At 48.3% G+C, this 139,881-nt stretch overlaps 26 protein-coding genes across 26 annotated transcripts; 13 read left to right on the forward strand and 13 right to left on the reverse strand.

The window, feature by feature from the left end:
- Positions 1 to 5,711: 5,711 nt before the first annotated feature.
- On the forward strand, positions 5,712 to 6,034 carry CLAFUR5_01200 (uncharacterized protein; the record flags this gene model as incomplete). The annotated part of the gene is made up of 2 exons (XM_047900348.1): positions 5,712 to 5,791; positions 5,848 to 6,034. The coding sequence occupies 2 exons, from the start codon at positions 5,712 to 5,714 to the stop codon at positions 6,032 to 6,034; spliced, it is 267 nt and encodes an 88-aa protein (XP_047756898.1).
- Positions 6,035 to 6,213: 179 nt separating this feature from the next.
- Positions 6,214 to 7,644, reverse strand: CLAFUR5_01201 (uncharacterized protein; the record flags this gene model as incomplete). The annotated part of the gene is made up of 1 exon (XM_047900349.1): positions 6,214 to 7,644. One exon carries the CDS (start codon positions 7,642 to 7,644, stop codon positions 6,214 to 6,216), a length of 1,431 nt encoding a protein of 476 aa, XP_047756897.1.
- Positions 7,645 to 8,220: 576 nt separating this feature from the next.
- Positions 8,221 to 11,128, reverse strand: CLAFUR5_01202 (Mediator of RNA polymerase II transcription subunit 16; the record flags this gene model as incomplete). The annotated part of the gene is made up of 3 exons (XM_047900350.1): positions 8,221 to 10,380; positions 10,436 to 10,793; positions 10,857 to 11,128. The coding sequence occupies 3 exons, from the start codon at positions 11,126 to 11,128 to the stop codon at positions 8,221 to 8,223; spliced, it is 2,790 nt and encodes a 929-aa protein (XP_047756896.1).
- A 490-nt stretch (positions 11,129 to 11,618) lies between these two features.
- CLAFUR5_01203 (NAD-dependent protein deacetylase hst4) lies at positions 11,619 to 13,792 on the forward strand (the record flags this gene model as incomplete). The annotated part of the gene is made up of 2 exons (XM_047900351.1): positions 11,619 to 12,060; positions 12,120 to 13,792. The coding sequence occupies 2 exons, from the start codon at positions 11,619 to 11,621 to the stop codon at positions 13,790 to 13,792; spliced, it is 2,115 nt and encodes a 704-aa protein (XP_047756895.1).
- Positions 13,793 to 14,033: 241 nt separating this feature from the next.
- CLAFUR5_01204 (DeSI-like protein sdu1) lies at positions 14,034 to 14,901 on the reverse strand (the record flags this gene model as incomplete). Its single annotated transcript, XM_047900352.1, has 2 exons — positions 14,034 to 14,726; positions 14,782 to 14,901. The coding sequence occupies 2 exons, from the start codon at positions 14,899 to 14,901 to the stop codon at positions 14,034 to 14,036; spliced, it is 813 nt and encodes a 270-aa protein (XP_047756902.1).
- Positions 14,902 to 15,545: 644 nt separating this feature from the next.
- CLAFUR5_01205 (DNA-directed RNA polymerase III subunit rpc8) lies at positions 15,546 to 16,267 on the reverse strand (the record flags this gene model as incomplete). The annotated part of the gene is made up of 2 exons (XM_047900353.1): positions 15,546 to 16,202; positions 16,256 to 16,267. 2 exons carry the CDS (start codon positions 16,265 to 16,267, stop codon positions 15,546 to 15,548), a joined length of 669 nt encoding a protein of 222 aa, XP_047756901.1.
- Positions 16,268 to 16,647: 380 nt separating this feature from the next.
- Positions 16,648 to 18,321, forward strand: CLAFUR5_01206 (uncharacterized protein; the record flags this gene model as incomplete). Its single annotated transcript, XM_047900354.1, has 1 exon — positions 16,648 to 18,321. The coding sequence occupies one exon, from the start codon at positions 16,648 to 16,650 to the stop codon at positions 18,319 to 18,321; it is 1,674 nt and encodes a 557-aa protein (XP_047756900.1).
- A 696-nt stretch (positions 18,322 to 19,017) lies between these two features.
- CLAFUR5_01207 (Multidrug transporter) lies at positions 19,018 to 21,222 on the forward strand (the record flags this gene model as incomplete). The annotated part of the gene is made up of 5 exons (XM_047900355.1): positions 19,018 to 19,335; positions 19,381 to 19,897; positions 19,978 to 20,394; positions 20,719 to 20,761; positions 20,844 to 21,222. 5 exons carry the CDS (start codon positions 19,018 to 19,020, stop codon positions 21,220 to 21,222), a joined length of 1,674 nt encoding a protein of 557 aa, XP_047756899.1.
- Positions 21,223 to 21,551: 329 nt separating this feature from the next.
- On the reverse strand, positions 21,552 to 22,940 carry CLAFUR5_01208 (CUE domain-containing protein 5; the record flags this gene model as incomplete). Its single annotated transcript, XM_047900356.1, has 2 exons — positions 21,552 to 21,961; positions 22,016 to 22,940. 2 exons carry the CDS (start codon positions 22,938 to 22,940, stop codon positions 21,552 to 21,554), a joined length of 1,335 nt encoding a protein of 444 aa, XP_047756904.1.
- A 781-nt stretch (positions 22,941 to 23,721) lies between these two features.
- CLAFUR5_01209 (putative ATP-dependent RNA helicase DHX35) lies at positions 23,722 to 25,464 on the forward strand (the record flags this gene model as incomplete). Its single annotated transcript, XM_047900357.1, has 1 exon — positions 23,722 to 25,464. The coding sequence occupies one exon, from the start codon at positions 23,722 to 23,724 to the stop codon at positions 25,462 to 25,464; it is 1,743 nt and encodes a 580-aa protein (XP_047756903.1).
- A 274-nt stretch (positions 25,465 to 25,738) lies between these two features.
- Positions 25,739 to 27,385, reverse strand: CLAFUR5_01210 (uncharacterized protein; the record flags this gene model as incomplete). Its single annotated transcript, XM_047900358.1, has 1 exon — positions 25,739 to 27,385. The coding sequence occupies one exon, from the start codon at positions 27,383 to 27,385 to the stop codon at positions 25,739 to 25,741; it is 1,647 nt and encodes a 548-aa protein (XP_047755774.1).
- Positions 27,386 to 28,309: 924 nt separating this feature from the next.
- CLAFUR5_01211 (Aldo-keto reductase) lies at positions 28,310 to 29,738 on the forward strand (the record flags this gene model as incomplete). The annotated part of the gene is made up of 5 exons (XM_047900359.1): positions 28,310 to 28,620; positions 28,673 to 28,870; positions 28,918 to 29,019; positions 29,139 to 29,298; positions 29,364 to 29,738. 5 exons carry the CDS (start codon positions 28,310 to 28,312, stop codon positions 29,736 to 29,738), a joined length of 1,146 nt encoding a protein of 381 aa, XP_047755775.1.
- A 770-nt stretch (positions 29,739 to 30,508) lies between these two features.
- On the reverse strand, positions 30,509 to 32,465 carry CLAFUR5_01212 (Tubulin gamma chain; the record flags this gene model as incomplete). The annotated part of the gene is made up of 6 exons (XM_047900360.1): positions 30,509 to 30,865; positions 31,028 to 31,102; positions 31,157 to 31,753; positions 31,804 to 32,153; positions 32,224 to 32,264; positions 32,341 to 32,465. The coding sequence occupies 6 exons, from the start codon at positions 32,463 to 32,465 to the stop codon at positions 30,509 to 30,511; spliced, it is 1,545 nt and encodes a 514-aa protein (XP_047755776.1).
- A 155-nt stretch (positions 32,466 to 32,620) lies between these two features.
- CLAFUR5_01213 (uncharacterized protein) lies at positions 32,621 to 35,920 on the reverse strand (the record flags this gene model as incomplete). The annotated part of the gene is made up of 1 exon (XM_047900361.1): positions 32,621 to 35,920. One exon carries the CDS (start codon positions 35,918 to 35,920, stop codon positions 32,621 to 32,623), a length of 3,300 nt encoding a protein of 1,099 aa, XP_047755777.1.
- A 1,582-nt stretch (positions 35,921 to 37,502) lies between these two features.
- CLAFUR5_01214 (uncharacterized protein) lies at positions 37,503 to 38,396 on the reverse strand (the record flags this gene model as incomplete). The annotated part of the gene is made up of 1 exon (XM_047900362.1): positions 37,503 to 38,396. One exon carries the CDS (start codon positions 38,394 to 38,396, stop codon positions 37,503 to 37,505), a length of 894 nt encoding a protein of 297 aa, XP_047755770.1.
- Positions 38,397 to 39,451: 1,055 nt separating this feature from the next.
- CLAFUR5_01215 (uncharacterized protein) lies at positions 39,452 to 40,755 on the forward strand (the record flags this gene model as incomplete). The annotated part of the gene is made up of 2 exons (XM_047900363.1): positions 39,452 to 39,699; positions 39,750 to 40,755. 2 exons carry the CDS (start codon positions 39,452 to 39,454, stop codon positions 40,753 to 40,755), a joined length of 1,254 nt encoding a protein of 417 aa, XP_047755771.1.
- A 1,067-nt stretch (positions 40,756 to 41,822) lies between these two features.
- CLAFUR5_01216 (uncharacterized protein) lies at positions 41,823 to 43,159 on the reverse strand (the record flags this gene model as incomplete). Its single annotated transcript, XM_047900364.1, has 2 exons — positions 41,823 to 42,240; positions 42,300 to 43,159. The coding sequence occupies 2 exons, from the start codon at positions 43,157 to 43,159 to the stop codon at positions 41,823 to 41,825; spliced, it is 1,278 nt and encodes a 425-aa protein (XP_047755772.1).
- A 705-nt stretch (positions 43,160 to 43,864) lies between these two features.
- Positions 43,865 to 45,733, forward strand: CLAFUR5_01217 (uncharacterized protein; the record flags this gene model as incomplete). The annotated part of the gene is made up of 1 exon (XM_047900365.1): positions 43,865 to 45,733. One exon carries the CDS (start codon positions 43,865 to 43,867, stop codon positions 45,731 to 45,733), a length of 1,869 nt encoding a protein of 622 aa, XP_047755773.1.
- Positions 45,734 to 46,196: 463 nt separating this feature from the next.
- On the forward strand, positions 46,197 to 47,102 carry CLAFUR5_01218 (uncharacterized protein; the record flags this gene model as incomplete). The annotated part of the gene is made up of 3 exons (XM_047900366.1): positions 46,197 to 46,316; positions 46,379 to 46,755; positions 46,823 to 47,102. The coding sequence occupies 3 exons, from the start codon at positions 46,197 to 46,199 to the stop codon at positions 47,100 to 47,102; spliced, it is 777 nt and encodes a 258-aa protein (XP_047755768.1).
- Positions 47,103 to 47,233: 131 nt separating this feature from the next.
- Positions 47,234 to 48,046, forward strand: CLAFUR5_01219 (putative 26S proteasome regulatory subunit p28; the record flags this gene model as incomplete). The annotated part of the gene is made up of 2 exons (XM_047900367.1): positions 47,234 to 47,321; positions 47,385 to 48,046. The coding sequence occupies 2 exons, from the start codon at positions 47,234 to 47,236 to the stop codon at positions 48,044 to 48,046; spliced, it is 750 nt and encodes a 249-aa protein (XP_047755769.1).
- An 835-nt stretch (positions 48,047 to 48,881) lies between these two features.
- On the forward strand, positions 48,882 to 52,176 carry CLAFUR5_01220 (uncharacterized protein; the record flags this gene model as incomplete). The annotated part of the gene is made up of 2 exons (XM_047900368.1): positions 48,882 to 49,134; positions 49,190 to 52,176. The coding sequence occupies 2 exons, from the start codon at positions 48,882 to 48,884 to the stop codon at positions 52,174 to 52,176; spliced, it is 3,240 nt and encodes a 1,079-aa protein (XP_047755795.1).
- Positions 52,177 to 52,498: 322 nt separating this feature from the next.
- Positions 52,499 to 54,594, reverse strand: CLAFUR5_01221 (uncharacterized protein; the record flags this gene model as incomplete). The annotated part of the gene is made up of 4 exons (XM_047900369.1): positions 52,499 to 53,719; positions 53,793 to 54,081; positions 54,349 to 54,380; positions 54,454 to 54,594. 4 exons carry the CDS (start codon positions 54,592 to 54,594, stop codon positions 52,499 to 52,501), a joined length of 1,683 nt encoding a protein of 560 aa, XP_047755794.1.
- Positions 54,595 to 56,648: 2,054 nt separating this feature from the next.
- On the forward strand, positions 56,649 to 57,638 carry CLAFUR5_01222 (uncharacterized protein; the record flags this gene model as incomplete). The annotated part of the gene is made up of 1 exon (XM_047900370.1): positions 56,649 to 57,638. One exon carries the CDS (start codon positions 56,649 to 56,651, stop codon positions 57,636 to 57,638), a length of 990 nt encoding a protein of 329 aa, XP_047755797.1.
- A 2,409-nt stretch (positions 57,639 to 60,047) lies between these two features.
- CLAFUR5_01223 (uncharacterized protein) lies at positions 60,048 to 60,351 on the forward strand (the record flags this gene model as incomplete). Its single annotated transcript, XM_047900371.1, has 3 exons — positions 60,048 to 60,068; positions 60,125 to 60,208; positions 60,265 to 60,351. 3 exons carry the CDS (start codon positions 60,048 to 60,050, stop codon positions 60,349 to 60,351), a joined length of 192 nt encoding a protein of 63 aa, XP_047755796.1.
- Positions 60,352 to 60,905: 554 nt separating this feature from the next.
- CLAFUR5_01224 (Synaptobrevin 2) lies at positions 60,906 to 61,432 on the reverse strand (the record flags this gene model as incomplete). Its single annotated transcript, XM_047900372.1, has 3 exons — positions 60,906 to 60,928; positions 60,986 to 61,217; positions 61,334 to 61,432. The coding sequence occupies 3 exons, from the start codon at positions 61,430 to 61,432 to the stop codon at positions 60,906 to 60,908; spliced, it is 354 nt and encodes a 117-aa protein (XP_047755791.1).
- A 707-nt stretch (positions 61,433 to 62,139) lies between these two features.
- CLAFUR5_01225 (Type-1 glutamine synthetase 2) lies at positions 62,140 to 63,953 on the reverse strand (the record flags this gene model as incomplete). Its single annotated transcript, XM_047900373.1, has 3 exons — positions 62,140 to 62,170; positions 62,222 to 63,236; positions 63,350 to 63,953. The coding sequence occupies 3 exons, from the start codon at positions 63,951 to 63,953 to the stop codon at positions 62,140 to 62,142; spliced, it is 1,650 nt and encodes a 549-aa protein (XP_047755790.1).
- Between the last annotated feature and the right edge of the window lie 75,928 nt (positions 63,954 to 139,881).

The following is a 139,881-nucleotide window of genomic DNA, read 5'->3' on the forward strand; positions in this document are numbered from 1 at the left end:
GTACGAAGTTAATAAGCTACTTAGGGAGTCCTTTCGACCTTAGGATATAGAGTAGCCGCGGGTATAACACGTAGTCGAAGGCTCCCGATATGTCTAGGCTAAGTAAGGAAGCTACCTTGTCCCTATTCTTATACTAGATAGCCTTTACCTAAGAGGTGATAAGTTCTATCGCGGATAGCGTCGATCGCTATAGGCGCGTACCTATCTAGGTGTCCGGGAGTAGGGAGTATTCCTCTACGCCTCGGAGAGTCTCGTTATAACTAGCTTCTTAAGCGCCTTCCTAAGAGTGTTAAGGAGCGTAATTAGGCGGTACGACTTTACCTACGTATAGTCTTCCTTCTACGGCTTACGTAGGACTACTATCGTCGATTGTTTAAAAGCTATCGGGTAGTATCCGGTCTGTAGGCAGGCGTTAAAGATCGCTATAACTACTAGGGCTAGTTGATCTCTACACTTCTTTAGTAGCTCGTTTAGGATCCTATCCGGCCCCGGGGCTTTCTTCGCCGGTAACTTCCTTAGTATAGCGGCAACTTCTCCCTCGGACACCTCCTATTAGACCGCGATACTAGGGGCTAGGGGAGTAGAGCTGTTTATGTCGCTTAGATTAGCCTCGACTAGAGGCGGGAAGAACTTACTAGCTAGTAGACGCGCCTTAGCCTCGGGGTCGCTAACCGGGCTACTAGGCGATTATAGCGCTAGGATAGAGAAGGAGGGGCCCTATATAGGGTCCTGTCGGGCCTATTTCGCTAGCTTCTACATCCTCTCTAGCTTGCCGGCGATTTCTTCTACTATAGCCCTCTAGCCGACTACTTTCTCCCTTCGTATTATAGCTTTCTTCTATTAGTATACCTCTCTATATACGTTCTAGGCCTCCTCGCTATAGCTGCTCGTCTATACCCGGCGGGCTCTCCTTGCTTCTCTTACTACCGTAGTGTACTCCGGCGTCTAGTATAGTTTAGACTATGTCGTTAGTTAGGTAAGCGGAACGTAAAGTAAGGTCGCTTTTCTTATTTCGTCTATTAACTCCTAGACTGCTTCGTCTATCTCGTCTTTACTGTTATATTACTACTACGCGATCTAGACTAGCCTCTTAGAGTCATTAAGGTACGCCTAGATGTTAGCCTAGTAGGCCTTTCCCTAGTTTAGCTTAGGGGTTCTCGCTAGTATACGTTATATCTATATCGTAATAGAGGTCCTGACTAGTATATAGTCTAACGACGCCTCGAGTTTATATTCGATCCTATAGTAGGTTACCGTATAGTAGTAGCTATCTAAGATCTAGGAGAGGTCGATCGTGCCTTAGAGTCCCCCTCTCTTCTAGGTGCCTAGGTCCTTCGGGGTATTAAGGGCAATTACGTTGCTCGCTATTAAGTTGAGTACTTCGTCGGCTATAGGGTACGGCTACATAAGGCTTTCCTAGGAAGGGTAGTATATATTAAAGTCTCCTACTACGATATAGCACCCTTGTCTCTTAAGCGTACTGTCTAGATGTCTATAGACCCCTAGGTCGCGGCTAGACCTCGAGGCTAGCGGTTATATATATAGGTTGTGTATCTAGGTACTACCTACGTAGAGGGAGGTAATATCGCCCCCGCCTTCTTCGTCTACGTAGTACACTACCTCCTAGTCGGATTCTAGTATGTCCTTACTAATATAGAAGCACGTACGGGGTCTGCCGTCGCCTCGTAGGTATGTCGTATAGCCTAGTGACTTATAGGTCGTTAGTCTCTTATAGTACGGGTTAATCTATAGCTCCTAGATTATAAGGACGTAGTAGACGCGCGGGTCCGCCTCGTGTAGGAAATGGTTCTAGACTATATCCTTGCTATAGTTAACGTTATACTAGATAATACTAAGCGTGTCGAGGCTAGTTATTAGTATCAACAATCATTTCCTCTATATCGTCCTATATCCTACTACCCTATATATCCTAGTCTACGCCTATCGGCTATATACTAAAGGGGAGCCGGGCCTAGTTAGATTCCCTCGCCGTAGCTAGCAGAGTACGTGGCCTCCCGTACGCCCTAGGTTACGTATCCTTTATATCGTTCTCGGCCCTAGGGCGCTTATACCCGACCGCCGCTAGTTAGTTCCGGTATAGGCTAGCCTTACGGTCGCCGTAGAATCTTAGGGCGACGGTTCTGTTTATAATTGCCTTGTTTTTCGCTAGTTTCCGCTATAGGCATTCCGTACTATACGATAGGTAGTGCCCCGGACAGTTCGCGTACCGTCTCGTAGTCGATATATAGTCCCTAGATATATAGTCTCCTATATAGTTCGAGTAGGCCTACTTATTTATGTACGTATAGGTTTGGTGTCTATACTGTTAGTATTTAAAGCATTAGAGGACACGAAAGGATAAGGAGTGCTTTTCTACTATCTTAAGGCTATATTACTAGACTAGGCCTTATTCTATCGCTAGATCCGCCGCTTTCGCGTCTTATAGCTATACTATTAGCGCCGAGGCCTTCTTACCTTCTAGCCATTTCCTATAGAGCCAAGTCGCCTTCTAGATTAGAGATTTAAGAGTGACCGGGTTGTCCTCTTAGAGAGCGCGTAGGTGACCCTAGTTAGTTAGGTCAAACTCCTTAGGCATATCGTGGACTAGGATCGTAAATTGTTTCGTTAAGACCTTCGCTAATACCGTAACCTTAGATGCCTACTATAGCTATACCTCTAGGTGCCTCCTAGTAGTAGTAGAGCTAGTATAGATCTATAGAGTGCCGTTAGACTGTTAGTTCACTACGACTACCCCTAGTTAGTTAATTCGTTAGGCGAGCTCCTTATTCGATAGCTTCGTAACTTCGGCCTAGTCTTCCTTTACTATAATACGGATCGTAACTGTATCGTACGTTAGGCGGGGGCCTAGTATCGATGCCGCGACCGATACCTAGCTATAGGGGTGTTGATTCCGGGTGGCCTTACTAATCGCCTAGGACGTCGTCCTCATTTCTTATTGCCCTCGGTAATACGACAGTATAAGCGCCGTACGTAGCTAAGTAATTATTACCTATAGAGACCGGTAAGGGAGCTAATCGTTAGTTTCTATACTTTTTGCGTCCTCTATAAGTTGCTACCAGTTGTCTTAGGGGGGCTTTACCTATAGGGCCGTAGGCGCCGTTAGTGCCGTAGCCTAGGCTACTATTACCTAGGAGTTGCCTAATGTAGCTAGGCACCTCCGCGGCGTTTAGAGCTAAAGAAACAGGGTGAGGAGAGCTTTAAGCTATCTAGATTAAATAAGGTAGAACTCCCTCAGTCCTAGGGGCAGTGGCCTGCTTTATATATCGTTAGAATAGCCTTAATAAGAGCTTTCGAATATGTCTTGTTTTGGCGTAGAGATCGATAGTAACGGCCCTATATAAGATATATATCTATCTGTTAATAGATGATTAAGAGATAATATACGAGATCCTAAAGATATATATAGTTACGCGAGCTATCTAAGAGAGCGCGAGAAGCGCGAGAAGATAAAGTCGCGCGAATCGAGCTAGCGGATACTAGCGGCCGCTAGCGCGCGGGCGTACGGCCGATAATACTATATTACGAGGTAGTTCGTAAAAAGGGCTATCTCGTAACATAGGACGACCTACGGGTTTTTAGGAAAGTATAAGGAACGCCGGAGTAGCTAGCGAGGGAGGAGGAGGAACGAAGAACCGGGGAAAAGAAGGGGAGTAAGGGAAAGTCCTAGAGCCTCGTAGAGTAGGTAGCCGGCTACCTATAGGAATAGGAATAGAATAGTAACCCGCTAGCGAGAATAGGCCCCCTAGCCCTCCGAACCTTCTAGAGACATAACTATCTCCTATACCGCGACCTTATAAGGGTAGAAGTAAGCGTAATAATCTAAATCCGGTCCGAATATATCGGGCTTAGGGCTTACTTATATAGGAGGAACGTCCTAGATATAGACAACCTAGCGTACGAGTATAGCTACCGTCGTAGAACCCGGAACACATAGTCGTACGGTGCCTATAGTAGGTAGAAGGGCGGAGTATATAGAGAGCGAGAGTAGCTAGACGCGACTACTAGTCGATCGTTACGAACAAGAGCGACGTATAGAGGATAGCACGTTAGGTCCTAAGACAAGGATACCTTAGCTAGTTTAAACTAGCGAACGAGACGGAGGAGTGGATGGAGAAGAGGAGGGAGACTAAGGGGATGCAGACAAGGTAGTCATCAGGGCAGGCCTATGACACTAGTGCACCCTCTATAAGGAAAGCGGGAAGGCAAACAACGGACAACAGTAGTATAGGAGAGGAGAGGGGTTTTCACCGCGAGCGGTTTCCCCTTCGTAAGACAGAAGTACGTAGAACAGCTGCATGGGCCAGGAGGCACCACAACAGCTTAATGAACAATATATATACTACTATCACCCTGGCTCTGACGACCGTATTCTATTTGCGCTTGAGGAGGATAATGACAGTGGCCATGGGGCTGCTCAGAACAACAACAAGGTGGAGCGAATGAAGCAGTCAATGGGGCTGTCAAGGACTGAAGGCCCATATCGTTACTTCTTAAACCACGCCAGATCACCAGACTTCGCACCCGTTAAGAACGTGTGGAGCCCTCTGAAGCAGTACGTACGACGAAGACCTCACTGGTCTGATGAGATAGTGGCTGAGCTGTGTCAAGAACGATGGCAACAGATAAGGGAGGAGAATATGGACTGGATCAACGCCCTATGCGACTCAGTGCCAGAGAGATTGGAGAATATCATATTCAGCAGGGGTCAGAAGAACGCAGTAGATACACATTGTGACTATAGACGCAGCAGAACGAAGAACAAGGTGGTGTGGATATGAATAGAGAGATAGAACAACACCTTCAGAAATGAACATAATCCCACCAGTTGTTTTGGGCGGTTTGGTCAGTGTGGAGCGTGAATAGCGACTGAACCAACGACCTTGACGCACGACCGACAAATGTTACATCGACAATAAGCTGTCGTTGTATTTCGAGGCTAACGACGAGAAGTGCCGGCCTCATCCATACTGCTTTATAACGTTCGCAAGGCCCAACGCAGAATCTAGATCTATCTTAGCTTGAGACATTGCAGGTCGCTGTTGAACAAGCGGCAGCGGTGAACACTGTTTGATGCACCGCGTGCTATATTGTATAATGTCATAGCCTGTTATACGACGGCTTCTTCAATAGACATCGATCCTTCGAGGCTGGTCATCGGTGGCTGTCAAAGACTGCGGGCTGCGATAAGCTTCGGACACAGTGAAGTCTGATCGTGAACGATAATGAGCAGCGACAATACTGACATCGAGGCCGTCTCTAAGGAACTATCTTTCTGTATTCAGGTTGAGTGCTGCCCGGGTAGCCAAGATAGCTACTTGGGTTGCCTTCTATGTGGAGCCTCTCTCTTCGCATACAGTATCCTCCATCACGATACTCCTACGATGGCGTAATCATCGATGTGGCTCTCCAAAATCAGGGGAGAATATATTATATGCATGGTCACCAGTGCTCATTTCGAGCCTCCTGCCGTTCCTCATCGCACCAGCAAAGAAGATGTTCGATGCGGCATACTGTAATCTGTCACCAATCCCACGACTTTATAAGCATGAAATGCCTGCTTACATGACTCGCGACTGCAGCACGAGCCTCACAGGAACGCATAAGTAATTTCTTCGCTTTCAAACTCTTCCTTCGAATAATCCCGTTCGTATCTCCCAAAACCACACCCACACTTCGACAACAAACTAACCATGGCCACAGAGTGCACGGGCATTACGCATATCAGTGAGGATTCGTCCGAGATTGCGTTTTTGCTAGTTGAAAACTATCAGTAAGTCGGCGACACTTTTCATGGCCGAAAGCAACAACCACTGACTCCCATCATAGACAGACCGTAAGCAGCGCCATTAACCAACCGCCGGATGCAGCCACTGACTTCCTACAGGCTCTTGTTGGTCTTCGGATCGGCAAGGAATTTTTGAAACTCCTTCGCGACTTGCTTCGCCCTTTTCATCAATTGTACATGCTACGCGCAAGCACTTGGAGAAGAGCCCACTTCGGCCGACGCGACTAGACACAATCGACACAACCTGCATGACGGCCGCCCACCGGGCCTCGCATGCGATCTCGACACCGACGATCACGAGCTCTTCGTGCAGCGCACCCTCGCCTCACTCCGATATCGACGCAGATGTGCACTGGAACAGATGGAAGTGATAAAGAGATCAGAACGGCATTCATTAAGAGCGCGCATCACTTGATATAAAGCTTGGTGCTGTCGAGGTTCATACGCGATGCTTCGCCGTCCATCAAGCCGTGGATATACCCATGCCCGAGCGCTCTGTGTAGGACGATTTTAGCGTTCTCTGCAGGTTCGCAAGGTCGCAAGAAAATCGGCGCTGGTGCATCCATGACGATGAAGATGTCGTCGCCAGGTGTGACAGCATCTGGACACAACCCGACATAGCCCTTGGCCGTGACGCACATCCGTCTTCGCAGGCTGGCGATGTTCTGGGAGTGGATATCAGGATCCATGGTCGTCGAAGCATTTGGTCCCTCTTGGAGGCGTTGCGTCGTCTCCAACCACGTTTGGCGCAGTCGCTCGACATCGTGCATTGTTGCATGCCGGAACTCATCGCCAACGAAGTATCGGCCTGCCAACATGCTCATATTGAACGCCATTTCCATGGCTCCGCCACCGACATACTCCTCTTGGACACCTTTGTTCTCATCGACGAAGGTGTACCACTCCTGGACCAGAATCAACTGCTCAGCCAATGTTTTCACCCACCTGTGGGCCGAGGATACCTTCACCACAATATCAAACCTGGCTGCAGTAACCATCAACACATCATTACATAGCACAGCTACACTGCCTTCAAGATGTGGAGCCGCGTTATATGTCACCGCGCATTCAAGCCTTGCAGCCATGGACGCCGCTGATTCGGCTGTACGCCGTGTCCAGTCGGGCACCCAAGAACGCAGCGACACATCGTGCTCCAGTTCGCAGTGTAAGGGCAGCGGCCACATTTCCTTCTGCATCATGGCTGTTGCAGCTTGGACGAAGACTTCACGGACCGACAATGTGTAATCTGGGTTGAGGTTCACGCGTCTGCTTTCTGACTGAAGACTGAGAAGTCCGTATATCTTGTCTCTGGGATCAGTTGCCTCTTTGGCCTGGAAGTCGATTAGGATTTCATGCAACGCTTGGTCCTGCCTTTGTTGTAGCTTCGCGTGGTGCAGCTTGATTACTTGCACGAACAGGCGTTGGAGCTGGTCAAAGTCATGGATTGTCAGGCCGAAGATGCAACTATGGCAGCAAGAGTCGAAGTGCCTAACCCAATTCAAGCAGGCAGTGACCAGAGTACGCCAAGGCAATGATATCGGACCACGCATGACCGTGGCGTCTACTGCGCGGACGACTTCTTGGACGGTCCAAGTGCGCGAGAACCAGGGGACATCAAGCAAGTCCTCGAGGCAGCGAAGCATTCTCGCCATGTCTTGGCCTGATACATCGAAAGAACCAGCTGGACAGTGGTGACTCCTGCAACTCTGGAAATATGGCAAGTCGTGGAAGTGTCTGTTTTCAGACAGCATGTGAATCACGTCCACGGCTTCGGCGACACTGCTGACTTCATCCTCACTTGCACCGGCATTGGCCTGGGCTTCCAGTCCGGCAGGCATTATCGGACCGCGAGCCAGCGCCCTGCTGGTCTGGGCTCGTGGTAGATTGGGTTTCTCGGATGCTTTGGTATGTACTTGCCGAGGAGGTGCGGTCAGTCGGAGCTGAGCCCTGTGTGTTAGCCTGGCCACTCAGTCGCTTCTGCATTCGGTTTGCACGTTTTCCCTCTTCCCCGGTAAGTGAGTTGGAAGATGGATGGTTGCACATGAAGATGATCTGGTTAGCAGGAGCCTGTCAGACCGGTTGACTTAAAGCAAGCAGGGCATTCTGCGGAAGATATATTGGCGAAGTACACGATCACTACATCGACACCTCTCCGAGATGCATCTTCTGTCTTCTTCAGATCGGATCGTTTGCACAACTAGTTGCTTCCAGCGGACAGAATCGCTAGAAGGGCACTGTCTGTATTGTCACATTGTGGGAGGAGTCGTGCACGTGCACTACACAAAAGGTGCACGTACCAAATGGTATACAGCTGCTGCACGTTCTGCCCCATCGTGTATGCTGAAGCATCGATTAGAGAATCATAGCATCCAAGCGTCTTGAGCATACTCCTTGTTGCCTCCAGACACCTTCCATCAGAGTAAAAGCCAGTAATTCATGCAGACGCAGTGGCGTTGAGCATGAAGCAGCCAGGGCGGCATCTCTCGCTGCTTCTCTTGAGGTAGATCTTCCATAACGGATCCACAATGGCGACAGTGACGAAGTGCTGCGTCTGTCGCTATGGGCAACTTGCGAATCACGTCGATATGCTTGCCCGCCACAGGTCTGTTGCTTTGAATGCCCAGTGGTTCGGTCTGCCAGAAATACAGCTTGCTCATGTCCATGCTGCCAGTAAGCTTCGGAAGGACTGTCTCCAGCAAGTCTGATGCGACCGATTCCAGTTCGGTCGGTATCAGACCATCGACCATCATTGCAACCTCGAGATCAGCACGGCGATCCGCAGACACATCGTTCTTCGCCATTGCATCCCTGATGGCCTGATCAAATTCCAGAACAAGCTTCTCGAACTCATGATATTTGAACGGGAGTTTTGAAGCCATTTCCAGGCTGGCGCTGATCTGCTGTCGATCTTTCACGGTCCGAGCACGTTCTTGAACGCCTTGCAAGAAGTGGAAGTACTTCTGCACCAACGGCAGCGAGAACCGTATCGCTACTCGCGTAAATGTGCAGAGCAATATATGCAATGCCACGTTGGTTTCGCTCCCACGAAGCTGGGAAAACGCCTGGACTGGTGTAACATCCTGCTTTGAAGTCCGCTTGACCTCGACGAACGTTTGAACGATGTATATCATCAGGTTAGTAAACCACTCGATCACGCTGTGCAGCGACACCAGAGTCTCGGGCGTCTGAACTCTCGGGTCAGGCTTCATCAAAGTCTGCATAAGTGTAGCCGCAACAACTCGTAGACTCAGCATAATGAAGGCGAATTGAGCTCCAGCGTCGCGTGCTCCGGTCTTGTGGTTCGTGCCCATTGCCAATTGTGCACTGAGCGAGCGAGGCACCAATGGCTCACGTAGTATGAACATTTGCTGCTTCGTCATCTGATCCATTGCATCGACTGGAGGTCGATTGACGAAGCGAAGGATCATCTTCACAATCATCGCTTTGAGGTCTGGCGTGGCGTCGTGAGGAAGCAAAGAGAGCGCTTCATCGTTCGATATGTTTTGCAAGCTCAGCAACGTGAACTCTCGAGCAACACAAGCGGCTGCAGCTTCCACGAGTGGTTTGCCATTGTCATTAACGACCTGCCAGCCATGTGTGAAAGCCATGCATTGACCGACAAGCTTGCCGCCGGGTTGAAAGAGGGCCAACGCCGCTCCATCAGCAGACATGGCTACGTGTACGTTCTGGGAACCTGTGAGGTGCGCAAATCCAGCTTGAGGCAACCCAGATACTGTTCCTGTATCCCCGGAGAAATGTAGTTCTGCCATACTATGCCTGTCTCTGAGATCGAGGCCACCATCGCTGGTCCCAAAGGCGAAGATCGTATCGTAGATTATGGATCCAAAACATAGCACAACTTTGTCCAAGACTGCATCGGCTTGTTGTCGAAGCACTGTGATCGGATTCAACACGCTTGTCGCGTCGCCTCCAGGCTTGAGCTTCTTGAAGCTGTCGTGAAGACTTGGCGTCAGAGTCTCGATGTGCCAACGGGACACTATGCTGAAAGATTGTTGGCCACCGCTGGGGTCCGTCGGCACATCGATGTGGGTGAAAATCGCAACGATCGTGGGCAGAGTTGGGCCCAATTGTGCAGCTTCATGCACGACAGGCACAAGCCGCAATTGTGTCAGTCTAGCGAAGTCGGCCCTCGGCACATGTATGTTTTCAGAGGCAGTCAAGTGATGCACTTGTAGCGCAGGTGCGACTACAGTGAAGTTCAGATTGGGTCCTCGTGTGTGCTGAGTAGCATTCCAGCTGATTGAAATCCTATATAGCCTGAAGCGAGAGGCATTGTCGAAAGTGATAGCAAGCAGGTCGGCGCCATCATCGCAAATATCGGCATGTGAGATTAGGTCGTTTGACGAACGTATTGGCTCGAGCGGGATGCTCGTCGATTGCCAACCAAGGCCTTCATTCTGATAGAGCAAAGTGAAGACACCCGAGCGCGTAATATGGAGCAACGCATGTTTGCCTTCCGCTGGATGGTGAGCTCTCAGATTCGGTTGGTCTCTATTCCTCATGGTCACCTGCCACTTCTCGCCGTTCTTCACCGCCGGATCAAGATATGGGCCCTAGCAATTAGCATCAGCGCCTGCACAACACACTTGAGAGCGCGACTGGACTCACTCTAAGCTCGGTGGGGAATAGAGGCAAGAAATGCAGGCCAACAACAGCGTTCAGCTCAGTCATCGGTCCAGCCGCACGTTGGTAGTCACCCGGTGCTGGGCCCATTCTACCCAGCGCACCTAACAGTGTGTACATGTGGAGTCCCCCAACATGGTCCGCTATGGCCAAGTCCATCCCGAGACCACTGAACTGGACGTGAACGAATTTGCGACCATTTGGAGCATCGATGACATGCTTGTTTTCGTCGCTGATCTTCCACGAGGCGGCTTTGGCATCCCTGATCATCGCGTGGAACGTCACTCGAGAGCCATCCTCGGAAATACGGACAATGCTGCCGGTATTTGCCCAAGCCAGCTTCCTGCACAGACTTGTTACCACAGCAGGACCAGCGGGGGGGGTGGCGGGCGACCTGTCCACTCACGAGCAGCATCCACGACTTCGCAACTCGTCGATTCTGAGTATCGACTCAGTGGGCAGAGGTACTTGAGGAAGTGACACACTGAGAGCGCCGTTCAAGCCACCATCGAGGGTGCCAGTCAGATCGCCTGTCAAGTCGGCGCCCAAGCCGTCAGCAACATCGCCGAAGAGATCGTCCATGGTTGTGTCCATGATGCCAGCGTCGGCCAGTGCCGGCTCGTCTATGGTAGTGGAGTCCATTGCTTTAGTGGTTGCTTGATGCAGAGACAGTCGCATGCACAGTTCTGATGCATGGATGGAGGCTGCTGGAGCCTTGGTGGAGCATACTCGCTCGTAACGATCCCAAGAACAAGTCTGCTCCCAGATGCTGCGGCTTGGTGGACGGCGACTATTGCTAGTGTTCACAGTATGGCAGCGTGACTGCGGCGAAGTGAATGATAAGGGCGACAAACGGCGGTGCGCTGAATGACAGGCTCTCGGTAGTTCTAGTTCTATGCTATTGCGGGGGGCAGATGTCATGCGGTCTACTGTATTGTTGTTTATGCCCACGGCTGCACCCGACTTCCACATCTCCCAGCCTCCGTCAACCGTCAACAACAACGTCGAGCGCGCCCCTCCATTCACTGCACGCTGCACGCTGCACGTCCACCCCAGCCGGTACGCGACTCCCGATTGCTATTGTCGCGATGCTGCCATTGTCGCCATAGAAGCTCCCCCGATATTTCTCTCGCTTTCTCGAGGCCTGCGCCTACCCGCGACACGCATCATGACCCTCGACTCCTCGGACTCTTCCACCTCCTCGCTTTCCTCGCCGCTCTCCTCCGTCCCTTCCAGTCCCCCCTCGAGCCCGCTATCCTCGCTGGCATCGCTTTCCCCCTCGCCGCCGCCGCCCGATGTTTGCGAGATGCTGTGCCCGACGCGCGCAAACTCCGCGCCCTGGCCTTCACCACCCGCATCCCAGAACACCTCACACCGCGGCTCTCCAGCGACAGATGGCATGGCCTCCAGCACAGATGTCGACAAGGACGGCCCACCACCTGCGAAGAGGAGGCGGATATCCAAAGAGCGTTCTACCGAGTATCTAGACCTGCGCAGGGACACTGTGCACCCTGAACAACAACCACAACTCGACCGTCTGCTTAATGTACTACACAAGCGCCAGAAAATTGTCGTCGTCGCTGGCGCCGGCATATCAGTATCTGCAGGCAGTATGCATAGATTCCCTCGGCCAATGCCACGACGCGTCGAAATGCTAACACATTGACAGTCCCTGATTTCCGCTCCGCCCAAGGCATATTCCGAAGTCTGAAGGAGGAGTACAACCTGAAGGGATCTGGGAAAGAACTGTTCGACGCGTCTGTCTACAAAGATGACAACTCTACATCGTCATTCCACGATATGGTCAGCACCATGTCGCGTCTCACCAAGGACGCCAAGCCCACTGCATTCCACCATATGTTGGCCACGATTGCCCAGGAGGACCGTCTGCTGCGCCTGTACTCGCAGAATGTCGACGGCATCGACACATCACTCGATCCATTGAAAACATGCGTCCCCCTCAGCAAGTCTCAAGATGATGGCAAATGGCCTCGAACTGTTCAGCTGCACGGCGGCCTCGACAAAATGGTGTGTTCAAAGTGCCACGAATTGGCGAATCTGGATCCGGAACTGTTCACTGGCCCAATCGCGCCGCTGTGTCCCAGGTGTGAGGAGATTAACGATATCCGCACAAACCATGAGGGCAAGCGAAGCCACGGTATTGGCAGATTGCGCCCGCGCATGGTACTCTATAACGAGCACAACCCTGATGACGAGGCAATCGGAGCAGTCACCAAGGAAGATCTGCGCAAAAGGCCTGACGCAGTTATCGTTGTCGGCACAACATTGAAGGTCCCTGGTGTTCGCAGGATCGTTCGAGAGATGTGCGCAACTGTCCGCGATCGAAGAGGTGGAGTCGCAATCTGGATCAACAACGATCCACCCCCCACTGGCAAGGACCTGGAGGATTGCTGGGACATTGTCATACAAGGGCCAAGCGATAAGGTGGCGAAACATGCCGCCATGCGCAAGTGGGATGACCCCGTACTGTCCGAGTCTTTCTCAGAGGTCAGCGAGGAGGATGCTAGGAAAGTCGCCAAGAAGACTCTGAGCGTCGCATTGTCTCCCAGATGTGCCATCAAACACGCCGTCAAAGAGCCTCTGCCTTCGGACCAACACAAGAACAACAGCTTCCGGCCGCCTTTGCCTACGGAAACGCCACGGAAAGCGTTGGACCATGGTCCCGAAGATTGGAGCCCCATCGTCAGCCGGAGCTCATATATTCTGCCCAGCATAGAAGATGGGTCTTTTGACGGTGATAGTATTGCTGTTATCTCCCCACGCAGCGTGCCGGTCGCAGGCTTATTGACACCATCGAAGTCACGGAACAATTCTCCGGCCAAGAAAGAAATAGCGAATAAGAAAAAGATGACCTCGATGACAGAGAAGCTCAAGGACGGCACGAATAAGAAACAGACAACTACGAAGACCATGAAGACCGCGAAGAAAGCAGCACCTGTCAAAGCGACCAAGAAAAGTAACGTCAAGTACGTGAAGCCTGCTCTCGGTCAAAAGAAAACCCAGGTCAAGGCGAAGGCACAGCCCAAAGGAAACTTGACCAAGTCTTTCAAATCTAGCAAGGCCTCGAAGTTGGTTGGGAAGACTGATAAGAACGACCTTCCAAGTCCGAATATGAGCCCTAGCAAGCTGCGGCAGGTCTCCAATGCGTCTTCCGAACCCATGCATCCACTATCGCCACTCGACCCGCGCATCAACGGCTCGTCGGTGTCACTATCGAACGATTTGGAGAAAGATGGGGCATCGTTTGACAAGCTGCCATATTCGGAGAATCAGAGACGGAACTCGAAGAGTCGGATGAGCGTTTCCAGCATCATCAACTGATCGACTGATTGACACATCGCATTTGCTGTATCTGCTGATTCTTATTTGACTCGCATCGCTTGCATTGAAGACATTGGGTGGGCCATGTTTAGCCACCCGCTGCCACTACTCAGCATGTGCAGGCACTGGAGCAATGTCCGAGTCTCTGTCAGGACCGAATGCAAGATACCCATGTCGAGTATCACTATACAATCAATCTAATGCTGTTCATGCAATCGTTCCGTGGCGTTATGCGCATCTCTCATGTCTTCTTGGGTATCGGTGCTCGCTCTGCTGGAGGTAATGTATGCCCATCGCTGTCCTTCAGACTGACCAATCGAGGAGGCGGAGTGTGGTTTGTTGACGTTATGCGCTTCCCTCCTGCTATGCTGTTTCCTTCGCTGCTGTCCTCTCCGCGTTGCAGCTCTCGCTCGTACTGCCTCCTCCGCTCCTCTTCTCGCATTCGTCGTCTATCGCTTTCTAGCATGCCTGCATTCTCATCCTCATCCTCATCCTCCTCTAGTAGCTCTCCGTCCGCAGTGTCATGGTCTGGAGGTGAAATCCATTCTCTGGGAACAACGCAAGGTAGCGCAAGGCCGATGCTTGCCGCGCGATTGAGCCAGGCAGGTGCAGGTTTCGAAGTGAGCTTCTCGCAAAGTACGGATGTGAAGTGGTTACAGTTGTGGGTGAGGAGGTTGTAGGAAGGCCCCAGGAACTCATTAGACACTTCTCTTATGATGTCGTTGATCTCACGTTCTGTGTGGAATGTGAAGCCTTGGAGAATGTCAACACGAAAGGTTCCTCCCGGTGGTTCATAGCGTGGTTTAGTCCAGTACACTCCCGTTACGCCTCGTTTGTTATGCCCGCCATATGCGTATTCCTTGTTGTTTATGACAACTCCGCTGTGGAGGAGGCTACCGCCTATTGTCCAGAGGATCGATGAGAGTCTACCCGACTGGCGCGTTAGTTAGTGTGTATAAAGACCATGTTGTCGGCTTGTATCGACATACTGGAAGTAGATCGTATACGTTGATGATGATCTCGGTCTTCTGGAGAGCCGTTGAGGAGCGACCTGTGATGGAGGATGACTTGCGCGTGCGATTTGGCTTGCTACCGGAAGCTGAGGGCATGTCGGTAGTGATGTCTTTAGATTTTTGACATTGGACAGAAGAGTTCGCAGTGCCGTGGTGTCCTGTGAGATGTGTCTGTAGAAAAGGCGAAGGTGAGTAGTGTAGGCAACGGGCACACGATCTGAAGCTCAAGGTGAACCCCACGTGTTTGATCTCCACTTCAGGTTTGATCCGATGGACGGAAAGCTTCTTGAGTCAGGAACGTCTGCACGTGGTCTGTTCGTGGTCGCGTGCAATGAAGATCGATACTGCCCTGTACAGACATCAATGCCACATGCACTATCTACTTCGTTCTTGAGTCCCAGTACCTGTCTCCCATTACTTCGCCGATACGATGCGACCGCAGTGCTTTCAGCCTGGGGTGTTCACCGGGCTGGACGCCCGTCGGTCTAAGCAAAGTGTTGCTCATGACCGCCAGAATTTGACCGTCGAGCTCGGGCGCCTTTTGAAGTCTCGCCTGGTGAAGCCTGCTCGGGGCAGGCTATTGTCTCTGTATCCAGTCTCCTGCTGGTGGGTATCCATCACGACAGCGACGGGCAATCTTCAGCGCGGCTGTTTAGCAGCAAGCAACGCTTTCGGTTGAGCTGCGAGAAAATGGTCTTCCTAGGAATGACCTCTGTAATCATGCAGTCTCTTCGTCAACTTCACGTGCCGTTCATCGCCGTGTCTTCCCCTGCTGCAGCTTCTTCCCCAGCCCACCACAAGGTAGGGCCCAGCCCAGCATGCATCATACTCCCTCGAATGAGGTAGGGCGCCATGCGCCTGGCGTTCTCTTCTTCCTCATCATTCGCATACGTTTGCGATCTCAATGCATCCGGCGATACGTCGGTCCACATCTCCTCTTCCACTCGAACCATGCATGTCTCTGCAATATCGAAGTAGAACTCGTTGGACCCTCCCTCGCCATCGTCGGTCCTCCAGATGTAAGCCCACGTCCCGCTGTCGTCCTGCCTCCAGTCCGTGTCCTCGAACATGAACCCCAGGGGCACGTGTATGTCTTCGAAAAAGTCTGCCGAGAGAGTAATGCCACTGATGTCCGCCTTGGTAATCGTGGCCCGGATGATTTCGCCTCGGAAGGGTCGGAACACAATAAGTCGGAAGTCCACGTTGACATTGACAATTCCAGTTCCGTGTCCGATGAGGCCCTCAGATGCTGATATGAGTGAGTGGAGGCCAACGCAGAGCCCGACCTTGTGTATGACCTTGTCCGCATATTTGGCATTTATGAAATCTTCGATAGAGCGCATGCTTGGCTTCGAGAAATCAGTGGGCTGGATTTGCACCACATCGGCCAAGGTGACCTGCATGTGCGTCAGACCAGCAGTTGCGTCGTCAATTTTAGTTGCTTACAGACCAATGTGTACATATTAGATTCGCGATTACGGCGCTTCTGGTTTTGCTAGAGAATGTCGGGTGTGCAGGCGATTTCTTTGGATCGAGGGGTGCGGCGACTCATTGCGGTGGGCTCACTGTACCGTCCATATGGTGATGAAGAACGTGAAGACTCGACTTCAACGTTGTGGTCGAATCGTGCTGCTCCTGATCCTGGTCTAGTCAGCTTGAGGAAGAAAAGCACAACTTGGGAGGACTGGAGCTTCATTGGCCAAACGGGGCGGGGCGGAGGAAAGTCCGCGCTCCTTGGAAGTTCGCTTCTTCTTCATCACCTCTTCACATGCCATTTTCACAAAGCATCAATCAAGACAATCTCAAGTTGGCATGAGCATCAGCCTGCTCGTCCATTGAAATATGAGTGGATTTCAGTTCCCGCCACCGCCGCCACCTCCTCCCAAACCCGCCGCTCCTTCCACCAACGTCAACACCAATTTTCATGGGAGTGAAGGCCGTGGACGGGGGCGAGGTAGAGGTCGGGGACGTGGTGGTCAGAGTCGCGGTAGTGGTGGCGGTCCTGTGCAACAGCGAGACCAGAGTCAACGGCACGGTGCACATCAGCTTATGAACGACACCTCATCGCAACATGGCACTCACAGTTCTGTCCCTGGCTACGCCGCCAAGGGCAACCAGGCCGAGCAACTTTCATCTGCCATGGCACCAGGCTTGCCTCCTGGGTCATACATAAATCCTGCGTTCCAGCAACGTTTGTATGCTAGTTCTACTAATGTGTACTCTGACTACTTGTCCCATCATGCGCAGCCTCCTGCTCAACAAGCGTCTGGCTACCCTCCACGAGATGCTGTGGGCCACAAGCGCAAACTCGATGCCCTTCGCGGATCGTCGCCTCAAGAGAAAAAGTCGAAGCCTCCAACAGCTCCAAGCGTACCAAGCTTTGGCGCTGCCCTTCAGCCACCAGGAATGAAGAGACCCGATCCTCGAATAACAGACTCTGTTGCCAAGCGACCAGCGAACGTACTTGGCCTCACGCCGCAGGAAGGTCAGTTACAGTACTCTTCGGATAGTGAGGTCGAGGAGGACGGCATTGACGAAGAAGCCATGTTTGCCGAGCTTGGCTCAAATCTGACGTTTGAGCACAATGGAACAGTCCTGTCACTCAGAAATGCAGCAGATCTCTCTGCTTGGAAAGCTGAACGGGCACGGAACTTCCCTACCAAGGCTCGCATGGCTGCAAAGCTGCAACAGAAACGCCAGCTTGGCGAAGAGCGACAGAGGCTACTCACAGAGGCGAGTGAAGTCATACGATCCATCAGGGCCCAGAGACTTCAAGCACGAACTGGATCGTCTGCTAAAGTCCACAATGCCGAGTCAAAAGCGCCACAGGGCGAAACATCTGTCAGTCACGACACCAGAAGTCAAAGGAAGCCCGAGATTCTGCGCTCAAGCTCCGTGGATAGGACCTCGACTCTTACCACGACACAGCATATTGACGACTCGGTCGCGCAGCATAAAGTTTCAGCAAATCTACTCGACGAGGCGTCGGCTACTGGTCCAGTAGGCCAAGCGGGCAAAGAGACGCTAGTGTTTCCTGACACTGGTGTTCTTGCCGCTCAGAAGACCGCATTCGATAAGCGCGCGAACGAGGAGGAGAAGATCGAGGACTCGGACAAAGCGTCCGTTGTGTCGGATGACTCGTCGAGCGTTTCCTCCGACTCTTCATCAAGCGAAGACACTGACAATGACGGACCGCCCGAGGAAGCAACATCGAAAGTGGCAACAGTAACGCGAGGTGTGGTGTGTCGATACTTTCTTGCCAGTGGCAACTGTAGAGATGGAAACTTGTGCAGGTATAAGCATGAATTGCCTGCTGGCTACAAGCAGCGGCAAATCAATGCCGCGCCGCAACAACAGGAACGAGATCCGTACAGGCCACGACTTGACGACGTGCCCACTGCTCGAAAAACAATCCACGACCGCCTGCTCGAGCAGGAGCAGACTAAGGAGGAAGAGCTGGTACTGCAGGTGATCAAGTATCTGGGGAAAGTCGGCTTGTTTGCGAAGAAGCAGTGATGGACTTCGTGGCTCGCGCTTCCTCTCCAGAGTGTATATCATGTCTAGACGTTGGAAGGAGTGGTCTCCCTTCAAGCCCCACATACTACGAGGCTTATCGGGATGGAGGCTGGCGGTCTACTTGCCCCATAACGATACACAGAGAACACACTACACGTACTTTACCAGTCAGTAGACTCGTGCATGCGACCCGTCTGAAAGTGCCGTCAGCTTAGCAACGGACCTCGTGGTCTAGATGCGATCTTCACGGGCATACGTCGGTCCAAAGCTATTCTCTTTCTCGAAGTCGACACACGGCATTCCAATAAGGGTCCTCAACCGCTACTGCTGTAATGTATTGGACCGTATCTGTGCATCTCTCGGGACCTCGACTGAAACTTTTGAAGGGTTCCTCGTCTCTGAGAAGCATGGAATTGGACATCGGTCTCGGTACTTGACAGCTATTCGGCCTTAATGAAGCCGGCAGTAGCGCGGATGACTTCAAGACGCACTACTTAAGTCGTACCAGAATCCCTGCCTGCTAAAACACCTCGGTCGAGCTTGGTCGATCTTTTGATATTTCTCCTTGCGGAACTTTCGACGACAGATCTATTTCGACCAGGAACTGCAGGGGCCGAGACGGGACTGTGGAAACCGCCAGCAATTGCCTTGCGATACTGCACTGCACTTGACATCGCAACACCATCGTCAGCCGCGATGGCTCTTAACCAAGAAGACAGCAGGATAATGGAAGCAGAGCGCGAACCCAGCCCAGAAAGATTCGAAGTATATGCGGGAAGATCGAACACCGGGACACAAGATGTCATGAGTCCACGCGAAAAGGTTGAGCGACGGGAGACACTGTCACGGCATCTTACGGGAGCCAGTATCTCCAGCTCCGGCTCATCTTCATCGGGCCAGACCATAGAGAGAGAGGAGATGGGCGTTTCGAGAATGGCGACTCAGCCCGATCTGGAGAGACATCCTACGGCGCTGAGTCGAATACAGACTGGCCGTAGCCAGCATAGCGCGACCGTGGGTGCGAGTCTCAAGAGTCGTACCGTGACCTGACAGAGCAAGGTGCCATTGCCTGGCTCCGGAGCTGGAAAGCCATATCCGCCTGCATTGCCGGATCGAGAGGAATATGTCGTGGAGTTCGATGGACCGGACGATCCAATGCATGCGCAGAATTGGCCGTTAAAGAAGAAGCTACCGGTCGCAATCGTGCCCGATTTCGTCACGTTGACGGCTGCGTTCGGGTCTTCCATCTTCTCGACAGCGACCACTGCAATCTCACAGCAATTTGGCTTCTCAAGGGAATTTGGCATCCTCGGGGTCAGCCTCTACGTCCTAGGCTTCGCCACGGGACCCATAGTGTGGGCACCCTTCTCAGAGCTCTACGGCCGACGAAAACCTCTTTTGTTGTCTTCTTTTGGATTCTCGATCTTCAACATCGCTGTCGCCGTCGGTAAAGATTCTCAAACGATCTTCATCTGTCGGTTTTTCGGCGGGTTTTGCGGTGCGTGTCCACTTACGGTTGTTGGCGCAGTCTTCGCGGACATGTTCAGCAACCGGCAGCGAGGTCTCGCGATCACAGGTACGTTTGTAGATTGTACCTAACGCATCGGGGATCCGCTCCTCGATGACTTTCGGAGATATGCACTGACAAGGGAGCAGTGTTTTCCATGACCGTGTTCTCCGGACCTCTCTTGGCGCCCTTCATCGGTGGCTTCATACTTGAAAGTTACCTTGGCTGGAGATGGACGGAATATATCACAGCGATCATGGGCTTCCTTGGATTGGTACTCAGTCTGCTCTTCCTCGAGGAGACTTATCCTCCTGTGATTCTTGTCAACAAAGCTGCCGATCTCAGGAGAAGGACGAAGAACTGGGGCATCCACGCCAAGCAGGAGGAGATTGAAGTTGACCTCCGCGAGCTGATCGAGAAGAACCTTTCTCGGCCAATGCGAATGCTATTCACCGAGCCGATTGTGCTGCTCATCTCCATCTACATGGCCTTTATCTACGGTCTACTTTACCTATTCTTGACATTCTACCCGATTGTCTTCCAACAGATCTACGGCATGCGCTGGAGTAGGTGGCCTTCCGTTTTTTTGGCATGATTAGCGGCGAATTGCTAGCTGGCATTACATGATCATCTTGCAGCCAGTCTATAACAGGAAGCTTGCAGCGAACAACAACATGCCGGTCCCTGAGTGGCGCCTTCCACCGGTCATCGTAGGCGGCGTAGCCTTCGGGTTAGGTCAGTATACTGAAGGATACAAGGCATCAGGCAGTGGTCTAGACTATGGTGGAACATTCGAGACACCCCCTGCACAAGCCGCCCCGTTCCACCTTTCGGTCCATGGTCTGAGACACTGCCACTTTCGAGTATGGCTAACACCCTTTTGTTTGTAGGTCTATTCTGGTTTGGCTGGACTAGTTACACCGGTAGCATCCCGTGAGTGATTCCGAAGGGTTGAAGGCATTGTCAAAGACATTGCCACGTGTTGTCTACGCATAGCTAATGTCCTTCTGTTTAGGTGGATCGTCCCAACTCTTTCCGGTCTCTGCACCGGGTTCGGCTTGATGTCCATATTTCTGCAATGTCTGAACTATCTCATCGACGCATACCTGATGTTCGCTGCCTCAGCCATAGCTGCGAATACGTTCCTGCGATCTTTAGCGGGAGCAGTATTCCCCCTCTTTGCCACCCAAATGGTTCAAGGTCTTGGTGTCCAATGGGCCGGTACACTGCTAGGATGCGTGGCTTTGATCTGTGTACCGATGCCAGTGCTATTCTACCTGAAAGGCGCGAAGATTAGGGCAAAGAGTAGATTCGCGCCGACGTTTCCAGTTGCGAGTGCGGCTGCTCAGGATCAGAGCGAGAGTGACCCGGAGAATGAGTGGAAGGGCGAGTAGCAGGGCAAATGTCAGAAAGTCAGCATTTGGTTTTCAGCGAGGCGTTTTGGCGGCATCGAACGAGTGAGCATGGTATAGCATAATCGAAGTCATTCGGGTGTAACAGCTTGAACTTCAAGGCTCGAAAGCGAGAAGATGTCGTCTGACATTTGACTTCGGCGACGGTCCGCCGCCTTCCGCAAAGCATGTTCGTCTGCCGAAGCACCGAACTGCACACATGTATGATCATGGAAGAAGCCTCGTGTAATGTCATCATGGAAACAGCACGTCTCGACAGCTACGTCGTGCTCGCACTGCTTTCTATGCAGCATACCGTCTCTCATACATCTCTATGATTTCTTGCCGCTCAAGATCTCCTCGGCTTCCTTGTTTCGAACTCCTCCGTTCGTCTCGCTTTCTTGCGGCTTCAATACATTGTTGCTCGTGTTGCCAGCACTAATGCTGGTTCTGGCAGATTCCTTCAGCCTCTCGGTATCCTCCTTGCGCAAGTCCTCGCTCTTGTCCTTGTCATCATCATCGTCTCCCAACGAGAAAGGGTCGTTGTCGTCCTCGGGGTGTGGTGCAACGCTAGTCAATGGTTGCCACTTCTTGTCCTTGTCAGACGCCTCTTTTCCAGGCTGGCGGCGCTCAGCTGCATCAACCTCGTCTACAGGGCCGCTTTGCGGAGGCTTAACGCCTGACTTGAAGAGGTCAGGATTAGCCTTGGTCCGACTGCTCGTTCGAGGAGGCTGGGCCGGAGCTGCACAAAAATCAGTATGGGCATCTGCTAGTCTGTATGTGGAACGGTACATACGGCCCTCATCATCCCGGAGCTCCAAACGCTCGAATTCTTCGTGGTCAAACTCGTGTGGATCGGCATCGTAACGCTGTGCTTCAGTGCTTCTTCTCTGCTGCTCGGCAGATCTCCTGATACCATAGAGCTGTTCGCTCTGGCTGGCACCGAAATTCTGTCTGCCCGAAAGACCTGTGTTCTGCCTCGTGTTAGAAGGGGTAGCATCATAAAGATCCTCCTCTTCTTCACCATCAATCTTCTTCTTGAATTGTGTGATCCAGCTGTTCACCCTCTTTTGCGTTTCCAAGAAACCTTGCTGAATGTTCTTGCCGATCTCGGGCAGATCGTCATCAAAGAAGCTACGCTCTCGATCATCGTCGTCGTAGTCCGGACGTTGCTGGTTCGGGCCGCGACGACCAGGCTCGCGTTGGTTGTAGCGGTTCTGGGTCGACTGACCACCACTGCTGTACTGCTCCGCAAGCTGTCTCGCATAAGCCTCATCGGCTTCCAGTTGACTCATGGGCTGGCGTTGGGCGGGCCGTGGTGGTTGTGGAGGAGCTGCCTCCTCTGCATGGAAGTCGGGGTCTGACATGCCTAGCAGCGCGTTGAAGGCTGGCTCTACCTTGCCGCCGCTGGCAGTGAGCACTGCCTTGACGACCTTGGCATCGATGGTGGGGAAAGCCTCAATCAGGGTGTGCTCAGCTTGCTGGTTCGGGGTCAATGGTCGAGGGGGCTTCGTGGGTGGGATCTCTTCGTGGCCTTCCTGGAAGGACACTCTTGGCCTCGGAGACGGTGCTTTGGCTGACGGCTTGGTGGGCGTCTCGTGACCGTGCGGAGAGACGGTGCCCGTCTCTTGCTCGTTGTCGTCCATGTCTATCTCTTCGCGCGTAGTGGCTGACTCCTCGTCCGGCTTGATGGGAGAGACGGGCGATCGATCGGCGGCCATGCTTCGTCCGCTGCGGATCTGCAGGAGCAGGTCTTGGAGATGTGTTGCTGCACTCGGCTCGGCAGTGTTGCGGCGTACGGCTGCGGACCAGCAGGTCGACTGTGAGTTGGAGTGGCGTTCGTCGCGGATGTAAGTAGGACACACGATGGGGCCTTGCACGTGAGAGACGAACCCTGCTGGACTTAGTCATCGTGGCGTGCACGTGTCAGGCGCGTGTGCTCCTCGTCAAGAACAACCACAACCACAATACTGTATCGGTCGACCTGAGTTGTCGGGTCGTTGGCATCAAGTGTTGATGCTAAGAGTCGAATGGCGAGGTGACACGATCTATATACGACAGTCGTCTTCACCAGCGACAGCACTACAAGGCTCCGTCACCATCAGCGTGAGCAGCATCTGATCCTCGACTGACGCTGCAAAGGCAGGAAAGTGAAGTCAGAAGGCACGACTTCAGTATGGCAGACTCCGACTCCTTCATACCGGCGCTCCATCGACCGTCTTCACTTCTGCCGATAGCTCGGCATAAGGACGCTTTACTCTACACAATCGAGCAGAATCCACTCACCATTCTCATCGGACAGACCGGCAGCGGCAAGACGACACAGCTGCCGCAGTATCTGGACGAGGCAGGATGGAGCAAATACGGCAAGCTCATTGCAGTGACACAAGCAAGTATGCCGCTTGCGTGTCTTGTGTCGATAATGGTTGACGGCTTCTTACAGGTTATTTTTAGCCACGACGAGTGGCAGCAACAACGGTTGCGAGGCGCGTAGCAGAGGAGATGCGTTGTCAGATTGGGCAAGAAGTTGGCTACTCAATACGCTTCGAAGACGTGACATCGGCATCAACTAGAATCAAGTTCCTTACCGATGGCTTACTTCTTCGAGAGGCTCTGGTAGATCCGCTGCTCTCGAGGTACAGTGTCATCATGGTTGACGAAGCACACGAGAGGTCTCTGAGCTCCGATATACTACTAGGTATATTGACGAAGATCCGGAAGAAGAGGCCCGAATTGAGAACAGTCATCAGTTCCGCGACTCTACAGGCGCAGCAATTTCTCAACTTCTTTGGGGACAGCGGCGAAGCTGTACATCCGAAAGACGACGAGTCACAGCCTCCAGGTCGAATCATCAGTGTCGAAGGACGTGCCTTCCCAGTCGACCTGCACTACCTTTTGGAGCCATGCGAGGACTACTTGGAGAGAGCTGTCAAGACAGTGTTCGATGTCCACTCTTCTGGACCGGAAGGAGATATCCTGGTGTTCTTGACTGGACGAGAAGAGATCGAGACTATGATCGAGATGATCGCCGACCGTCTGCCATCGCTCGCAGCTGATACAGACAAGATTCTGCCATATCCGCTCTTCGCTGGACTCAGCACAGAACAGCAGATGTATGTTTTCGAGCCTGCACCTGAGAACACCCGGAAGGTCATTTGTGCTACGAATATTGCGGAAGCCAGTGTGACTATCGATGGCATAGCCTATGTCATCGATTCTGGCTTCGTCAAATTGAGAGCATACAATCCGACCACTGGCATCGAGACTTTGACAGCCACTCCTGTCTCGAAGGCATCAGCAACACAACGCGCAGGCCGAGCAGGACGTACTAAGCCAGGCAAGTGCTATCGGTTATACACCGAAGCTGCCTTCACTTCGTTACCAGATGCCACAGTCCCTGAGATACAGCGCTCGAACCTCGCACCGACAATACTCCAGCTGAAGGCTATGGGCATCGACAACATAGCACGATTCAACTTCATCACCCCACCACCAGCAGAACTCATTATGCGCGCCTTGGAGCTTTTATACTCCCTAGGCGCGCTGGACGATTATGCCAAGTTAAGTAAGCCAATTGGATTCCAGATGGCAGAGCTGTCTCTCGAACCAATGCTGGCCAAATGTCTCCTCTCAGCACCAGCATTTAAGTGCTTGTCAGAAATGCTCACCATCGCTGCTATGGTCAGCTTGCAAGGCAATGTGTGGTTCTCGCACGACACCAAGAAAGCAGAAGAGACAGCGCGCAGGAAGTTCGCCGTGGAAGAAGGTGATCACCTGACGCTACTCAACGCTTACCAAGCTTTCATCACCAAGGGCAAAAAGGATTCCAAATGGTGTCAGCAGCATTATCTGAACTTCAAGTCGATGACGCGGGCTGTTAGTATTCGTAATCAGCTTCGGCGCTATCTCGAGCGTCTCGGCATCGATGTCAATGAGTCGCTGGGAGGCAACGATGTGTTGAGAGCTGGCGGAAGGCCGAAAGAGGAGTCAATCCGGCGGTGTTTGACCAGTGGCTTCTTTGCCCACGCTGCTCGCATGATGCCAGATGGCACGTTCAGGACTGTGGACGGAGGGACAGTTCTGCACGCTCACCCCTCGTCGTTGATGTTCAACAGGAAGGCCGATTGGGTCATCTTCACCGAGATCATGGAGACTGGTGATAAGACCTACATTCGCGACGTGACCAAGATTGAGAAGTCGTGGCTATTACAATATGCGCCAGATTTCTATAGGGTGAAGACGTAGATACGACATATCACCATGAGCAGCTTCATCAAGCAGATTTCTTCGTGTGTCGACTCGGTGACATGAGTCAAAGCTCTGAAGCCATTGGCGGACCGGGTCCATTGCTGGTCTCATTCAGAGCCATTCACATCTGGTTGTCTATGTTCACAGGTCTGTCCCCAAGACATTGTCAGACCCTCAAGCAGCGCAATGCCATACCCGCTGACCACCAACGCCCAGCAACGTTATGCAACATCCGTCGCAGTTCTCGATGCTCAAAGACTGCGTCAATGCATTACACTACCGACTCAACGTCGGATTCGTCTACTCTATCCTCTGCACTCTTCTTGTTTTCCTCTTCCATCTCCTTGTATGTCGACCAGGTCAATAGCAGGAATGCAAAAATGATAAGGAGCCCACCAGAGAGTGCGGCAGCCGTCAAGGGGCTGTATAATGGTGGAGGTAGCATCTGGTCGCATAGAGCGACAATGAAGATCGTCAGCAGAGCCGCCACTGAGCTCAAGACCGGAGAGGTGAGGGATATCAAGACGAGGAAAGAACCGCTGAAGGTGGCGTTTGAGAGGACTGAGATTGCCAGCATCCAGGAAGCCTCTCCAGAAGGTAGTTCGAACGGCTCAATGCCGGTGAAGTGTAAGATTGGTAAAGGTATCCAGAGGACGAGCAGTGTGAAAACTCCTATCATGCTGCCGAAGGCGTTTGCGAAAACCATGCCATTTTTAGGATCGCAATGCTCTGGTGGGCAAGCGACTTTCTTGTACAGCACCTCGTAGAAGCCGTACAAAACACTGCCGATACCTATGACCAAATTCCCCACAGCCCGATTGGAAGCCTCTTCATCAGATGGTGCGGAAGGCCCTCCAGCTCCTCCACCAGACTTGCTGCCGTGCTTCGCAGTCGCTTGATCGCCGTATGCCACCACAAGCACACCCAGTATGGCAACCCCGACCGCCACGACCTTGCTCAGCCGAAGCTTCTCTTTCAAAATCGGCACTGCGAAGGCATAGGCGAAGAATGCTGAGCAATTATAGATTGCCGTCAGATCGGAAGCTGTTGTGAGATCGACGGCAACATACCAACTGCCACCAGCCACTGTCAACGCGCAGGTCACGAACGCTGTCGTCCGGACAAAGTATGGGATGGGCGACTTCTTTTGCAGGTGACTGGGTACGTGTAGCGTTCGATGCTCGATCATCTGGGCTGTGTTCCGTAGTAGCGCAACATGCCGCCTCCAGAAAATATCCAGCGGCTGACTCCATTTCGAAAGGCGGAGGATCAACAGGGAGACTGGCCACAGCAGTGACCAAGAGCCATGAGTGAAGTACAGCATGCAGTATGGCTTGGTCCAGTGCAGATCATGTTGGATATACACAGCTGTTTCTGTTTGTACAGCAAAGCTCACCAAGCTCACCAGCAGGAAACATGCTGCATATGTATAGCGTGTCCTCGTATCGCTCTTGGGCTTTTTGATCGGCGGATCGCGCTCTCTAAATCTCGTTGATCTCCTCGATCCCATCCCCGGCCTCGGGGGGGACTCATACTCGGGAGGCTTGTCTCCTGAGAGTAAAGGTTGCGACTGATGCGAACATGGCTTGTGGAACGAAGACGGCCGCTCTGATCGCAGGTCAGAGGGCATGCTTGCTGGGTCGTGCCAAGCGGAGGATTCCCCTTCGTTGCTCCAATCGTCAAAGTCGCTGTCCTCGTCGTCTGCAATGCCTGTTTCGCTGGGAAATCGATCGGGATGAGGCAGGTTGTGGAGCGGGGTGGGCTGCCTGGACGTTTCTTTGCTCAAGTGCACCAAGTCAGACGAGTCGGGGTCGGGCGTGGACGTGTTATCGCGGGCGTGGAAGTGGTCAGGACACAGCAGAGACGACCCGGACAGCTCTATGGGTGATCCAGCGCCGGCAGGTTGGGGTTTAGGCATGCGGTGTGGTTGAAGCGCGCATGTGACTACATACAGTCTAAGTCTATGCTGGTCTACTAGGAAGAGAGGACGGAGGATTGCGTGCTCGCCCTTGCAGTTGCAGGTGATAGGGACAACGTGCTTGACTGATCGGGAGCGTGCTGTCCCCAAATTTAGGGCCCGTTCGATCGCTCAATCTCGTACCTCAATATCGTGTTGAATACACGACATTGAGGTGTGTTCGATAGCTTCCAATATCGTGTCTTATTATGGTGTCTGATATTGGCCAATATTGAGTTGCAATCTCTTTCTCGCTTGTGTGCCTTGATATAGTATAGCGTAGCCCATTCTCTTGAAATATGAGATTGAGGCCTCTCTGCCTCATTCTCACGACATTGACGCTAAAGATAGAGCAATCGCTGGATCAGGCTAAGGTGTTGTTGCTGCGGCGCCGTGTTGCCACTGCCGAGCCGCCAGCACACAATATCGGACCACAATATTGAGTCATCGAACACACCTCAGTATGGTGTGAAAATAGCGTCAACGACACATTGATATTGAGCACGCTAACGACGACGATATTGAGACACGATATTGAGACACGATATTGAGCTATCGAACGGGCCCTTAGCCGTCTCGTCTCGATGCACGCACGCTCCCTCCGTGAAGCACAGGCTTGCAGGGTTCACGAGGTGATCGGCATGCGTAGGCACATGGATGCACCTTCCACCGTCATCTCGCCAAGAGCGAGTTCCGATCGAGGATTGTTGTGCAAGATTGGGATGCTGCATACAGAAAATCTCTCCTGCCCCACGAAACACTTCCAGGAACCTCCAACGATTGCATCATAAGCCGATGCCGCTCAGAGAGGTAGGCTGTTACGGGGCGTGTTATCTGCTTCTTAGTTCCGCCTTTCTCTATCTCTCAAGACTATCTTACACGTACATGTCGAAACTCTTGTCCGAAAGATTGACCAGTATCGTACCACTTGCCACTCCAAGACACTTCACCGAGATGCCTCTTATTGCTGGCAGCGGCCAGCCCAGGGTCATTCTGGGAACGATGACCTTTGGCCCCGACGCCTCGGGTGGTGCGCGTGTGACAGATCTGGACACATACAAGAAGGTACTGGACCACTTTCAAAGCAAGGGCTACAACGAAATCGACACCGCCAGAGTCTACGTCAACGGCAAGCAGGAGGCATGGACTAGAGACGCAGCCTACAAAGAGCGTGGCCTGACTTGTGCTACGAAATGGTGGGCTATCGGCCTTGGCCTGGTGCTTCGAACTTGATCTGATGCGGTCTAGGTATCCGCACGAGGACCATGCCCACAGTGCCGAGAAGATTGAGGAGATTCTGAATCAGTCGCTCAAAGAACTTGATACTCAATGTGTGGACATTTTCTATCTGCACGCTCCAGACCGGACTCTGCCTTTCACGACTCCGTTGAAGAAATTGGACGAGCTTCACAAGCAAGGCAAATTCGTCCAACTGGGTCTCTCAAAGTAAGCGTGTCTCACGACATTAATGGAAGCAAACTAATACCAGTCAGCTTCACGGCAGCCGAGGTTGCTGAAGTCGTCACGCATTGCAAGTACAGCAACTGGGTTCGACCTACCATCTATCAAGGCATGTACAATGCCATCCAGCGCAGGTACGTTTGTATGATACGCCTGACGCTTCGTGAGACACGGCAAATGCATGTTTCACGATGACGTGCCGGGCACCAGCTCCTCAACGACTTTTGTAGGTACAGAATTGACGTGAAAGTAGTATCGAGCCTGAGCTCGTCGCCACATGTAGACGCTTCGGGATTGACATCGTTGTGTACAATCCCATCGCTGGGGGTATCTTTTCCGGCAAGTATAAGTCGAACGAGGTACCCAAGGAAGGTCGTTACAGCGACAGCATGTCCTACGGCAAGATGTACAGGGTGAGTGCGAAGACGAAATAGGTAAGAAGCAGCCCCAAAGTTCCTACGGCTAACTGTGGGTGCAGAAAAGATACTTCCAGGATGCGACTTTCGATGCATTGGCGATGATCGAACCAGTCGTGCAGAAGCACAACTTGACTCTGCTCGAAACTGCTTTCCGATGGATCATTCACCACTCAGCATTGAAGATCAAAGACGGCAACGACGGAATCATCATCGGCGTATCGAGCCAAGAGCAGCTAGAGTCCAACCTAAAGGACATTGAAAAGGGACCTTTGCCGGAGGAAGTACTCAATGTCTTGGACGAAGCATGGCTGGTCACGAAGCCAACTGCAGCACACTATTGGCATAAAGAATTGAAATACACCTACGAGGATCCAGGCTTCACGAAGAAGATCGAGGAGGATCTTGCAGCGCTGTCAGGTGTGTCACGCAAATAAGCAAAACCTAATCTGGAGGACGTGCGATGTCCGCCCTTTGTTCAGGGCCATAGACGATACAGTGAACGTGCACTGCAGAGGAGTAAGCAGACAATAGGTATGCCATCATACACGAAAGGCCAAGGTCACCTGGCCATTTGCAGCCACGCGAACCCGCGGCTCTCACGTGCCAACCTCGCTTGTCAACAACCAAGACCACATGTGCACATTTTCCGAATCCGTGTTTCATCTGACCTTAGAGTACCCCACTGAGACCAGCGTCAGTCAAAACATATTCCCTTCTGCCACGGATCACAGCAAAACACTATAGTGCGCTGCCTTGACCAAATGAGCCGCCACCGCATGCCCAAAACCACAGCCATGCCAGGTAACAACGCCTCTAATCCTCGTCTTCAGTCGTCCGCTTTTTGACCTGCTCGTCCTGAAAGTCTATCACCTTACTGATCATGTCTTCCCACCGACAGCACTACAATAAACACGTCCACTTCACCGACGACTTCGCACCCTCCGCGCTCACACTGAGAATCAAGCTCGGGCCCCACGAGAGACCAACATGCGTTGTAAAGATCAGCGTGTACTTCGTGCCAGGGAAATTGCCACGCATCAAAGTCAAGACCAAAAGACCGCAGGATCGAAGGAGGAGACGGGAGTGGTGGCAGAATGATGCAGCGAGATCCTCGTTCAGTTCGTCGTAAAGGAGGTCATTAGGGCTGGAAACGCCTTCACAACGCCATCTTATTTTGGCAACCGATCCCATTGACTCTTTGGAATCATCGACCAGTTGCGCCGTCGGTTCGGGCATCAGAAGCAGCGCCGCCATTCGTTTCATCTTCTGTCTTTCCGCCAGACAGGTAGTCAGCACGCTCGGCTTCCTCGTACTCGTTGATCAGGTCCATGACGACTTCCCTGGAGGTATCGAATTCTCTCAGCCCATCGCGGAACAGCTCGTATCGCTTATAAGTGTCGACGAAGGCGTTGCGTTTGCGAAGCCTGTCGTACTGGAAGACGATTCGCTTGAAGAGTGTCGCAATGCCGGTGTGATTGGCCAGCATGAGGCCTGATACCCTGGGAGGAGCTCGGGTTGTGTATGGAGGCTGGAGATATGGGGAGCACCGACTTAGAGCTACCTACAAGCAGAAGGGTGTTAGCCATACTCGAGACGCACGTGGCATTGTCTTAGACCACAGTGAGTGTGAATGGCGGATTAGAGCGCTCCATGCAGCGCATATCTTGCACACTCCACCAGGTCTAAGCCATTACTCGATACCTTGTATCCTTCGGTAACGTACCTGTATGCTCGCGGGACCCCAAGGTATGAACGAGGCAAAATTTCGCTCTCGAATGCGAAGCAGGGATTTGTGTACCTTAACCAAGTTAGCTATCGAATCAGGAATCCGGCTCATGTCGATTGAACTCACGTCTGAAGGATCTGCCTCGCCCATGATGATGTTCAAAATTGAGATGTAGCAGCTGTTCTTACTTGGCTTTGTCGAGACCATCTGGTTCTTAGGCTGCAGTAGACGGCGCATGACATCCAGAACTGTCGTCTTCCTGACAGTCTTTGCAGCTTCGACATTGTTTCCGGTGAAAGGCGTGTAGCTCGTTTGAAGGAAGTGGCATCGTGGGGTGGGGATCAAGCTGGCAACAATCCCGACCAGGTCGTTGTGCATGTATCCCGGATAGCGCAGCGTCATGGTTGCCGCAGACATGACGGTACTGACGAGTTGGTTCGTCTGCTCGAACGAGGGCTCCTGCACGTGGAGTGTGTCGGCTGCTATGCGAGACAAGGCTCCGTTGTCAAGGACTGTCACCGCGTCGGCGTTCTGTGTCAACCTTCGTAGCGCCAGCAGGGAGTTGTACGGCTGAACGACAACGTCGCCAGCGTTTTGCGTGTCTGGGAAGACGGAGTACGTCTGGATGATCTTCTTGGGGAACTGGTCGTTGAGCCGCTCCAACAGGAAGGAGCCAAGACCAGATCCTGTGCCGCCTGCGATGGAGTGCAGCAACATGAAGCCCTGCACCGGGTCAACACACGGCGCCACCGCGCGAAACGCAGTCTGCTCACCTCAAGGCTGTCACTGCCATCTGCCTCACGATTGATCATGTCCAGCACCTCATCCGAGACTTGTCCGCCCATATCGTAGCCGGCAGCCCAATTGTTGCCTGCGCCCGTGCCCTCCTTGTGCACGTAAAAGTTCTCTGGGTTGTAGATGTTCTTGTAGGGCCCCGTCTGGATGGCGTTGATGACTCGCGGCTCGAGGTCGAGGAGGATGGCGCGAGGGATGTAGCGCGTGTCGTCGGACTGGTAGAAGAAGACATCTTTGCGGTCGCCGCCTTCGGTCGCAAAGTCCTCGAGGTTGCCGTCTTGGTTGATGCCGTGCTCGAGACACAGCTGCCGCCAGAACTGCGATCCGACTGGTGGTGCAGGTGGTCATCAGTGCTAGAACTGGAGCACCGTGAGGCACTGTGCTGTTTCTCGACTCACCGCTGTTGCCGCACTGGCCGGCCTGGAGCGTGATGATCTCACTGGCATGGCGATCAGTACATGTATCTCTGCCGTCTTCACACGCACACCTGCATGCAGCACACCACACAGACTCACCGCGGCATCTTGGAGTGTTGACATGCACCACAGTCGGCGTGGATTCTGGGAAACGCGCTCGGCGCTCTTGACGCGATGGTCGGGCACGCTGCACTGACAACCTTAGCCTCCAGGGTCCAGCACATTCCATTCAAGGTTCCCTGTTCTACTACACGTGCTTCTTGTTGGGTATCTTAATTACATGTACAATACACGCGCCGACGCCTTCCGATCAACGGTCGCTATGCCTCTGCTGCCAATTACACCGCACGGCACGCGTCGCTAACAATGATGCTCCTGTTCACAACCTTCCCTTATCTGCTCCAAGCCAGTAGCCTGCAATCTCCTCGAGCACATCGCCCATAATCAACGGGCTGGCCATCAATCCATGACCTTCGCCTTGCAGCACGCGAACTTCGCAGCCACCCTTGCCTGCTGCATCCGCCCAACTCTCTTTGCTCTCGCGCGCGTCCATGCCGAGATTCAGCCCGAGGGCGCGTCGGTTCATCTGCTCGGCCAGCCACTTCACGTTGGCAAGAGGCACGCGCTTGTCTTCTGAACCATGGTGGATGACAACCTCGCGCCCTACATCGGTATATCGAAAACCAACGTCTCGACTGCGCTCCAAGCACACAACCAAGTCTGTCGCAGGATTACTGTCTCGCGTCGCCAACTCCCACGTACGCCGTGTCAAACGGCTGGTGTACTCTACTTGGCGCTCCCTGTCTGCGTGCTCAGCCGCGCTCAGTCCAATGTTTGCATATGCCAGCCCAGGATCCATCGGCGAAGCTGTCGCCGACAGAAACAACGAGCCCCGTTTGAGCGAATCGTCATGTTCTTGCTCTTCCTTGACTGGTATTGGGAAATTCTCCAAAGGATTGATTTCTGGCATGAACTGGTCCATCATCATCATCATCGACTCGCGCCGGTTGTATTCAGGTCGATCATGACTCATGGGCCGCTGCGGAGAGGTCGCTGGTTCTGGTGCTCGCCGTGGAGGCGGAGACTTGACTTGTGCTTTGGCAGTACTCCGCTTGCTTGCGGGCTTCAGAGACGCCGAGGTCGCTGTCATGAATGAAGAATTTGCCGCCTTCAAGAATGGCGTTGGTAGTACACGAAGGAACCGTTGGCTACGCGGAAGAGGGTGGGCAGGAGGCGCCGATGCCGTAGGGTGGGAGATAGCTTCAAGCTGACTCGGCGGGACCCATGGCGCCAGGAGATGGACCTTACCTTTGACAAGATGAGGCAGAATCAGCGCCGTCGCGAGCGCATATATAGCGCCTGCAGAATGGGCCAGTATGCTGAACTTGACAATCCCCAAGTGCTGACACACGGCCAGTACGTCTTCAGGCCAGCTCAAAGGCCCGCTTTTATCGGACGACGGGAATGGCTCGCTGCCACCAACGCCAGGACGATCCAGGGTGATCAGCCGCAGTCGCAGTGTTACAGCCAGCTCATCGAAGAAAGCCGTGACATATCGCGTGAGTCCCATTCCAACACAGACGAATACTGCTGCGCCTTCGGGATCACCTACTTCGGAAAAGGCGATGGTGCGGCCGGACGTGGCACGCTTGACGGTTCGACTTAGTCTTGGGGAGTCCAAATAATCAACAACAGCATCTTCAATGCTGTCTCTCCGCTCCAGCTGCCCCTCCTCTTGTGCGCCACGGCCATGACGTGCATCGCTCATCGACTTCCGCCGACTCTTCCTTCTTTCAAAGTCCGACGGTAAGTCTGGATGGACTGTCCATCTATGCTCTGGCGTTCTTTTAGATCTCTTTGATGATTTACTCTGCGGTGAAGGACCCAGTCCTTGTTGATCTGGCGCCTTGACAGCCAAGTCATGCGCATGATGTTCGGACGATGTTCGGCTCGGAGTTCCCCTGCTCAAGCTTGGATGCTGCTCTATACCATTGAGAGTATCCACGGCTTGCGAGTAGAAGTAGTCCAAAGACGGCGGCTGAACGGAAGTTTCTGATCTTGACGTGGTCGGTCGATGTTGCAAAGAGAGTGGTCGCTTCACTTCCAATGCGTACTGCACTCGACTACTGGACTCTGCAAGGTCGCTAACAGCTTTTGCACCATTCGTAGGCGATTCATGGTAAGCTCGGGGCTGTTTGCCCTCACGTTTGGAGCTTCGCATCTTGGGTTGTTCCAAACGGTCAATCGCGGCTCCATTGGCTGCTTGAAGGTGCCGGGTGGCCTGCTTTGACTCGTGGCGTCGCGGAATTGCCAGCTCATGGACCAGGGTGTGGTGGGCCTCACTCTCTTCGTGGGGCGACTCGATGGGTGACGGAAAGGTGGTGACCTCCTGCATTCTCGACTTTCGCTGCTGCCTCAACTGTTTTATACGTTTTACAGTCTCATCGTCCTCATCCAGGTCGGCCCAGCTTGCGTCTGGAATAGACTTCGAGCGCTTGTAGGACATTGTTTCAGATTTACCGGGAGTCGCAGTATGCCTCTTTGACTTCTTGCTTTTGCGTTTGCCGGATGCCGGACTTTTACTCAACTGTCGTAAGGAAGAAGTACGGGTGGGGATCGAATCGGAAATCGGGCTTGGGGCCTTAATCGGAGGTGTACTCGCAGTCCCCAGGTGATGCTCCGGAGATGGTTTGCGCGCAATGCTGCCGAGGGTCTTGTGCACTACGAAAGATGGAGTTGTGATGGGCGAGTCAGCTGGAGGGTCCCTATCGACGACGATGTCGTCCGCCAAGATGTCTTCAAAAACTACTGCGTCTGTCGGAGCCTCGTCGACCACGGCGTCGTCTGTAAGATAGAGCCAAGGCTTTGGTGATGGGGGCTGTGGTGGAGATCTCGCGATGATCCGCTCGGCCAACGAGGTAGGGACTTTCTCGCGAACACGTCTCTGAGATTGCAGTGCTTGACTAGACCTTAGCATCTCATGCGAACCCACACGACGCAGACTCCTCCTTCCCCTCGAGCTTTCCGAGCGATCGTCGCCGGCCGAACTCTTCCTGACCCAACTCTCTGCACTCAGTTTGTTCCTGGCGCTGCTCGTGCTTGTCGCCGAGAGGGAGCTCCGCCGCGAAGAGCTAGGGTTGCCTTTGAAATATGCAGTCGGGGCGGGCTTGGTGAAGGCAGCCGGGCGTTTCACTATCGTCCGGTTGGATAGGCCTGATGGCGGTCTGGATGTGGGAATCGTCGGCGGCAGCGCAGCGCCACTCACGCCCTCCTCGTCGTCGAGCTCCAGACTGTTCCCATACTCCACACCAAAGCCCGGCGACGACGTATTGCGGTGGATGGATGCGCTGCTGGCGACCGAGTTCTTGGTGGAGTCCGGGCGCGACAGGCGACTCGCGGTGTCGGAGAATTGATCGTTGCGCTCGACGTCCGGCAGCGGTGTGAGCGTGTCGAGGGCGAGCGAGTCGAGGATGGAGGAGATGACGTGCGGGTTGGCGGCTTTGGCTTTGACGCGGTTGGCCGAGCGTTTGCGTGGAGGTGGTTTGCGTTGGGTCGAGCTGGAGGATGATTCGGCCCTGGAGTCGGCCTGGTGCACGCTGTCCCATGGTTCAGAGACCACCGCCACCACTCGCTGCGGGGCGGCGGCGACGGCCATGGACGGTCGTGTGTCGACATCCATATTGCATGCACACACTGCAGGCCCGTTGATGTCTTAGTCGCGCGCAACTATTGGAAGTTTCGCTCGCTACTGCAATATATTCTTCGCGGCCTGACCATCATCTCTCAATATACCGTGAACCCTATGTAGGACTAAGCAGGACTATGCAGGGCCGGTGGACGGCACTGCCGGTGCTGCGCTGCAGAGCGTCGCGTCTCCTGCGCAATGTGGAATGCGAAACGTCGCGCGCGACTGCACGTAACGACGTTGCAGAGCAGCGCGGGTGGTGGTGGTGCAATCGATGTGTGAGGATCCCAGAGGTGTCGCGATGCGCGGTGCGCGATGCGCGATGCGGGCAATTGTGTACTTCAATACCTCACGCTGGCCATGGGCGCGCTCGTTGGGTCGAAGAGAAGCGAGTCCAAACTCTACGAGCGGTACGGATCGTGTGTGCACAGTGCGGCAGCATGCGAGGGCGTTCAGGACTCAGGAGACGACGACAGTGCGCGCAGCAGGGGGGCCTTGTCCACGCATTTCATCAGGCAGGCCAAGGATGGGTGAAGACGAACACGAACATCATAACATGTCGGCCAGACCCTCTGCCTCTGGACTATTTGCATGATTCAGGTGTCACAATTCATGCGCCGCTCGTGGCCTTTGCTAGGCCTATGTACGTACTAGTACTTACACATGCTGCTCATCAGCGCGCTCACTTTCCAACGTAGGGATCGTCGACTGATGCTTGTACCGACCGTTTTCTCCCGTCCACCAAGGAAAGCCGAATCTTTCTGCTTGGTAGCGTCATTGTCTCCAATGACTGGAAGCTCCATTGTGGTGGCCGATGACGGTTGGACCTCCAGGTACATGTTCGCGGCACAAATACTTGACCACATGTACCTAAATGTCTTGCCTTGCAGAGCCAGGGTAGAGAACGCTCGCTAGCACAACCAAACCCAACCAGGACACTGCGACCACGTTCAGCAAATGTGTGCGGTAGGACAGTGTTGGCTTCAACGACCACGGCACTGAGTGATTCCGTTGGGTTCGCCCACTGTATCATACTGGCAAAGGGGTATGCTAAAGAGCTGATCGATATTCTTTTCACAACGTCAAGCGATCCTACACACGCTATGGCTGCAGTAGTTTGCATGCCTGATCCCCAGCTGTTTCGGCCCGGCTTGATGATAACGGCATGCCGAGACTCAAAGAGCCCGAGAATCTCAAGTATACTCCTTGTGACAATTGACGCGCCGAGCGAGCATGCACCTGCCTACAAACATGCAGTGCAACGTGGAATCATGCCTAGCCTCTTGCTTCAGCATTGTGCCGCTTTCTGCATGTGGTCTTGCTTGCCCGCAGCACACACGAAATCAAGGGACAACAGTAGCTTCTCATAGTCGTCTCTCATGAAAATTGTATTGCAAATTTGAAGGTTCAGGCGGGACCACGTCGCTCGTCTCACTGAAGTAATTCTCAACCTGAGCGATTGCGTGTCGTATCGCTACATCAAGCTGTGGCCCGCACTGTCGTCAATCCACATCACCAGCTCTGTCTAATCCACCAATGCTCGCTCAAACGCAGACAAAGATCAGGCACCGCCTTGCTACTTTCCCGTCAGTGAAGTCGGGAAAAGCCTTTCGCCGCGTCGACTCCGCCAGGCGTTCGTAGCTGCTAGAAGATCATCGCACCCTTGAAGCAGTTGTGAGAATCGTCGGATCCACAGCTCCGATAGCTCCCAGCTGGCGAGCTGTTCCGGCGAGCTCCAAACAACCAAGCCGCCTCTCAACCATTGTCCTTGTATGTTGGTTAGCGCACCTGAAGCTCTGAGGTCGGTCGTAAATGAGTTGGCGTCCAGCTGTCGAGTTGCGATAGCTCGTAGGATGTTATATCGTAGTCGAGGATGAGGTATGGTGTCAATGATAGGATCATGTTGCACTTGATATTGTAGTTGTATAGGTTGCAGTGCTGCTGTCAGCCCACTTTTGGAAGGACGTGGCGTGACTGCTGGGGTCGCGCTCTGCAGAGCTGCAAGATTGACACCAATTGATGTAGCATTGGCCGCCGCCGCTGCGAGGAGATTGCGGTTGATGAGTTGTGCCAACTCGTCCCAAACTCGTCCTGTTGCTGGATCGGCTACTCCATTCGGCTGAGTGGTGGAAGGTGCGGAGGTAGGCTGACTTTCTGCCGAAGAATGCTGTGGCTCATCCTCATCATCTGCGGCCGGAGACTCCTCATCACCTTGCTCAGATGATGGTTCGCTGGAAGCAGTCCTCGCCTTGTACAATCTGGGAGACTCTCCTGCTCGTTGTCTCTGACGGAATGCTCTTTGATTCAGCCGATTCTGTATGCGCCTCCTTTCCTGTGGATCATTCTTGCCACGCCAGTTCTCGTTCGTTACAGAGCATATCCGTATGCTCGGGTCGGCTGGCGGACTTTGAGACATGTAGTAATCCCTCGAGTAGTCATCCATCGTGGTATACTCGCGCTTGATATGCATCATCGTCGTGGCAAAACCTTTCCTGTAAATATCTGTGGGTTTAGATTGACAGTGTGGCGAAAGAAGACGAGCATGCCACCGAGGGAGAAGATTGCAGACAGCATATGTCATCTCGAGCCAGATGATATGGGCCAACGAGGTCGGTCCTGAGTCATCTGCATCATCTGCATACTTGTTGACATTGCAAGGCGCTTGCAAATACGACGTACGCAACCACTAGCAAACGATAAGGACAAGTACTGCCGTGAGCTGCAGTCGTCTAAGATGTCGCAGGCTCGGGCGTGCATGCCGGATCGCTAAGTGTGGTGGTCGCAGGCGCGTGAAGCACTTTCCGGCGGATGCTGCAGCGCAGACTGCACCGCGTGCATACCTTAGAGCCTCTCTATTCTTGCAAACAACGCACGATTTGACTTCGATGACCGTCCGCTGGCCGGGTGCCGGTGCTTGGCTGCATGATCAGAAATCCCAATAATGGGCATTGACCTCAGCCCTGCGGTCTCGCGTACCGTGATGAGTACATTATTCCTTGCTGAGCTAAGGCAGGTATCAGCAATGCGGGCTGGGCTTGGGCTGGCGTGGCTGGGTCTGCTGGCTCGCCGTGCACCTTATCCTTTGGGCAAAAGCAACTGGAGAGAGTGCACGCGGGTCGCTGTATCCGCCGAGGTGACGATTGCTGCCGCTGCCGCCGCGTACCGGCCTGCTGGAGTGTTCGCGAAGGTCGGTGGGTGTAACGTGTTGAAATCAGAGTGCTGACGAGGAGGAGGCACAAGGAGGAACGGACGTAGACCTAGACTACGTCACTCAGGCATTCAGTTCGCGTCGATGTCGTCCACAATGACATGGCACATGGCACCAGCGCGGTATCCCGTGTTGTCCTTCTCATTCTTCGCTCTCGCTCGCACACCGTTACGCTGCATGTGCTCGCTCCGACTCATCAACAGCTGATGCTGATTATGCACGCTGCCTCAATGCCACTGTGCCGTGTCGTCGGATGAACGCTGCACTGTGCCTCAGCTGAACTTCACGCCCTGTCTTGGCCTGACACATCGCCCGCGATGTCTGCCCTTCCATCGATCCGCGACAAAGCATTGTACCGCTACGCCTACCTCCAAGGTCGAACATCCGCCCTGCCGTCAAGCTTCTCCGACCTCTCTGGCGCGCTGGTGCGCAAAGTCGCCAGCTTCGTCACCCTACCGCTACCGCTTCTGTCGTTCCTAGCCGTGCCACTGTATGGCGGCTCGTCGACAACGGCGAGCCTGGTTTTCTTCTATGCCACATGGACTACATGTATCTTGGTCATGAGGTTGGCGTCCTAAACGAGAATGACCTCATCGCATAAGCTGATGCATGCAGTCACGATCCCATCCTGCTCGAGATTGGTGGCACTCTTGCAATTCGAATCTTTTGCTTTGTCATCCCTGCTCTTGCCTTCCTCCTCGGCGATTGCATGGCTCCAAGCCTCAGCAAGAGACTTAAAGCGCGCGGCCACAGATTACTGCCTGATCAGCTCGGTCGTGACAAGCTCTTCTTGGTGTTTGGTGTCTCCCTGAGCAACGTTCTGCTGGCGGTGGTGCTCCAGGCACTACTTGAGCAATTCTGCACAGGAGCCCTGCGCATGCGCAGCTTGCTGAAGGTGACATCTATCGTGCCCCTACCGCTCAACATCCTGACCGATTTGTTGAAGGGGTTTGTCATTCGAGGTATCGTCCATTACGCTGTGCACCGTTGGCTGTTCCACACGTATGATACCATCCTGAAGACCTGGCATCTGAGCTGGCAGCACTCTTTGAAGTTCCCATTCAGCCTCGTGGCGTCGTACGATCATCCAGTATGCTTCCTGTTGTCCACCTGGTTGCCAACGTACCTTCCAGCAGTGTTATCCCGTTGGCATGTGCTCACATGGCACATTTTCCTCGTCTTGACCAGTCTGGAGCAACTCTTTGTGTTTTCGGGATACGCCGTCTTGCCATCAACTATCCTCATTGCTGGGATGGCTCGGAGGATGGAGGCTCACTTCGATTCTATTCAGGCAAGCGGACCTGCTGGAAACTTCGGTCAGCTACGGTTGATCGACTTCTTGCTAGGCACGAGCTGCAAAGGCGGCAGCGCTCTCCTGGACGATGTTCAGGACGAAGCGGAGAAACGAGCAATCCAGGAACAAATTGATGAGGCGGTGCATGCAGCCATAGCAAGCATGAATAGCAAGAAACGTCCAGGTCAAGAAAGCAATGGTAATCGAGAGCACGGCGAAGGCACCTACAAATCAAGCCCAGACGCATCAGGTGAGGTTGACCAAGCTGCAGACTCGGGTCACGCTCAGCAGCGCCGAAGTGGGAGGAGGCAGGGTACGAGAGGCTGACAAGGCATCATTATGTGATTCTGATCAGACGATTTGCGAATGGCTTAGCGGTGGTGCAACTTTTCCTCGAGATACCGTCAGTGTGTTACAGTCCAAGTAGGGCTACTTCATTTAGCTACCCGTGCAACCATTTTTGTGGCTGCGTACGATAGTGTAGACATGTTGTATCTCCCCTTGGACAAGCCAGTGTAAATCACGCATTGACAATTGAAGGCCCTTCGCCACGTGTAACAAATCGTAATGGACCGTAATCAAAGACGGCGGAGTGAAGTTGCCACGTCTCCAAGATGCGCGCCAGGCACAGAACAAGTACTATGTGTAGCATGCTGTTCTCAACACGGAGGGATCCGTACAAAGTGTGTAAGACACCCTTCACGACAAATTAGTCACAAGCGCAACGGCACATGCCGGCCAATCTCGTCTGCGGGCTCTTTTCTAGACAGGTGATGGTTGAGCGAGCTATCGTGCACATAGGTCGGAGCATCCAGTCAGATACAAGCAACTGTTACATGAGCGCTCCGCTGACACGAGTATCCGGTGCCATGGTGTGCATCTTTCTAAAAGCGGTGGAGTTGGGGCATTTTGTGCGGTAGCCTGTGCCAGGCATAGCAACGTGTACCCAAAGGAGATGTGCGGAGGAAAGCAAAGACGAAGGCTGTCATAGCTTCTTCTGGGACTAGACTGCCCTTGGTAGCTCTAGTACTCTGCAAGCAGTGTGACCCCATCTGCACGATTTGATATCATGCCTTCTTCCGGCGCAGCCTTGTGACAAAGCACTAAATGTCTAGAGAACGCTGTCGATAGGAAGACAGTCGTGGAGGAGGAGGCTTGTGTGCCTTGAGAGGGCTTGAGCATCGTCGGAGACTAGAGTCGGGACCACTAGATGTGTCATTGATAGTGTCATCACCCCTCGGATGCGTCAGTCGTCTGACTAGACCATGCTTCGACCTTGGCAATTGCGTAAATTCCACTCAACTCAGTCGGATGAGGATATGTGAGAAGACACCCTTCATTGCGTGACACAAGGGTATATTGCTCTATCCCAACACTCGTTCGGTCCTCCAGCTTCAAGATGAGTACGTCTCCTGGTTACCTTGCTGATCACTCTCCACCAATGCAGTAGTGTCTGATCTGCTAGCATCCAGTGCAAGCAAATTGCATCGTCGACCACTGAACCGATAGTTCACAGCCTCAAGAACCAAAGGCAAGTCAAGCGGCATATCGTCATAGTGAAGCATGAGCAGCTTGGAAGCTTCCTCGCTCACGTAGCGCGGCCATAATTTTTGGAGAAGATATACTGCAGCCGACCGACCATCGATGTCGACACCTCTACTCTGCAATCGCCGTGCAACCGAGAGCAAGAACATGATTGTAACCATCTGTTCAGACGGTATCCTGTGCAACAATTTCGAAACATTATTCCACAAAATAGGCATCTTGTCGGGATAGTTCTTCGCTTGTGCAATCTTCTCGTAAATGGCCCATCTGGTGTTGCAATCGAGGTCAGCATGAATCGCCTGTAGGTAAGGACGAGCACGACTTACGCAGGACGTTCAGGTACTATGGGCAATTCCGCAGCATCTAAGCTGGACCGCAATGCAATAACGACTGCTTCTATGCCGTATCCGTGCAATGCTTGCATTGCTTCCTGTGGAGACGCACCATCGTCAAAGCTGTCCTGCAATGAGCAGGCCTGCTGGCGAAGCTCAGGATCGGTAGACGTCATCTTCGCGCTCCCAAGCTGTGCGGGCAGCCTTGCCGTCAGCAGCATAGTTCCGCATATCGCAGCAGCGGGTGGTATGGTGGCTGTGAACGAACTTCGCCAGTATCCATGATAGTCTCTCGACAACATCTCCACTTCTGCAAAGCCGGCGGGAGAATGCCGCGGATTCGAAAATGCTTTTGATCTTGTCGAAGTCGCTCTCGACTTACTGCGGGGATTTACATCTGTGGAGAGTCTCCCGTGAGATTGTATACCTGATTGTATACCTGTCTCGGTGTCATGTAGGTGGCTGTCTTCGTCGAGATCGAGAGGGCCTTCGGCCAGCGATGCCAGAGCAAGCGTCGCATTGGCTGCGCTGTCAAATGCGCCAGCAGTCTCTTTGTGGGCAGATAAGCCACGTGGTGAAGGGCCATGCAGCTGATATGAGTTGGAGTATGCGGAGGATCTTGTGGAAGTTGATGAAGCAGTACTGGTCGAGAGACACGATTTAGTCGTGGAAGAGGAATGCCTTCTGCTGGAAACGCTGGAATCTGTCGAAGCCGCACTCCTTGACAGCCACGACGGCATCCATTTCGCGCTCAACGTCCTCATACTTTTCGATGACGAGGCGGAAGACACAGAAATGCTGGCCATCGAGTCTACCCGCTGTGGCCAAAGATCTGCCGTTGGTGATGCCTCCATGTCCACGGTGTTCTTGTCACTTTCGCGTCTCGCAGTCTCTTTGTTGTTGGTGAAAACAGTATCGATGGACAGGTCTTGCGTGGACGAACAACGAGTGTCAGGAGCTGCCGAGATTAGAAAGAAAGGCGAAGATCAGTGGAAGAGCAGACTACGAAGGGGTAAGTAGAGCAAGCAGCCCGAAGTGGACCTCGCTGGGGTACTTTGTACGGCGTCAGAAGACATGAGATTGATCATATCGGGAACGATAGATGCGGCTGCACACAATCGGCGTCTGCTGCAGTCTGACTGACCCAACAGCATGGCACGGCTGTTTCGTCCGCCTGGGACCAACGAATCTGTCAAGATGGCCTCGCATGTGGTGGAAGTGATGTCGTGGGGCTGGTAGCAGAGTCCCAACGATTGAGCGCGCGCATGCCGCTGCTGAATCCTAGCAACGCATCAGTCCATGTTCTGCATCTTCCCCCGCAGGCAGCCATTAGCAATATACATGAGACTAACAGGGCGAGATGTGGTGGATGTTGTAAAACAATAAGGCGCCGCGGAAGGCCTCCCCAGCCGAGTGGTCGTTGGTCGTTCTTCTTTACGCGCGACACTAGCAAGGATCTTGGTCGGCCCGCGCCGTAAGTCCGCTAGCGCCAGAAATCTTTCGATGTCGTCTTTCTTTCGCGCCATCCTCGTGCGTTGCCGCCCTTTCTCTTGCTCAGCATGGCGAAGAAGAGGAAAGCCGCCGCTCAGGCGGAAGTGTCGGCGGATCCCATCGAACTCGATCCGCGCGAATCGAGGAAGAAGATCCGGACTTACGAGGATGTCGCCGACTCGGATGATGAATTCCACTTGAACCAGGACGAGATCCGGCTTGGCGAAGGCCCAGAGGTGAAACGCAAACGAAGACAGGCAGAACAAGAGGAGTTTCTGCAGCAATCGGATGAAGAGGTTGTGGGGTATTCTGAGGCTGAGGCATCTGACTTCGATGGCGACGATGCCGATACGTCCCACGCGAACATCGCACAGTCGGACTCGGACGATGAGGCCATTGGTGGTGCAGCAGAAGATGAGGATGAAGTTGGGTGGGGCGCTTCCAAGGCAGATCTCTATGGCGAAGATGAAATCGACACGGAGGAACGTGCCCTTGAGCAAGAGGCTGAAGCCATTCGTTTGCAGAAGAAGCAGCTACAGGCCATGCAGACAGCAGATTACGGTTTCGACGAAGACGAATGGCAGCGAGATGCCTTCAAGCATGATAACCAATCCTCAGACAAACGAGGGGTCGTCACTGAGGTCCTCCCCCAGCTCCAGATTGCCCCAGATCTCAGCTTTTTGGAGCGGTTGAAGCTGCTCAAGGCTCGATACCCAGAGTTTGATCCGCTGAGCAAAGAGTTGGTGCGTCTTCAGGGAATACATGCGCGTCTCCTAGGAGCCGCCGAGACGTCGCCCGTTGCTCGAACGAAGCTCCGAGCCGCGTCCGCGTACATCGGAGCTCTTGTGATGTATTTCTCACTCTTCACATCTACCGCTGCACAAGGCAAGCCAGAAGCGACTGCGATGTCCGCAGTACAACTGCGAGATCATCCCGTCATGGACAGCTTGGTCAAGGCCCGCGAGTTTTGGAACGAGGTTGGGCCACTTTCCGAGACACCGAGTCAGAGCAGCGATGCCCTTATCATGAAGGAGAAGACGTCATATGTCAGTGATCCGCTGGAAGTCGAAGAGTCAGCGGTCAGGACTGTCATAGCACCGAGAAAGTCGAGGGCGCAACGTTTTGCCGAAGCCACTGAAGCTGCTGAGCAGCAGCGGAGAGCGGAGAGACTGAAGAGAACAGAAGCAGGTCTCGCAGATCTAGATGCCTTGATTGCACCTTCGAAACCACTCAAATCGACCAGTCGGCGAGTGCAACAAGAGGATGACGACTCGGATTTGGGTGAGGAGGCACCGCTGACTGCTCGCGAGGCTGCCGATAAGGCACAGAAGAAGAAGAGCCTCCGATTCTACACGTCACAAATTGCTCAAAAGGCCAACAAGCGCGGCACAGCGGGCAGGAACGCCGGAGGCGATGATGACATTCCTTACAGAGAAAGACTGAAAGATCGACAAGCTCGTCTGAACGCCGAAGCCACCAATCGTGGCAAGCGTGATGATGATGGCGGTGCGGACCTAGATGGACAGAGCGATGAAGAGGACCATCGACAAGCGAAGCAGATCAGAGAGGAAGCGGATGAGGATGACTACTACGACCTTGTTGCTGCGCGAGCGTCAAAGAAGAAGCTTGACAGGGCAAATTTGGCAGCAGCACAAAAGCAAGCAGCTCTTGAAGGCGGTCGCGTGGTCCCAGAGGAAGTCGTAGGAACGGACGGCAAGCGCAAAATATCATATCTCATTGAGAAGAACAAAGGTCTCACTCCCCACCGGAAGAAGGACGTACGGAACCCGCGGGTCAAGAAGAAGAAGAAATATGAGGAGAAAAAGAAGAAACTGGCGTCTATCAAGCCCGTGTACAAAGGAGGGGAGGGCCGTGGAGGATATGGAGGAGAACTTACTGGTATCAAGAAGGGGCTTGTCAAGAGCACCAAACTGTAGATGCAACCCCAATGCACATGGAATATTATGCTAAACCCTGTCCAAAACGTCTTGGCGCGTATGTTATCATGTGGTGCTGGTAAAGCAAACCCACTCCGATATTGAAACCTCCGCAGCGGCTGGCGTTGGAATGTGTGATGCCCAGCCGTTCGTGTGGGTATTAGCAAGCCGTGTCGCCACGTAAACGCTGCCCTCCTCAGTCAATGCATTACTGCCCGTATTACTGTCTGTGATGTAATCATGAGGGCAGGTTTGGATTTGTTGCCAATGGTCGCCTGCAAGGGTCCGCTGGAGCTTTGCCTGTAAGCAAACAGAAAAAGACAGAGGTGGCACAACACCACCGCGCCTTGGAGACAAGCTTTCAAAAGCACTACTACGAAATCCCTTCTCCAACGGCATCTCAATCGCAGGCACGCGCAAGACTGGGCCAAGGCAAATCCAAGTCTTGTTGTTGATTATTCACATGTTACACTCTTATGCATCGTCCATGGCGACCGTAGTGGCGCAGCTGCTTGGAGCGATGCTCGTAATCGCGGGCCTTTTGCAGGCGGCGGTGTGCCTTAAGAGCGACTACGAAGCTTTTGTATGTTGGGCCTGTCAATCTCTCGCCTCTACGAGACATTGAGCCATGCTAATGATACCCAGATCGACTTGGGCCCCGGAGGCACGCCGCAAACCGTTTATGGATATTTGAAAGTCAAATGCTTGGGTCTTTTTGCGTTGCGAAATCGATTCCTCGCCGCGCCGATACCGAACGACTTCATCACGAAGCAAGGGTATCTACAGTCCCTGCCTCCCCGCGATAGGCCTCGCCCTGTCACTCGAGGAATTGCTCCACATCGCCAGATAGACCAGAAGCTTGATGAACACACTTACAAGAAGCTCGCACGTGCAGTGGAAGCCATGGCGCCAGGGAAGAACAATGATATGGTTATCGGCACTTCATGCTTCGAGAAGCATGGTACAGGACTGTTCTCCACCGTGCCAGCAAACACAACTTGCCGCGGTGAAATCGTACACCTGTAAGTAAAGACCCAACTAGACTTACATCTGAGACACGGCGATGCAAGTTCTGATCTTGGCTTGCAGTCATCCTTCTGATGGCTCCTTTCACATGACGTTACACCCTGCAGACGCCAATACTATGCTCCAAGCTGGCTGGGGCGAGCGACATCCACTGGCAGGCGTCTTCTTCAAGCGCTTTCTGCCGGTAGGCTTTTGTATGGTTTATGCGCCGCAGAGTGACGAGGAAATCGAGACCGTTCTTGAGATAGTGCGAGCGGCGGCGTGGTACGTGAGCGCAGGTCGCAGTGGTTGCACGTTGATGGAGAAGAAGCCGGTGCACGAAGAGGTGACTAGAGGACCATGATAGCATAGATACAGCATAGAAGCAAAACGAGGCGAGGTGAGCTGAACAACTTCCATGTGCGTGGACAGGTCACGTGGACTGCAGAAATTCGGAACTCTCAGACACTGTCAGTAGAATACGTCATTTCATGGATGCTCTTGCCCAAAGTCGCGTTCGTGATGGATCTTGACAGCCAGCAAGACAAGTTCGCAATTCACGCGGCTTGTCGAGAAGGACAGAGTCAGTAGCTGCAATGCACTGCGCTGCACTGCACTGGGGAAGCATTGCACTAACATCCTGCAGCACAGAAAGTCGAGTCCCTCCTCAACGCCGACAAGAAGCTGGCAACTCGGAAAGACGACGATGAGCGACTACCAATACACTGGGCTGTCTCGCACAATCGCCTTCCCATTGTCCAGCTACTATCCGAGCTGAAGAGCTTCGATGTCGACGCCAAAGATGGCGCGGGGTGGACGAGCTTGATGATGGCGGCAAGCCTCAAGGATGCCGATGATGTGGTTGACCTCTTGCTTGCCAAAGGCGCCCATCCTGATGAAAAGACGAACAATGGGCAGACTGCACTGCACTTTACTGCATCCAAGTCAAACCTCGATACAGCGCGCAAACTGTTTGCGCACAAGGCGTCAGCGAGAGTCAAGGACAGGAGACAGCAATTGCCGCTGCATCGCGCGGCTGCCGTGGGAGATGTGCCGATGGTCAAGCTGCTGTTGGAGCACAGAAGCGCGCTGAACGCGACAGACATGGACGGCAGCACTGCACTGCACCACGCAATCGCAGAAGGACATGGTGATACAGCGCTCGCATTGCTAAAGGCCGGGGCCGAGTCGGACAAGGTCGATGGCTCAGGAAAGCTCGCCATACAGCTGGCACCGGATGCGAAGGTTCGCAATTACATACTGCGCTCGGCAGAGGAAGAAGGCATCGAGCTGGCCACGAACGCATAGGTCGTACACATGAAGGTCGGTGACCATAGCACTATAGGTGAGGTGAGGTGAGGTGCGGAGATGTGCACGCAGCTAGCTGCAGAGTTCGGTCGGTGCAACGCACATCAGCAGAAGCTGCATGTATGCCTCCACGTCTAGTCACCTTTGAGCTATGAGATAGGGCCCTCGGCCTCTCACAGCAGTCACATGGTATTCCTTATTATGCCTTGCCGTCAGTCGAGAATATCGCTCCGAGCTTGACGTTGCTTGCCTTCGCAGAGCCATCCGCCCCGCCCACTAGTCTAGTCGTCCTTCTCAAAGTGGAGCTGGCTTTCCACCTCGTAGTGCACGTCTTCCACTCTCATCATGTGTGTGTGAAGAAAATTTCTTCGTGCATTGCGGATCCTGCCTCGTTCGCTGTGCCTTGTGAACATGATGAGCCTAGAGTCCGCCCGCAGGTCAGAAGACGCCAGCCGTTGAAGAGGGTCCCGGCCTCACAAGGTTGTTGCCGCACACGCCATCGACCTTCCGACTCAAAAAAGTCGACTGCCCTGTTTCGACCACCCACCAACGAACGGAGCTTATCTCACGACCATCGACGAGGGATTCGTTTTTGCATGAACTCGGCGGCCCTGGGTGTGAGCACAGGGAGGCGATCACACGTCCTCACTCGACTAGATTTGCGTGGGCTGGTGACTGCATCCGCCGCGTCCGGGCACTCATCACAGCTCCAGCAGAGATGCGGTAGTCTGCAGGAGTGTGCCAGGCTCCATACACCTGTTCGGCATTGTGCCGTGGCCTGTGCGTTGCGAGCTTCGGGTTTTGGGTGGCGCCATTCGCGTCTTACCTTGCAAACATGTCGTTCTTCAAGCGGCGGAGGATGTCTTCAATCACCACCGCTGACGGCGCCCAGCAAGCTTTACCGGGCAATGATGATTCGTCCAGCCATACTTCAGCTGCTGTCTCATACGATCTGAGCTCGACCGGCAGGACCCCCAGGCAACCTGTTCCCAGAGCGAGAGCTCTGTCTACCACGTCGGCAGGCGCTCCCTACGGCAGTCTTCCGAGCAGGTCTTACATACATAATGTGAATCAGAAAGGCAGTCAGGGTAAGTGGGCGTGTCTGATCAGCTTGCTCTCTCCGATAATTCTAATCCATGATAGACGTCCAGTACTCATCGTCTGGGGTAAGAGAACAGACTGCCGAGCTGTCGTCGTCCTTTCTGGACGATTCAGAGCTTTCAAACCGATTCGAGCGTAACAGACACGACACCGATGCTTCAGGAGCGGTGGGCACGAACCTATCGACTGATATCATTGCAGAAGTATCCGAACCTGTAACTCCTCTTGAGGGTGAGCATCGCGGATCGGCTCCGGAAACGCTCTCCCACGCCGATGATGCTCTCCTGATCCACGGGGACAACGACATCTTATCAGCTTCAAGCTTGGGCTCAAACACCCGAGGCTCGGACTCTCGCGCTCCTGAGCTTGTTGTGACAGACGGCCACGGAGTCAACATGAACGAGAGGTCTCCTTTGCTGCCACGGGAACGAATACGCTCTACTCGCAAGCCTACCTACGATGCTACCGGCGAGCTCGAGGCCCAAGCGCCGGCGAAACGAAATATACTGAATCGACTTCCCTACCATCGATCGCCTATCACTGGAGTAAAGCATGCTGTTAAAGCATTGGGCAGACCCAAGACGTGGGACGTGCAGAAGATCGCTCAGACTATTGTTGTCAGACCTGTCACGATGCTGCCGTCGGTATTCTTAGGGCTGCTGTTAAATCTGCTCGATGCTTTGTCCTATGGCATAATCCTCTTCCCCCTCGGAGAAGAAACTTTCGCCGATATGGGTGCGGATGGAGTATCGATGTTTTATGTAAGCTGCATCGTATCCCAGCTCGTCTACTCGAGTGGCAGCATCTTCCGTGGCGGTGTTGGATCAGAGATGATCGAGGTGGTGCCGTTCTTTCATAAAATGACCTACATGATAATAGGTGTCCTGGGGACTGACAACGCGGACGCTCTCCGAGCGACCGTCATTACCTCATATGCCATGAGCTCGATTCTGACTGGCATCGTCTTCTTTGGTCTTGGTGCTGCCCGGCTTGGATCGATAGTCAGCTTCTTCCCGCATTCTATCCTGGTGGGCTGTATCGGCGGTGTCGGGATATTTCTCTTTCTGACTGGAGTCGAAGTCTCGGTCCGTCTAGACGGCAACCTCAACTTCTCTCGTGAGGTATTGGAAAAGCTTTTTGCACCGATGAGTCTAGCACAATGGCTGCCACCTCTGACTCTGGCTGTAACCCTGCTCGTCGTCAAGCGACACTACGACCGACCCTTCCTGGTTCCAGCTTACTACATCGGCATCACGGCAATCTTCTACATAATCACAGTCGCCGTACCGTCACTTAGCATGGAGAAGCTACGAAGCGCTGGCTGGGTGTTCGAGAGTCCGGCGGCAGACAAGACATTCTACAACTTCTACAGCTATTACAAGTTCAGCCTCGTGGACTGGAAGGCTGTGGTAATGACGATACCCTCACAATTTGCCCTGACGTTCTTCGGTATCTTGCATGTTCCCATCAACATACCTAACCTGGCCATGAAGATGGAAGAGGACAATGTCAGTCTGAATAGGGAGCTCATACTACATGGTGTGTCGAACACGCTATCGGGATGTGTCGGCAGCATACAGAACTATCTGGTCTACGTCAACAGTGTGCTTTTCATGGAGACTGGAGGCGACAACAGGCTTGCCGGGTACCTACTGGCGGCTGCTACCGCTGCATTGTGGATCATTGGCCCAGTCGTCATTGGATATGTACCAGTCATAGTCGTTGGGACGTTGATATTTTATCTTGGAATTGACCTGGCCAAGGAAGCGATCATCGACACCTACGGAAGGCTCCATCGCTTGGAATACTTCACCATCGTTGTCATAGCCCTGGTCATGGGCATATACGACTTTGTCGTTGGTGTGGCAGTTGGCATCGGGCTTGCTTGTCTAGTCTATGTGGTGCAGACTTCGAGGAAGACTGTCATCCGCGCACAGTTCTCAGGAGAGATTGCAGAATCAACAGTGCGACGTCATCCGCGACAACGGCATTACCTACATCGTGTTGGACCACAAATACGCGTCGTCAAGCTGGGTAGCTACCTCTTCTTTGGCAGTATTGTCAGTGTGGAGAAGACAGTCCGAGCTCTGGTCGATGCAGAGGCGTTTGCTGCGATACCGATCAGGTATCTAGTTCTAGACTTTTCTCACGTTACAGGCGTGGACTTCTCGGCCGCTGAAGGATTTGGGCGCATGTATCGTATCTTGCGTAGGAGAGGGGTTGAGATGATGGTGGCAGGCGTTAACCTCGAGGACGAAGTTGGCCGCAGTCTTAAGATGGATGGCCTGTTTGAAGAAAGCGAAGAAGCTCCTCCGCCAAAGGTCTTCGAAGACCTCAACGGCGCGCTGGAAGCTTGCGAGAATGGTATGCTGGTGACGCTGACGGAGAAACAGCAGGGAGGCCTTCGTGCTGGGGGAGACTCGCCACCCGTTCCAATCCCTTCTGAGCCGGCCAAAAGCAACATGATTACGGACCTCGATCGCTTTATTGGCTCGCCTCGAACGACTCTACGACAAGAAGCTGCCACGCAGACAATCGTCGAGCAGGGCACGCCGGAACGAGCATCGAAGTGGCAAAATATCAGACAGCCACTTCCCCTTATCGTTCAGGCCTTCCAGGACCTCACGTCTAAGAACGAAGACTTTTGGTTCCGGGCTGTACCCTACTTCCTCTATCGAGAGTACCGGCATGGAGATCTGCTATATGCCCGCCACGACACAGCTGACGGCTTCTACCTGCTCCAGTCCGGCATCCTCCGGGCCGAGTACTCACTGGAGCAAGGCAATTATCACGAGAGCATCGTAGCGGGCACAACATGCGGCGAGCTCCCCTTCTTCAGCGAGACAGAGCGGACATGCAGTGTTATTGCCGAAAGCGATTGCATAGCCTGGTTACTGACACCCGAGAAATGGCAGGAGTTGCAGCAAAAAGACGTAGATGTTGCACAGGAATTACTCAAGGTTGGTCTGAAGCTTAGTGCGGAGCGAATGAATGCCATCACGAGCTATGTATTGATCACAGCAAGCTGAGCGTAGGGAGGGATTGGGTGTTGGAGGGCAGAGTGACATTTGGAAATTTGCACGGCGTTGTCAGACATTGTGAAGTTGAAAGCGGTTGGATCGCTCCGATACTTGCGACCCTGTGTATGCTGTGTTCGAGATGTAGACTATCGTCAAGAAATACGTACCTCATAGAATATTGATCGTCTTCCCAAACATTAGCACTTCGAACACTCATGCTACGTTGCTGGTATTGGTGGCGTCACAACGCCAGCAGAGCATCTGACGGCTATAGTACATGTGGGCTGCTATGGAGAAACGTCTTATAGACCTCTGCAAGCCGGACTCGGCTCTATGCAGAGAGCAAACTCTCGGAGAACCTCGTGTCCAGTACACCTTCGTTCAAGGCTACATCTGGGACGCTGCTGTGCAGGACGCGCCGTTTGATGCCTTCGGATAGGCGGCCTAGATGTTGCAACAGCGCCTCGTTCCGGGGTGAAAGGGCATCGTTCTGCGGCGCCGCTGACATGTGGCCGTATATCGAATCAAGAAGTTGTTCGCATGGCAGCATCGACGTCAGTGCGCCCGCCTCCCACCCACCTGAAAGGGTAGAGCTCTTGGCAACCCTAGCCATGAGCACGAGGTTCTCCACCAAACTTGTCCAGTCAAGTATAGTCGCGTGATGCAGTAAAGCAGGCGGTCTAGCTAGAATGTCCTCCAGATACTCCTTGACACCACATGCAGCCTGTATCAGAGTGGACGAATCTGGCGCGTCGTTGACTCGAAGCAGTCTCTGATAGACATGGTTCGTAGCAGCCGCATAAGCCAGCGAGCTGCCGAGAGCAGGGTGCTCGCGTTTCAACGCTCTAAGTCTCTGAGCGGTGGTCTTGGCATGCAAGTCAACGAACTGTATCGGCAGTGTTCGCTCCGCTGCATGCTCGTGACGAATGCTGTTCTCCATTTCATCCATGGCAATCGCGAGTTCCAAGAGTCCGGGCAAGTCGCGATCAGTCGGCAAAGCTCCAGCATAGGCTAAACCGTCGGCGCAGCGACGAAGATTGACGGTGAACCTCAGTGAGCTTGGTCTGTCGAAGCCGGTCGCAGCAAGACCGGAGCAGAGATAATAGCAGCCTACGAAAGCACGATCGCGCTCGAGTGTGCTGTCGGGGTCGAGCACGTCCAGCCGCGGTCGATATAGGCCCAAATCCGCAGCAATGCCTGCAAGTAGAGAAAGCTGCTGGTATACCTGCTGGTCCGGAATGTAGTGATGATGCCACGCGAGGTATGTCAGAATGCCAGCCATCATGTCGATGCTTCGTTCTGTTCCAAGAATGAGTTTGGATGACAATGCATACTGGAATGCTTGACTGAACCGCGCCTGCGCAGCGGGATATGTGGCGGCGGCCACCGTGCAGATGGCGAGCGTGAGTAAAGGACGCCGTGCAAGCATGGACTTCACGTCTGCCCCTGGCTTCAGGTCCACGAAGGGAAAGTGTGGCTGGAGCTGGCGGAATATGGCGAAGCTATTTGCGACGAAGCTGTGGTCGACACCGCGAAGTAGCTCGTCGACTGCCTGCAGTAGAGTCAGCCTGACAGTCTCCTCGTCGAACTCCCACGGCTCAAAGTCGTACGGCGCATCGACATACCACGATATTGCCTAGACTACGAGAGAACAGCGCGACAAATGCCTTGCTGTCTGAGTTTGAGAGATCGTGTTGCTGCAGTAGACTACGTCTCTCCTGCTCGTCTGACTGCCCTGGACGAGCGGGATCAAAGCGAGGCGGTGGCGGTGCAGAGGTCGACGAGGAGGCGGCGGCGGCGGCGAAGTCCAACAGAGGGATGCCTCGGTCACCTTCTTGGCCAACGCCGCTTTCTGTCCTTTGCTTGCGTGGCTTGGGCACGGCAGGCACGCAGTCTCTGTCCATGCGTATGCATCTGGCGGAACATTGTTAGCGGCGATGGTGAAGATGGCATTGCAGAGGATGAGATAGATGATGGACGAGGAGATGAGAGCAAAGCGGGCATGGACGCCGGCACCGTTGTGTACAGTGTACAGTGTACCATATACATGTACATGTCATCAGATACCGCACGTGCTGTCGATGCACGCAGGGCAGCAGACCATGTTGATATCGGCTAGGCAGTCGGTCCGTGTGCAAGATGACTGGCATTTCAATGTCCGAGACTGGATATGACACTCACCTTTCGCACTTGCCATTGTCGGTCGAAATGCACTGCAGCACACTGTCAGCAAGGAGGCACATGTATATCGCGTCGATACACGCGGTGGGCGACAATTGCATTGACCTTCATTTTCAACGAGGCGCACCCTTGACATGCTGAGTTCCTGGGCTGTCTTTTACGTTTTAACTTCTCGCTATCAGGCGTTGCCAGCGCCGTGGCTTCCCCCGGGGTCTGGGTAATGTCCATGTTGCTCGACCCTTCCATCGTCAGCCCCTGCGGACACGACTCCACGAGGTGCTGCTGCTGCTGCTACTGCTGCTGCTGCTGTGCGGCGGGCAAGGCGGGCTCTTCGTTGCGGAAGTCGCGATCGTCACGACTCGGATGCCGGATGGACTGAGGATCTCGGCACATCGACTGTGCTGCCTCGTCGCGAGCCACTGGCCAGCACGGCAGGTCCGGTTCAGAAAGAAAGGCTCGGCACTCCCGCTCGGGCGCTACCTAGAGCCTAGGCAGGTGCAGCTCGATTTAGCCGGGTCGGCGTTTGCGAAAGTCAAAGAGGAGCTGTGTATGCCGTCAACCTTGGAAGGATGGCCGAGGCCGACAACCACGCAGCCTAGCAACCTTACATGCGCAGCAGAGGCAGGAGTGTGATTATGCAGTCGTAACAACAGGATGACCGGCGGTATGTACTTCTCGGTGGCTGCATGTGGTGATACGCGAGCCTGCTACAACTAAATACTGCGGACTTCTCCTGTTTGCCCAAAACTCTATCTGCGCCATGGCAGCGAGTCTGCGTAAAATTCGGCCAAGCTGCTGTTGACTGCTTTCACCGCCTTCAGCCCGTGGAGCAGCACTGTCGGTTCTGCCTCTCCCTGCCTCTCCATCGCCTACAGCCTTGTCGAGGAGAGGCGCGCAATGGGACGTCGACCCAACGCCATCGTCAGGTCAGTGCCCACGGTGTGCCCCGCCGCCCTTCTGTTTGACGCGGCATCTCGCTACTCCGCCACTCACCTTCGCGATAGCCAGCACTTTCGACGTGGCGAGAAGCTTGACGATTCCAGCAATCGTTACTCCCACACATGGTACCGAGCCTGCTTGTCACTACATGTATGTGGTGCATCATCTTGCTGATCGAAGACGTGTAGCAGAAACTGCCATGAAGGTGTAAGTCCACCACTCTCATCAACGTGCACCACGCGACTTCTTGACATGTGGCTGCTATGCGTCCGTATCACATCGTCCTGACCACGCTGCAGTTTCCAAAAGGCCGCACCGATACTTTGATCAGTCATATCACCCAACGATGCCCGAACATTGCCGCAGACGAAGTGCAATACGCTCTCCAGTCCACACAACATCATGCCTCCCGTAGCCCTGAAGCACCCCGACACCACCACCACCACCACCGCAGTCCTAGTGCTGCAGTAGACACCGAACTCAAGCCTGGCTTCCCTTCGGCGGCGTCCGTGCTATCCCGAGAGTCATCTGCTCTAGATACCCTCGCTGAGGTGTCCAGGCACCATCTTGACTTCCCCTCGCACAGCCGACTTGATCGTGCTGCGACCCCGGACTCAGACATCCCACATAGTGGCTATCAGACAACGACAGATCATGCCCTGATCCTCGACTTGCGCAGGGCCGCAAATATGCCTGAATCACTACCTCCGTCGCCGATGCTGCACAGCTCGGATCCGCTGGTACAGACAGCTTCACGAGCGAACGAACGATTGGAGCAAAATGACCCAGCAGCACCTGCGTTGGGAACTCGATCAGAAGCCCGCGTGCATGGTGGCTTGTCTACAGGCCTCTCAACGCTTTTAGATGGCAACGTGACGTCTACTGCTACCGCCACGAGTAATCCTCGCCACGGCATTCTTCTGCAGCATGTAAATTCTGGGCTTGGATCCGCAGCAAAGGCTCGCGGCCGATTCTCTGACAGTCGAAGGAAGCAAGTTTCGGAAGTCCGAAAGCGTGGGGCCTGTATACGCTGCCGCATGCTGAAAAAGCCATGTTCGGAGGGCACGCCATGTGTCACATGTAAAAGTGTAGAATCGGCAAGACTTTGGAAGACTTCCTGCATACGTACACGGCTTGCAGACGAGTTCGCACCGTGGTCCGCTGGGCTTTTCTATGCTAAAGCCCGAATTAGTGTGCGTGCAGCAGCTCATGGGCGTAGAAAGTCCCAAACCCTCGGTAGTATTGTGGTGCGCTTCAGAAATAACCCCAAAACACACACGATATTCTGCGCAGAAACCTTTTCTTCAGCACTGGTGGTCGACCCTGCCCTCGAGACCGAAACACAGCGCTCAGATTCAAACATGACCGAAGACTTCATCCTTCTCGACGACAGCGAGGCGATGTCCGCAAGAATCGAAGAGTTCATACGTCAAGCGACATCAGATCTTATCAGCCAAGAGAGCACGGCGTTCGTCCAGAATACACTGAAACGCGCTCAAGTCCTGGTCGAGCTGGAAGACAGCAATGCTGCACCACCCAGGACCGGCCAGACCTCTCGCTCAAGTTACAGCCTACAGGATCAACTACTGAAGAACGTCATCGAGCTATGGAGTGGGATTATGCTACTCGCGTCGCACAAAGACATTGACGTGAGCACACAACATCATCCGCTGGAGACGCATGAGAATGTGGTGAATGGTATTGGGACTGCTGCCAAGTGTGGCGTCCGCAGCGACGGCATGCAAAATATCACTTCGCAGAGCCGAGTTCTGATAATTGCACAGCTGCTTGCCATGACAGAGTCTCGATGCACTGTCTTGGCGAAGATTGTCACGAATGAGATCGAACGTCGCCTGTTGCAGCGGCAGCAGGTGTCGCGAGTCTCAACGTTCATGTCCGCCGTCATACTGCTCAATTGTGTTGAGCGCATAACAGGTTTATATTGGTCATTAGACCCGGAGCCTTCGTGGACAACGCAGGAAGGAATAATGCCACCAGCGTGGCCTCTGGACACCTCTCCACACAAATTTTGGCTGCAAGGTGAACCCTTCGCGGATTTGCTCATCATGCTCCTTCGCATGCGTGGCCTGCCGCCGAAGACAACGACGAGTCAAGATGGTTCGCTCGTCATGGTACCAGACCCACCATCACGAATCACAAGTGACCACGGACGGAACACAGTACTTTCTGGAAATCAAGCATGCATTTCTGTAGAGTGGCTTGACTCCGCCCAACTCAAGGTGGTCGATCTACTTCGCACGAGAGATGATGGTGCGCGTGACGAAGAAGCCGGCATCAGAGCCTTTGATTTAGCATTTAACAGCAAAGTGCTGCTGCCGGCATCGCGATGAAGCAACAACGGCTGTAAGTTGCGTGCTCCTGCACGGCAGGACGCTTCCGACACTCCAACAGCCTGCCGCGATGCCATCCCGACTCTAATACCACACGCACACGTGTGCATCGCTATCAAGTACGGCGATACCAGACAACGGCTACGACCTTGTTATCGAGTTCCAGTACCTCAGAGTTTGTGGGTGTTGGAACATTTGTCTCCTCGCCAGAGGTCAGCAGTGTCAATCAGTCTTACTGAACTTCGGATATCACTGCATGCCCCTCGGATCGTCAGCCTTGAACCAGTATGACGAGCTGACCTGTTGAACAGCTCGTCCTGTCGATCACTGGGCTGTTTGGCATCTCGATTGCACCATCTGTAGTTGCTCATGAACTGGTCAGATGCTGAGATGTTGGCCAAACGACGAACTGATCCGGAAGACTATCTCCACACCAACATCATTTTGGGAGACCAGCTTTTGAAGTCTGTGTACAGACATACCATCGTCAATGGCCTCGAAGTCACAAGTACTATTGCTCCTCCAGGGGCGCCGCGACCGTCTGCTGTCGCTATAGTTGTATCCTCCGCGAGGAACTCAAGTCTTGCTAGTCCGATTATCGCATGGAGTTTGTCGTGCCCGATATGCCAGTGAAGGGAAGGGATGCATCTCGGAAATTGTCGCGAAATTCGATCTTGAGCAAGACTGAACAGCAGCTGAATCGACTTTGATGGATGCGAAACATGACTTGTTTTGAGAAGAATGATAATCAAATAGAGGGCATTGACGCCGGGAGAATTGTAGGAGCTGCAGTATGAGCGTGCACTTATTATATACTTCACAGACGGCTGTGGGAAGTTGTGTTGGTTGACTCCATTATCGTACACTGATACGGAACTGTCTCCGACTCCGAGCTCGTATCAAGGCACTACGGTACTTGAATCTTGAACGTAATGAATGCTGCTCATGACCTCGTGTTATTGCTGCGGTCGTAACGTGTAAGTCCTGTGACGATCACGAAGCCGTCTTCCCGCCCAATGTATAGATAGCATCACGAGTCCAGAGACGTTGACAGCTGAAGTCTGACAGGTGGAAGCCCAGGTGGCTGAACGAGGCTCTAACCGAGACCTGATGTACTGTAATCTTCCGAGTCGTGTGATCGGCGCTGACAGGGACCTGTTGTGGCGCAATCCACTCTCGGTACTGCAAGCAGATGGCCCGAAAAAGATATACCATGCTCAAAACCTTGTTTCACAGACCTGAGGGCAGCGCTACTTCAGCAGACTTTGCCTGCCTGTGAGCGCGTGGACAGGATATCGAGATGCATACCGGAGTGCTGTCGCTCACGAGGTGTCGGAGGCGGCCCACAGTTGCCGCATATTCGCTGTTGGCTTCGGGGAGAGTGCGGTAATGGCCAGTCAGGTCATCATACCGCAGATGTACTGGCGGCAGGACAAGGATGTCAGGACGTGTTCACGCTCCACACTGACCAAACCGCCCAAAACAACTGGGGGGATTATGTTCATTTCTGAAGGTGTTGTTCTATCTCTCTATTCACATCCACACCACCTTGTTCTTCGTTCTGCTGCGTCTATAGTCACAATGTGTATCTACTGCGTTCTTCTGACCCCTGCTGTGGTAGTTCTCAAGCAGCCGTTCACACCGGTCCAAGTCCTCCTTGGATAAGAGCTGATCTGGTCCGGAAGGTGGAGGTTCTGGAAGGTGATATGGCTGTCTTGAGCCTGCAGTGTCCAGAGCATTGCGCACCTGATGCCTTGTGGGTGCGAAGAGCGGTTTGAAGGTCTTAACAAGGTCTCTTTGCGAGCACTTGATGCCCTTAAGTCTGCAGTAGTGATAGGCTCCTACTATCTGATTCTTTTGAGGTGTTGAAAGGTGTTTGGTCATCTTGCAGTAGCTTCTCCAATCCAAGAAACAGGTGAAAAGTTTGCGACGGTAGCATGCGACAACAACACCACATATAGCCAATCCAAGCACGACAATTTGTTCAGTGATGTATCCAGATACGTATATAAATTTGCTGGTTGCAATGGGCCTGATATTGGATAAAGAAAACACGATTGAAGATGTGGTGTTGTTTTTTGGTCGAGGTGGGCGCTTTGGTCCGTATGACGCGTGGTGTTACAGGTTGTTCGCTGGTGAATGAGGCACAGGCCACCCATCGCGAAGTCGCGAAGTGACGTTGTTGTGTGTCACCAGAAGGCCAGCAGGCATTCCGGTGCGTGTTTCCTCGCGTTGCTCAAAAGCACCGTTGTCACTCTCCTCTCTGCATCTTGGTCACAACTTCTTACCGCAAACATCATCAAACACCACTCCCGCAGCACGAACACCGCACACTTTTCCGCGCCATAATCAGATCAACATAACAACCACCAACCACCACCACCAGACTACGCAGACCATACCGGCAACATGGGCGCAGTCGTGTCTTGCGTATGTGCCGCTGGAATGCGCTTCAGCATACCAAGCAAATGCTAACACGATTGCAGTTCCAAAGCGTGGTACACGCAATAACTTCGTGCTTCATGGCCGTCGTTAACGCTATCGTCGCTGTCATCAAGGCCATCATCAGCGTACGCGACTTTGTACTCACCCAATGCACCATCCAAATCGCTGACATATTCCACAGGGCATTGTTGCTATCTTCTACGCCATCGCATCCGTTCTGACCTGCGGCAAGGTGAAGCGCCGTAGAGCTACAACCAGCGCGGTATAAAGGCATCGACACGAAGAATGAGAGCCATGATGAAGGATTCAGCATCGAAGTGCAAAAAGCCCTGCGGCTCCACACCCGAGCCATGAGGGAAGGTCAGAGAGCATTTGATGTTGGTTATGCCTTTTCTGTTGCATGAGGCGATGGCGAATAGTGATACCCAGAGCTTTGATTGACTTTCAGCGGTACGAATAATGGCATGTAATTCGAGCGACTTGACTCGACTTACTTTGAACTCTCCGCTTCTACTACATGTACACTGCGCGCGACTTAGCTGTGACGAGGTGCCCCAGCGTAAATTCAGGCGTGATATATTACTACAACCAAAGTAGCTATGGAAAGCGCTACTTCCACAATAAGTCATCGCTCCTCAAGCGCCACTCGTAGATAACTCCAGCATGCTGTTCAACAGGGTCTTTGGGGGTATGTAGGGGCTTGATACTCCAGCTCTCTGTGCACCATCATTCCTCGTGGCTCGCACGCCATGTTTCCATGCTCCACGTCATGTCATAAGGCCCTTCCGGGGTTTCGTGGCGGTGTCTGTGTAATTGGGGCTTCTAGTGCTTCTGACTAGCGACGACTGGTCTCATGTCAGCTCTGCTCGGCAAAAAGCAATACCAGCACGAGCGATGCTTACCACTGGGCACGATGATGACCACCAACAGGATGATGATACCGACGATGATGCACATTCTCATCTTCATGTCCTTCCACCACATCTGCTTCCTCACTCGGTTGGCGCCGCGACGGAAGCTGTTCGCCTGAGTCGAGAGGTGGTCGGTCTTGTCTTGCAAGTTATCTAGACGCTCGCCGCGCTCGGAGATCTTGGTGATGTTGTTTTGCATAGTTCGCACGGCGCCATCGATTTCCTGCATGTCCGTCAGCCGATGTTGTCCTCGCTGCCTGCTCGCCCGCATCTCCATCTCCATGCGACGCAGCACCTCTGCCCTTGGTCTCTGCCCACGGAGTTGCGCGGTTGACTTACACTCTGGAGTCCTTGTGTGCGCGCATTGCCTGCTGTGCCTTCCTCCGCGCCGCGCTTGACGTAGGGGTCGTAGAGGCTGTCATTGTTCGCTGCGGCCATTGTGACGATGTAGGCTGCGCTTCCGCTGGCGGTTCAGGAAAGTGGTCGATGGATGCGGTCAAATTATCGTTCGAGCGTGGAGGACTTCGAGGTGACTGGTGAGGTAGTGCGACGAGAGATGATTGGTGATGGCGTGGTTGACGGGAGTTGGCGAGGAGCGTGGTGGTAAGGGTCTCTGAAGTTCGCAGCTGTGGCTGGACGGGTGCTCGGCTGGCGCGTTGAAGCGTGGCGGAGCCAGAAATAACTACGAGATGTTTGCCACAAAGATCGTATGATGCTGGGCAAAAGCGAACGCGCAGAGGTCACTACGGTGTTATTGTTGAAAGGTCACTAATGCAATGGCGTGTTCAAGGAAGACAAAGCACTGGTCGTGCGCACGTGATCAGTCTCGCGGCTGGTCTACGAGCATCAAGTCATGCATGTGAAACGTGTCGCAGGAGTAAAATTGGACCGAACAGCTCGGAATATGATTGATACATAGATTTTGGCCGCGGCTGGCACGAAAAGTGACCTCTCATGCGTGAGTCACGCAGCGTGATACTGGTAACAGGCTACTCTTTCCGTTGTGACACTGAGGGTACGGACGAGGTGGGCCGGTGGGACGAGGCTCTGAGTGTTTCGAACAGCGGACCGGCCACTGTGTCCCGTTCGAAGCAAGTATAAGATATCCGCCCACTGCACAGTGTAAGAGCCTCGATGTATCGAGCTTACACAGTCTCAATGTACCTCCTCACCTCCCTGTGCGAGTGTTAGTATTTATGGATAAGCAGACACCGAACGTGGACTTACCAATCAGTCACTGCCTCATCCCAGAGGCGGACTTCATGTTCTCTGGTACCGGCGTAATGGTCAACAAAGTCATCGCCGAGTACCTCTCTGGCAACACTCTCTTTGCGAGCGAACTGCGCAGTGGCCTCCTTGAGGCTCTTCGCAAGTCTTTGACCCTTATCACCGGAGCCTCCTACGTCCTCACCCTTGCCCAGCGGAGGAATGGGGATGCTCATTTTCTTCTCGATACCACGGTAGCCCAGCGCGAGGATTCCAGCAAGAACAAGGTAGCCATTAGTGTCCGCGCCGGCAACACGGATCTCCAAACGGGTACCCTTTGGAGGGGATGTGGGTGGTGCAATGAGTCGGATCGAAGCCGCGCGATGCTCGAGACCCCAAGAGACAGTCACTGGAGCCCAGAAATTCTCAACCAGGCGCTTGTAGCTGTTGACCGTGGGCGCGAACAGGGGCATGATATCTGCGAGACCGTCAAGGACACCTGCGAGGAATTGGCGACCAATGTCAGACACATCCTCCAGCCCCTCGAACGGCGGATTCGGATCGGCCTTCTCTCTGGCAAAGAGGTTCCTTCCCGTCTTGTTGTCCTTTAACGAAATGTGCATATGTCCACTATTACCCGGAAGTCCTTCCCTTGGTTTGGCCATGAAGCATGGTGTGATACCGTAGTTGGAGCTGACACTCTTGACGGTAAGCTTGAACAAAGCAGCTCTGTCAGCCATTTGCCTGATCTCGCCGTACTCAAGAGCGGCTTCATAGACACCCGGTCCGCTCTCCGTATGCCAGCCCTCGATGTCACACCTGAACTTGCTGCACGCATCGAAAATACCGTAGTACCACTCTTGGTTGTGCACCGGTCTGGTCAAGGAGTATCCAAACATGCCTTCCTCCAAGCTTGGAAGGTGATTTACCGGATGCTTCTGCAGGAACGTCGCAGTAGCGCTCGAATTTCGGTTGTCGGAAGTGGGCGAGATATGGGTATCAGTGGGTGCTCGAAAGGTGAAGAATTCATACTCGGCTACGCGTGAACAGCACTTTGATCAGCGATGTCCCTTCACACCCTTCCAGCCGATATTGAGTTGATCAAAATCTGGCGACAGGCGTCCTACGAGACGCAAGTACATTACTTACCTCCAGCCAACGCACCCATGCCCTTGGCTTCGATCTTATCAACTGTCCGCTCCAGCAGACTTCGAGGACATGCGCTCAAGCTTGCTCCTTCTGGCTCACGGAAGCTGACCAAGAAGAATGGGATGTTGTTCTCCCATGGTATTCTCCTGAAGCTACTGAGGTCTATCTCTGCCGTGATGTCCCTGTACCCGTTCTCCGCATTGCTGACTTTGAGCTCTTTGAAGTACGTCTGGTCGTGCATGTCCCAGCCGAATATGACTGAGCAGAAGCCAAAGCCGGACTTGACGATGGAGAAGAACTTCTTCTTGGACATGAGCTTGCCTCGGAGCTGGCCGTCTATATCGACCCCAGCGACTTTGATGCTAATATCATGCTTCAAGAGTTCTTGGAGATCAGCGAACTCGAGCTCGGAGGGGTCGTCTGTGATGGCCATGGTGTCGCGTGCCTGAGATGTGGGGGGATGTGTGGTGTCGTTGTCGTTGTTGTTGTTGTAAGTTGAGTACAACTGTAGTGGAGGATGTTGAAGGTGGATATGCGCTCCAGAAACAACTTCGGCACAGTGGTCAGAGCCAGATAAGAGGAGGAGGTCGGACACAGCGCCCATTGACCGTCACCTGCGGCTGCAGCCTCGAGCGCTAGTCTAGTGGCAGTTCTGCTCGCGTGGCGGCACTGTCTTGGCCGCAAAGGATGCTCACAGGACTCGACTTCACTTGGTGGGAAGCGTCGTCTGTCGCCTGGAGGAATCGTGCACCATCACAGCATGACATACATGTACATGTATGCACGGCCACGAATTATCTTTCGTCGTTTGACGGCTCACACTTGCAGCGTCTGGCCGTCCCCACCTTCCAAGTACCGGCCGCCGGATGTACGACGCGTCTCTTGGCTGCATGCACGCCGATCGCGATCGTTCCCACGGTGCTGAACGAAAGAAGGCAAGGAGTGTAGCACGAGGTACACGCTGCACATGCACGGGTGCGGGACGGTGACATGTGCCGACCACCATACAAGAAAGGAGAAAGATTTAGGCCATGGATAATGTGTTATTTCTTCTATCTACTACTGTAAGATACAGAGGGTGTTACCCTTAAAGGGTAGTACGCCAAGAGTGGTCCGAGCGTTTTACCCTCAGAGGGTGTTACGCCGGAGTAGTATTACGCTAGTAACGTTATACGCTACCTCTCTACTCTATATAATAATAGGATAACGCCCTCGTTATCTACTTTAGTAATATTAATATACCTTTTATCTTATCTATATCCCTCCTACCGTAGATTTCTAGGTAGTTATAAGGGTAATTAGGGTTTAGCGTATTACCCTTAGAGGGTATTACGCTAAGAGCGTAAGTAGGCTTATAGGTAGTACGTACTTCTAGTACTACTTAATACTATCTCTACTACTAGGATCGACTATAGTATATTACTCGACGTACGTAATTTACTATAAGAAGGAGGCGCTATCGCTAAATACGATATATTCGAAAGCCCTTATTAAGGCTATTCTAACGATCTATAAAGTAGGCTACTACCCCTAGAATTAAGGGAGTTCTACCTTATTTAATTTAGATAGCTTAAAGTTCTCTTCACTCTATTTCTTTAGCTCTAAACGCCGCGGAGGTGCCTAGCTATATTAGGCAACTCCTAGGTAATAGTAGCCTAGGCTACGGTACTACCGGCGCCTACGGCTCTATAGGCAAAGCTCCCCTAAGATAACTAGTAGTAACTTATAGAGGACGTAAAAAGTATAGAAACTAACGATTAGCTCCTATACCGGTCTCTATAGGTAATGATTACTTAGCTACGTATAGCGCTTATACTATCGTATTACCGAGGGTAATATTATAAGTAGGTATAAGTACGTAGTCGGGTAAGGTATAAGTCGAATAGATGTTCTATCTAAGGGAGGCGCGGAGGGCGCGAGAGTTATATACGGGCGCTAAGCCGCTAGTCGGATTAGTTAGCGGGCGCGAGGTCTAGGTACGTACCTACGGGTTAAGTAAATATACGCCGGTACGGTAATAACGTCCTAGTAATCTAGGAGCTATAGATTAACCCGTACTATAAGAGACTAAGGACTAATAAGTTACTAGGCTAGACGATATACCTACGAAGCGATAGTAGACCCCGTACGTACTTCTATATTAGTAAGAACGTAAGTAGAGGCAGACCTTACGGACATCGACCCGAGCATATACCCGGAACCCCTAGACATAGATTAGGCGGTTAGCTCTAATATAGTAATAGGAGTTATAAGTAAGCTAAAAGGACGAAAAGCCCTAGGCCTAGATAGGATACTAAACGTACTACTAAAAGAGTATAGAGAAGAGATCGCGCCGAGCCTTATAAACCTATTTACTACGTGCCTACGGCTAGGGTATCACCCGAAGCCGTATAGAGAGTCTATAATAGTAGTACTACGTAAGCTATAGAAGGAAGACTATACTTAGCCTAAGTCGTACAGACCAATAGTACTTCTAAACACGATAGGGAAGGTCCTAGACAAGATAGTAGCCTAGAGACTTACGTAGCTAGCCGAGGACAACTACGTACTCCTAGTAATATAGATAGGGGGAAGAAGCTAGCGATCGATACTAATAGTAATAAAGCTAATTACGGAGCAAATTCAGACCCTCTAGTACTACGGTAGGAACCGAGCGGCGTCCTTACTATCTTTCGATATCGTAGGGGCCTTCGACAACGTCTTATACTAAAGGCTAATATATATCCTATAGTAGAAAGGCATCCTCTAGTAGGCAACGTCGTTCGTCTACTCCTTTCTCTAGGAACGGACGACATACCTAGTCCTAGGAAGGTATACGTCCGACCCGGTAAAGGTAGAGACTAGAATATCTTAGGGATCTACTCTCTCCCCTATCCTATTTCTAATATTTATGTCGGACCTAATCCCCCTACTTACCTCTCCGTAAACCTTAGTATCGGGGTTCGTAGACGATATAAACATCCTAGCTTAGTCAGACTCGACAGAAGAGAACTGTCGCCTCCTTAAAGATAGGTATAAGAAATACGAGGAGTAGGTAAAGAAGTATAGTGCCCGGTTCGCCCCTAAAAAGTACTAAATTATACACTTTAGTAAAGCGAGAACATACTATAATATAAAGGCGGCGGTAAGAATCTAAGGCTATAAGACTAAGCTATTAGCGGAGCTACGAGTACTAGGGATCTAGCTCGACCCGAAGCTAAGCTAGAATGTATAGATTAAGAAAGCCTAGAGTCGAGCGCAAGTCAATAAAGCCTCGATAAAGAGGCTTACGGCATCTATATAGGGAGTAATATTCGATAAGGTAAGAGTAATATATAAGGCGATCGTTAGACTAGCTATATTATACGGGGCATAGATTTAGGGAATAGGAGGCGTAGGTAAGCCGATCCCGAAACGGATAGAGCAACCCCTAAATAGGATATAGGTAGGTTACCTACGTAGGATACTAGGCGTATATAAGACAACGTTAATAAGGACGGTAGAAATAGAGACAGGAATACTACTAATCGGCTAGTATATCCGGGGAATAAGAATTTAATACGCGGTAAAGACGATAGGTTACCTAGCATAAACTACGATCTAGGAGGTAAAGAATAAGATAGAAAGCCGCTACCGGAGAGGGGCAGGACATAGGACAAGCTAAAAAGAGGATGACCTTACTACCTTTACGGCCGTATAGACAAGCACCGAATGGCTAGCACGAAAGGAGGAGGAGCGTAGGACTCGCTAGGCCGGCGGGAGCAAGGCTAAGACCTAAAGCCTAGCGGAATAGATAGCGAGCTACCTATAGGAGTAGGACTAGAAAAGGAAGCCCCCTAAGACAATAGGCCCGATAGCGCTCCGAGCCTTCTAGAGACATAATTACTAGCTATATAGGGATCTGACAAGGGCCGAAGTAAGTATAGCGATCCAAATCAGGTCCGAATATATTGGATTAAGGGCCTACCTATTTAGGAGACGCGTACTAGACATCTATAGCCCAGCCTACTAGTATAGCTACCTATCGCAAAACCTAGAATATATACTACTAAGATGCCCGTAGTAGGCGAGAGGCAGGGGAAATTAGAGGTACTAAGCGGGAAGGAGAGACTATAAGTCAATTATTAGGGACAAAGGCAATATTCGCTAAATCTCTCGGTAGATACTATAGTAGGGATACCTCTAGTAGTTTAGCCTCGCGAGCAAGACGGAGGAGTAGATAGACAAGAGGCGGAAGCGAGGGGGGTTACAGATAGGGTAGTTATTAGGGCAGGCCTATAACACTAGCGTACCCCTAACAAGGGAAATTTAAGACGATAACGAGGAGGAAAAGATAGGCGGGAAGGAGGAGGGGTTTTCACTAATACGGTTTCCCCTCTATATATACAAAAACAAGATAGTATAGCTATATAGGCCAAAGGGCACTATAACAGCTTAATGAAATATCTATCTATCTATCTATCTATATTAGTAAGGATATACTAGAATCCGACTAGGAGGTAGTATACTACGTAGATAAAGAAGACGGGGGAGACATTACCTCCCTCTACGTAGGTAGTACTTAGATATATAACTTATATATATAACCGCTAGCCTCGAGGTCTAGCCGCGACCTTAGGGTCTATAGACACCTAGATAGTACGCTTAAGAGACAAGGGTACTATATCGTAGTAGGAGACTTTAATATATACTACCCTTCCTAGGAAAGCCTTATATAGCCGTACCCTATAGCCGACGAAGTACTCGACTTAATAGCGAGTAACGTAATTACCCTTAATACTCTAAAGGACCTAGGTACCTAGAAGAGAGGGGGACTCTAAGGTACGATCGACCTCTCCTAGATCTTAGATAGCTACTACTATATAGTAACCTACTATAGGATCGAATATAAACTCGAAGCGTCGTTAGACTATATACTAGTTAGGACCTCTATTATAATATAAATATAACGTATACTAGCGAGAACCCTTAAGCTTATTACGGGTAGCCCGCGACCCCCTACTATAGCTACGTCGGCCCGGCTAAACCGCGGACCTTCCGTATCGGGTTAGCGCGGCTTGGCTTTACTTTATAACTTCGCCGCGCCTCGCGCTCCTCTTTCGTAGCTTCGTAGAATAATAACTATCTCGTTCGGACCCTATAATACGCGCGCCCTTATAGTTTGTTCTACTACTCTACCTAGATCGCGGATCTAGGTAAGGGACGCGTAACAATAGGAATAGACAGAGCCGTAGAACTCGAGAACGCGTAGAGTCGTATTAGAACACAGAACACGGTAAGGCGTATAGCGCGTAGATGCCTAGAGAACGTAACGTAGCGACATTATTTTTAGGTAGTCGCGCGCTCGTAGATAGTCAGGATCTAGGCACCGTTACGCCTCCCCCGAACCTAGACAACATAACTTTATAAACAGCGAACGGCGGTATACTACCGCTACCTAAGCCTAAGGGCAAAAGCAAGTAGCGTACATCTCTTTTCCCCGACCTCTCCTCTTTCCCTTAGAGTTAGACATAGGACGACAACCGGCGGGTTATAGTAGACACCGGTATCGCGCTATAATAAGAGATTAATAAAGCTTACTAGAAGGCCTTCGAGCGAGAAGAGGTAGTAAGATTGACTTTATAGAACTGTTCGAGTTCAAGCTCGAAGAGAACCTAGGCGGCGACCTAGACGAGGTGTATCTATTACTCGACGAGGCAGAACACATTCTCGTATCCGAATACTAGAATGTCACCCTAGACAACCTTACGACCCTTATATCCTAACACCCGAAGACTACCTACGACTTCGTGCTACAAGTAGTTAATACGGCGATTACTAAGGGTAGACAACTCGATATAATAGAGCGAGCTAACGACCTCTAGAACACCCGGTACACTACGCTATACACCGAATACGACCGTATCTATAAGATGCTACGAAGTGAAGAGCTTGTCACACAGAAAATAGTAGTAGATCTTAAGAGTAAGAAGGATTACGACCTAGCTAAGTTATAAGAGCTAGAGAAGAAATATAAGGAAGCTAATAACCTATATAAGCAGTTTAGCGAGATCTACGAGAAGGAGAAGAAGAAGGCACAAGATACTAAGGTAAAGAACCAGGCCCTATAATAAGAAGTCGATGACCTAAAGGCTCGGCTTAAGGCAGGAGACACTATATAGAACGGAGGCAGGGGCCGCTTAGGCCGCCGACCCTCTCGTTCCCGCCTACGCGAGACCTTACTCGAGTAGCTATTACGTAGGTATCGCGAAGCTACTAGTAGAGGTGGCGGTGGCGGTAGTAGTAATGACAATAGAGACGACTATAACCGTAGTAACAATAGCCGAGGACGTAATAACGACCGTCCGCGACTAGGACCTAATAATAGTCGTGACTCGAGAATACGTAATACCCGTACCTAGACACTACTAGTTGACCTTCTAGAACGTCTCTTTACTATTAACCGCACCCTTACTCGCGGCATAGAGATCGGTAAGGGTGTGCCTGACCCTAAGTACTTTAAGAACGATAATGACCCTAATTTTGATAGCTAGTATAGTAGTGTTCTCCTAAAGCTAACTATAGTAACCTTCCGTACTAAGGTAGATAGTCTACGCTTCGTATATAGGTAGACGCAAGGTGATCCTTAGCGAAGTATTAAGCCGAGGATCCCTATGCCTAGATAGTAGTCCTTTAACGAGTTTAAGACTAGAGAAGAGTTATTAGATTAGATAACACGCTAATATAGTATACGTAATAAAGGAACTAAGGCTATAGTTAACATTACTACCTATAAGTAAGAACAAGGCGAAACCTTTATAGCCTTCTATATACGCTACTCGAAGTTACGCGCCTAGATGTTATAGACCGATAAGACCGAGCTTATACTATTCCGTAACCGACTAAACCGTAAGTACTTTATTAAGAGCTTCGGCGACCGCGAAGTCGACCGCCGCCTAGATAGTATATAATACGTTATCGAGGAGTACACCGTACTAGACGAGAGCTCCTACGAGACAGATCGACTATACCCGTAGAAGGAGCGCCCCCGTAGTAATAGTAACTCGAACGGTAATAGCGGCTAGAATAACTAGAATAATAGTAACGTAGTTACTAGTACCGCTACCGTTATAGTAGGTGCCTTAGTATAGCGCCTACTATAGTACGCTAGTACTAAGAAGAAGGAGGATCTACCGACACATCTATAGAACCTACCTACGCTTAACCGTAAGTAGCGCGAAGACCTTAAGAAGTAGGGTAAGTACTACCGCTACTATATAGGTTCTTACGTATTAACTAACCCTAAATGCCTAATATATAGGTACGATAGCGACTATCGCCCACCGCGTCTACGTAATACTATACCGAATCCGAACGTAAACCTTAGTTCCCTAGCCGCCGATCCGTAGTAGGGAAATAGTACGACCGCTACCTAAGCGTAGTAGATAGCGGTCTCCCGAACTTCCTAGGATAGAAAGAGTATAAGATTAAGAGACACGGAATGTAAGAGACGGTAACAGACTATAGTAAGGAGCTTAAGATATCGGCATACGTACTAGATAAACAATAGCTAGCTACATACCCTTATATATTGTTACCCGTAATAATATAATATAGAAAGGCTCGAGGCCTTATAGATTCTACTTCTACCTCTCTCTTTCTTAACTAGAAATTTATACGTAAATACATAATACCCCTAATCCCTTTGACGTAAAGCCGACGACTAACACTAGGAGATAGAACGGCTACTACACGGTAGATTACACACGCGGCCCTTATAGACGTAGTTATCGGCGATTATTACGAGCAAATATTATACTACGTTACCGACCTCGAATATAACATCGTCTTTAGCCTACCGTAGCTTATAGCGCATAACCTAAACATCTTCTAGGAGATAGGCGAGGTGGCATTTAGATCGGATTACTGCTTTAGTTACTATCTATAGAATAAGACATCGACAACAGTATAATCCCTAAACTATCGCGAGAAGAAGAAGCAGGCACTAGTACGGTACGGACTAGAGCCCTTTACTAGAGAAGTAGCGAGCTTTATAGTAGGAGGGGCGGACCTAAACGTCTTATTATATAACCTAGAAGACATAGACGATGAAGAAGTAGACTACTAGGGCGTTTCTTAACGCGCGTAGGTAATGTACTCGTACCGGCCTAGGGCTAAGTACTTCTATATTATACCTACTAGGCGTAAGAGCGACGACGGAGAGCTTAAGCTAAGTGTAATAGCTACTAATAATCTAGACTAATTCTTGAACAAGTAGTTCAATCACAACCCGAAGGAGAAGTTGCCGCCGATATACTACGATATTACGGACGCTTTCTTAGCTAAGGATTATAAAGGACTCCTACCTTACCGACTAGGCGTAGATTATGAGATTTATATCAAGCCTAATAGTCTATAAGAGCCACTATACCGCAAGCCCTACGGCCTAGCTAAGAAGGAGAACGAGGCAGTTAAGAAATAGCTAGACGAGTAAATATCTAAAGGGAAGGTACGGAAAGTAGGGCAAAAGACGAGCTAGTCTCCTATACTAGTACTAGTAGTACGTAAGCCTAGAGGTAGGCTACGTGTTTATATCGACTATAGAGGATTAAATGCGATCACTATTAAGAACCGGTATCCGATTCCCTTAATATAAGAGACGCTTAACCGTATATACGGTAAGAAGTACTTTACGAAGCTAGACATTATAGTAGCCTTTAATAAGTTACGGATAGCTAAAGGGCACGAGTAGTTAACGGCGTTTACGACACGATACGGTATCTACGAGTGTCTAGTACTACTATTCGGCTTATATAACGGACTAGTATCGTTCTAATTATATATTAATAAGGTCTTATAAGAACACCTAGACGACTTTGTATCGGCCTACCTAGATAACGTACTTATCTTTAGTAACACCTTAGAGGAGTATATTGAACACGTATAGAAGGTTCTTACTAAGCTACGCGATGTAGGACTTATAGTAGATATCGACAAAAGCGAATTCTACTAATAGAAGGTGAGGTATCTTAGGCTAATTATAACCCTAATAGCATCGAGATAGACCCCGAGAAACTCGAATATATTTAGACATAGGAAGCTCCTAAGAACCTAAAGGATGTCTAGGCCTTCCTTAGATTTACTAACTTCTATAGGCGGTTTATCGAAGCATTTTCGCGTATAGCTACTCCTCTTACAAACCTGACTAAGTCGGACGGACTAAGCAATCACAAGAACAGAAGGATTTAATGGTCACTAGATTACTAACGAGCCTTTAACAATTTGAAAGCTACGTTTAGTAAAGCCGGCATGCTCGCACATTATATACTAGGCAGGGAAACGGTAGTAGAGACAGATTTTTTAGATTTTGTGAACGCCGGCGTGCTTTCGTAGTATGACGAGAAGGGTATGCTACATCCTATAGCCTTCTACTCGAAGAAGTTAAGTCTATAGGAGTGCAATTATGAAATCTATAATAAGGAACTATTAGCTATTATCAAGGCTTTTAAGGAATAGAGACCCGAGCTCGCCTACGAAGTAGATAATAAGGACTTATAGCTAGTCAAGATTTATACCGACTATAAGGCCCTAGAATACTATATAAAGACAAAGTAGCTAAATCGGCGACAAGCGCGTTAGGCTAAGTTCTTGTTATAGTTTAACTTTAAGATAATATACCGTCTAGGACTTTAAGGTATAAAGCTAGACAGCCTAACGAGACGTAGCTAGGACCTTCCGTAGGGGGTGAACGACCCTCGGAACTAGTATTAGTATTAGACATTACTACCTCCTAAGCGATTCCTTAAGATCGCCTTACTATAGGCAATAGTAGAAGATACGCCGGAAGAAGAGGAACTAGTATAGCTAAACCCTAAAGCTAAAGAGTTTATGCCTATAGAACGATATACGCCTACTAAATAACCGGCGACGCGTAAGAGTTAGCGGGAAGCCGAACTCGAGTATCGAATGTCGACGGCGTACGTAACCGATAACGAGCTTAAGACCGCGATTAAGGACCTATAGAAAGACCGTACTCCTATACTACTACAGAGAGCGAAGATTTACCTAGTATACTACAAAGTAGATAGCGACCTACTATATGTTCGAAATTAATACGACGGCTAGAGCTTATAGGTACTAAATGACCAAGCCTTATAGACTAGGATAATCAAGATAAACTATAACGCTCTAGTAGTAGGCTATCTAGGACGAGCTCGTACTTATAAACTCGTAGCACGTAAATTCTACTAGCCTAGATTAGCGAGATCCGTACGTAGATATACCGCGAATTACCGTACCTACCGTATAACAAAATCTCTATACTCCTAGCCACTAGGATTATTATAGCCACTTCCTATTCTAGATCGGCCTTAGAAACATATTGTAGTCGACTTCGTTATCGGACTCCTAGATAGCACTCTTGACGGTATAGTCTATAATAACATTATGACCGTTACTAATAGGCTTACTAAGGAAGTCGAGCTGATCCCTATTAGCGTAATAATAGTATAGAATGCGGCAAGGCTTTTCCTTAAACATATGTTCTGTCGGCGCGGGTTTCCTAATACTATTATATTAGACCGTAGTAAGTAGTAGGTTACTACCTTCTAGAAGAAACACTATAAGATACTCCGTACAAATCGTAAGCTAAGTTCTTCGTATTACCTAGAAACTGATAGACAGTCAGAACGTACCAACTAGGCGATAGAACAGTATCTTCGTATATTCACTAATAAGGTATAGGATGACTAGGCAGAATAGCTATGCCTTACTTAGTTCGCGATTAATAATCACCTGTCCGAGACTACTAGTATGTCGCCGTTCTACGCTACCTTAGGCTACAACCCTAAGTTTATAGAGCGAGTTGACCTGAACGCTAGAAAGGAGGGAGGACTGACTACTCTCTAGCGACTAAGCACGCGATCAGTAGAAACCTCTATACGTCGAATTTGCGAGCTTTATAAGCACCTTTAAGAGAATATACGAATGTTATAAGCTCTCTAAGTAGAAGTAGTAAACCGCTACCGAAGCATTCCTCTAGACTATAAGGTAGGTGATTAGGTGTATCTTAGTACTAAGAACATCCGTACGACTCGACTATCTAAGAAGCTAGATAGGAAATATACCGGCCCTTACTAGGTTACGGAAGTTATACCGGCTAGACTCTCTTATCGACTAAAACTATTAGACGCTCTAGTAGGACTTAATAACTACTTCTATACCTTACTACTACAACGAGCCGACTACCCCGATTTCCTACTACTTGAAGGGCAGCATCTAGCGCCGCTACTACCGATAACTATCGAACCTAATACTACCGAGGCTAATATAGTAGCCGATATAGTAGTAGTACCTACGTATATATATAAGGTAGGAAAGATCCTTAATATATATACCCGTAAGCGGGTAGGCAAGGTGAAGAAGGGGCATAAGCGTAAGGTAGATATATAGTATAAGGTGAAATAGGCTAGATATTAGAACGAGGAGGATAGTAAGACCTAGTAACCTATAGAGGATATACTTAAATACGCGGCCGCCGCTATTATAGACTTTCACTATAACCGGCCGGAGTTATCTACGCCTATAGGCTTCGTAGCTCTATCTAACTAGTCCCTACTAGCTACTAAGGTGCTCGGGCTTAACACGATTAGGGTCATTCCGAAAGACACCGTTACGAATAAGTCGCCTTAAGCCTTACCTCTAATAGAATCTACTCCGTATATATTCGATACTCGAGTAGAGCCTATAGAGCCTATAATAATACCTAACTTTAGTTATAAGGATTATACGCGAGTGCTAGCCGAAGATAGACGTAGGTCTAGGACAAGCTAGCTAACTAGGCAATATGTTTCTCGAAGGAAGCCGGTCGAGGATAGTCTTAATAGAGCAAATGCAATGTTATCGGATGACGATAGGGCACTAGAAGATAATTAGGCGTTCGCGCGATTATAGAGCTCGATAGGCAAGTGGCCTTATAAGGTAGATAACGCTTAGAGGACTAAGGCGTGTTTTAGGAGGGGGGGTACTATTACGGGTAGCCCGCGACCCCCTACTATAGCTACGTCGGCCCGGCTAAACCGCGGACCTTCCGTATCGGGTTAGCGCGGCTTAGCTTTACTTTATAACTTCGCCGCGCCTCGCGCTCCTCTTTCGTAGCTTCGTAGAACAATAACTATCTCGTTCGGACCCTATAATACGCGCGCCCTTATAAAGCTAAACTAGGGAAAGTCCTACTAGGCTAATATCTAGGCGTATCTCGACGACTCCGAGAGGCTAGTCTAGATCGCGTAGTAGTAATATAATAGTAAAGACGAGATAGACGAGGCAGTCTAAGGGTTAATAGACGAAATAAGAAAAGCGACCTTACTTTACGTTCCGCTTACCTAACTAATAATATAGTCTAAACTATACTAGACGCCGAAGTATACTACGGTAGTAATAGAAGTAAGGAGAGCCCGCCGGGTATAGACGAGTAGCTATAGCGAGGAGGCCTAGAACGTATATAGAGAGGTATACTAATAGAAGAAAGCTATAATACGGAGGGAGAAAGTAGTCGGCTAGAGAGCTATAGTAGAAGAAATTGCCGGCAAGCTAGCGAGGATATAGAAGCTAGCGAAATAGGTCTAATAGGACCCTATATAGGGCCCCTCCTTCTCTATCCTAGCGCTATAATCGCCTAGTAGCCCGGTTAGCGACCCTAAGGCTAAGGCGCGTCTACTAGCTAGTAAGTTCTTCCCGCCCCTAGTCGAGGCTAATCTAAGCGATATAAATAGCTCTACTCCCCTAGCCCCTAGTATCGCGGTCTAATAGGATATGTCCGAGGGAGATATCACTGCTATACTTAGGAAGTTACCGGCGAAGAAAGCCCCGGGGCCGGATAGGATCCTTAACGAGCTACTTAAGAAGTATAGAGATCAACTAGCCCTAGTAGTTCTAGCGATTTTTAACGCCTGCCTATAGACCGGATACTACCTAATAGTATTTAAATAATCAACGATAGTAGTCCCACGTAAGCCGTAAAAGGAAGACTATACGTAGGTAAAGTCGTACCGCCTAATTACGCTCCTTAATACTCTTAGGAAGGCGCTTAAGAAGCTAGTTAAAACGAGACTCTCCGAGGCGATAGAGGAGTACTCCCTACTCCCGGATACCTAGATAGGTACACGCCTATAGCGATCGACGCTATCCGCGATAGAACTTATTACCTCTTAGGTAAAGGCTATCTAGTATAGGAATAGGGACAAGGTAGTATTCTTACTTAGTCTAGATATATCGGGAGCCTTCGACTACGTGTTATATCCGCGGCTACTCTATATCCTAAGGTCGAAAGGACTCCCTAAGTAGCTTATTAACTTCGTACGGTCCTACCTCTAAAACCGTAGTACGTCGATCCTAGTCGACTAGTATAAAAGCCTATTTTAAGTAGTCTATACTAGAATTCTATAAGGCTTAACGCTAGTACCTATCCTATTCCTCTTCTTTATAGCGAAGCTACTCCTAGCCCTAGAATCCTAGAATACCGCTACGAGCGGCTTCGTAGACGATACGAATATCCTAGTATAGTCGTCCTTAACTAAGGAGAACTATAGGCTACTAGAAGAGAAGTATAAGATCTACGAGGACTAGGCTAGGAGGTACGGGGCTCGGTTTGCCCTAGAAAAGTACAATCTAATACACTTTACGCGCCGGCTACGGTTCTATAATATATAAGCTTCTATCTAGATATATAGGTATACGACTAACCCGGTAAATTAGCTTAGGATCCTCGGACTATAGGTAGACCCGGCGCTACGGTAGAGGAAGTACGTATACGTAATATTACGGAAAGCTAAACAGAATATAGCATTATACTAGAGGCTTACTACGTCTATATAGGGGGTAGACTTTCGGTAGTTACGACTTCTATATACGGCTATTATACGGCTAGTCCTTACCTATAGTAGCTAAGTATAGTCCTTAGGCGAGAGGGCCTACCTATTAAAGGGACTCGTCGCGCCGTTAGCGAAGATCTAAAACTAATACCTAAGGAAGGTTACCGGGGTATATAAGTCGATACTAATAAGGATACTTAAGTACGAGACCGCTATACCGCCGATTGACCTATATATCTAGGGACTACGGACCTCCTACTTAGGCAAGTCGGTATAGTACCTAGTATAGAACGTTATTACTAGTATAGTCGTAAGGGCCCGCGAATTAGTACTAGCGTATAAGGGCATTCGACCCGGAAACGAGCCGAACTACCGGGTAAGAGACAAATAGCTAGTAATATAATAGGAAGGTAAGAAATCGTTTATAGAGTAACTATAGAAAGAGAGGTAGAACAACTAGGTTATAAGGTATAGTAGACGCCCTTAGCTAGCGGGACAACCTAAGGAATAGTTAGCTACAAACTCCGCGGTTAAGTACCCCCCGAAGCTTATCTACTACCGCCTTACGAGGGTATAGAGTAGTATAGTAACCTAACTACGAAGCGAACACATCGGCCTCTAGGGGTACCTATTATAGAGGATGGTCCTAGAACATACGGTACGTACTCCTTGTCTATCTAAGGTAGTCGCTAGGAAGGGGGGAGTAGATAGTAAAGGCGAGGAACCGGACGATTAGGGTACTTCTTAATAATATTAAGGACTTACGGCGTATTACGAACTAGATACTAGAGAAGGGCTAGCTAGAATAGTATCGCCTAGTAGGAGTAGTATAGGAAGAGAGGATACGGCGTAGCGCGACGAGACCGGCCGGGAGCGGGGGCTAACGGGGTAGTAATATAGACTATATAGATAGATAGATGATTCATTTACCCGTTGTGGTGCCCTCCGGCCCATGCGGGTTTATGTCTATATATGTTACTACATAAGGTAGGAAACCTATTCCTAGGTAAAAACCTCCTCTCCTTCTCTAATAGCTTCCTTGCCATGAGTTCTCATTTTCCTTCCATTAGGGTGCACTAGTGTCATGGTGGTTAGCCTCTGACTACCTTGTCTGCAACCCTAGAGTTGTCCCCCTCTTCCTGCTCTCCTCCTCCTTCTTTCTCTCCTCAATCCATCTCTCTGTTTCCCTAGTAAGAGAGAACTGCTCCAAAAATCCTTGGTGGATGATCCACCTTGTAATTCTCTGGAGGTCTCCCTTATTGCTGATCATGGCTTGGAAGTTTCTGTTCCTTGCCCTTGCCCTCCATTCACCTCTCCCTGTACTCCATTCTTTGCAAACCAGAAGTCTATGTTCGACATTCTGGGACAGGTAGCCGCATGGGCAACTCTTGTCTTCGATACCTAGGACTTTCCTCTAATGCAGGTATGCCCTGACTCCGATGTGTTCAGAGCGGATTTGTATTGCTATGCTTGCTTCTGACCTGGTCAGGTCTGAGTACAGTAGGTAGTTGTGGCTACCAAACTGTTGGAGTGCCTTTGGGGTTCCTGGCCTCTGTGGGGTTCTTGTCCATTCAGTCTTCCAGAGGAGTCCTGCTATCCTTTCAGCTAGAGACTGTTGCTTCTTCCCTTGGCTGGCTGCTGATCCTCTCCCTTGAGCCCTTCTGTCCTGTTCCTGCTGGGCTAGGTGCAGCTGTTCTGTTAGTTCTTTGAACTTCTGCAGGTCCTGCTGCTTCTGTGGGGCTGGATTGGGTCTTGCTTGTCTGTGCCTTCTTGTGCACTGGCTCCTGATTTTGTTGACTGCCTTCTGGATTACTAGCTGGGCTGGGTATGCAGACGTCTTTCCTGCATACTGGTATCTCAACCCTTGAAGGTAGAGCTTGGCTGGTGGGGAGCCAGACTCCATATCGACCACCCTTGTTGGAGTTGACTTGTATGCTCCAAGCACCTTTTTCAGACAGGAGGCTTGGGCTCTGCTGATGGGATCTGCAATTCTCTTTGGGATCTTGTCTTGGGCTGACCAGATCTGGGCTCCATATAGCATGGCTGGCTTCACAATGGCCTTGTACATAACCTTTGCTTTCGCAAATGTGGCTCCCCATGTGGAGGCTGTAAGCCTGTCAATTGATTGCCTGTTGTTGTCTGCTCTTGCCTGTGCTTTCTTGACCTGTGGTCCCCAGCTGAGCTTTGGATCCATCCATATTCCTAGCACCCTTAATTCACTTGAGGGTTCTGTTGTGTGTCCCTGAATAGTGATTGGGGCTTGCATATTGTGTCTGTTTCTGGCTCTACTGAAGTGGATGAGTTGATACTTCTCTGGGGCAAATCTGGCTCCATGTTTCCTGGCCCATTCCTCACATTCCTTGTGTTTCTTCTGCAAGATTCTGCAGTTCTCTTCTGTGCTGTCTGACCAGGCTAGGATGTTTGTGTCATCTACAAACCCTGAGGCTGATGTGTTTCTGGAGTTTAGCTTTGCTGGCAGGTCTGCCATAAAGAGGAGAAACAGGATTGGAGACATTGTTGATCCCTGTGGGATTCCTGTCTCTGTAGGCATGCTGTCAGATTTGTATCTGCCCAGTCTTAGTCTTGTGGTTCTGCCTCTGAGGAAGGACTGGATAAACTGGACTGTCCAGTTAGGGATAGCCTTCTGTTTCAGGATGTGGATCAGCCTCTGGTGTGAGACATTGTCAAAGGCTCCTGATATGTCTAGTGAGAGGAGTGTGGCTGCTTTGTTGTTCCCAAAGTGCCATAGGGTCTTGATCTGCTCTGTGATAAGTTCCACAGCTGTTAGTGTTGATCTTTGTTTCCTGCCTTCCATCTGTTCTTCAGGAAGGATTCCATGTTCTTCAGCTAGGTTTGTCAGCCTTTCTGCTATGATCTTTTCTAGGAGTTTGCCTAGTGTGTTGAGCAAGGCAATAGGTCTGTATGCCTTTAGCTTTGTGTAGTCCTCTTTCTGTGGTTTTCTCAAGACCACAGTCAGTGACTCCTTGAAGTGTTTAGGGCAGTGTCCTTGGGCTATGCACTGTGAAAAGATGTTTGACAGTGCAGGGGAGATCTGGTCCTTGCATGTCTTGATGAACAAGTTTGGGATCCCATCTGGTCCTGGGGCCTTGTTTCCTGAGAGTCTCTTAATGATGCTCTTGATCTCTCCCTCTCCCACTGCGCAGGATTGCTCCAGTGGTGTTGGATACACACTGCCCTCCAGATCCTGCAGGTCAGCTTCTACCTGTGTGCCAAAGAAATGTTTCCCCAATGCCTGTGCCTTTCCTAGGAGAGTGTGTTGGATTACTCCTTCCTGGTCTTCAATGTTTGGAAACTGGGGCAGCATGTTTCTGTCCTGTGTGGGTTGTCTTGCCCACTTTGCTAGTTTCCACATCTTCTCAGGATTCTGGGTAATGGATCCAACTGTTGACCTCCACTCCAGCATCTTGTCCCTCTTGATCTGGGCCTTCTTGTCTCTGGTTGCCTGGTTGTATCTGTCCCATGCTTCCTGGGAGTGGCTCTGGGTAAGGGCTCTCCTGGCCTGCCTGGCTGCCTTGACCTTCTCTGAGCATTCCTTTGTCCAGAATGGCTTCTGGTACAGTGACTGTTTCTTTTCTCTGGTGTGGGCTGCCGCAGTTTCCTGCATTGTTCTAACCAGTTCTGCCACTGCTTGGTCTATGTCTAAGGCTGTTTCCAGTCTCCTGGTCTCTAGTCCAGCTAGCTTCTGTTCCAGGTCTTGTCTGATCTGTTCCCAGTTGGCTGCCTTCCAGGCCAGCTGAGGTTCTAGGTCTCCTTCCTGCTGTGTCTGTGTTTCAAACTCCACCTGAATTGGGAGGTGATCTGATGAGGACTCCAAGTCCTGGTTAACCCAGCATCTGGTGACCTTCTGCTGCAGGTCATGTGATGCAAAGCACAGGTCAATGGTGCTTGAGCTTGCTCTCTGTGACCAGGTAGTTAGGCCCTTTGGGGTAACTAGGTGCATGTTGTTGCTTTGGGTAGTGGAGAGGAGTCTGTTAGCTAGGAAGTGATGGGCAGGTGCAAAGTCTGATCCCCATGTAGGATGGTGCAAGTTGAAGTCTCCCAGCACGATGTGTTGGGAGTCACTCTGCAAGATGTCTGGCAGCTGTTGTAGTGTGCCCAGCTGGGTGCTGCTTCTGGAGCTAGGGGGTGGGTTGTATACACTGTGGATGTGGATGCTGCCTTGGTTAGTGTTGAGTCTGACTGAGGTGATGTCTCCCCCTTCCTGTTGGATTTGTTCCCAGCTGTCTGTTGCCATCTCTTTGCTGATGTACATGCATGTTCTAGGGGTGCCTTGTTTGGCTAGGAGTGTGTGATACCTTGGGTCGTTAGCAGTAGATGGTCTGTTAGATTTGCTGTTGATCTAAGGTTCCTGGACTGCAATAACTAGGTGTTTCTTTGGGTCTAGTGCTTGGAGAAAGCTTCTCTGGACCTTGTGCTGGCTTTTGTTGACGTTGTACTGGATAGTGGTAAGATTAGGTGTCTCAATCATGACTCATCCATGCTGGTCTCCTGCTGGTCTTCTCGTGCTTCCTGCTGCTGGCTGCTATTTGGGATTGTGGTAAGGTTGAGCCTGCTTTGTGACGGGTCTCTTCCTGCAACCACAATTGATTTTGGTCTACCCATAGCAGGGTGGCCTTGGGCCTGTGTGGTCTCTTCTGTTCTGCCTCTTTTCAGAGGGTTGTAGACAGTCCTTAGGGGTTCTTGAGTGATTGTCCCTGTCTGGAATCTGATAGGGGTGTTGATCCTGGCTTCTCTTGCCCTCCTCTTTGCCTCAATCCTAGCTGTGCAGTCTTGGGACCAAGAAGGGTGTTTCTTTCCACAGCATGCACATCTGGCTTCACTCTTTAGGGCTGTGCAATTCTGTACTTTGTGGCTACCAGCACAGTGGGAACAAGTGTCCTTTTGGCTTAGGCATCTAGTAGAGATATGACCATACTGTTGGCACTTGAAGCATTGCAGTAGTCTGTAGGTGCTTCTATAGATTTCTGTGTCCATTCTTTCACATTCCTAGAAGATGCCCTTGTTAAGCACGGTGTTTGCCTGTTCTATAGTGCCTATCTAGAGCACTAGAGAAGACTCTCTCTTTGTGTCCTTTGTCTTTCTGTTGACCTATGCTGCTTTTGTGATCTGTAGCCCTAGGCATACAGCCTGGTTCTGGTCCTGTAGCCTCTTAAGGTCTCCTTCAATGTCAAACTTTGTGGTCATCCCATGGGCAATAACCATATTTTGTTGGTGTGAGACCTTAGCCGTCTTGCCTAGTTTGACTGTCCACTCCTTCTGTGTCTCTAGCCTCTTCCTGTCTTGCTCCTGTGCTGTGAACAGCTTAAGGACACCTCCCTTCTCTTTCCTGGCTCCAATGATGCCTTGTATCCTAATCTTCTGTATAATCTCCTTGCCTGACAGGCCCTCAATCTCTTTCTGCTCTTGCTGGTCGGAAATGTAGACCTTGATAGCTGTTTTCTGGGGGGGAGGGTTTTGGGATGCAACTGCTGCCCAGGTTGGTTGGCTTAGTTTCTGGCCTTCCTGTGTCCTCTTCTTTGCTGCTGCTGCTACTGTCCTGTTAATGATCTGTCCTGTTTGGCTCCTTAGTGCCTTTAGCCCTCCAAGGAGCTCCAAAATCATCCCCTTAAGTGCTCTTTCTGGGTGCTCGCCATCTCCTGCCATTGCCATTGTTTCTGCCTTCCTGCAGATCTCCTTCCACTCGTTACTCTCCTGCTCCTGGTCGTTTCCTGCGATCGCTATCATCGTGTCACCGACTAAGTAATAGTTGTTTTAGGAGCTAGATGAGAGCTTGTTATATAGAAAATGGTAGTAGATCTTAAGAGTAAGAAGGATTACAATATAGACTATATACGTTTAGAGGGAAAGCTAATCTAGATAAGGAGAAGTCGGGGGCGGGAAGGGTTCTTACCTATTCGGGTTTCCCTTTATATATAATAATAGACATATATCTATATAGGCTAAATAGGGTCCTAGAATAGGAGAATAATGAATCTATCTATCTCTATTTCGTAGATAAGTCGTAGTATACGTTACGTACGGCTCCTCTACGCCCGGTATAGTCCGAAGGACCCTAACATTATATATAGATAGCCTTATACTAAGGCTACTATTATAATTACCTTCCCTCCTATACGAGCTACTCTTAGCTCGATAGGAAGGTTATAGTATCTTCTACGGCCTTTTATAGCCTTCTAGGGCTATCCCTAGGTAGTATTATATTATTATAGGGCCGTGACTAGGCGCGTTACGAGCTACGTTGTTATATAGTAATAATAGTATACGGGTTACCTCGTAGAGATTAAAACTCGAAGCTCGCCTTAAACCTCTTTTATAATCTATAACTACTATCTTATAGCAATTTACCTACTTTCCTTCTATATCTTTTCTACTCCCTCTTCTCGCCTAATAAACCCTTTACTAGTAACTACTAGTATCTACTACGTCTATTATAGACCCCGAGGTTATACTCTAGAACTAGCTCCGCTAGAAGGCGCTCGTACGGGACGTACTAAGAACGCCTACCGGCCGTAAGTATACTATTACGAGACTATAGTACGAGAGTATAAGGGTATAGTATTAACGAAGTCGATAGCTAAAGAGAGAAGAGAGTCTAAGAACGAGGCCTATAGTTAAAGGCCGAGGTGTCGGGCGTCGGCATCGGGCCGAGCTTAGTCATCAGGGTCACGTGACCCCGGGTCACGTGATCAGATCCGAATCCTTTTCTTGCGGAGCGGCCGTAACACTACCCCCCCTCTAAAACACCTTTGTCTCGAAGCGTATATCCTTAAATCTCCCTTAGCGAAAATTCGAAAGCTTTATTATCCTCTATATCGTTCGTTTTGTCTATTAGCTCTAATAACTTACTAGAAGTAGGTACTAAAACTCTTTCAATATAGCTATTATTAGTATTAGACGTATAGTTATCCTTAGCTAGAGCTATAGGGCTATTACCTTTACGTAGAGGCTATACCGTTACGGATAACTAAGGTACTAGATCTACTACGTTCGCGTCCGGCCTTATATCGACTAAGGTCTTATTCGGAATCTAATCTTCTAGCAGATGAAAGTTAATCGGTAAAGACTTAGTTAGGTTATTATACTTAAAGTCTACGACTACCTTCGGTATATCCTTATATACTACGCTTACGGGCTCCTAGGTAGACTTACTATCTAAATAGCCCTTCTATTTCACTAGTATAGTAATACCTTAACCCTTCGGCTAAGAATCTAGGACGCGTTTAACCTCCTAGGTCTTGAACGTATTACTAGTTTTATTAGTAACCTCGATCGGCGGCGGTCGTACGTTATCTTCTAGATCTACCGGTCGGAGAAGATTTAAAAAGAAGGAGTTATATACGCGGATCGTCTCTAGTAGGGCAATACTATACGTATTCTTACCGAGCGCGGTAGTGATTATTACCGGTCTAAACTATTTGATATTAAGCTTCTTAGCTAGGCGTAATGACTTCTAGTTCTTAGTATTAATATAGATACGGTCGCCTAGGCTATATCGCGGTAGTATAGTACGGTATATATTAGCGTTATCTACTTATAGGGCTTAATCGTAACGTAAGTATTTGTATAGGTACGTATAGAAGCCCTTTATCTATTAAGCAAAACGCTCTACCTTTTCGGCGGATAGGCGTTACTTAGTAGGTATTAGACGCTTAGGGAGGCTATCTCTATTAAAGTTACTAGTTGTTAGGTTTGGTATAACCTAATGATATCACAAGATCAGAAGACCAAGCTCAATCGGGTTTGTTCTCGGGCCGATGGGAAGTTGAGGGAGGGTGATGAAGCAGTAGCTGTCTTGTCTCGCAGAGATCAAGTAGCAGTGAGGCAGAGGTTGTGTTGTGGTGTATTCCAAACAGTGATATTAAACAGTGAGTTGAACGCCTCGAAGCCATAAGGGATTCTCAGCGTTCCTAAATACAAAGGAGATCCCCTTATGCCCAGGGGTATTGCTTTCTTTGCTTTCCATCATTTCTGTGCTTTCTCTAGAAGGCGTACCGAGCGTAGAAATCGCTGCGAGCGAGCTGCAGCGGGAGTGCCCGCTAGTTGGCTCGGCACCACGTGATCCGAAATCGGTTGGCTCGTAGGGTCCAGACGACTCGATCCGTAACACCATCCCCCTTCTAGTCTAGCTCGTCCCGAGCTAATCATAAGCTTGCGGGGTCCCTTCTATTCGTAGGTCGTTATGACCGTTTCTTCTCCTTCGCCATGCCAAAGGCGTCCTCTTCAAAACGCTCTTCCTCCGACGATCGCAAGCGTCTTGGAATTTTTATTCGCGCGAACGGCGAAATCATGCCTCGGGCATGCTCGAATTGTCGTCGTCTAGGTCGGGTGTGCAAGGTGCACGTAAGATCAGGTCGCTGCAGCGAGTGCAACATCCACGGGTTGAAGGGTTGTGACATTAAGATCACTGCGTCGGAATGGGAGAGGTTGAGCAAGGAGCGCGCAAAGCTGCTGTCCCAAATTCAAGATGCGCGTCTGGCTTCTGCCGCTGCGATGGATCGGGAGCGCGAGATCGTCGCGCGGGCTCGCGAGGCCACATCAACGGCTTTAGCGAAGGAGGAGCGGCTGGCGAAACAGCTGGAGCTGTTGGATCGTCGTGCGGATAATGCAGTGTCGGTTGCGGAGGCCAACGCTCTGGAGGCGGAGGCTGAGGAGCGCTCGTTATCATCTCTTCCGGAGGGGGTAGCTTCCCTGGGTCCCGAGCTTGCTTTGTCTCCATTTACTTGGGCAAACGACCCGTCCCTGGATTCCTCAGATTTCTTTGCTGGCGTCTCTGGGACCCTCCGGTTCGATCCTTCTTTATTTGTTGATCCTGGCGGAAGTGTCGCAGGAGCTGGCAGCAGTTCGTGAGGTTTTCTTCTGGCTCCCAGGTATTTTCTGATTCGTCGTATCCTTTCCATTTGACAAGGTATTTCTGACCCTTCTTGTCTAGGATTCTTTCGACTTCGAATTCGTCTTCTGCTTCCGGCTCGAAATGGAAGCTTTCTTGGCAAGGTGTTTTGGCGTCTGCGGGTTCCAGCTTGGAGATGTGGAAGACTGGATGGATTTTGGCGTCAGGTGGTAGTCGTAACCGGTAGTTGACTGGTCCTACGACTTTATCGATGAAAAATGGTCCGACCTTAACATGATCCAGTTTCTTGGTCTGTCTTCTCGTTCTCAGGTTTTTTGTGAGGAGATAGACCTTATCCCCCTTTTTTAGTAGAGGTGCCATTTTTCCTTGGTTTTGCCGTTGCTGAGACAATTTTTGTTGTGCATCTTCGATCGCTTTGCGTGCTTCCTTGTGCACCTCCTTGAGAGTCTCCGTCGTCACGATTGCTCTCTCGGCTTGTGGGTGAGATCCAGGTGTTCCGAACAGGTTAGGATCTTTGCCAACCCCCATAGAATGGCGTCGTTGAAGTTGTCTCTGATTTGTGGTTGTTTAGTGCAATCTGCGCCACTGGCAGTAGTGAAACCCAGTTGTCTTGTGCGTAGTTAATGTAGTGTCTTAGGTATTGTTCCAGCGTTTGGTTCGTTCTTTCTGTTTGTCCATCGGTCTCTGGATGGTATGCTGTTGACAACTTGTGCTTGATCCCGATCGTTCCCATAAGTGTTTTCCAGTAGTTGGACGTGAAGAGCTTATCTCTGTCCGTGATGAATGTTTCCGGGAATCCGTGGTATCGGATCAATCTGTCTAGTACGAGGTATCCGAGCTGCTCTGCTGTATATGTCTCCGATGCAGGAATGAAGTGTGCATATTTTGTGAGTCTGTCGACCATGACCAGTATCATGTCGTACGTTTGTTTCGTGACTTGGTCTTTCGACAATGGGAGCTTTGTAATAAAGTCCATTGTAACTTCGTCCCATGGTTTCGTCGGTGGTGTCCTGAACTGTAGGTGACCGTACTTGGCGTGTCTCGCAGCTTTGTTTTGTTGGCAGTGTACGCATTGCTTAATGTAGCGTAATACTTTTTGTCTCATTTGTGGGAATGAGAAGCTACGTTGTATAAGGTCAACCGTCTTCGTAGTTCCAGGGTGTCCATAAGTTGGCTCGTCGTGATGTTGTTGTATACACTCTTCTTCTCGGTCCTTCGGTACTTGGTATTTTCCTTGCGATATAGGGAACTGTTCTTCCTTGTCGCCTAGGATCTGTACGATGTTGTTGAACTCTTTCGTGTTGGCACTAAGACTTCCATCGGGGTTCGTCTTAAGTATCTTGTGTTGCACTGGTTCTTTTCCTTCCATGTAGTCGCTTCGTCGGCTCAACGCGTCTGCGCGGCCATTCTCTGTTCCTGGAGTGTATTTGATTTCAAACTTGTACTGTCCTAGCAGCTCCGACCAGCGGGCTTGTCTTCGGGTAAGTTCTTTCGTCGTCGTGAAGTACGTAAGATTCTTGTGGTCTGAAAGAATCGTTAACTTCGGTGGGCCCTCGACGTACACTCTCCAATGTTGCATGGCAGCAACAATGGCTAGAAGCTCTTTGTCATGGATGTCGTAGTTCTGTTCCGCTGTGGTCATTTTTCGGGAATAATAGGCCACTGGGTGTCGTTTCCCCTCGTGTGTCTGTGTAAGACATGCGCCTATTGCCATATCGGACGCGTCGGTCTCGATGTGGACTTCCTTACTACCATCGAATAGTCGAAGCGTTGGGGCTGAAGCGCATTGTTCCTTGAGTTTCGTGAACGCTTCATGTTGTTCCTTTCCCCATTTCCAGCTGACGTCTTTTCTTGTAAGCATCGTCATTGGTGTTGCTGTCTTTGAGTAGTCCTTGATGAATTTCCGGTTGTAGTTGGCGAGTCCAAGGAACGATTGTACTTCCTTGACTGTCTTTGGTTCTGGCCATTCTCTGATTGACTGTGTTTTCGCAGGATCGATGGTGATTCCTGTTGTGCTGATGATGAAGCCTAAAAACTTGACTTGCTTCTTGTGGAACTCGCATTTCTCGGGTGCCGTCTTGAACCCGGCTCTGGTGAGTCGTTCGAAGACGTCCTGAACTTGCTTGGTGTGCTCCTGGAGGGATCCTTTTGTGTAGACCAGTATATCGTCCATGTACGCAATGACGCACACGTCGAGCAGGTCTCTAAGCGTTTCGTTGACAAGGTCCTGGCAGGATGCGGGTGCGTTGGTCAGTCCCATAGGCATGACCAAGAACTCGTAGAGTCCATATCTTGTTCTGAAGGCGGTTTTCCATTCTTCTCCAGCTGCCATTCGTATCGCGTAGAAGGCATCTCGTAGGTCAATCTTCGTGTACCAGTCCGATCCGGTTAATCTGTCTTGTGCTTCTTCGATGTTGGGTAGCGGATATCGGTTCTTGATTGTGATCTCGTTCAACTTTCGGTAGTCTTGTACGAGTCGTAGTTTCCCGTTCGGTTTTGGAACGAACATGCATGGAGTTCCTGCGCTCGAGGTGGATCGTCGTATCCATCCTTTGGCCAGCTTCTCCTTCAGCCATTCTCGTAAGGTTTGGAGCTCTTTCTCGGACATTTGGTATAGGGGTCCCCATGGAGGCTCTTTTCCTGGCTGAATGTTTATCTTGTGATCCCATGGTGCGTGTTTAGGTAAGGCGTTCTTGCCTTCCTCTTCTCGGAATAGTCGTGACCATCTGCGATATTCCTGAGGGATGTCTGGCTCCGATTTTCCAGTCATCTTCGATGGTGCGTTACTTCCATCCGTTCTGGTGATCTCGTGACCCAACTGCCCCAAGTCGGTGTCTATCCCAGTCGAAGGTGGTTCTTCTGTCCTTCTGGTCGGTGCAAGCTGTATCCTGTTTAGCTGTCTTACCTCATCCACCAGCGAACGCTGCCGCTGCGTAGGTTCAATAGCGATAACGCAATCGCATTGTTCAAATCTGAGTACTCCTGTTCTCCAGTCGATTACTGGGTTGTGCTTTCTCAACCAAGGTGTACCGAGTACAATGTCATGACTGGCCATGTCAGTGACATCCAGGGTAATTTCCTCGTGGTGCTGTTGGATTGCAAGTGGTAGCGGTATCGTCTCGCGCTCCACACTGGGTAAGGATGATCCGTCTACCGCGATCAATTCATAACCCTCTTTCTTTCTGCGGGTAGCTAGCCCGTGTCGTTTGACAAATGATTCGGAGGCGAAGTTCCCGCTCGCTCCGGAATCTATCATGGCATATGTCCGATGCCCATTGACGATAATCTTCGTTCGAAACACTGTAGTCGATGCTTGAGCCTTTTCTGTGTTGCATAACTCCTTTCGGTCGCTCATTCCTGAGGAGTCGATCCTTTTCCCTGTTCGTATGTGGAACGTCGTGCTTCGTGTCTCGAGGCCTCCGCTTGAACCTGGCGCGAGCCTTTCTGTGTCCACACCTGTAGTCGGTGACGTTCCTGGATCTTCTGCGTTTCTGAGTAGAGAGATCGTACGTGTTGTACGGCGTGTCGTAATTCGTTCGATACGAATGTTCCTGACGGTGTAAGGTATCCTGGTCCTATCATATGGCTTCCTATCGGTGGTCTCTCGATGACAGCTGTTGCTAGGTTCTCGGTGACGCTCACAGCTGGGTATGTCCATACCACTGCCCGTAGCGTGTCGAGGGTCTTGTCGAACTCAATTGGGTGTAGCATTCGCCGTCCCGATATTTTCGGTAGGAATTCTTCATGCCTTCTCTGTAGATGTACGATCATGTCGAATAGCTTCTTAGGTGCATCAATCGTGAAGGTCAACTGTTCGTTGTCGTCGTCAGTGTCGCTCTCTTCTCCTTCGGAGGAATCTTCTTGGCTTGATTCTTCCGGATCCTGGTCTTCTTCGATCGTATCCAGCCCGGTGGTTTCTTGACGTTCTTGTGGTTCCGGTGACCACGATCCATTCCATCCTGGGTCCTGGTTTTCCTTGTCGTCGTCGTCGAAGCAGGATTCGTCGATGTCCACTTCTCGGAGCGTAGCGTCTTGCCTATGCGTCGCTCCCAGGGTTCCTCGCGGTTGCTGAGGCCAATACCCTGCTCCAGCCTTTGCGGAGTAGTGAACTTGACACGAGTCTTGGTAACAGAATCGCCAATGAAGGCTTCCATGACCATTTCGAGATTCGGATTCGATCTCGTAATCGACTCTTCGTGCCATCATGTTGAACTGTTGTGGTCGGTTCTGCAGTCCGAATGGAATGACCTCCATTCGCTGCCCATGGTATCCTCCTCGTCCTCGTGAGGGGTCCAGGAGAGGCTTCGTGCTTCTGTTGCTAGCTCTCTCCTCCACTCTCTGAGTATAGTCGGTATCTCCCGGAGATCCAACACTGCTCTCAGATTTACTAGTTCGGGGTTGCATCATGTTGAACTGTTCGCGGCGCACCATATTCTTACCGCGGCAGTCCCTTGCTAGGTGGCCAGGTTTGCCACATCCATAGCAGGTTCGTGTTTCTCTTCCTGAACTCGGGGGTCTTCCTTTCCCCTTGCTGTTCCTGATCTTGCGACCTTTTTCGGTAACGTCGAGCTCCATTGGTTGAGGTCCGTAATATGGTTTGTTGTTAGGCTTGTGGTTGTAGTTGTCGTTGAAGCCTTTGTTACGGTTGTCGTAGCCTGGTGTGTATCCGGCCTTTCCGGATACCTTGGAGTCGTATCGTCGTTCCATAGCTCTTTCGTAGAGCTTGTCGTCAAGATCAATCGTGACTTGGACTAGGTCGCCTAAGCCATCGATCCTCCGACCGTCCCTCATTAACTCATCCTTGACATGCTCCTTCAGTCCTCGTCGGTACATGACCTGAAGTGCTTCGTCGTCCCAATCGGTAAGTTGTGCGTACTCCTGGAATTTGGCAGCGTATTCGGCGGTGGATGTCTTCTGAGTCAAGTGCTGAATTACACGAACGGCAGTGGCAATCTCGTTGGAGACCCCAAAGACGCTCTTCATAGCATGCTTGAGATGATTGTAAGACTTGAAGACTCCGTCGGCATTATCTTCTCCATTGCTGTCCAGGTACTTCCTAAGGAATGGTTTGACCCAATGCTGTGCTCGTCCTCGAAGAAAGGTAGTGGCAAAGACAGGCTTGAGGTTCTCAGCCATGGAGTTGAACAAGAAGTACATGTCCATCTGAGCAACCCAAGTGTCGAACTTGTCTCGGTCGCCATAGTAGAAATCTGGCTTGCCAATCTTGAGGGTGTCGTTGCCTGTATGAGTAGCCAAGGCATTGATAGCATCGTTCGCGGTCTGAGGTCGTCGGGCTCTGCTTGCTTCACTGGGGGCGGGTGTTCCCCGGTCACTCTGTCGGTCTCCCATCGTAGAGGGCGTTCAAAGCTGTTAGGTTTGGTATAACCTAATGATATCACAAGATCAGAAGACCAAGCTCAATCGGGTTTGTTCTCGGGCCGATGGGAAGTTGAGGGAGGGTGATGAAGCAGTAGCTGTCTTGTCTCGCAGAGATCAAGTAGCAGTGAGGCAGAGGTTGTGTTGTGGTGTATTCCAAACAGTGATATTAAACAGTGAGTTGAACGCCTCGAAGCCATAAGGGATTCTCAGCGTTCCTAAATACAAAGGAGATCCCCTTATGCCCAGGGGTATTGCTTTCTTTGCTTTCCATCATTTCTGTGCTTTCTCTAGAAGGCGTACCGAGCGTAGAAATCGCTGCGAGCGAGCTGCAGCGGGAGTGCCCGCTAGTTGGCTCGGCACCACGTGATCCGAAATCGGTTGGCTCGTAGGGTCCAGACGACTCGATCCGTAACACTAGTACGAGGATTACGACCTCGTTCGGCAAAGAATAGCGACATACCTATTACTTCTATAACGTAGTTATTCTTTACGAATTCCGCTAGCGGAAGCTACTATACCTAATCTCCTTATACGTAGTCGACAAAGATACGGAGGTACTTCTCTATCTTCTTATTCGTGTTCTTAGACTATCTATTAGTCTTAGGATAGAAAGCTATAGACAACTTATAGACTATCCCTACTAGTTTATAGAAGCGTTACTAAAAAGCTAATAGCTACTAACTACCTCGATCTATAACGATAGACAGAGGGGTACTATATAAGCGGTAGTAGTCCTAGACGAAGACCTCGGCGATATATTCGGCCGTTATCTCCTTTACTAGGATTATATAGTATTCCTTACCCGTACGGTTAGTAATCGTAAGGGCATTAGTATATATAACGCTATTATAATTAGTACTCTTCGGTAGTCCTACTACGAAATCTATAGCAATTTCGTCCTCTAGTCTAAACGGGATTAGTAGGGGTTTTAGTAGCCCTAGGTATTACGTCTACGAGGGTTTTAACGAGCGGTATTCGTAGTACTTAAAGATCTTATTACGTATATACTACGAAAGGCCGGGCTAGACGAAGTCGCGAGTAATAAGCTCGTAGGTCTTCGTACGACCTAGGTAACTAGTAGAGGGGGTGCTATAATATACTTAGAAGACCCTTAGAAGACCTTAAAGCGTAAACCCGGTACGTCTAGTACGAAGACGTTATAGCCGCCGTATCTATTCTTAATATAGATAAGGCCGCCTATAGCTACCGCCTCGCTATTATCTATACGGTACTAGCGTAGTAGTATATAAGGCTCTCCTACGTCTAACTAGTATAACGCTTACTATAGCTCCGCTTCTCCGTATATAACGCGGATCTTAGTTATAAGTTTATTATCCTATCGGCCTAGACGGATCTCTATCGGCGAGATATTAAGGAATCGGTACTTAGGTAGTAACGTCTATTCTTAATACTGTCTTTATAGGTCGTTATCGTTTATAGGGACGTCCTATAGCCGCCGTATTAGAGTATTAGGTTTAACATTTGTCTTACTAGGGATATAGACAATCTTAAAGTAGAACTACGATAAGAACTCGGACTAACGTACCTAGCGTCTATTTAGGACCTTAGTACTCGTGAACTATTTAAGGTTCTTATAATCGGAGTATATTAGGACTAGCTTACCGCTTTCGTCGATAAGGTTTTCGAAGTCGGCCTTATCTCGATTAATGTCTCTAGACATAAGCTCTAGCTTCTATTCCTTAAAGGCTTTTACGATAGCGAGTAGTTCCTTATTATAGATATCGTAGTTATGTTTTTATAGCGATATCTTCTTAGATATAAAAGATACTAGGCGCTATATACCGTCTTCTTCTTACTACGACATCACTATAGTAGTAACGAAGTCCGACGTATCCGTTTCGAGCTTCGTTTCTCGCCCGGGTACAAAATGTACGAGTATAATGTCGTCCTTAGTAAACGCTTATTTTATACGTTCGAAAGCGTCCTAACATTCGTTACCCTATACCTATAGCACGTCTTTCTTAGTAAGCTATATTATCGGGTAGGCGATGCCTAAGTAGTTACGAATAAACCGCCTATAGAAGTTATAAAAGCTAAGGAAGGATAGAATATCTATTAGGTTACGAGGGGTCTCCTATTCTTAGATTACGGCGATCTTGTCCTTATCTATCTTAATACCGTCCGCGCCTATAATTAAGCTAAGGTACTTCGTCTCTTAGACGTAAAACTCGTACTTATCGATATCGAGTTAAAGTCCTACCTCCTATAGCTTTGCTATAACCTTCTCGACGTAAACGATATACTCCTCTAGGGTGTCGCTAAATATAAGTACGTTATCGAGGTACGCGGAGGTAAAATCGTCTAGGTACTCTTAGAGCGCGTTATTAATATATAACTCGAAGGTACCGGGTATATTATAGAGACTAAAGGGTATTACTAGACATTCGAATTGACCGTAGCGCGTAGTAAATGCCGTTTTCTACTCGTCCCCTTCCGTGATACGTAAACGATTAAAGGTAGCGATTATATCGAGCTTAGTAAAGTACTTCTTACTACTAATCCGGTTAAGGGTATCTTAAATAAGTAGGATAGGGTAGCTCGATTTTATAGTAATAGCGTTTAGGGCGCGGTAGTCGATATAGACGCGTAGTCTACTACCTAGTTTACGTACGATAATCACCGGTAATGCTATAGGTAAGTTACTACGTTAGATATTACCTTTCTAAAGTTAGTTATCTACCTAAGCTTTTACTACTTCTAACTCTCTATTCGAAATGGGATAGGGCCGCTTAAACGGTGGCCGAGTATCCTTCTTTAGCTTAATCTTATAATCTAGGCTAGGGCGATAAGGTAGTAGCTTATCTAACTCTAACTTCGAGAATAGAGCTTACCGATAATAGTATATAGCCGGTAGCTTACCGAGTACGTCGGGGTTATTCTACTTCCGGTATAGCTTTTCTATAAATACGTTATAATTAGCTACGTTTATTGCGTAGGCCTCTGTCTAGTGCTCCTATCGATAACGGAGCGTTCTATAGTAGCTATCTTTAATATATATAGCGTACGAAAATATAGCGTTACCGCCTATAACCTTTCGTACTATTATAGCGTAAAGCCCTAACGCTTATACTATAACTAGATCGGCCGCGCTCTTAGCTATATATACTCTACGTAGGTTAATCTATATAGTATATACTTCCGTACCTCTCGTATAATAGAGTCTCTAGAGTTCGTATAAGTTGATCTACTTAATATCGTCTCTATACTTAGCCCTAACTCTTTTAGCGCCGATTTCGAGGGGCTAAGGGACCGGTATATCGCGGATATTAGGTCGCTTAAGGCTATCGTAGTCGGGTACCGGCGATAGTAGTAACTCGGGGATAGGTAACGTTACTAGTAGGCTAACGTTCTTATAGAGAGAGTGATTCTAATAGTTAACTTTGTTAAAGGTAAGTACGCTTCGCTTCTAGTCTTTATAAGGGCTATACTTCGTATACTATCTAAGGCTAAGGACTATATCGTAGTAGGTATCGGTAACTAGGTATTTGACCGTCTCGATATAGCCTTAAAGGTTTAGTTTAATGTTTTTGGCTTTAGTAATAATTGTTAGTACTTATATAAGGGCGCGCGTACTATAGGGTCCGAACGAGATAGTTATTGTTCTACAAAGCTACGAAAGAGGAGCGCGAGGCGCGGCGAAGTTATAAAGTAAAGCTAAGCCGCGCTAACCCGATACGGAAGGTCCGCGGTTCAGCCGGGCCGACGTAGCTATAGTAGGGGGTCGCGGGCTACCCGTAATAGTACCCCCCCTCCTAAAACACGCCTTAGTCCTCTAAGCGTTATCCACCTTATAAGGCTACTTACCTATCGAGCTCTATAATCGCGCGAACGCCTAATTATCCTCTAGTACCCTATCGTTATCCGATAACATCGCATTCGCTCTATTAAGACTATCCTCGACCGGCTTCCTTCGAGAAATATATTGCCTAGTTAGCTAGCTTACCCTAGACCTAAGTCTTTCTTCGGCTAGTACTCGCGTATAATCCTTATAACTAAAGTTAGGTATTATTATAGGCTCTCTAGGCTCTACTCGAGTATCGAATATATACGGAGTAGATTCTATTAGAGGTAAGGCTCGAGTCGACTTATTCGTCACGGTGTCTTTCGGAATGACTATAATCGTATTGAGCCCGAGCACCTTAGTAGCTAGTAGGGACTAGTTAGATAGAGCTACGAAGCCTATAGGCGTAGATAACTCCGGCCGGTTATAGTGAAAGTCTATAATAGCGGCGGCCGCGTATTTAAGTATATCCTCTATAGGTTACTAGGTCTTACTATCCTCCTCGTTCTAATATCTAGCCTATTTCACCTTATACTATATATCTACCTTACGCTTATGCCCCTTCTTCACCTTGCCTACCCGCTTACGGGTATATATATTAAGGATCTTTCCTACCTTATATATATACGTAGGTACTACTACTATATCGGCTACTATATTAGCCTCGGTAGTATTAGGTTCGATAGTTATCGGTAGTAGCGGCGCTAGATGCTGCCCTTCAAGTAGTAGGCAATCGGGGTAGTCGGCTCGTTGTAGTAGTAAGGTATAGAAGTAGTTATTAAGTCCTACTAGAGCGTCTAATAGTTTTAGTCGATAAGAGAGTCTAGCCGGTATAACTTCCGTAATCTAGTAAGGGCCGGTATATTTCCTATCTAGCTTCTTAGATAGTCGAGTCGTACGGATGTTCTTAGTACTAAGATATACCTAATTACCTACCTTATAGTCTAGAGGAATGCTTCGGTAGCGGTTTGCTACTTCTACTTAGAGAGCTTATAACATTCGTATATTCTCTTAAAGGTGCTTATGAAGCTCGCAAATTCGACGTATAAAGGTTTCTACTAATCGCGTATCTAGTCGCTAGAGAGTAGTCAGTCCTCCCTCCTTTCTAGCGTATAGGTCAACTCGCTCTATAAACTTAGGGTTATAGCCTAGGGTAGCGTAGAACGGCGATATACTAGTAGTCTCGGACAGGTGATTATTAATCGCGAACTAAGTAAGGCATAGCTATTCTGCCTAGTCATCCTATACCTTATTAGTGAATATACGAAGATACTGTTCTATCGCCTAGTTGGTACGTTCTGACTGTCTATTAGTTTCTAGGTAATACGAAGAACTTAGCTTACGATTTGTACGGAGTATCTTATAGTGTTTCTTCTAGAAGGTAGTAACCTACTACTTACTACGGTCTAATATAATAGTATTAGGAAACCCGCGCCGACAGAACATATGTTTAAGGAAAAGCCTTGCCGCATTCTATACTATTATTACGCTAATAGGGATCAGCTCGACTTCCTTAGTAAGCCTATTAGTAACGGTCATAATGTTATTATAGACTATACCGTCAAGAGTGCTATCTAGGAGTCCGATAACGAAGTCGACTACAATATGTTTCTAAGGCCGATCTAGAATAGGAAGTGGCTATAATAATCCTAGTGGCTAGGAGTATAGAGATTTTGTTATACGGTAGGTACGGTAATTCGCGGTATATCTACGTACGGATCTCGCTAATCTAGGCTAGTAGAATTTACGTGCTACGAGTTTATAAGTACGAGCTCGTCCTAGATAGCCTACTACTAGAGCGTTATAGTTTATCTTGATTATCCTAGTCTATAAGGCTTGGTCATTTAGTACCTATAAGCTCTAGCCGTCGTATTAATTTCGAACATATAGTAGGTCGCTATCTACTTTGTAGTATACTAGGTAAATCTTCGCTCTCTGTAGTAGTATAGGAGTACGGTCTTTCTATAGGTCCTTAATCGCGGTCTTAAGCTCGTTATCGGTTACGTACGCCGTCGACATTCGATACTCGAGTTCGGCTTCCCGCTAACTCTTACGCGTCGCCGGTTATTTAGTAGGCGTATATCGTTCTATAGGCATAAACTCTTTAGCTTTAGGGTTTAGCTATACTAGTTCCTCTTCTTCCGGCGTATCTTCTACTATTGCCTATAGTAAGGCGATCTTAAGGAATCGCTTAGGAGGTAGTAATGTCTAATACTAATACTAGTTCCGAGGGTCGTTCACCCCCTACGGAAGGTCCTAGCTACGTCTCGTTAGGCTGTCTAGCTTTATACCTTAAAGTCCTAGACGGTATATTATCTTAAAGTTAAACTATAACAAGAACTTAGCCTAACGCGCTTGTCGCCGATTTAGCTACTTTGTCTTTATATAGTATTCTAGGGCCTTATAGTCGGTATAAATCTTGACTAGCTATAAGTCCTTATTATCTACTTCGTAGGCGAGCTCGGGTCTCTATTCCTTAAAAGCCTTGATAATAGCTAATAGTTCCTTATTATAGATTTCATAATTGCACTCCTATAGACTTAACTTCTTCGAGTAGAAGGCTATAGGATGTAGCATACCCTTCTCGTCATACTACGAAAGCACGCCGGCGTTCACAAAATCTAAAAAATCTGTCTCTACTACCGTTTCCCTGCCTAGTATATAATGTGCGAGCATGCCGGCTTTACTAAACGTAGCTTTCAAATTGTTAAAGGCTCGTTAGTAATCTAGTGACCATTAAATCCTTCTGTTCTTGTGATTGCTTAGTCCGTCCGACTTAGTCAGGTTTGTAAGAGGAGTAGCTATACGCGAAAATGCTTCGATAAACCGCCTATAGAAGTTAGTAAATCTAAGGAAGGCCTAGACATCCTTTAGGTTCTTAGGAGCTTCCTATGTCTAAATATATTCGAGTTTCTCGGGGTCTATCTCGATACCGTTAGGGGTTATAATTAGCCTAAGATACCTCACCTTCTATTAGTAGAATTCGCTTTTGTCGATATCTACTATAAGTCCTATATCGCGTAGCTTAGTAAGAACCTTCTATACGTGTTCAATGTGCTCCTCCAAGGTGTTACTAAAGATAAGTACGTCATCTAGGTAGGCCGATACAAAGTCGTCTAGGTGTTCTTATAAGACCTTATTAATATATAATTAGAACGATACTAGTCCGTTATATAAGCCGAATAGTAGTACTAGACACTCGTAGATACCGTATCGTGTCGTAAACGCCGTTAACTACTCGTGCCCTTTAGCTATCCGTAACTTATTAAAGGCTACTATAATGTCTAGCTTCGTAAAGTACTTCTTACCGTATATACGGTTAAGCGTCTCTTATATCAAGGAAATCGGATACCGGTTCTTAATAGTAATCGCATTTAATCCTCTATAGTCGATATAAATACGTAGCCTACCTCTAGGCTTACGTACTACTAGTACTAGTATAGGAGACTAGCTCGTCTTTTGCCCTACTTTCCGTACCTTCCCTTTAGATATTTACTCGTCTAGCTATTTCTTAACTGCCTCGTTCTCCTTCTTAGCTAGGCCGTAGGGCTTGCGGTATAGTAGCTCTTATAGACTATTAGGCTTGATATAAATCTCATAATCTACGCCTAGTCGGTAAGGTAGGAGTCCTTTATAATCCTTAGCTAAGAAAGCGTCCGTAATATCGTAGTATATCGGCGGCAACTTCTCCTTCGGGTTGTGATTGAACTACTTGTTTAAGAATTGGTCTAGATCATTAGTAGCTATTACACTTAGCTTAAGCTCTCCGTCGTCGCTCTTACGCCTAGTAGGTATAATATAGAAGCACTTAGCCCTAGGCCGGTACGCGTATATTCCCTACGCGCGTTAAGAAACGTAATAGTAGTCCACTTCTTTATCGTCTATGTCTTCTAGGTTATATAATAAGACGTTTAGCTCCGCCCCTCCTACTATAAAGCTCGCTACTTCTCTAGTAAAGGGCTCTAGTCTGTACAGTACTAGTGCCTACTTCTTTTTCTCGCGGTAGTTTAGGGATTATACTATTATCGATGTCTTATTCTATAGATAGTAACTAAAGCAGTAATCCGATCTAAATGCTACCTCGCCTATCTCCTAGAAGATGTTTAGGTTATACGCTATAAGCTACGGGAGGCTAAAGACGATGTTATATTCGAGGTCGGTGACGTAGTATAATATTTACTCGTAATAATTACCGATAACTACGTCTATAAGGGCCGCGTATATAATCTACCGTATAGTGGCCGTTCTATCTCCTAGTATTAGTCGTCGGCTTTACGTTCAAGGGATCAGAGGTATTATATATTTACGTATAAATTTCTAGTTAAGAAAGAGAGAGGTAGAAGTAGAATCTATAAGGCCTCGAGCCTTTCTATATTATATTATTACGGGTAACACTATATAAGGGTATATAGCTAGCTATTACTTATCTAGTACGTATACCGATATCTTAAGCTCCTTACTATAGTCTATTACCGTCTCTTACATTCCGGGTCTCTTAATCTTATACTCTTTCTGTCCTAGGAAGTTCGGGTAACCGCTATCTACTACGCTTAGGTAGCGGTTATACTATTTCCCTACTACGGATCGGCGGCTAGGGAACTAAGGTTTACGTTCGGATTCGGCGTAGTATTACGTAGACGCGGTAGGCGATAGTCGCTATCGTACCTATATATTAGGTATTTAGGGTTAGTCGATACGTAAGAACCTATACGGTAGCGGTAGTACTTACCCTACTTCTTAAGGTCTTTACGCTACTTACGGTTAAGCGTAGGTAGGTTCTATAGATATGTCGGTAGATCCTCCTTCTTCTTAGTACTAGCGTACTATAGTAGGCGCTATACTAAGGCACCTACTATACCGGTAGCGGTACTAGTAACTACGTTACTATTATTCTAGTTATTCTAGCTACTATTACCGTTCGAGTTACTATTACTACGGGGGCGCTCCTTCTACGGGTATAGTCGATCTGTCTCGTAGAAGCTCTCGTCTAGTACGGTATACTCCTCGATAACGTCTTATATACTATCTAGGTAGCGGTCGACTTCGCGGTCGCCGAAGGTCTTAATAAAGTACTTACGGTTTAGTCGGTTACGGAATAGTATAAGCTCGGTCTTATCGGTCTATAACATCTAGGCGCGTAAATTCGAGTAGCGTATATAGAAGGCTATAAAGGTTTCGCCTTGTTCTTACTTATAGGTAGTAATATTAACTATAGCCTTAGTTCCTTTATTACGTATACTATATTAGCGTATTTAGTATATATCTAGTAGTTAGAAAAATGGCGACGACGACGGTAGTAGACGACCGAGAGCAAGGGGGAGACGAGTAGAGGACGCTCTATAAGAAGGCGGAAGAGATAGTAGCGGCAGAAGAAGGGAGGTTTCCGGAGAGAGCACTAAAAGGAGTAATAAGCGAACTACTCGGGGGACTAAAGGCGCTCAAACGACAAACAAGCACTACGATCAATATAGCAATTAAGGCAGTAACACGAAACGTAAGAAACAACCCTTAAAGAGACCCGAGACAGACCTAGGGCCTAACGACCTAGGTAATAATCGCGAGCCAACCCTTCCCCCCTTAAAGCATAGTACTACGAGTCTATATTACGGACTAGAAAGAGAAGGAAGAGATAGGAAAGATGACCGGGAGGGAGATAGTCGAGAAGATCGGAGTAAAGGGAATAGTAGGGGTAAGGGTAGACAATAAAGGGGTCAAGCTGTTTATAGCACACGTATAGGACAAGAAGGCCCTCGAAATAAACAAGGAGTAGACACTAAAGATCGGGAGTATAGCGAAAGTCTCCTATTAACAGTATATAGTAATTGCGTATAGGGTCCTACGAACCTTTAACATATAAAGGGATATACTAAACCTCTAGAGGCAAAACTAGGTAATAGCACTAGGACTATAGATCACAAAGACAGCGTAGGTCAAGAAGAAGATAGAGGAGGGCAAGAGGGCCTCCTCGCTGATCTTATAGGTTATAACACTAGAGCAAGCGAACAAGGTCTTAGACTAAGGGTTGTACTAGGACTTTAAGAGGCTAGATATAGAAATCTATTAGAGTAACTATAGAATCCTTCAATGTTTTAACTGTCAACAGCACGGACATATTGCCCTAAAGTGTAGTAAAGCTACACTAGTCTACTTATACTATACTAGTGATTACGCGACCTAAGAGTACCAAAAATAGAAGGAGGATATAAGATACGTAGTATATAGGAGAAAACACCCGGTATAGTCAAACTAATGCCTAGTTAGACTATTAGCCTAGTGGAGAGCGCGGGAAGCAAGGGTAACAATACTAACTAGGTTCCTAGTAGGTAAACAGAAACAACTAGAGAGAACTACCCACCTGAATAAGAGACCCCGGCTATAAGAGGAGCTATAAATAGTACTAGTAATAGGGAGACTAACGTTCTTATATAAGGCAGCGTAGAGCAATAGACAAATGAGAATCAACTAAATAATAGGGAGCTAACCCTAAAGGGAAGAACAGGAGGAGGGACGGGAAAACCAATAGTAAGACTAATAGTAAGACTAAACGGACCTAGACACAAACATGTCCTAATGCCTTATACTAACAGACTATTAATCATTTAGTATAATGTGAACAGAAGCAAAGACAAGGTCCAAAGGAGCTTTCTATAAGCCTTAGACCCGGAGGAACACTATATTATAGCAATATAGGAACTATAGATCAACCTACACTCTAGGATTCTATTAACTATACGAGACCCGAGATACTACGTAGTAATAAACAGAACCGAGGGAGTCCTACGAACTTGTATCTATGTTAGTAAGAAGGTACTAGTAGAGGACTAGTAGGCCTAGCCGAGAACCGATAGTGATATCACTACAGTATAGCTTAAAACAACTTAAGGCTAGGTCCTAATCTATAGCGTATACAACCTACCTCTAGAGTCCAGAAGCAGCACACAACTATATACGCTAGGAAGGCTCCCGGAAGCAATAGACTAACAAAACCACAACATCGTGATAGGAGATTTCAACCTCTACTACCTAAAGTAGGGATCGGACTTCACCCTAGTATACTACTTCTTAGTAGGGAGGCTTATTAGTTAGATAGAAACAGCCCAAATGGACTTGATCACGCTAAAGGGAACAGAAACTTAGGCTAGAAACAACAGTTCTAGCACGCTAGACCTATACTTTATGTCCTACGCCTTAACACGACTGGTAGAAAGCTATATAGTCAATAACTAACTAGAGTCCTTATTAGACCACTATCTAATCTAAACCGACATCCAACTTATAGTTAAGGAGGAGAGGGAACCTAAGAGGAGGCTCTACTAGAAGCAGGCCGAGTAGACACTAGTATAGTAGCGGCTAGAAGGCGAACTAGAACAGGTGAACATTAACAATATATATATAACGGAGGGGATTGACTAAGTAGTAGAGTAGCTAATAGAAGCTATATAAAGGGCAGCCTAGGCCTATATACCTAAGAAGAGATAGTCGCTATACTAGAAGCTATACTAGACACTAGAGTATATAGCCAAAGTCAAAGAGGCAAGGAGAGCAAGAAGGAGATAGGAGTAACGACGTACCTAAGTAAACTAGGAAGCCTATAACAACGCGTACAAAGTAAAGAAGGCGTAGATTAGAAGAGACAAGACGTAGGAGTAGAGGTTAACTGTAGGGATGATTATAGAACACCCGGAACAAATCTAGAGACTAGTAGAATAGGCTAGGAAACTAGACGAGGAACGAAACTCCCCGCCCTAGTTTCCCTTAATATAGGACTAAGACGGGGAAACGCAAACCACTCCGATAGGGAAAGCGAAAGCATTCGTAGACTACTTCTTCGGGACTTAGGTAGAGGCAGACCTAAGTAACATCCTAGGAACACACATTCCTCCGCTAAGGGAGGCTAACTAGTAAGTATCTACTATAGAGATCGGAAACATTATTAAGAAACTGAAGGGCAACAAAGCCCTAGGCCTAGACAAGATCCCTAACTGTTACCTAAAAGCTAGTAGTAGCCTTATTACTCCAGTGCTTACGCCAATCTTTACCTAGTATATAAAGTAGGGGTATTACCTAAAGGCCTTTAGGTAATTACTAACTTACGTCCTAAGGAAACCCTAAAAGGAAGACTATACTAAGTTCAAGTCATACAGACCAATTACGTTACTAAACATACTAGGGAAGCTCCTAGAGAAGGTCGTAGCTATAAGGCTCACCGGAATAGTAGAAGAACACAACCTCCTCCCGGTAACGTAAATAGGGGGGAGATAAAAGAGATCTACCCTTATGGCAGTCGAACTGATCATAGAGCAAATTAGACATATCTAGCACTATAGTAATAACAAGGTAGCCTTACTACTTTTACTAGACATATTAGGGGCTTTCGACAACGTGTCCTAAGTAAGGCTCCTATACATCCTTAGAATAAAAAGCATCCTAGCCTAGATAGTACACTTTATATAGTCATTCCTTAAGGACAGAACAACCTAGATCCTCCTAGGGTCCTTCAAAGCCCCGTAGACCCTAATTACGAACACGGGCATCCTATAGGGCTCTACACTCTCCCCAATTCTGTTCCTCCTCTTTATAGCCGACCTGACCCTACTCCTAGAAATAGCAAACACCTTAGTATCGGGGTTCGTGGATAACACAAATATCCTAGCGTAGTCGGGGTCTATAGAGGAAAACTGCGCACTCCTAGAGGAGAGACATAGATAATGCGAAAAGTAGGCAAGAGAGTATAGGGCAAAATTCGTACCGGATAAGTACCAACTTATCCATTTTAGTAAGGCAAAGACAAAACATAACTTAGTAGCACTAGTAAAAATCCAGGGGTTCGAGACCTATCCTATAAGGGAACTTAGAGTCCTTAGGATATAGCTAGACCCGAAACTTAGCTAGGGACTATAAGTGAAGAAGGTATAAGCGAGAGCGGACACTAATAGACAATTAATCGAGAGACTTACTACGTTAACCTAGGGGGCGACCTTTATAAAGGCCTAGACTATATACAAGGCTATTATTAAGCCCGTAATGCTATATAGAGCAGCAATTTGGGTAGCGGAAAAACACATCCTGAAGAGAATTAAGGACCCCCTTAATAGAGCGTAGGTAGCCTACCTAAAGAGAGTACTAGGGGTATATAAGTCAACCCCTTACAGGACAATAGAAATGGAATCAGGTACAGCCCCTATTAGGGAGTACCTCTAGGGCATAAGGTGTCAATACGTAGAGAAGATATTAGTATACCTAGCCTAGGGAACTATCTAAGTAGCTACTTAAAGGATAAGAACCTAGTAGGAGAGGAGGAGAAGACCTAACCGGCTACACATAATCCTATAGAAGGAAGTAGACCTAAAAACATTATAGGAAATCCTAGCAGCCCTTAAACAGAGAGAAGCTCTAAGGGAGCAAGCTAATACAGGGGACAAAGGGAAAAAGAAGCAAAGCTAAGTAGAAAGGATCGTAGGTCACCTATAGGAAACGCGTTAGAACTAAAAACCGGTGAGGCCAGGAGCCCTACTAGCGGCTAGGACCTTCGGGAGGTATAACTGGCTTATCTACAAAGACCTGAAGAGGGCGGAAGCAAGCATAGCTATCTAGATTCGCTCTGAGTACATTAGGCTAAGAGTATACTTGTACTAAAGAAGAGTCCTAGGATACGATTCTAAACGTTGCCCCTATAGCTACCTATCCTAAAACCCGGAGTACATAGTACTGAACTGTACTAAGTGGGTAAAAGGGAGAAGCTAGTAGAGGGCGAAGGCAAGAGATAGGCAATACTAGGCCATTATCTAGGACAGACAAGATATAAGGAGAGTAATAAGATAGATTCTTAACGAGGACTACCTAGAGCAATTCTCCCTAGTAGTAGAAACGGAAAGGTGGATAGAGAGGAGGGAGAGAGAGAGAAGAGCCGGGGAAACAGAAGGGAGAAAGAGAATCGAGAGGAGGACATCACTAGGGTTACGGGCAAGGTAGTCATAGGGTAACAACTATAACACTAGCGTACCCTAAAGGAAGGAGAACGAAAGGACAAGACAGGAAAGAACGAGGAGGGCAAAGACGAGGAGGTTTTTATCCGTTAATCGGGTTTCCTACCTACATAAATAGACCTAAATAGCGAGAGACCTACATAGGCTATAGGGCACTAAAACAGGCGAATAAATAATCTATCTATCTATCTATATTAGCGTATTATCTAATCTAATAACTCTTCTCTAGTCTTGAACTCGTTAAAGGACTACTATCTAGGTATAGGGATCCTCGGCTTAATATTTCGCTAAGGATTACCTTACGTCTACCTATATACGAAGCGTAGACTATCTACCTTAGTACGGAAGGTTACTATAGTTAGCTTTAGGAGAACACTACTATACTAGCTATCGAAATTAGGGTCATTATCGTTCTTAAAGTACTTAGGGTTAGGTACACCCTTACCGATCTCTATACCGCGAGTAAGGGTACGGTTAATAGTAAAGAGACGTTCTAGAAGGTCAACTAGTAGTGTCTAGGTACGGGTATTACGTATTCTCGAGTTACGACTATTATTAGGTCCTAGTCGCGGACGGTCGTTATTACGTCCTCGGCTATTATTACTACGGTTATCGTCGTCTCTATCGTTATTACTACTACCGCTACCGCCACCTCTACTAGTAGCTTCGCGATACCTACGTAATAGCTACTCGAGTAAGGTCTCGCGTAGGCGGGAACGAGAGGGTCGGCGGCCTAAGCGGCCCCTACCTCCGTTCTATATAGTGTCTCCTACCTTAAGCCGAGCCTTTAGGTCACCGACTTCTTATTATAGGGCCTAGTTCTTCGCCTTAGCATCTTATGCCTTCTTCTTCTCCTTCTCGTAGATCTTACTAAACTACTTATATAGGTTATTAGCTTCCTTATATTTCTTCTCTAGCTCTTATAACTTAGCTAGGTCGTAATCCTTCTTACTCTTAAGATCTGCTACTATTTTCTATATAACAAGCTCTTTACTTCGTAGCATCTTATAGATACGGTCGTATTCGGTATATAGCGTAGTATACTAGGTATTCTAGAGGTCGTTAGCTCGCTCTATTATATCGAGTTGTCTGCCCTTAGTAATCGCCGTATTAACTACTTATAGTACGAAGTCGTAGGTAGTCTTCGGGTGTTAGGATGTAAGGGTCGTAAGGTTGTCTAGGGTGACATTCTAGTATTCGGATACGAGAATGTGTTCTGCCTCGTCGAGTAATAGATATACCTCGTCTAGGTCGCCGCCTAGGTTCTCTTCGAGCTTAAACTCGAACAGTTCTATAAAGTCAATCTTACTACCTTCTTCTCGCTCGAAGGCCTTCTAGTAAGCTTTATTAATCTCTTATTATAGCGCGATACCGGTGTCTACTATAACCCGCCGGTTATCGTCCTATGTCTAACTCTAAGGGAAAGAGGAGAGGTCGGGGAAAAGAGATATACGCTACTTACTTTTGCCCTTAGGCTTAGGTAGCGGTAGTATGCCGCCGTTCGCTATTTATAAAGTTATGTTGTCTAGGTTCGGGGGAGGCGTAACGGTACCTATATCCTAACTGTCTACGAGCGCGCGACTACCTACTAATAATGTCGCTACGTTACGTTCTCTAGGCATCTACGCGCTATACGCCTTACCGTGTTCTATGTTCTAATACGACTCTACGCGTTCTCGAGTTCTACGGCTCTGTCTATTCCTATTGTTACGCGTCCCTTACCTAGATCCGGGATCTAGGTAGGGTAGTAGAACAAACTATAAGGGCGCGCGTATTATAGGGTCCGAACGAGATAGTTATTGTTCTACGAAGCTACGAAAGAGGAGCGCGAGGCGCGGCGAAGTTATAAAGTAAAGCTAAGCCGCGCTAACCCGATACGGAAGGTCCGCGGTTTAGCCGGGCCGACGTAGCTATAGTAGGGGGTCGCGGGCTACCCGTAACAACTTAGGAGCTATTACCTAGGCCTAGCGTTAAGGGCTTAATATCGTAGAGCGGGAATTTATATTTTTACGTAAAGAAAGTATTTACGAGTTTAGAGTTAGTACTATTATTTAGGAAGGTATATCTATATATTTTATTTGCCCTACCCTCTACTATAAAGTGATACGAGACTTCGGGTCCTTTATCTACTTCTATAGAAGAGGGCGTGCTCGCTCGGGCTTATAAGGAAAACGTCTATACGGTACGGGTATATTTATAAGGTTCGTAAGGGTATTAGTTCTAGTATAAGACTTCCTAAGGCGGACTATTATCTATTACGCTTAAATAATAGCTTAGGCATTTCCCGCCGGTGCTTTAGTAACCGTAAGGCCGTTATTATTAGCCTTCTTCTTAGGGCGCTCGTATAGGTTAAGTAGGTAGCCGGCGGCGCCTAAGACGTAGCTAGTACCCCGGTAGCCTAGGTAGCTACCGCTAGCGATAATCTAAGTACGCTAATCCTAAGTAAGTTATACAAGGTTCTTATACTAATTAGGGCGGTCCTTCTACGGAAGGAGCGGCTAATTAGTATAAGGAGAGCGGCCGAGAGGTATACTATTATCTAAAGGGAGTATTAGTAGTATAATCTACCCTACTATAGGAGGTACCGATACCGTACCGTTGCCCTTAGGTATAGTCGTCTTCTTATCCTTCTTCTCGTCGTTCTTAGTACGTAGTAGGTCGTGTTTAAGTTGCGCTAGCTCGCTCTCTAGGCGGTAGTTTTACCGAGTAAGCCCCTTAACCGACTTCGCGTTAGGTAGTACGACTAGTCGATTACGGTACTTAAAGCGTAGCTTCTTCTTAAGCTCGATAACCTCGTACTTACGGCTCGCGCCTTATAGGAGCTAGGCGCGCTTACGTTAGAACTTAGTATAGAACTCGAAGAACTTGTTATTCTCTACTATCTTAAGCGCGTCTATATTATTACGCGCGGTGCCCTCGGGATTATAGTCGCCGAAGTTCTTATCTAGGAAACGTAGGCATTTCTTTACGCTCTTAAATAGCCGGCTCGCGGAGGGAACCTTAGAGAAGACGATCTTCTAGGGAATATAGTTACGGAGTATAGAGTATACTAACCCTATAGTAGTTTCTTATACGAAACGTAGGGCGGATAGTACGTCCTTAAAGATAGAAGCGGCAAGCTTATTACCGAGTTAAGTAGTCTACTTATTAAGTATTAGCGAGTCTTTACTACCTATATTCTCTCCTAAGAATTTAGGCTTAGGTACTTCGATACGGGAACTCGTCTTAAAGTCTTCTACTATAGTTAGGTCATAGCGTACGATATCTACGCTACTGTCTATTATCTCGAAGTCGTTATCGTCGACGATAACGGTCTCTTATCTCTTTCTCGATCTCTTGTCCTTACCCTTACTCTTACGGCGCGGACGCTCTTCGAAATCGGAATTAGAGTCTAAGGACGAGTCGGAGGAATCGGGGTCGGAGGAGTTATTAGCGAATCGCTCCTTACGTTACTTCCGCGTAGGCTTCGTAGCGGGTTATTCGGCGGGCTTTTTAGCTAGTCTATCGCCGCGTCGACGTCGTAACTCGGAGAGGGAGCGGGCGCTACGCTCCTTAGGTTTCTCGGTAGTACGGCTACGCTTAGCTTCCTCGAGATCCTGTTTAAGCGTAGCGATAGTCTACTATAGCCCTACTACGTCGGTAGCGGTAGAGGCGGAGTCGTCCGGTACGAGTATTTCTAGTTTAGCGACTTTGACCTTAAATATATCGACCTCCTTTTCGGCTCTCTTAGTAGAGCTATACTAGTTATTAGCCTACTTCCTATACTTAGTAACGTCCTAGTTAGCCTTTATAAGGTCCTTATTAGCTTGTTCTAGGCCCTACTTATATTCTTACTTATACTTTTCCGTATATTATAGTTCGGTATATACTTCCTCGAACTTTTTCTTATTTAGCTCGTTAGCTTAATATAGCGCCACCCTATCTAGGATAGCTTAGCGGTGATTAGCCTCGAGTTTACGAAGGGCGTAGGTAATTACCTCTAGTTAGTTCTAGACGTAGTCGTAAAACTTAGCCGCGTTAAGTAACTATAGTTAGTCGAGTAGGATACGGTATATCCCGGTACGACCGCGGTCGTCTATATAGTTAATAGTAAAGTCCTTACAAGTTTTGTTAGTTAACCTATTCTTATCGAGGTGGTCTATAATATCGCCGTCGTAGAGTAATACTACGAGGTCAAAAGTATCTATAATTTCGGGTTAGGTATCCTCTCCTTCCTCCTCTTCTAGGAGCCTATCGAGAACCGCGCGTTCCTTATTAGCGTACTTAGTAAAGGAATCTAGTAGGACGGTGTCGTCGGACTAGGTATACTAATCGGATCGCGTAAAAAAGTCTAAGTTTCGAGTTAGTTACGCGCGGCGCTTAATACGTTAAGTATTCGCGCCGCCGCCGCCGCTAGGGCTACCGGTACCCTATAGCCTAGCTATAATATAGTAATACGCCTTCTTAGCGTCTTGATCTAGGGAGAAAGAGAGAGTACTATACTACTTTTACGCTAGTACGAGTCGGGGATTTCGAGGAGTCGTAATGTCGTAATTTCTAGAGTCTTAAGCGGCGCTAAATATAGTAGCGTCCTTAATATAAGCTATCGAAGTGTTACGAGACTAAAGTACGAGAGTATAAGGGTGTAGTATTAATAAAGTCGATAGCTAAAGAGAGAAGAGAGTCTAAGAACGAGGCCTATAGTTAAAGGCTAAGATGTCGGGCGTCGGTATCGGGCCGCGCTTAGTTATTAGGGTCACGTAATCAGATTCGAATCCTTTACTTACGGAGCGGCCGTAATACGTACCGCCGTCTAGACGTAGCTTATTACCTCGAGCCTAGTATAGAAGCTAGCTAAGAAGATTAAGATATATATATAGTACCTACCGTAATTTGTCTCTCGTAAGTTTTTATTTACCTCGCGTAGAAGTATTACGTATAAAGGTATACGTATAAAGGTAACGCGCTACCCCGTAGTAAATAGGTCGGGGCCGGATCAACGTTTATCCGGGCTTAGCGCGTATTTAAACAGCTCGTATATCTCGTGCTCTTCTTCGTAGATCCAAATTATAACTCGTCTACTTCCTTACTATAATATTTTATAATTCTAACTAGAAGAAACTAGATATAGAAAAGGCTACGGTACTCTTATACTACGTAGTATAAATAACGAATTACGATACTAACCGACTAGCTAAAAGGTATATATATATATTGTTTATTATACTATTATGGAGCCTATTAGCCTATATAGCTATACTACCTACTTCTAGTTATAAAGGGGAAACTCGTATTATAGAGTGAAAACCCCTCTCCTCTCCTATACGTTCTTAACCTTACCTTCTTTCGTATTTTCCTTATTAAGGGTACACTAGTATTATAGGCCTACCCTAATAACTATTCTATCTACACTTCTATAACCTCCCGCCTCTTCTATATCTACTCCTCCGTCTTACTAGCTAGCGCGAACTGTTTAAGAAAGCCCTACTATAGTATCTACTATACTGTCCGTCTTACGTCTTACTTATCCGTTACGATTAACTAGTAGTCGCGTCTTACTACCTTAGCTCTCTACTAGCCTCGTCCTTCTACCTATTACGGGCACCGTAGTATTATATGCTCCGGGTTCTATAACGGGTAGTTATACTAGTATACTAGGCTATATACGTCCGGGACTTTCCTTCTATATAGGTAGGCCCTTAACCTAATATATTCGGACCTAATCTATATCGCGATACTTACTTCGGCCCTTATTAGGTCACGGGAGAGTAGGTAGTTGTGTCTCTAGAAGGGGCGTAAGGCTAGGGGTCCTCGATTTAGTAGGGGATTCTCTTTCTATTCCTATTCCTAAAGGTAGCCCGCTACCTCTTCTACGAGGCTTTACGTCTTTACCTTATTACCCTTTTTCCTCCGTACCTTTTACTCCTCCTCCTTCCTCTCTAGCTACTCCTAGGTTCGCTTAATAACTTTAAACGTATATAGGTCGTCTTACTTTTAGCTTTAACGTACCCTAAGGCTAGGTAGTCGGTCGTACCTCCTAGTAATCTTCTCCGTAGAGTCCCGAATAGCTTATTATACTAGATAGTCCGCCGTCTTCCTAGCGTATAAGATCCTTATTCCCTTAATATAATGTTTTATCGGGGGGGACCCTGTCTCTACCTCCGCTACTCTCGTTAGCGTTACCTTATAGACTCCTAGTATATGTTAGGGCGAGAGCCTAGCCTATAAGATATAAGGGTGAAAGCGAGAATATAGGTACGAAGTATAGATACAAAAGGGTATAGTATAATTGCTATATAAAACGAAAGACGAAGAAAGTAAGAGAGGCCTAGGGAAGGCTAGATATTTATACGCGACCCTCGTAAGTACGTGTCCCCGTATTAATAGGGCTAACCCGTACGAAGCCGCGCCTAGTAGCTTTGCTCAAAACCTTATTCTAACCTGCCCTACGTTCCGAGTCTTCTACGTGCTTCTTCTAGGGTCTAGCGTAGTCGCGGGCCCTCGCGGGAGTGCCGTAAGTCATATAGTTACGAGCCGAAGTGAATCTATTAAGGTTTAGTAGAGGGGTAAATTTAGAGGGCTAGGTCCCGTAGTAAATATTACGGGGTATATAATTCTTAGCGCTTATATACTAAGCTAGACTGTCACTTCTTAACGACTTCTAAGCACTCTAAGGCTCTTCTGTCCCCACCTTCTATACACTCTATAGGGAGACTATAACAGTATACGTCTAAGGTTCGCGGCCTACGTCCGGTTTAGGAGTCCCTCTATCCGCTTCGGGATCGGTTTACCTACTCCTCCTATAGCCTATATCTAGGCCCCGTAGAGTATTACTAGTTTTATAATCGTCTTATATATAATCCTTACCTTATTAAACGTAGCTCCCTATATTAACGTTATAAGTCTAGTTATTATAGCCTCGTTAACCTAGGCTCTATTCTAGGCTTTTCTAATCTAGGAGTTCTAGCTAAGCCTAGGGTCTAGCTAGATTCCTAGGACTCGTAATTCGGGAGAGGGCTTTATTACGTAACCCTAGATAGTTACCGTTACTTATATATTATAGTAGGTTCTTGCCTTACTAAAGTAGATAAGCTAGTACTTTTCCGGGGCGAAACGGGTGCCGTGTCGACGTGCCTATTCCTCGTATACCTCGTGTCTTTCTATAGGTAGCCGGTAGTTTTCTTCGGTCGTCGTTAACTAGGCTAGGATGTTCGTATTGTCGACGAACCCTAAGGCCGACGTTTATAGTAAGGTAAGTAGTAGGATTAGGTCCGCTATAAAGATTAAGAAGAGGATCGGGGATAGTATTAAGCCCTAGAGGATCCCGTATTCTATATATATAAGGTTGCCCTCCTTACGCTTCCTAAGGATAATCTACGTTATTCTCTCCTTAAGGAAGGAGTTTATAAAACTTATTACCTACCGCGGGATTCCTTTTTGCCGTAGGATATAGAGGAGTCGCTCGTAGGAGACGTTATTGAATGCCCCTAAGATATTAAGAGATAATAGTAATATAACCCTATTCTATCTATAATACTAGGGAGTATAAATCTGTTCGGTAATAAGCTCTATAGCCGTTAGGGTAGATCGTTTACTCCTACTACCTATCTATATCTCTAGGAGTAGGTTATTATCCTCGACGAGCTATATAATTCTTCTTACTACGACCTTCTCTAGTATCTTTCTAATTGTATTTAGGAGTACGATCGGCCTATAGGACTTTAGCTTTATATAGTCTTCCTTCTATAGCTTCTTTAGGACGACTATAAGGGACCGCCTAAATAGCCGTAGGTAGTACCCCTTACGTAGGTAAGCCGTAAATAGTTCGGCGAGGTATAGGGCGACTTCTTCTTTATATTCTTTAAGGAGGAGGTTTAGGATACCGTCGGGTCCCGGGGCCTTACGGCCCTTTAGCTTTCCTATAATCTCCTTTATCTCCTCCTCGCCTACTATCTAGTATATATCGAGTGGCTCCGGGTAGATCGTTCCCTCTATATCCGTTAGGTCGGCCGTTAACTATGTCGTAAAGAAGTAGTCGGCGAACGCCTTCGCCTTCCCTTCCGGCGTTATCTATATTATGCCTATCGTATCCTAGATTAGGGGGAAGTATAGTATCCTGTCCCCGTCTCCGGCCCTTACCTACTTTATAAGCCGCTATATCTACTCTAGGTTCTCTATTATAAGACCTATAGTTACCCTCTAGTCTTCTCGCTTATCTCGTCGTATTTAGGCCTTCTTTACCTAACTTGCTTCCTAGTACTCGTCCTACGCTTCTTAGCTTTGCTTCTTTATCTATCTTCGCCTTACCCTCCTTACGTCCTTGACTTTAGCTAAGTACTCTAGGGTCTAGAAGGGCTTCTAGTACTTCGAGGGCCTTAGTTCTAGTATATATTCCTCGGCCGCCTACTATATCGTCGTTGTTATCTACTCTGCCGTACTATTAAGCTCGGCTTCTATCTCCCCGATACTAGTATTATTTAGGTACTGTTTAAGTAGATTCCGGATCTCCTCCTAGAGAGCTTTTTTCTAGTTAAGGCGCTTTTCGTACCGAAGCTCCTCTTCTATCCCCGTCGCTATCGTTATCTAGATAGGGATATAGTCTAACCCTACCTCTAGGGTAAGGTTAGGTCTATACTCTACTAGCCTTATTACTATATCCCTCGATAGAAAGTATAGGTCGATAGTACTCGCGCTTTTTCTTACCTTCTACGTCTCTATACCTTTTAGGGTTACGAGCTCTATGTCCCTACTTTCCGTAATCTCTAGGAGCTTACTACCTAGATATACGTAAGGGGGGGGGGTGAGTTCTAGACCCTACGTTAGGTAGTAGAGGTTAAAGTCGCCTAGAAGGATATAGTTTATATCCCCTTAGTCGAGTACCTAGTCAAGTCGTACTAGCGTACCGAGGTCTCTACTCGCTCTTCCCTAAGAAGGAGGGTTATAGACGTTATATATCTAGATAGGTCCTTAACTCGTAGTGATTTAGAGAGTCGTATTGTCTCCGTAACTCCCTTCCGGGTACGAGATTACCTTCTAGTCGTCCGTACGTAATACTTTACTAACGTATTTATATGTCCTTAGGGTATAGCCTATGCCTCCCTCGATAGCTATATAGTACCGTAGGTCGGTATAGGTAGTAGGTCTTCGAGTATATAGGTTTAGCTATAGCTCTTATATTGCTATAATATAATACCTTTAGTTATCGAGTTCCTAGAGGAAGTAGAGTTGAACCTTATCCTTACTTTTGTTAACGTTATACTATATAATAGTAAGGTTAGCTTATATTAGTATTACGGACTAGCTAGGACAAGGTCTATTAGGGTGCTCGTTAGCTATATAGCTCCTTCGTTTGTCGCGCTATCCTATTAGGTTAGTTAGCGTTCGGTCGTTAGGAGGTGCCCGAAGATTCGTATCTATCTAGCTTTATTTACCGCCCTCTATAGCCCCCTTAGGCGTCCCGACGGCGGGTAAGTGCTCTACTATATATTTTGTATCGCTTCGTCTATCCTTTTCCTCTTTACGGCCTTAAATCCTCTATACTAGGAATTGCCGAGCGTTAGTATAGAGTACCTCGCCGGAGTTATTACCCTAGCCTAGCGGGCCTTTTCCTACGCTACTATCCTTATAGGGCATTAGTTCGAGTATACCGGGTATTTACGGCCGTAGTACGCGTACCTCGATTCCTCCCGTAGGTATTATTTCCTCTAATACGGTCCTACGTAGTATAGGTACTTAGGGGTCTTCTCGATACACTTTAGCGCGATATAGCCGTATTATTAGTAGTCAAAGCATTGGAGTACTCTGTAGCTAGTCTTATATATCTCCGTATCGAGGCGTTCGTATTACTAGAATAGTCCTCCTTCTAGGACCTAGTTTACTTGTTCCGCGGTAGCTATCTAGACGATTAGAGAGGAGTACGTCTTAGTAGCTTCGACGTTCTTATTTAGCTACGCTACTTTAGTAAAGCGTACTCCTAGTAAGGTGTTCTAGTTCTATATCTAGAGTAGGGCGAGGTCGTTCTCTACGCTAAAGGTCCTTAGTACCCTATAGGCTATTACCGTAAACTACTAGTAAGAGACCTTTACCGACCTCGCTACCTTAACTATCTAGTCCTTAAGGGTCTCGAGCTTTTGTTGGTCTGTCTCCTATACTATAAAGAGGCGTATTACTCCTCTAGGCTCGATTTTGGCTCCTACTATCTCCTTCTAGCCAATCCTATCTACTAGCTCCTTACTTATTAGGCCCTCTAGCTCTCGCTTCTCCTCCGGGTCCGTAACGTACACCCTAATAGCGTTATTTGTCCTTTAGGTCCGTAGGTTAGGAGAGCTAGCTACTCCGTTTGCCTATATAGGAGTGTACTAGGTAGTAGCTTTCTATATTATCTACTAGATTACTCTCGGGATCTTATATTCGAGTACCTTAAGGGCTCCGAGGAGTTAGGCGATCGTGTTCTTATACGCCCTAGCTAGGCGCTTATCTACTTCGAGTATCTCTTAAGCCTCTTTATAGAGGTCCTTCTATATAGAGGTTTAGTTAACCCGGAGGGGTAGCTTACCCTATATTTATAGTCGCGGTTACTATAGCTATTACTAGTTTAGCTATTATTACTAACTATATTATTACTAGCTTAGTAGTAGTATACTTTGTGTCTGTTTTTAGTAGACGTAGGTTTCCCTTATAAGTTACTTAATACTCGCTAGCTAGGCTTCTAGTCTAGAGTCTATGTCTCTAGTTCGCCTTCTCCTTTTCGAGAGGACTAGCGGGCGGCCGTTCGGATTGTAGCGTAAGGTCTTATAAGTGTTCTATATATTACGCGAGCTATGTACGTTAAGGGTGTATAGCAGGTTTGTAGTAAATTACTAGTATAGCTTATAATCTAAGTCAGGTGATGTTCTAGCTAAGTTTCGGTTAGTCTAGAAGGGGGCTTAGGGCCGTAGCTAAGCTATAGAAACGGGGTGACTAGAGCCTCGAAACAGGCTAGCTTTAGAGCTATATATCTCGATAGGTATCCGGTACGGACAGTTGCTTTATACGTTCCTAAGTTGCTCTTAATACGCGCTATATAAGCTTTATATAGCTACTTAGCGAGATATACTATTATAAAGCGGTAGACTATACTTTCGCTTATATATAGTAAATATATACGGTATCCTAATACCGGGTCTATATAACCCTACACCTCGTTTCTAAGCCTACGTATTAATCTAGCTCTATTTTAGGATCTCTATATACTAGTCGCCCTATACGGAGTATATATTTCTAATGACCTACTCTTCTAGAGCGTTAGTAGTTACCTTAGCGCTTAAGTATTAGCGGTTCCCGAGTAGTTCTAGTAACGTCTTCGAATACGGGCTAAGGTCGAGGACATTTTCTCTTTATTATAATATAGGGCCGCGGTAGTTCTTAAAGTAGTCGAAGATAGTCGTGTCTATAGGCTTTAGGTTTAGCTCTATTATACCTTCTTATCGATATTAATACGCCGTATTGTTAGAGCACTTCGCCCCTAATATAGATAGATAGATTTGTTATTCCCCTATTCTAGGACCCTATTTGGCCTATATAGGTATATATCTATTATTATATATAAAGGGAAACCCGAATAGGTAAAAACTCTTCCCGCCCCCGACTTCTTCTTATCTAGATTAGCTTTCCCTCTAAACGTACGTAGTCTATGTCACTACCCCGTTAGCCCCCGCTCCTAGCCGGTCTCGTCGCGCTACGTCGTGTCCTCTCTTCCTACACTACTCCTACTAGGCGGTACTGTTCTAGCTAGCCCTTCTCTAGTATCTAGTTAGTAATATGCCGTAGGTCCTTAACATTATTAAGAAGTGCCCTAATCGTCCGGTTCCTCGCCTTTACTATCTACTCCCCCCTTCCTAGCGACTACCTCGGATAGACGAGGAGTACGTACCGTATATTCTAGGAGTAATAGCCGTAGGGGTAGCTAGTATTCGTGTATCCTAGAACCTTCCTCTATAATAGGTACTCCTAGAGGCCGATGTGTTCGCTTCGTAGTTAGGTTACTATACTACTCTATACCCTCGTAAGGCGGTAGTAGATAAGCTTCGGGGGATACTTAACCGCGGAGTTCGTAGCTAACTATTCCTTAGGTTATCCCGCTAGCTAAGGGCGTCTACTATACCCTATAACCTAGTTGTTCTACCTCTCTATCGTATTACTAGCTATTCGTCCCTTACCCGGTAGTTCGGCTCGTTCCCGGGTCGAATGCCCTTATACGCTAGTACTAATTCGCGGGCCCTTACGACTATACTAGCGATAACCTTCTATACTAGGTACTATGCCGACTTGGCTAAGTAGGAGGTCCGTAGTCCCTAGACGTATAGGTCGATCGGCGGTATAGCGGTCTCGTACTTAAGTATCCTTATTAGTATCGACTTATATACCCTAGTAACCTTCCTTAGGCATTAGTTTTAGATCTTCGCTAGCGGCGCGACGAGTCCCTTCGATAGGTAGGCCCTCTCGCCTAAGGACTATACTTAGCTACTATAGGTAAGGACTAGCCGTATAATAGCCGTATATTACGGGCGACCCGCGCTACTTTACTACCGAAGCGTTAGCCCGGCTAAACCGCGGACCTTCCGTATCGGGTTAGCGCGGCTTAGCGCTTCCTTATAAGCCCGCCGCGCCTCGCGCTCCTCTTTCGTAGCTTCGTAGAACAATAACTATCTTAATTAGACTCTATAGTACGCGCGCCCTTATACCGTATATAGAAGTCGTAACTACCGGAAGTCCGCCCTCTATATAGACGTAGTGAGCCTCTAGTATACTACTATATTCTATTTAGCTTTCCGTAATATTGCCTATACGTACTTCCTCTACCGTAGCGCCGGGTCTACCTATAGTCCGAGGATCCTAAGCTGATTTGCCGGGTTAGTCGTGTGCCCCTATATCTAGATAGAAGCTTATATATTATAGAACCGTGGCCGGCGCGTAAAGTGTATTAGATTGTACTTTTCTAGGGCAAACCGAGCCCCGTGCCTCCTAGCCTAGTCCTCGTAGATCTTGTGCTTCTCTTCTAGTAGCCTATAGTTCTCCTTAGTCGAGGAAGACTATACTAGGATGTTTATGTCGTCTACGAAGCCGCTCGTAGCGGTGTTCTAGGATTCTAGGGCTAGGAGTAGCGTCGCTATAAAGAAGAGGAATAGAATAGGTACTAGCGTTAAGCCTTACGGGATTCTAGTATAGACTACTTGAAATGGGCTTCTATACTAGCCGACTAGGATCGACGTGCTACGGTTTTAGAGGTAGGACCGTACGAAGTTAATAAGCTACTTAGGAAGTCCTTTCGACCCTCGGATATAGAGTAGCCGCGGGTATAATACGTAGTCGAAGGCTCCCGATATGTCTAGACTAAGTAAGGATACTACCTTGTCCCTATTCTTATACTAGATAGCCTTTACCTAAGAGGTAATAAGTTCTATCGCGGATAGCGTCGATCGCTACGGGCGCGTACCTATCTAGGTGTCCGGGAGTAGGGAGTATTCCTCTACCGCCTTAGAGAGTCTCGTTATAACTAGCTTCTTAAGCGCCTTCCTAAGAGTATTAAGGAGCGTAATTAGGCGGTACGACTTTACCTACGTATAGTCTTCCTTTTACGGCTTACGTAGGACTACTATCGTCGATTGTTTAAATGCTATCGGGTAGTATCCGGTCTATAGGCAGGCGTTAAAGATCGCTATGACTACTAGGGCTAGTTGATCTCTACACTTCTTTAGTAGCTCGTTTAGGATCCTATCCGGCCCCGGGGCTTTCTTCGCCGGTAACTTCCTTAGTATAGCGGCAACTTCTCCCTCGGACACCTCCTATTAGACCGCGATACTAGGGGCTAGGGGAGTAGAGCTGTTTATATCGCTTAGATTAGCCTCGACTAGGGGCGGGAAGAACTTGCTAGCTAGTAGACGCGCCTTAGCCTCGGGGTCGCTAACCGGGCTACTAGGCGATTGTAGCGCTAGGATAGAGAAGGAGGGGCCCTATATAGGGTCCTATCGGGCCCATTTCGCTAGCTTCTACATCCTCTCTAGCTTACCGGCGATTTCTTCTACTATAGCCCTCTAGCCGACTACTTTCTCCCTTCGTATTATAGCTTTCTTCTATTAGTATACCTCTCTATATACGTTCTAGGCCTCCTCGCTATAGCTGCTCGTCCACACCCGGCGGGCTCTCCTTACTTCTCTTACTACCGTAGTATACTCCGGCGTCTAGTATAGTTTAGACTATGTCGTTAGTTAGGTAAGCGGAACGTAAAGTAAGGTCGCTTTTCTTATTTCGTCTATTAACCCCTAGACTACTTCGTCTATCTCGTCTTTACTATTATATTGCTACTACGCGATCTAGACTAGCCTCTTAGAGTTATCGAGGTACGCCTAGATATTGGCCTAGTAGGCCTTTCCCTAGTTTAGCTTAGGGGTTCTCGCTAGTGTACGTTATATCTATATCGTAATAGAGGTCTTGACTAGTATATAGTCTAACGACGCCTCGAGTTTATGTTCGATCCTATAGTAGGTTACCGTATAGTAGTAGCTATCTAAGATCTAGGAGAGGTCGATCGTGCCTTAGAGTTCCCCTCTCTTCTAGGTGCCTAGGTCCTTCGGGGTATTAAGGGCAATTGCGTTGCTCGCTATTAAGTCGAGTACTTCGTCGGCTATAAGGTACGGCTATATAAGGCTTTCCTAGGAAGGGTAGTGTATGTTGAAGTCTCCTACTACGATGTGGCACCCTTGTCTCTTAAGCGCACTATCTAGGTGTCTGTAGACCCCTAGGTCGCGGCTAGACCTCGAGGCTAGCGGTTATATATATAGGTTGTGTATCTAGGTACTACCTACGTAGAGGGAGGTAATATCGCCCCCGCCTTCTTCGTCTACGTAGTACACTACCTCCTAGTCGGATTCTAGTATGTCCTTGCTAATATAGAAGCACGTACGGGGTCTGCCGTCGCCTCGTAGGCATGTCGTATAGCCTAGTGACTTGTAGGTCGTTAGTCTCTTATAGTGCGGGTTAATCTATAGCTCCTAGATTATAAGGACGTAGTAGACGCGCGGGTCCGCCTCGTGTAGGAAATGGTTCTAGACTATATCCTTGCTATAGTTGACGTTTATACTAGATAATACTAAGCGTATCGAGGCTAGTTATCGGTATCGATAATTATTTCCTCTATATCGTCCTATGTCCTACTGCCCTATACGTCCTAGTCTACGCCTATCGGCTATGTACTAAAGGGGAGCCGGGCCTAGTTAGATTCCCTCGCCGTAGCTAGTAGAGTACGTGGCCTCCCGTACGCCCTAGGTTATGTATCCTTTATATCGTTCTCGGCTCTAGGGCGCTTATACCCGACCGCCGCTAGTTAGTTCCGGTATAGGCTAGCCTTACGGTCGCCGTAGAATCTTAGGGCGACGGTTCTGTTTGTGATTGCCTTGTTTTTCGCTAGTTTCCGCTATAGACATTCCGTACTATACGATAGGTAGTACCCCGGACAGTTCGCGTACCGTCTCGTAGTCGATATATAGTCCCTAGACATATAGTCTCCTACACAGTTCGAGTAGGCCTACTTATTTATGCACGTATAGGTTTGGTGTCTATACTGTTAGCATTTGAAGTATTAGAGGACACGAAAGGATAAGGAGTGCTTTTCTACTATCTTGAGGCTATATTACTAGACTAGGCCTTGTTCTATCGCTAGATCCGCCGCTTTCGCGTCTTATAGCTATACTATTAGCGCCGAGGCCTTCTTGCCTTCTAGCTATTTCCTATAGAGCCAAGTCGCCTTCTAGATTAGAGAGTTAAGAGTGACCGGGTTGTCCTCTTAGAGAGCGCGTAGGTGACCCTAGTTAGTTAGGTCAAACTCCTTAGGCATGTCGTAGACTAGGATCGTGAATTGTTTCGTTAAGACCTTCGCTAATGCCGTAACCTTAGATGCCTACTATAGCTATGCCTCTAGGTGCCTCCTAGTAGTAGCAGAGCTAGTATAGATCTATAGAGTGCCGTTAGACTATTAGTTCACTACGACTACCCCTAGTTAGTTAATTTATTAGGCGAGCTCCTTATTCGATAGCTTCGTAACTTCGGCCTAGTCTTCCTTTACTATAATACGGATCGTAACTATATCGTACGTTAGGTGGGGGCCTAGTATCGATTCCGCGACCGATACCTAGCTATAGGGGTATTGATTCCGGGTAGCCTTATTAATCGTCTAAGACGTCGTTATTATTTCTTATTACCCTCGGTAATACGATAGTATAAGCGCCGTACGTAGCTAAGTAATTATTACCTATAGAGACCGGTATAGGAGCTAATCCTTAGTTTCTATACTTTTTACGTCCTCTATAAGTTACTACTAGTTTTTTAGGGGAGCTTCGCCTATAGAGCCGTAGGCGCCGGTAGTACCGTAGTCTAGGCTACTATTACCTAGGAGTTGCCTAATATAGCTAGGTACCTCCGCGGCGCGTAGAGCTAAAGAAATAGGGTGAAGAGAACTTTAAGCTATCTAGATTGAATGAGGTAGAACTCCCTCAATTCTAGGGGCAGTGGCCTACTTTATATATCGTTTACCGTTATAATTAAAGTAGAAGTAGTATAGTTCTTAGTAAAAGTACCTATTTAATAGTATAGCTAATCCTCTTCTTTACTTTTCTAGTCTAGCGACTGTCTACTACTACTACGGCATCGTACTAGTCCTTAACTTCGCTATTAACTTCGGTAAGCGTAGGTTCGTACGTCTATAAAGGGAACGGGTCTTCGGCGGATAGTCATAGTAGGTCGGTATAGAATACGTAGTATATTCTTATACTCGTAGGTAGGTCGAGTTCGTAGACATCGGTCGCTACTTTCTTTATAATCGTGAAGGGGCCTACGTTCTTATAATTAAGCTTCTTCGCTAGTCGTTTAGTATAAATATTGCGTAAATTGAGCTAAACCTTGTCTCCTACCTTATATAACCGCGTAGGTCTCCGGCTATATTTCTAATAGTCGGCTTTAAGCTATACTTATATATACTTAAGCTAGTTAATATAATGTATATGTACACGGCTTATATAAGTTACGAAAGCCTCTATATCTTACTAGCTAATTTTCTACGTAGCTAGTAGTACGTCCGTACGGGTAGGTCTACTAAGAACTTCTATTCTTAGGTTTCTTCCTAAAGTTACAAAGAACGGTAATACGCCGGTAGTACTTTTTATATTGTTTAAAGCAAACTCCGCTATTAGTAGCTAGTCGTACTAGTTATCTTAGGCGTAATTAATATATATACGTAGGTACTACTCTATAACTTAGTTCGTACGTTCGGACTAACTATCGGTCTAAGGGTACTATACCGTCGACATCTTATACTTAATACCTAGGCGTTCGTAAAGTGTCTTCTAGAAGCGACTCACCTACTACGAGCCGCGGTCTAAGTAGATAGAGCGGAATAGGCCTTGATCCTTAATAACGTAGCGGATAATTATCTCTATAGCTATCTCGGGCTCTATATCGACGACTAGTATAAGGTACTTACGCTTTGTAAGACGATATATCAAGGTAAGGATGTTGTTATACTTAACGCCCTCCGGGCTATAGCTATCTAGAAGTACTATAATATAGTCTAGGGCTACTTCCCTAAATATACCGTTAGGTATTAGGATTTGCTTAAGGTTGCCCTAGTACGTATTATAGAAAGCCTTAAATCTAGTATATATATAACAGTTCTTTATATATCGTACGATATTGGCCTATATACTAGGCTAATAGTACGTACGAGTCATTAGCTCGTATGTCTTCTCGCGCCCCGGGTAGCCGGCTATAGGGGCATTATAACAAGCGGCTATAAGTTCTTCGCGGACATTACTACTATTAGGTACGTAGAGGCGGCCTTAAATATAAATTAGGTCGTGCTCTAGTTCGTACTCGCTAAGATTAATATACGTATTCAATTTCTACGGTAGCCGACTATCGCTAGCTTATAGGCCTTTCTTAATTACTACTACGAGCTCGTCCTAATCGTAGGCGTTCTAGATCTCTTCCTTAATAGACGCCTCGTTCGCGTTAAGTACGGTAAGCGCGAGCTAATATTAGTCGCGAGCGTTCGTATACGTTATTATTACTAATACTCTAAGAGACTCCTATACTTTAGGGGTAAGGTTACGTTCCTTTAAGACCGTTTGTTATCTGTTCTTAATATCGTCTATTACGTCTATATCCTAAGTACGGCGTATTAGGGTATTAGGCTTACCGCCTAGCTTACCTAGTTAGCATTCGATCTAGAAATCGAACCCGGACAAGAATTTACTCTATCGTACTTATCGGCGGTTTAGCTACTTAGTAGTTATAAAGTATTATAGACCGCGGTAATTAGATAACACCCTAGTCTTACTACCTATTAGCTCTAGCCGCTATTCCTTAAAAGCTCGAACGATAGCTATAAGCTCCTTATCGTAGATCTTATAGTTATACTTAGCTAGATCTATCTTCTACGAATAGTATATAACTAGGTAAAGCTGTCCGCCTTCTCCGATCTATAAAAGAACGCTACCGGTATATCTATTAGAGGCGTCGTATTTAATAACGTAAGGCTTGCTTAGGTCAAAGTACTATAGTACTAGTTACTTCGTAAACTCCGCCTTAAGCCTATTAAAAGCTTACTAGCACTCTAGTGTCTAGTTCTAAGTATATTTCGTAGGTCGCTTTGACTTGTCCTTACTACCGACCCACTTCGTAAGAGTAGTTATAGGTAGTACGATGTTCGAGAAGCCTTCTATAAACCTTCGATAGAAGTTCGCGAGGCCGAGGAAGGAAAGGACGTCCTTTACGCTTCTAGGTGTCTCCTATTCGAGGATCGTCTTAATCTTCTTTAGGTCTATCTTAATACCTTCGGTAGTAATAATTAGACTAAGGTACTTGACTTCCTTCTAGAAAAACTTGCCCTTCGCGATGTCTAATAGTAGTTTAGTATGAATGAAGTAGTCTAGTACCTTAAGTATATGTTCTATATACTCCTCTCTTATACTACTAAAGACGATCGTATTATTAAGGTATACGGTAACGAAGTCGTTAAGATAAGGCCTTAGGGCTTTGTTAATATAGGCCTAGAAGACGCTAGGAGCGTTATATAATCCGAAGGGCACTACTAGGTACTTAAAGGTCCTATACCGTAAGGTAAATGTAGTCTTCTATTCGTCGCCTACTCGGATACGTAGTTTATTAAGGGTAGTAACGATATCGAGTACGGTAAAGTATTAGTACCCGCTTATTTGCTATAGTGTCTCTCGAACCTACGGGATAGGGTATCGGTTCTTAATCGTAATAGCGTTAACTACTCTATAGTCTACGTAGACGCGTAGTCTACTACCTAGCTTTCTAATAATAATGACTAACGATATAATACGTAAAGTACTTTCTCTAATTTTGCCTTTTGCCTTCAAGTCGTCGATATACTTCTTTACGACTTCGAGCTCCTATAGGCTTATTAGATATAGTCGAGCGAAAGGCAGCTTAGTACCTAGGTTAAAGTCGATAGCGAGGTCGTCTCCTTTACGATAAGGAGGTAAGGTATCGTCTCCTATACGTAGAATGAAGGCCTTACGTCGCGACTTAAATTTACGCGGAAGCGATATATCTAGGTCTACTTCGTCTTTACCTTTTATATATTGTTAGAAGTCGGACGCTACTATAGCGCTGAGCTATATACTAACTTCTTCTATAGCCTCCTCCTTAGTTATAGGTAGCGCGTCGTTATTCTACTCCTAAATTAGGTAGCCTTCTTATAGTTATTAGCCCTCTTTAAGCTAATCTTCTAGACATTCTACGGCCTCTATAGTACTTATAGACGAGATGTTAATTCCTATGATTGCCGCTACGTCTCCGCGATCGGCACGCTATTACTACCGAGCTTGTTTTTCTAGTTAATAGCGTACCGTCGTTAGTATTCTTTCGTAATAGTCTCCGTAGTAAGACGTAAATATAACGGTGTTCGTCTAGTTCCCGAAGTCTAGTAGGTACTTCTATACCTACGGTATACTAAGAATAAAGTTATACTCAATGCCGGTAATAAAGTAGTTCAATTCTTCGACGTGACCGTTTAGGTCTAGAGTCGCTTTTATATACTCCGTAGCTTCGTTCTTCTTAGACGGGTCTACTATACCGATTCTAAATAGAGTAGGTAGCTTTATCCGATCATAATCCTTTATAAACTTCGTACTACAAAAGATCGACTATACGCCTAGATCTACTAGGCATCTAGTAGGCTTGCCTTTAACGGTACCGTATATAATAAGACGATTACTACGTAGCGGGATGTCGACTTTAATTACTCCGACCTTTATAGTCTCGATATCTATAACCTTAGGTATGTCTACCTCCGAAGTCTACCGCTATAGTAGGTTAACCTTTTTGTCTCGTTACTAGGGCATCGGCGTAGGTTCTAATATCCTTAGCGGGCCTTTGCCTAACGGATATATACTCGGTTTTTCTAACGTAAGGTGCTCGTAGATATTCTTAGGAGGATCCTTACTAGGCGTAATGTTAGCTATAGTAATAATAGCTACACTCCGAACTATACGCCTTAGTCTAGAGTCGCCCCGTTTCCCTATTATTAGGGTTCGAAGTCGATAAGGTTCTAGTCGACCGTAGTAGCTACTTTACCTCTAGTATTACCCTTACGGAACTAGAACTATCCGTAAGATTAGTACTACTAGTTATAGTCCGGGCTCTTATATACGTAGTAGAACGTCTTGTCCTTCTAGTACGCCGCTTTATCCTTCGTAAGCTTGCGATATATTAAGCTAGTACGCTTAGCGGCTACTATATCGTACTACTAGTATACCTTCTCGTCTATACGCTCGCTACGCGGCTTACCTATAGGTCCTCGACCGCCGCCGCCGCCTCTAGTACTACCGGAGGAACCTAGTCGCGCGTTACCTTAGCTACCGGTCTGGCCTCCTCTACTTAGCTTCTTACCGGGTAGTTACTACTACTAGCGCGGTATATCGTCGAGGTCGATCTCAATATTACGGAGAGCATCTTCTATCTCGGTTAGGCTCCTAAACCGTATACCCGCGATCTTCGCGCGTAGACGTAGAATAATCTTCTTCTTAAGGTTCTCTATTAGTTCTTCGCGCCTGTCCTTAGTAGTATACTTCCTAAGGTAGTACGTATACTCGGAAAACTTCGTATAGAAGAGGTTAAACTTCTTACCCTACTTCTATTCGAGTTTATAAAAGGCCTTACGGTAACGACGCTTCTCGAAGTAGTCGCTATACGATAAGTCGAGGATCTCGAGAGCCTTATTCTAATGAATAGGTAGATAGATTTGTCATTCCCCTGTTCTAGGACCCTATCCGGCCTATATAGATATATATCTATTGTTATATATAAAGGGAAACCCGAATAGGTGAAAACCCTTCCCGCCCCCGACTACTCCTTATCTAGTTTAGCTTTCCCTCTAAACGTACGTAGTCTATGTCACTACCCCGTTAGCCCCCGCTCCTAGCCGGTCTCGTCGCGCTACGTCGTGTCCTCTCTTCCTATACTACTCCTACTAGGCGGTACTGTTCTAGCTAGCCCTTCTCTAGTATCTAGTTCGTAATACGCCGTAGGTCCTTAGCGTTATTAAGAAGTGCCCTAATCGTCCGGTTCCTCGCCTTTGCTATCTACTCCCCCCTTTCTAGCGACCACCTCGGATAGACGAGGAGTACGTACCGTACGTTCTAGGAGCGATAGCCGTAGGGGTAGCTAGTATTCGTGTATCCTAGAACCTTCCTCTATAATAGGTACTCCTAGAGGCCGATGTGTTCGCTTCGTAGTTAGGTTGCTATACTACTCTATACCCTCGTAAGGCGGTAGTAGATAAGCTTCGGGAGGTACTTAACCGCGGATTTTGTAGCTAACTATTCCTTAGGTTATCCCGCTAGCTAAGGGCGTCTACTATGCCCTACAACCTAGTTGTTCTACCTCTCTTTCTATAGTTACTCTACAAACGATTTCCTACCTTCCTATTATATTACTAGATATTCGTCCCTTACCCGGTAGTTCGGCTCGTTTCCGGGTTAAATACCCTTATACGCTAGTACTAATTCGCGGGCCCTTACGACTATACTAGCGATGACCTTCTATACTAGGTACTATGCCGACTTGCCTAAGTAGGAGGTCCGTAGTCCCTAGTAAGGAAGGAATCGTATTTAGTAAGCTAGCTACGAGATAAGGTAACAAGTCTTAACCGCGCTTTCCTACTTATCTAGTACTACCGTATAGCCTCGTTTCGAGAGGTTAGCCCGGAGCAAAAGCTTCCTTCTACGCCCTCCCTCCCTATTTATACCTTAAGCCAATATCTACCTCTATAGGCCTAAGCCCTTTAGTACTCTCTATTAACCGACATACGTATCCGTCCTCTCGGGCTATATAGACAGTATTAGCCGTCGCTACTAGTATATACTACGCCCTATGTTTTGACGCCCTTCGCGTTACCGTAGCCTATCTCTAGAAAGCGGCCGTCTATACCTCGTATATTTGCTCGGGGTACACACTACGCCGGGTAGCGTACTCCTTACGTTTCTACCTACTAACTAATATAAAGTTCCTTATCGCCCTGCCCTCGATCCTCCCCGATTACAGAACTAATCTACTTATATTATACGTCTTTTCCCCGTCCTAATAGCCGTCTTTTCCTTACTTAGGCTATCGTCTTTTCCTCGTTATAATCTACTATATTAGACTAGGTACGTTATGTAGCGGGATAGGTAGTGCCTTAGGTAAAACCCTCGTTCCTATACCGGGTGTTTAATAGGCCCTTATAGGCTTCGTCGCGTGTCTACCTACCTACCGTATTGCCCGCTAGTAAACACTAGATTGTTTCGTAGTCCGCTCGACGCCGTTATATAGTCCGCTTAGTTGTTATTCTATAGTCCGCTTGTCTAATATTCGTCGCTTAGCCCGCTTAGTTTACGGTCTCCGGAGGTGAAAATTCTATACTTATACTAGAGGTGTCCTATCGAGCGTATAGGCCACGGTTCCGCGCCCTTCTTATACGTAGAAAGAAGAGGGACTCGCTCCCGACACGAGTATACGCTCGTCGGATAGTTTTTATACCCGTTTTACTAGTAGTCCTCTATTCGCCGCGGCTTCGCCTACGTTACGCGCCCGTCGCGCCTACGACGCTCTAGCGTAAGAATACTTAGCTCTCTCGTAGCTAGACGAGAGGTTCGTAGCCGACACTACGTATAGGTGATTCTCGTCGTCGACCGCCTTATTCTAATACTTAATAGTAGGCTTATAAGGTCGAATACGGCCGAGAGCGTTCGTACCTACTAGGCCGTAGAATATAATATATAATTCGGTATCCGATCGATTAGGTTATATAAGTAGGTACTCGCTAACCTTCTTACGCTACTTAATATAGCTAACCTTGTCTTCCTTTAGGTCGGCGTAGAAGACAGGTAGAACCTTAATAGGGTTCTTCTAAGGTATATTAATAGACTTTATAGGCTACGTACCTAGAGTTAGGGTAGGGGTAAAAGGAGCGCGTATAGATTAGGCGAATTATTAGCGTCGCCGAACCTACCGAGACCCCCTAACATAAACTAGTATAGAGTCGATATACGTATATTACGGATACTATCGTCGTAAGCGGTCTCGAAGTTATTAATACCTATAAATTCGACTTCTTACCTACGCCCGCCTAGGGCGCTAGCCGTACGTTATAGTAGCGTAGTTCCGAGCCCTCGTAGTAGGACTTTCTCTATATAAGTATTGACGCGAACACCTAGAGTATTTCCTACGTCCTTCTTTCGTAAATCTAGGAGGGCGCGTAGCTTAGAGGGCTAGCGAGCTAGTATCGTTAGTCTCTCCGGCTATTACTATTACTTCTAAAGTACTTCGAGCTCCTTAATACGCTACTTTAGACTCTCGACTAACCTACGCTAAGTGTTATTATCCTCTTATAGGCTCTCGATTTCTACTATAGCATCTTCCGTATCGCCGTCCTTAGTCTATACCTTAGCTTCTAGTTCTTAAATTCGCCTATCCTTTTCCTCGTTCTAAACGGTTAGACCTTTAATAATGCCCGCCGCTTCTTTCGAGTCCTCCTTTTCTTACTAAAGGGCTACCTCGAGGTTGACTTTCTTACCCGTTAGGTTAATAACTCGGTCGTAAGAGTTCTTAAGTAAGGCCTTACTATAAGTATATATCTATATCCTAAAGTCGAGGACATTAAGCTAAGCTTTAGGTCTCTTCTTGACTAACGCCGCTAACTCTTCGTAGGTATATAGCTTGAATACTTATAGATCGTATCGGAACTAAGCGCCTTTACTATCTTCTATAGGATCTAGGGGCATAGTATACGATAGGTCGAGCGGCGTGTACTAGCCTCCCTACCTATCTACTCTTAACGATGTACCCTATCCTCTATCTTATTAGTAAATACGCTCACGCCGGTCGTACTTAGTCTTAAGAGTCGTATACGTAATTTCCGTCTTCTACTATTAACCCGCCGTCGCTTATCGTATCTAGTAGGTCTAATCTTAGCTATCGACTATAGTCTAACTTCTATTATTCTATTAGGTCTACTACGGTTACGGTTCGTAATTATCGGTAGCTATAGTCGCGGCTGTCTCGAATCCTCGACGGTTCGGCGGATATTAATATTAATCCTACGTATCTCGACGAACTCCTACGAAAGTGTCTACGACTAACTATATCGTATCCTCCTCTTCTATACACTTCCTACGTATATAGGACACCCGATTATACTACTATAATCTATCTCGAACTCGGGGTCTTATTCGCTAACTCCTAGTAAAGTGTCGTAAACCGGTCGGTAATATCGCCGATAATACGCGTACTTACTATAGAGGGATTTAGAGTAGTAGAACTTAATAATACGGGTCTAGGCTACTCTCGGTAGGTAAAAGGATATCCTAGCTAAGTAATCGAATAAGTTCTACGGAGAAGAGAAGTTCTAGCTAAGGCGCGTATCGAAGATAAGCGCGACGTTTACCGAGCCGAGGCGTTACGTTATATTTACGAAGTTACGTAACCCGAAGGCCGTAGGCCGTAGGGCTATACCGTAATATATACGACGACATTACTATCGTATAGTATAACGTAAACAAAAGTAGGGACAAGGTCTAGCGCTACTTCTATAAGAGCTAGACCCGCTACGGTACTACGTTATTACGGTATAGGAACTATAGATCAACCCCTACGTAGGACTCCTAGCTACTTATAACGACCGGAGATACTATGCCGTAATCGCGGGCTAACGAGGCGTTATCCCGAGGATATATATATATACGTAAGTAAGACTAAAGACCTTAAGTCGTAGAAGGTTATACTACCGTAGTAGGGTAACCTAGGAGACATAATATCAATTCAGATCGATACGATATAAGGCTCTATCTAGATCTATAACGTTTATAACCCGCTACCGCGGGGTCGGACGAGTAGGGAACTAGGAACCCTTACCTACCTAGAGCGGACCCTAAGCTAGGACACGAAGAAAGTACTCCTCGGCGACTTTAACCTCTACTACCTATAGTAGGGACTCGAATTCACTCCCCCGTACGCGTTTCTAGGGGGAAAGCTACTAGATATAACTATACGCTACGGAATAGCCTTAGTAATACTAAAGGGAATAGAGACGTAGAAGGCCCGTATAAGTATAAGTATAATCGACCTATACTTTCTATTACGAGAACTTAAAGAGAGACTAGTCTAATGCCGACCGAACTACGCGCTAGAAGCCTCCTTAGACTATATCCCTATTTAAACGACGCTAGGGGTGAAGGCGATAGAGGAGCTAGTAAGCAAACTACGCCGTAACTAGAAGAAGGCACGCTAGGACGATATAAGAGGCTTCCTAATAGCGAACCTACTATAGTATAGAGAACTCGAGACGATAGCTTAGCTAGATCAAGTAGCGGAATAGATTACCTCGGTTATATAGTAAGTAGCGGAATAATATACGCCGTTACTCCGGCCCTTAACGTAGTAGAAGGCCTTCTAGACCCCTAAATACTCTACGAAGGTAAAGGAGGCTAGAAGGGCAAGGCGATAGTAGACGAAGGAGCATACCTAAGAGACGTAAGAGCAATACTATCGCGCGATATAAGAGAAGAAGGTATAGATAAGACGCGATAAGCTATAGGACTAGAGAGCGACGATCGGGCTCGTTATAGAAAACCCGGAATAGATATAGAGACTTACTAACTAGGCACGACTACCTAAAGAGTAACAAACTCCTTACTTCCCTCTAATCGTAGACCGCGAAGGGATTGCCTAGGCTACGCCCCGGGGCAAGGCAAAAGTATTAGCCGACTATTTCTTTTCGACGTAAGTAGAGGTAGACCTTACGGATATCGACCCGAGTATATACCCGGAACCCCTAGATATAGATTAGGCAGTTAGCTCTAATATAGTAACAGGAGTTATAAGTAAGCTAAAAGGACGGAAAGCCCTAGGCCTAGACAGGATACTAAACATACTACTAAAAGAGTATAGAGAAGAGATCGCGCCGAGCCTAGCAAACCTGTTTACCGCGTGCCTACGGCTAGGGTATCACCCGAAGCCGTATAGAGAGTCTATGACAGTAGTGCTACGTAAGCTATAGAAGGAGGACTATACTTAGCCCAAGTCGTATAGACTAATCGTACTTCTAAATACGATAGGGAAGGTCCTAGAAAAGATAGTAGCCTAGAGACTTACGTAGCTAGCCGAGGGCAACTACGTACTCCTAGTAATACAGATGAGGGGAAGAAGCTAGCGATCGATACTAATAGTAATAGAGCTAATTACGGAGTAAATTTAGACTCTCTAGTACTACGGTAGGAACCGAGCGGCGTCCTTACTATCCCTCGATATCGTAGGAGCCTTCGATAACGTCTTATACTAAAGGCTAATACATATCGTATAATAGAAAGGCATCCCCTAGTAGGTAACGAAGTTCGTCTACTCCTTTCTCTAGGAACGGACGATATACCTAGTCCTAGGGAGGTATACGTCCGACCCGGTAAAGGTAGAGGCTAGAATACCTTAGGGATCTACTCTCTCCCCTATCCTATTTCTAATATTTATGTCTAATCTAATCCCCCTACTCACCTCTCCGTAAACCTTAGTATCGGGATTCGTAGACGACATAAACATTCTAGCCTAGTTAGACTCGATAGAGGAGAACTGTCGCCTCCTTAAAGATAGGCATAAGAAATGCGAGGAGTAGGTAAAGAAGTATAGTGCCCGGTTCGCCCCTAAAAAGTACTAACTTATACACTTTAGTAAAGCGAGAACATACTATAATATAAAGGCGGCGGTAAGAATCTAAGGCTATAAGACTAAGCTATTAGCGGAGCTACGAGTACTAGGGATCTAGCTCGACCCGAAGCTAAGCTAGAATATATAGATTAAGAAAGCCTAGAGTCGAGCGTAAGTTAACGAAGCCTCGATAAAGAGGCTTACGGCGTCTATATAGGGAGTAATATTCGATAAGGTAAGAGTAATATAAGAGGCGATCGTTAGACTAGCTATATTATACGGGGCATAGATTTAGGGAATAGGAGGCGTAGGTAAGCCGATCCCGAAACGGATAGAGCAACCCCTAAATAGGATATAGGTAGGTTACCTACGTAGGATACTAGGCGTATATAAGACAACGTTAATAAGGACGGTAGAAATAGAGACAGGAATACTACTAATCGGCTAATATATCCGGGGAATAAGAATTTAATACGCGGCAAAGACGTTAGATTACCTAGTATAAACTACGATCTAGGAGGTAAAGAATAAGATAGAAAGCCGCTACCGGAGAGGGGCCGGACATAGGATAAGCTAAAAAGAGGATGACCTTACTACCTTTACGGCCGTATAGATAAGCACCGAATAGCTAGTACGAAAAGAGGAGGAGCGTAGGACTCGCTAGGCCGGCGGGAGCAAGGCTAAGACCTAAAGTCTAGCGGAATAGATAGCGAGCTACCTATAGGAGTAGGACTAGAAAAGGAAGCCCCCTAAGATAATAGGCCCGATAGTACTCCGAGCCTTCTAGAGACATAATTACTAGCTATATAGGGACCTAATAAGGGCCGAAGCAAGTATAGCGATCCAAATCAGGTCCGAACATATTAGATTAAGGGCCTACCTATTTAGGAGACGCGTACTAGACATCTAAAGCCTAGCCTACTAGTATAGCTACCTATCGTAAAACCTAGAATATATACTACTACGATGCCCGTAGTAGGCGAGAGGTAGGGGAAATTAGAGGTACTAAGCGGGAAGGAGAGACTATAAGTCAATTATTAGGGATAAAGGCAATATTCGCCGAATCTCTCGGTAGATACTATAGTAGGGATACCTCTAGTAGTTCAGCCTCGCTAGCGAGACGGAGGAGTAGATAGATAAGAGGCGGAAGCTAAGGGGGTTATAGATAGGGTAGTTATTAGGGCAGGCCTATAACACTAGCGTACCCTTAATAAGGGAAATCTAAGACGACAACTAGGGGGAAAAGATAGGCGGGAAGGAGGAGGGGTTTTTACTAATACGGTTTCCCCTCTATAAATACAAAAACAAGATAGTATAGCTATATAGGCCAAAGGGCACTATAACAGCTTAATAAAATATCTATCTATCTATATACGCGGATAGCGGGTCTCGCGCGACTTACTTATTAAGATTTTCTTTCGGGTTAAACATCTATATTATATATACTTTATAGCCCTTTCTCCGGCTTATACGCCGAAGTGATTCTATATTAATAGGCTTGATATCGATCTCCGGCTCAGTCTCGACCTTTAGTTCTTTCTTCGTTCGACGCGCTAGGCGCTTAAGTGTTTTAACCCCCTCGGTGGGTAGTAGCTAGCGGACGTAATAAGACGGTTCTAGTTTATCGTAGGTGTCGACGGTATGTCGTATTACTACCTTCGTTATGTACGTCTCCTATACTAGTATAGGTTCGTCTTTATCCTCTACGTAGGGTTTGACGTAATTAGATAGAGCTTAAGGTTACGAACTCTCTAGTACTAGTATCTCGGTCTAAAGAACGCCTCTTAGTATAATACCCTTATCGTTAATAGACTATACGTATACTAGTTCAGTTCCGAGTATATAGTTCTGTCGATAGAATAGTAAGAATAGGGTTATAGTTCCTAACGTATAGTAGAACGTAGGTTAATACTCGTCGTACTAGGTGTTATAGTCTCCCTATAGAGTATATAGAAGGTAGGGACAGAAGAGCCTTAGAGTACTTAGAAGTCGTTAAGAAGTGAAAGTCTAGCTTAGTATATAAGCGCTAAGAATTATATACCCCGTAATATTTACTACGGGACCTAGCCCTCCAAATTTACTACTCTACTAACCCTTAATAGATTTACTTCGGCTCGTAACTATATAACTTATAGTACTCCCGCGAGTACCCGCGACTACGCTAGACCCTAGAAGAAGCACGTAGAAGACTCGGAACGTAGGGTAGGTTAGAATAAGGTTTTGAGCAAAGCTACTAAGCGCGGCTTTATACGGGTTAGCCCTATTAATACGGGGACATATACTCGCGAGGGTCGCGTATAAGTATCTAGCCTTCCCTAGGCCTCTCTTACTTTCTTCGTCTTTAGTTTTATATAGCAATTATACTATACCCTTTATATCTATACTTCGTACCTATATTCTCGCTTTTACTCTTATATCTTATAGGCTAGGCTCTCGCCCTAATATTACGAAAGACTAACAAACCGTCAACTACTCGAGTTATCCTTATAGGTGACTATACTACCGATAGAGGTGTCAACCTCGATAACTAAGACACTCTATTCTACTTTAGTAAGTAGGCTAAAATCCCCTTCTCGAACGCCGCTACCTTCGGTACCTAGGTAAACGCTAACCCCGATACCGCCTATACTCTTATTAACCGTACCGTCTCCTCTTTCCGCGAGACCGCCTAGTAGGTCGAGTAAGTAAATAACTAAGTAATATACCTTTAAGGTATTATAAATACCTTCTAGAACCTCGCCCCGTACGCCGACGACAACCGCCGCTAGTACTTCTCTAAGAAGGTTAACGACCTAGACGAGTTTGACGGCAATAAGAGTAAGTTTGAGGCATTTAAGACACAGCTCACTATTAAGCTATTAGCTAATGCCGACCACTTTCCGTAAGAGAAGGACAAAGTTACGTACGTCTTCTCCCTCCTTCGGGGAGACGCCGCGGCTTAGGTATAATACTATATCGATAACGCTACGTAGACTATCGGCTACCCGGACGTCCTTACCTTAATATAGGACCTCCGTACTACCTTTAGTGATCTAGACCGTAGAGCTACCGCCTAGAACGCTATCTATAACCTCCTCTAGAAGAACAAGAGCTTCGCCGAGTACCTCGCGGCCTTTAACCGCGATATCGGGTTTACCGGCTATAACGAAGAGACTAAGAAGAGTACTCTCCGCCGTAGCTTATTAGTAGAGCTTCTTCGAGCCCTCGAGGATAAGGACGTCGGTACTATAAGCTTCCGTAAGCTCGTCGAGACCTACTAGCGCCTCGACTCTAATATAAAACACACCGCCTCTCTCCTCGCTTCCCGTTCTTAAGGTCGTTAGCCTCGTAGTCCCGGAAGCCACTTCGCTACTCTACTAGGCGCCGCCGCTCCTACGGCTCTCCCTCCCGTCTCTATAGGTAATACTATAGATCTTAGCGCTAATACCGCCGTCCCTCGAGTCTAGGGCCTCGTTAACGGTAAGCTTACTCCCGAAGAGAAGCTTCGCCGTCGCTAGGCCAGACTCTATACCTACTACGGCGGTCTAGGCTATATCGTAGTTAACTATCCGTAGCTCGCTACCCGTAACGCCCGTAACCCGGTTCGCGGCGCTATCGGCGCTATCGAGCCTACTCCTACTACTCCCGCTAAGTAGGAAAAAGCCTAGGTCTTCCTTATCGACGCGATAAAGACTAAGAATAACGTTTACCGAAAGTAAAGAGAGGAAAGAAGTTGAGGATTAATATAGTATAGCTAGACCTATACGACGAGACGGGTAAGGACTACGCTTATAAACCGTTCGTTACGAATGTAAATATCGGCTTAAAGAAACTCTCTTCTTCTAATCTTACTCTTATAGATACGAGCGTACTAGGCGAGTCTTTTATAGACTATAAACTCGCGACCTCTCTTAACCTCGAACCCTAGGAACTAAAGTACCCTCGTACTCTTAAACTCTTTAACGGTACGGAGACTACTACTAGTAAGATTACTTATATTATATATACGTCAATTACTCTCGGAGGTAAGCGTATGTCGATTACTAGCTTCCTTACGTCCCTACCGTATTAGAAGTTTATCCTCGGCCTCCCCTAGTTTAGACGATACTAACCTATTATCGACTAGACTTCCCTTACTATTAGCTTCCCTCTAGAAGCTCCTCCGGTACCTCCGCCTTCTCCGCCGCCTTAGCGCGGTCCTAAGTATACTAAGATCTTCTAGGTAAACGCCGCTACCTTTACTACTACTACTAAGTAGCCTAAAGCTTAAGTCTTCGCCGCCTCTCTCCGCGATATCGACATCGCCCTCGAGAAGCTCGATAAGAAGCGTATACCTACCGACCCTACTACGAAGGTCCCTCCTTAGGCACACTACATCCTCTACGTATTCGATACTAAAGCCGTAGACGAGCTGCCTCCTTATCGCCCTTATAACTATAAGATTAAGCTAGAAGAAGGTGTAGAGACACCGTTCGGACCGCTATATTCTATATCCCGAGAAGAGCTTATCGTCCTTAAGAGATACCTCGAAGAGAACCTAAAGAAGGGGTTTATTCGAGCGAGCCGTTCTAGCGCTAGTAGTCCCGTTATATTTGTTAAGAAGCCCGGCGGTAGCCTACGCTTCTACGTAGACTACCGAGGCTTAAACGCTATTATAAAGAAGAACCGCTACCTAATACCGTTGATTTAGGAGACGCTCGAGCGCCTCTCTAAGGCCAAGTACTTTACTAAGCTCGATGTTATCGCTACGTTTAATAAGTTACGAATAGTAGAAGGATACGAGTATCTTATAGCCTTCCGTACTCGCTACGGGCTATTCGAGTCGCTCGTTATGCCCTCCGGCGTTTATAACGGGCCTAGTACCTTCTAGAACTTTATTAACGACATCCTTTAGGAGTTCCTCGATTAGTTCTATACTACCTATATCGACGACATCCTAGTCTATAGCGAGACTAAGGAGGAGCACCGCGAGTACGTCTATAAGGTCCTTTAGAAGCTCGTAGACGCCGGCTTATAGCTCGATATCGACAAGCACGAGTTTAAGAAGACCGAAGTCAAGTTCCTTAGTTTGATTATTACCGTAGACGATATTAAGATAGACTAAGAGAAGGTCGACGCTATTATCGAATAGGATGCTCCTACGAACGTTAAGGAGGTCTAGGGTTTCCTAGGCTTTACTAACTTCTACCGCCGCTTTATCTACGTATTCTCGGGCGTAGTACGCCCTTTAACGAAGCTTACGCGTAAGGGTAAGAAGTTTGCCTAGACCGACGAATACTAGGAGGCTTTTGACTTACTTAAAGCGAAGTTTATTAAGAACCCGCTCCTATAGTACTTCGATTTCGAACTAGAGACCCGTATAGAGACTAACGTATCCGACGGCGTAGTAGGCGGTGTCCTACTATAACGCCGCTCGCCTAAATCTCCCTAGTTACCTATCGCCTTCCTCTCTAAGAAGATGACCGCTACGGAGTATAACTACAAGATCTACGATAAGGAGCTTCTCGCTATTATTAAAGCTTTTAAAGAGTAGCGCCCCGAGCTCGAAGGCTCTACTATACCCGTCTAAGTAAGCTCCGACTACAAGAACCTCGTCTACTTTATAAAGCGTGAGCTACTTAATCGTCGCTAGGCCCGCTAGAGCGAGTTCCTCTCCCGGTTCAACTTTATAATCTTATATACGCCCGGTAAGGCCAACTCGATAGCCGACGCCCTTACCCGCCGCCCTAGTAACTCTCTAGTTAATCGAAGAGGGGGCTAGTAAATCGTAGAGTAATAAGTTATTAAAGAGTATAATATCTCTTCCGAGCTTCGAGAGTACCTATCGAACGGCTAGCCTACGCTCGCCGCTTCCTTTACTACTCTCGTATTCGCTCCTACCTACCTTAACGAGAGTAATAATGAATCCGAGCCTAAAGAATACGCCTCGGACGCTAAGGACTTGAACGATAATAAAGAGGGCTTAGTAACGACCGAAGGCTTATCCGAATTAGACTTTAAGGGGTTTAATAATAAGGAGTAACCTAAAGGCATTATAGCACGAGTACGAACAGCGTATAATACCGACCTAGTCGCCTAAGAGTTAGTTTAGGCCCTTAAATCTAGCGCGAGGACATTCCCGGGCTTCTCGCTATCTAAGTACGAGCTCTAGGAAGGTATCGTCTACTTCCGTAAGAAGCTTTACGTACCGTAGCCCGAAGGCTCTAATATCCGAGCTAAGATTCTTTAAATCGTCTACGACTCCGCCTCTAGGGGTCACCTAGGCGTAGCTAAGACCTATAAGCTCCTCGCTAGGTATTACTAGTAGCCGTATTCCTAGAAGGACGTCCGCCGCTACGTACTAAACTACGCTACTTACCGAAGAGCTAAAGCTAACCGCTACCGTCCCTACGGTCTCTTACACCCTCTCCCGGCTCCTAATCGTCCGTAGAAGCACATTACTATAGACTTTATTACCGATCTTCCTTACGGTAAGACCTTTAGCGGCGTGAAAGTAAAGGCCCTTCTAGTAATCGTAGACCGTTACTCTAAGGACCGGTATATAATCCCGTACTAGAGTATAACCGTAAAGGAGACTACTCGCTTATTCTACGAATTTGTCTAGCGCTTTTAAGGCCTCCCGGACAACATCACCTCTAATAGAGGCTCCTAGTTTATCTCGTACTTCTAGAAGCGTCTCTATACTATCCTAGGTATTAAGTATAACCTCTCGACTAGTTTTAGCTACAGACCGACGGCTAGACCGAAATTACGAACGCTATCCTCGAGTAGGTCCTTCGTTACTTCGTCGACTACTACTAGAAGGATTAGCCTTAGTATATCCCTACGGTAGAGTTCGCTACTCGTAACTAGGACTCGGAGACTACTAGCTACTCTCCCTTCTATACTACGAGAGGTTACTACCCTCGTATAGGTATAGAACTAGAAGAGCCTCTCCCGCCTACTAAAGACGTAAACGAGTAAGTAGTAGACGAGTTCGCTACTATACTCTTATAGATCTATAAAGAAGTCTACGACGAGATAGTATACGTATAAGTAATCTACGAGGATTAAGCTAATCGTCGTCGCTAGCTAGCTCCCGACTACTAAGTAGGCGATATAGTCTACCTTAACTCTAAGAACATTAAGACGGACCGCCTCTCTAAGAAGCTAAGCTAGAAGAACCTAGGTCCTTTTAAGATTACCGAGCGTATTAGTTTATACGCCTACCGTCTAGCTCTTCCTACGAACATAAAGATCTACGACGTCTTCTATCCCGTACGCCTTCGGCCGTCGGCTAAGGACCTATTCCCGAACTAAAACTAAGATATACTAGGTCCTCCCGATAAAGTAGAAGTCGACGAGCCTATTAACCTACCTTCTAACGACTATACCGTCCGTAAGATCCGGGGAATCCGCGTAGAGCCTAACGAAGTTAAAGGGCTACCGCCGATTAAGTATAAAGTCGAATAGTAAGGTTGCTCTAAGTAGGATACCTT

This window comes from Fulvia fulva, chromosome 1 (assembly GCF_020509005.1).
Source record: "Fulvia fulva chromosome 1, complete sequence".
Lineage (NCBI taxonomy): Eukaryota > Fungi > Ascomycota > Dothideomycetes > Mycosphaerellales > Mycosphaerellaceae > Fulvia > Fulvia fulva.